Here is a 144179-nt window from a genome sequence, read left to right as displayed (position 1 = left end):
AGATTTAGATTTTTCAGACGGAACTAAAAGACAGAGATATTACTGATATCATAGTCATTATTATCCCAGAACAATAAATAAAGCAGAAACTTTTAATATGATGACCTGATGTCAAAATATGTAACTATTACTTACTACTAGTAAATAAAAAATCAAGATAGCCTTATTTAAAGTTTATTCCTCTTTTTTTTAAAACATTTGTTCAGGTGAAGAACATCGAGCAGTTTTCTCTTGACCTCTGTAATCATTTCCTGACCTCTTTCAACCATGTGCTGAGGGCCAAAGTTTACATGGAGGAGGCTCCATGGAAAAGGCTGGAGAAGGTAAAACTCAAGGTCCAGTAATCAGTCCTGGTCCAAATATACAGTTTTTATGGCTCCAAATAAAATGTACATTAACTTAATGAAATAATATGGATAACAAGCCTCTTTTTCTCTGTATTTTTTCCCTCAGAATGGGAAAGAGCATGTTCATGCATTTATTTACAGCCCAGAAGCTTGTCGCTTCTGTGATGTAGAGCAACACCTGAATGGTAATTATATGCACACAGACACATGCATACAATAAATGTAGCTGGAAATTTTCATTTGTATACATGTTTTCTTTTATTTTGGGTAAAACAAAACTGTTTAGTTCAGTTCAATATTCCATGATCTGGGTTAATACCTGTCTGGCTATCCAGGGCATAGCCTTGTGGCAGCCCCAAGCTTTCTCTAGCTCAGAAGCTAGCAAGCATGTAGAAACGATGTGAGGAAATTAGATACCATAGTTTTATTTGTGCTCAGTTCTGATTCCTGTGGCTTATTGATTAAATCCCCTGCAGTTCAGCTGTGGTGCAAATACTGTCTACAAAGGGATCTATGGATGCACAGCTAAGCCCTTGACTTTGCTCGCTGTCCCTGAGTGTCATGATTGGTCCATTTTAACACAAAACATTTAAAATGTTTTCTGCTCATTCCAAAATAAACCAGTTTTGTGCCCTACACAGGAGCCCCAGTGGTTCACAGCGGGGTGAAGGACATGAAGGTGCTGAAAACTACCCAGTCTGGTTTTGAGGGTTTTCTAAGAGACCGCTTCACTACACTGCAAGAGACAAAGGACAGATGTTTCTGCACCTCTGTCTATTCCAGGTGGCGCTACAACAGGATTCAGGGTGTTGACTTTGATGCTGCATGGTAATTATCTGTTAAAGACCTGTGGGTGAGATCACAGCATTTGCTGCTATGGATTGTGTGACTGCGAAACATCCTAAAAGTGAATTCACTAACCCCATAGGAAGTCTGTGAAGGAGACAATCATTGAGAGGTTCGCTGGCCCCTATGATCGGGGAGTGTACTCACCTTCTGTGCAGAAGACCATTTATGAAACTCAGGTTCTGGTCCTGGAGAGAATTCCTGAGGTATTCCATGAAAACAGTACATTTAGTTTTCCCACAATCTTTTGTGAATACATAACCTGTTTGAGATCTAATAGAAACTTTGTGATCAGCACTGGTTCTGACACATTTCTACACAGCAATGAAATTACGTAATTATTGTGTGCAGTGTTGTCATTCATCTTTCCCGATTTGGCTTTACTAAAATAATTTTAATTTGAAGCCACATAAAACTTATAACAGGCTCATTCAGGAGGTCTGGCTGTAAAGAATATGCTGTCCTTTAGGTGGACGAAATCGAGATCATCATGCCCAACCAGCATTACTTCATCATAGACATGACAAAAATGGGTATTGTAAACAAAAATGAAGTAAGTTCTATTATTATATTTAAATATTACAGTTGTTTTATGAATTTATTTGGTGACTGATGTAAATGCTTTCCTCATTAGGTGCTTCTTCCGCTTGATAACCCATCTGGGAACATCACAGGAACAGTGCGTAGGAAACAACAAGCTCGACTTTGAAAGTGTTGTCACATCCTGAGAAGAAGGCTGCTGTGATCCAACTATTAACCTGAACAAGTCATCTTACTAAATAGTTAATCTACCCTTTAAAATCTGAATCACATCTTGAGATTAGCCAAACATGATGCTTTGTGTCATGAGAATAAGCAACATATGAAATGGAAAAAACAACTGCTGCTAATAAAGTGTGAAACTGTTGTTGTTCTTTGGTGAGAAAAGAGCACCATTTATTGCAAATCTCACATTCAGATATTCAAACTCCAGTGTTATGTTGCACATATACATTGCTCATACACACTTCAGTACAGTTGTCTGGGTGACAAAGCTGAAAGCACCACAGGTAGGAAAACATAAGAATATATACACAAATATTTTCATATCAAGACCCAGAGCCTAAATAATGACGTTTTGCACAAACAAATAAGCTTTAGGTGATCCTTGTGTCTGGGAAAAGAAAATGCATTGCAGTGACATGCTCAGGATAGTCATTGGCTCAAAATTCACAGGTCAGATCATAAAAACTAAATTTAGGGCAAAACTATATGTATCAGAATCAAAATAGTCAGGTATGACAGAACATACAGTTTTCAATTATATATCATCTTCTGTACAAATACTTTTTAAAACCATGATAGGTTAATTCACTTTGCACACACACACATACACCACACCAACATACATAAATGATACCTGCAGAGTAGTTACTCCACATTGCTTCTTTTTAAATAAAACACACACACACACACACACACACACACACACACACACACACACAGAAAAAAAAACATATTTCAAGCAGCAGAAATTAGAATGGCTGAAAGGGTAAACAGCTGAGTGGATGCCATGTGCAGACCATTTTTTGGGATCCACGCTTATAAAAACATACAGAATTCAAATCCTGTTAATGTGCCACTGTTGGCAGAGGAATCTTTGTGAAGCGGCAGCTAACCTGGGTTCTCCTGACACAATGATTGTCACTGAGTTGAGAGGTGGGACGGCATACGGAGCTATGAGGCGTTGCTCTTCAGGTGCTGAGTTTGTAGTGGCTTCACATGGTACTCGTAGATCTTGAGTGCAGGGCCAAGCTTTATCGACAGTCCTGTCAGGACGTCATTTCGAGTCATTAGGAGCAGCGACTTACCATCAATTTCCTGTCAGTCGGAGACAGACATATTTGATCAGAGATTTTAAGTCTTTAAAATGACGTGACAGGAATTTTGAGTTGGGAAAAATAAAAACATTCCAACCTGATCCTGGAAAGCTGTGGCTTGCTCCTCAAACCCTGTTGCTTTAAAATAATTGACAACGTCAGTAACTCCCCAGTTGGAAGGGTCTGGCAGCTGGCCGTTCTCCACTGGGCTGGAGAGGAAAAGTTAACATACTTATCTTGCAAACTAAACTGACAGGGTATTACATATAAGTCCAAATCATTTATTAAAACAGGCTAATATGTTACTGTGAGACATAAATATACATTTCTAAATAAAATTGATGAGACTTGCAAATCATAGCAAATGTACATATTATTCAGCACACAAGCCTTTTTGGTTAAGTCCAAAAATTACAATAGATTTATCTGATGAGAATACCTTTTGGTGTCCAATGAGCCATTTGCCTTGTCTTCCATGCTGGCTGTGGGGAAAAAAGAAAAAAATATATATACAATATACAATTTAAATACAAATGATATATATATATATGTGTGTGTGTGCGTGTATTAATAATAATAGGGATGCTAAAAAGCACTATTAAAACAGCTTCATCATAAAATTCCAAAAAGTTGAACCAGTCAACCAAAACAGTCATAATAAAAATTAGTTATCAATACCTCTGACAACTGACCAATTCATTTAGCATTTTAAGTAAAAAATTTAATAAAGTTTTCTTTTTATTATACTTTTTTAAAGTTAGGACTGCTAATCTCTGCTTTTTTTGTCTTTTGTATCTGACGAAAATAAAGCAACACGACATCAAATATACCAGTGAGGCAAATGATGAACATTATGCCTCATTAAATCAGATTTTATTTCGTAATGTTAAAATGCTTTAAACAATATATCTTACACCACACTTAATTGATACATTATTATCTTGCCCAACTGTAAAACCTAAATGATGTTGTAAATATTCATAATGTTATTCCAGAAATATTGATTTTCTGAAAATGATTACAAAATGATGTAGTTGTTGTGTCTTGGGTATAATAATAATAATGATGATAATAACAACAACAACAACAACAACAACAATAATAATAATAATAATAATAAATAAATAATAAAATGTGCAAAATGATCAGAGGTAGGTGAAGGTAAAACAGATTAAAGTTTTTTATAAAAGGAAGGAGTTAAGATTATTGATTGTTAAAGATTATTGTCATGTTTTTAATTTAGAATGAATGTGTCCATTTGTAAAATGCTGCATCTAATATCAGCATCTGTAAGAATGATATTTCTAGAAGGGATATATTTATTCCACCCCACAAGGCAATTCATGTCTTCTCTTTTTAGGTGTAAAAATCTGCATATACTTGTACTAGTAATGAGCCAAAGGCAGTAGAGAGAAAAAAAAACAAACAAACAAAAAAACAATAAATAGAGTGGAAATGAAAAAAAAACGTGCTGTAGTTTGCAGCTTGTGAGTGTGGACTCACAAGCTGCCTCATCCCCTATCTTTTCTAAGTTTAAACATCGAGAAACAACTAAAAACAATAATAATACTCTTACATTCTGTAACGTTGAAGTAATTTTTCATCAGATGTCTTCTCCAGTTGAACTCAGTATGTTGGCAGTTCAAACACCATCATTGTACATCTTTCCGTCTGTCAGTCTCTGGATCTCGCCACTGGAATAATAGCATAGCATGACTGATAATACGGTAAATATACTTGGCGAATAAAAATATGACAGAAAACACTCAGCTGAGAGAGCTGTTGTTAACTATTTTTAAAACAGAATAGCAATACAATCACAACATGTATTTGTCATAACAATAAATTTAAAATAGTGTATAAATAAATATAATATAAATATTAAAAAATAGCGTTTTTCGTTTAATGAAGGCAGATATTTAATCACCGACTCTTCGTATTTTGTATTAACATGAACGTTAAGCTAGCACAGATAGTTAGCTTCGTTTGCTAATACCAAAATTAACAGTTACCTCATTTTATGAGATTCTAGCTTGACATCGATTGTTTTTCCAAGGTGTACACGTACATCAACAGACAAAACGTTTCCGAACCAATGCAATATTTTACTAATTAATAAACAACGCTATTTATTTTATAAAATCAAATTATAATCAACTGAAGCCAACTAGCCCCTTCGCTTTTGCTTCCTTCGCCCACGACTCCAAGGGATCATGGGAACTGTAGTGAATCATTGTTTTAATGCTGGCGTTTGTAGTTATAGGTTTACATTGCAGACTTTATTTCACTGTCTCGAACACATCCCTATAAGTAAAAAAAAAAACAAATAATAATAATAATAATAATAAAACAAAAACAGAACATAGATTTTCATAAAAAGAATTTATTATTGTGACATATCCTTTGTTACATAAAATCTGCTACAGCAAAGTATATTTCCCTTGCAAACACAAGTAAATATGGGTGGGAAAAAACGTGTCAGCCTTCTAAATGATGTGCAGTAATTCCACAAACTAAATACAGACACATTTCAGATTATTGATCCCATACTGGCAAGTGTGACTAGCTACAAAAACTCATAAACTGATTTCCTTCAGTCGGAAGTGTGAAGTGGCTCAGGGAAAGGTGCCATCATTTACATTAAACATTACACATATGGAAGAGGGCGAACAGATGAATAGCTGTGGATCTCCAAGACATTTTCTGGGAAGATTTACACACAGGCAGTTTGTACAGAGACATGCTTTATTTCCCAGGTGTAGTTTTAAAAACTGGTCCAAAAAAGAAAAGAAAAAAAAAAAAAAAAAAAAAAAAAGATTGTGACTGAGAATAACCATCTGTTCACCCTTTAAATTGAGAAAAATAATTCTAAATCTCCTTCAATAAAACTTTTTTTTACAGAAAAAAAAACTTTACAAAAAACACATAAAACAAGAAATAATTTTAAACAGGCATAAGAGGTCTCAGTGTGCATTAACTATAAATGTTTTATTCCTATAAGGGCGAAAGAAAAACCATACAAAAAATAAATAGTCCAATATATTCAGTGTTTCTAACACTTTTGAAAATAGTTTAATTCCCATTTATACTGAGCTACACAAGTTAAAACATACAAATGTTATCATTTTAGACATTTCTAAATATAAATAAAAACAGCATAAGAAAGATTTGTGCCTTTGAAATAAAATTTGAACTAAATAAAATGTAACATAATGTGCTCAGACTGAGAAAATGTACCAATTCAGGCAAATCATAGATTCCCCAAACCTTTCACATTTGGTTGTCGAAGATTGTTGAACTTGATTAAATTGCTTTTCCTTTCATATCCAAAGACTCAATCATCATGTCAATTAAAGATTAAAACTTCTGACAAGAGTGCATTTTTCTTTCAGATTCAGTGTGTAATGAAAAACTGTTATTTCTCCACAGCCCTGAGAGACCAACCAGCAGAAATGACCTCAAACTCTGACTTCTCTGGGGACAGCAGGCAGAAACAAACCTCCATCTATAGGAGTAAAAGCATAGTTTACAAAGGCAGATGAGTTCTGCCATCTGGAAGAAAGAAAAACCACCAAGAGGACTCCGTGGCCTTGTAGGTACTCAACCTCTGATATACATTTTTTAAGATACAACATTTTGACCTGTGAAGCTGCAGAGGATTTTGAGGCAGACATGACATTTAGCAGCAAGGGCAGGCAAAACGTGAGAACTAATGGGCCTTAAATGTTGTCTAACGTGGATAGATCCCTCATAAACCTGCATGTCTCCAATGGGAGAAAATGTGCATCAAATATACAAAGACAACACCTTATGAAGAGTGGCTTATATTAAAAAGTCAGATATTGACCTTAATCCCTTTAAAAAAAATCATAATTTCTGTCCATTAGCAATCTCCAGCTGACCTACTCAGCTTTGCAAAGCAGAATGAGTAAATGTTGTTCCGTCACAGTGTGCAACTGGGTAAGAAAATGATGCAGCGAGCATGTGTTACAAGTACAGCAAGCAGTACTAACAAAGTAGAAGGAATACTTTGAGGTTATATTTGAGTTTTCTGCTGTTAGTACAAAGAAATGACTTGGCCCTGATTTTAATAGAATTATGTCACCAGAAAGAAATCACTTATCTACTACTTCAATGTTCCAGGCTGTGATACAGATTCAGCAGAACAAAGAAAGAAACAAAAAAGATGGGGAAATCATCAGCTTGTGGTCACACTGCTGTACAAACAAACATGCAAAAGTAAAAAACAAAACAAAAAAAAAAATATGGCAGATGCTCAACATATGCCGAGTGCTCTGCTCAAACAGCAGTAAAAAAACAAAAACAAAAAACAAAGACTAACACTGCTTCACATCCATGCTAAGCCTTCATGATAATCTAACCAACTGACCTATCAGCTCTTGAATAATGCCATGTCAATGCACGTGTATAAATGTACCAAAAACATATGATTTGTTGTGTGCGGACACACACAAACATCCTCAGATTCCTTCAACGTGAAACAGAGTTGTACCTGAAAAATATATCATTTCATCCCACTAACTAGACGACACACCAACACTGAGGTAAAAAGGAAATGCCCTGTGACCAGATATGACTAATGAATGCTACAACTGATTCATTTTCACAGCACTCACACCTTTCTGCTTCTTTTGTCACTGAATCCATCTCTTTGATAAACTCATGCTGGAGTGCTATAACTGAGAAATTCTGTCATCAGTATTTCTGTTCCTTTACTGAACAAAATCTTTATTTTACTTTTGGTCATGCTTAAAAAAAAGTCTTGAAAACAGTATGTCTTATGTATTTCTATTTCTAAAGGAACAAATACATGATTTCAGGTCTTAAAAACACCAGAATGATGAATAATGGTTGCAGTCTTGATTAATGAATACTAAACCAAACCCTAAAAACACTCAAGCATGTAACATATAACAGAAAACAAACAAACAAAAAAAAAACCTTAAAAAAATCTTTTAATTTTCCCTACGCTTAAATCACAATATGTGCAATGCCAGCTAATACGATGACTCTTTGTGCTGCTTGAAAATGCGAGTAATGTTAGCTTTTCGTTGCTTTTAAAACAAGGACTTACTAAAGGAGGAGGAATATTCAATAGTGGTAAACAAAGAAAAAAATGACAAACTATGAAGACGTGGTCGAGTACTTTGTGTTGCAGCACAAGGAGCGTCTGCATAATGTGCCTGTGAGTAGATCAGTGCTAACTGCACACAGGATCATGGCAAAAAGGACCTCATTCAGCTGTGTGGAATGAAGGAACTAGGCATTTGTTTTGAGCACGCAATGGCCTCAGTTCCACCTTAACCCTCAACAGAGTGCAAATTTCCCAAAACACCAGAGCCCTGATGGGACTCTTGTCCGTTCACTAGAAGTCAGCGAACTCTTTTGCACACTTTTCTGTTTGTGAGACACGAATGTCCTCCTCTTCGTAGTCATCAAAGTTGCTCGTGTCCCCTGGTCCTCTGCACTTTGGCAGGAAGGGGGCTTCAACCTGAGAATGAGAAAGAAGGTCTCTGGCTTAACAAGAATGTTATGATCCAAGCAAATACTGTGCCCACTTGTTTTCTAGCAATCAAGACCTACTTTTCGCTCATAGATGGCGATCCAGTCTGTTGTGGAAAACCACTTGTGGTTTTTTATGTCATTCACACCATTCTTCAGGTTCCCAAATCTCTTTGTCAGGTCTACCTGGAGCAGGTTCCTCAGCAGGTCCTTCAGGTCAGAGCTAAAGTGAGAGGGAAATCGTACCTAAAAAGGAAGACAGAAAAAGTCTGCTTCATCATAAACACTTTGAAAACACTTTGAACACCCCCCGCTGTTCATAGTGTGGTGAGTTACGTAAGAGAAGAAAACAACGCACAAATATTATCAAATTGGTCATTATGACTTCACAACTTTCAAATAGTTAAATATTTAAACATAAACTTTCTATCCTTGTGTACCTTGCCAGATACAATCTTTTCATAGATCTGGATGGGCTGATCAGCGAAAAAAGGAGGATAACCAGCAGCCATCTCATAGATAAGAACTCCAAGTGCCCACCAGTCCACAGCTTTGTTGTAGCCCTGGAAGAAAAAAAAATCACCACATTAAAGGTTTTACTCTGAGTGAAAAACTACCGCAGATAACAACAGCAGAAACAGTAGAAAAATAAAAACAACACATTGCTCTATTCATCAGCATAAAAAGGATCTTTTGTTGGCTTTATTATCTGCCTCATAACCATCTTTTTGGTTTGGAGACAATGAAGTCTTTTAACTGTAATGCAAATTAGTCTGTCAGCAGTTTTTCTGCAGCTAATGACAGGCTGATGTCTATGACTCAAAGACATCAGCAGACACTGTATCTTCCCTAGTGATGATGCACCAGGTCTTCACAGCAGTCAGCTTCAGTTCTTGTTTATGTCAAAGGATTCTGACTTCCAGTCTCGTGTTTGTGTCAAGAAAAACACACACTCAGCGAGGCTGAGGTCAGTCGACCACTCAAAGACACTCAACTGTTGGACAACAAAAGCCATTTGTCCATCCTCTGTTTATTTATTTATTTATTTTTGCCCAGTAAAGCAAACAAACTCAAGGATATTTGCCTCGAATTGAACTAGTCTCAAATGATACCCCAAAGTACCAGACAAACCCTAATCCAGATAACGTAAACTAATAAAAATTATTCTGACAAGTCCTAAAATAACTACAGGGTACTACACTATGAAGCAGAATTAGTGGCTTAACAATAGTAAGTTGTAAAGAAGTTACCCTCTTTGTCCATGGGACTTCTTTCGCAGGTGTGTGACTCGATTTAGATTTTTTACAGCATCTAAGCATGTTCCTGCTTGGACAGCAAATCCAGAATACTATCAAGATTTGATAATAAAAATATTCTATAAAACCTAGACCACCGTGACCTGCAAATCACGACTGTAACAGCTTTATAACACAGATAAAGAAACTTAATCTCAACATCACTGTCACAGTTTACACTCTCATTCTTAACATTTTACACTTACTGTCCTGACACCTTACAACCCTACTGTAGTAACATGGGTGGGTATGAAGGGCTCACCTTGCTGAGGATGATCTCTGGAGCCAGATATTCAGGAGTCCCACACAATGTCCAGGTCCTGCCTTTTACTCGTTTGGCAAATCCAAAGTCTGTGACCTGAGAGAAGAAACCCAGCAAGAAAATAAAGTGTCAAAGTAATGAGTTACAGTACAATTACAAACAAGAGCTATGCAGAAAAAGCTACACGTGGGTATGTTTTTAAAATGTGACTTTCAGTCAATCTGCTTTCTTATGCTGTTTTTCCAGTACTGTCCCTCTGATCACACATTCATGCTGAGCCCAGTGTTCTTGATTACCTTCTCAGTTACCTTCTCAGTCAGTTGGTTTATGTTTCTCTGATAAATTTCACATCAGATGTGTACCTGAATATATCCATGTTGGTCTATGAGAAGGTTTTCAGGCTTCAGGTCTCTGTAGATGAGGTCTAAGGAGTGAAGGTACTCGAAGGTGAGCACTATCTGAGCTGCATAAAATCTTGCATGGTGTTCACTAAAACAGGGAAACAAAGAAACTCAGACACTGGTGTAAAATATGAAAACAAGTCTCCCCTAAGAGAAAGGGACAAAGACTGTAAATAAATAACAAAATAAGCTAAAAAGACCATGAGCGCCGTACCTGAACCTTCCAGTGCGTCTGAGGTGTGAGAACATTTCTCCACCAGGCACATATTCCATCACCATGTAGAGGTTTGAGTTGTCCTGCCAGAGAAGAACACATTTAACTACAGTCACACTTAACTATCACTTCCAACTAATAAGCACCATTCAGAAATACAAATGTAATCTGTTTCATGTATATTTACTTTGTTGATGAACCATGACTGACAAAAACGCTGAATTAATTTTTGAGTAGTGAGAAAAAAAGTCTAAATTGCAAAAGCAGGACTGATGGTTCCTCTGATGTCCCTCAAATGTTGATACTAGCACTTCTTGGTGGTAAATTAGCTTGTTGTTGTTTTCACCTTCACATGTGAGCTTTGCCAGACAACTACCAGCTTGAGAAGTGGCAGCTGCAGTAGATTAAGACAGTAAAGTAACGCCAAAGACCAGTACAGTCACAAAAGTCATTTGAAGAGTAAAGTACAATCTCTTTCAGTTCTAAGGTTTTACAAATTAGGACATAAGAAAAAAATCAGCTGGGTCTTCTTAAGTCAACTGCTTCCTTAAGGCTAGGTAGCAGCCAGGTGCTACAAATCAAATGTGCTTGACAAACTGGTAATCATCAATGCGAATACCTCTATAAAAGCAGAGTTTTGTCAGTTTGCTGCTCTGCACCATTCAGGTGTGTTAACACAATGGCAATAAGGAAAGAGCTCAGCAAAGATTTTAGACTGTGACTGCTGCTGCCCATCAATCTGGGAAATGTTACTAACTCATTTCCTAACAATTTGGAGTCAACCATTCATCAATGAGAAAGATTATTTTCGAGTGGAAAACATTTGAGACAGCTGCAAATCTTCTCAGAAGCAAACGTCTCAGTTAGTTCACTTTAAGGTCAGACTGAGCAATACGTAGATAACTGAAGAAAACAAAATAAATCTAGAGCGAGCAGCCCTCCGCCAAGCCATTGTAATTTTTTTCCCCGATGATTGTGGCCATTATCAAGTTAGAAACTTATTCCTATCTCCCCATAGTAAAGAATTCTTTAAAAAATTCCTGGATCCAAGCGGTGATCTGGATCACCCCCCAAATCTAATCACTTGTTCCTGATTCCATTTTGGAGATTTCATTAAAATCCATCCATTACTTTTTGAGATATGTTCCTAACAGACAGACAGACAGAAAAACCAACGCTGCCAAATACAGGACCTAAAAGACTCTATAGCCCTCAGTTAATATGTTGAATGTTCATGACTGTACATTTGGAAAAAGTGGTACAACTAAGGCCTTTTTGGGAGGGTTGTCAGAAGAAAGCCTTTGCTCTCTAAAAAGAACATAGCAGGTTTCCAAAGTTGGACATAAAAGACTAAATCCTTGTTTTGTGACAAAAACACAAACACCTCATACCAGCTGTCAAGCATGTTGGTGGATGAGTTATAATTTGGGTTTGTTTAGCAGCAACATCTTGCTTTTACTGAATCAATCACGAGAGCCTCTGTATAGGAAATTATTCTAGAACCAAATGTGAGGCCACTTACTTGACAGCTGCATCTGTCATGCAAAAGGACAATGACCCCTAAATACACCAGCAAATTTATTACAAAATAGCTGAAAAAGAAAATGAGGGTGTTTCAATGGTCCAGTCAAAGTCCAGACGTCAACCTGATTTAAATGTTGTCGTGGGACTTTAAGAGAGTTGTGCCAAAAAATCTCAATGAACTAAAACAACGTTGTTTAGAAGAGTCGGTTGAAGTAAGAAAACAATTAAACTGCTCAAACAATTCATACAAGGAAACGTGGAGGGGGCCGTAGGAGTACAACAACCCTGCAGGAGGACCGCTATCAGCTCCTTAGGAACAGGAGGAGCACCTCCAGAGCCCTACCCAATTACCTCCAGCAGCCACTAATGTGCATGTTTCTGATCAAACTGTCAGAAAAAGACTCCATGAGGGTGATATGCGGGCCCGATGTCCACAAGTGGGGCCTGTGCTCACAACTCAATAATGTGCAGCCTGATTGGCATTTGCTAGAGAACACCAGGATTGACAGATTCAGCATTGTGCTCTTCACGGATGAGAGAAGTTCACATAGAGCACATCTGACAGATGTCAGAGAGTCTGGAGACGCTGAGTAGAACATTCTGCTGCCTGCAGCATCCTTGCAGGGCTGCACAGAGCTCTGTGTTCTAGCCAGAAGTACCCTGGCTACCATTAGGTACCAGGATGAGATCCTCAGGCTCATTGTCAGTTCATATGCTGCTGCTGTGGGACCTCGGTTCCTTCTGATGCATGACAGTGCTCGGACTTGTGGCTGGAATGTTTCAGCAGTTCCTAGATGATGCAGGCATTGATGCTATGGACTAGCCTGTTCGTTCACCAGACCTGAATCAAATCGAGCACTCCTGGGACATCACGTCTTCTACCATCGCATCACAGAATGTCCAGGGGTTGACTGATGCCCTGATCCAGGTCTGGGAGAAGATCCGTCTGAAGAAGAACGTCTGTTGTCTCATAAGGAGCATGCCCAGATGTTTTACGTAGTGCATACAGGCCCGCAGAGGCCACACACAAAATGAATCTCATTTTGAATTGATTTTGAGGAATTTCCACAGATGTTGGGTCAACCTATGAGCCGAACTTTCTACTTTTAAGTATGACTCGAAATCCAGACCTCCATGGGTTGATGATTTTTATTTCCATTAATCATTCTTATGTTATTTTGTCATCAACACCTTCCACTATGTAATGAATAGAGATTTTTAACTGAAATGCTTCATTCATCAACATCTAAGGTGTGTTTTTTTAAATGTTCCCTTTATTATTTTGAGCAGTGTTGTCCAAGTAATTGCAGCTGAAGACAAGTTATACAAGATGCTGAATTATGGGATCATGGGAAACAAAAGCATGCACTGAAATATGAAGTATGTATGTTGTTAGTTGCCTAATTTCCATGTATCGTAACACCTGGCACCTGCTGAAGAAAATTACAGGAGTGCGGGCTCTTCAAGACAAAGTAAGCTGAGTTTGTCAGAATGTTGACAACAATGAATCCCAAGCATGAAGCAAATATTTTCACAAAGGCAGAAGTGCTCCTGTTGTTCAATGAAACAAATAAGATAACATTGCAGTGCAACAGTAAAAGGTATTGTGGTGTTGGTGCTCTTTCATTGCTCAAAGTAAATCGATTTCAATAAGAAAAACTGTTTTTAAATACTGTTTGAGTACTTGTGAAGATTTTTTTTTCCATTTAAATGATCAACAACACCAAAAACATGAAAAAAGTCTAAATTATTTCATTGCCCTTGTCACCCAGCTCCATTTTTGTAGACGTGAAGTACTACAGTAGACAAGAATATCTGCCTGTTAGCTCTGTGAGTACCTTGAAAGCGTATACCAATCTGACGAGGAAGGGGAAGGAGACAGCCTGTAGTATTCTCTTTTCATTTAGTGTGTGTTCTATCTGCTTCAACTTCACCACCTGAAAACACACACAGTGCAAAAAACAAGCAAATTAGAATGACATTTTTTCACATCTTGGAGATTCTACAGACTTATACTGGTTTGAATATTTTCCAGTAAAGTGTTTATATGAAAATATTTCCTTTAAGACAGATAATCCTTCTCTAAACATTATCATCTGTTCTATTACTTGCACAGCACATCATCATGTTGATTTATTCGAGCTTTGACACAGGAAATGTGCTGCAAGAGTGGCTGACCACTGATGCTATGGCTACATGTCAGACTGATGTAAATCCTAGTTGAGCTGCTGTTTTTAAATTGAGCTCTCAAATGTGCTGCTTTATAACCACACAATGATACAACACCTGACCGTGATATCCGTTTGATGTCAAACTTTTATGTTTCTTTAAATTAATTTGCATCTTGCACTTAACTACTTTTTTACACTACTTTAAAGGAAATTGTAAAACAATTCCAAAGCTAAAAATGATTAAACACGTCTTTAAAAGCAGATGATAACATTAGTAAACTGTAGAAGAAGAGGAAAGTATTATTTGTAACACAGATGTTTAAACCTATTAAAAATACAATACTTTTAGTTTTACTTGGCATAATCAGTCTTAAGACTCATAAGACAGAATCTGAATCCATTTTAATCTCATGAAATGTTTGTAGCTGTTCTGTTTAACTGAAAGTGAAAGTCAAACAGGTTCACCTCATAAATCAACGGCTAAATTCAAGGGAACAGAGCAGCACTTTACCAATGACATACAAGCCTGCCTTAACTTTCATATCAGTATTTAAAGACTGAAACTCTCATGTTAAGCGTCTTTGAGGTTTTTAGTGATAACTTGCTGGCAGTGCATGAGAGGAAACATCATTTCCTTTAGAAAGAGATACAGGGCCTCTGCTATTATGCAAACCACTTTACAGCTTTTATCTTTACAAATTGGGCTCTAATTACAACTCTTGTGGATTTTATTTGAAGCCTTTAAAACTTACTTTTTGTTTGTCCAAGATCTTCATGGCGTAGAACTGGTTTGTAGCTTTATGTTTCACAAGCATTACTCGTCCGAATGATCCAGTGCCCAGAGTTTTGAACCTGTCAAAGTCGTCCAGGCCTGTTGTGCACTGAGAAAACACATCAGTGAAAATGAGGCAGCAAGCTGATGTCGCTTCTAAATTATCCACACTTTCAGCTTTTATAAATACTTTTTTTTGCCCCATCATTTTCATTTTTCTATCATGTAACTTGAAGTGAAAACATTTAAGCTGGATAGAGATATTTTTAGTGCAGATGCCTCTCATTTACAAGGTGCAATTACGCAATCAGTTACCATTCACATCAACAGGATCTGAGTTGATCTCAAACGGAGGAAATGGCTATCAGACAAAAGTCTTATCAGTTTCTTTCTAAAAAAAAAGAAAAAAAAAAAAAAAAGGAAAAAAAGGGGGACAAACTTGTAAAAAACCTGAAATTAAAAAACACAGTGCTTACAGAAAACAACTTACCTGTGGAGGACACTCCCATTTTCTTAAAAAATCTTCTTTGGCTTTAGCTAAGAACTCTTTCACTACAAAAAGACAGATTTGTGATAAAACAATCACTAAATTGGGACTCACAGTATATCAGTTTACATGTTCAGGGAAATTCACCAGGCAATGCATTCAGAAAAAACAAAACAAACAAACAAAAAATCAGTTCACATGTTCAGGGAGATAAATGCTTTTTAAGGTCAGGCAAATACCAAGTACTGGGGTGGCAGCACTCTACTTAAAACAACATCAAAGATATTTCCATTTTTAAAAGGTTCAAATATGCACCTAAGCAGGAAAAATTGACTGATAAAGTGATGCAAAGAGCTCTGAGGACTTTACAAAATTGGCCAATTGCAAGACCAGCTATTCTGCATCCCTTTCAGAAGTAGGTGGGGGTTAACGGGAAACACAGCAACAGTAGACAGAGAGCAAAGCAAAACGCACAACATAACTAAGACTACACAGCAGGCAACAGAAAGACAGTGCATTGTGACAGACACAGCAGACATGAGATGCCCAAAGTCAAAGAGCCATTAAATGTGTGTAAAGTCTCACTGTGGGCAGCACTGATAAACCGAGTGGTTACTTAACCAGATAATAACTGAATATATAGTAGTTTAATCTGAGAATGAGGGTTAAATACTAAAACAAAAAACCCTTTCTTATCAAAAAGGACACTAACAATAATAAACAGTAATATAATAAACTATAGAAAATTAAACTTGACATGCAAAATATCAAAGTTTAGTTTCTCTAGTTTGATATTCTGTATGTTAAAGTTTCATTTCTAGAGTGTTGTCCCATGAAAAGATATTCTAAAATATTCGCAAAAATGTGAGGGGTGTACTCACTTCTGTGAGGTACTGTATATATAAATACTGCAATGATTTGCAAATCATTTAAACCTTATATTAACAAAAAAGTCATGATAAGGCAAATCATTATGTTGAGAATATTTTTTTTTAAAAATACATTCATACATGATTTAAAGAATTTGCCACAGGGGCAACCAAAGTACGGGAGAGTTTTGTGATGCCAAAAAAATCACCTGAGGGAAACAGGTTGGTAACATGAGCCTGAAAAAGTCTTTCTGAAGTAAAAATGAAGAGGAGTTTATCACTCTGTGGTAGACTATGAGGACAAATAGAGATTAAGAGAATACAAAGAAATCTCTGTATGTGAGGAACGAGGCTGAAAGTCACAACAGAACTGCACTTATTATTATTGTTTTAATTTTATTTTGCACTGCGTACTAATTTTGTGGAAATTGGGTTTAGTGAGCCTTGTTAGTCTAAAATTTAAAATCGATATTTGCTCTTTGACTTGGGACGTTGCATTGAAAAATGAGCATACCAAAAGTCTCTACAGTTCACCCAGGATTTGCAGGAACATTCACCCACATGGATGGAAATGATGGAGAAGAGAAAGAGAGGAAGACACATTTATGAAGAGCTAAAAACAAGAACATTTTAGAGTCACAGCAATATAACACTGGAGACAATGTAAGACATCCCTACCACCTGTCACATGTCAAACTCAATTATTCATCACTGAAATAAGATTAATTCTGTTAGATGACTTTGTTCGTCTTTTCTTTCTAAGAGCTGCCATTTACAAAAATACTTAATGTTTATATCCTGTTGTGCAGCATTAAATACATATTTTTTGTTATTTACAATTAATATTGATCTCTTTCGTACTCTTTCCTTCCACTAATAGAAGCTTGCATTATTCCAAAAAGACAAAAAGACAACATTGAGTGCAAAGACACTGTAAAAAGCCTACATGAAAACACATTCCATACTTACAGAGCAGTACATAACAATGACAGGGCACAGATATTCAGATGATGTAAGTGACTGAAGCGGCACAAATGCTCAGTACTGCAAGTGCTATGTCTACGCTGATTTTACAGAAGTAAAACATCAATAAGGAAGCTGCTGAGGAATGCCATGAAAAAGCAAAGGTTATGAAGTTAGGTGGCTTCTTGTGGTAAAAACTAAACAAATCAAGAAATTAAATTTGAAAGCTTGTTAAAGCCAAATCAGGAGCTGTATAGTTGAAGCAGATACGTTGCTTGATGCAATAGGTCATAAGTAAATCACCCTTCTAAGGCAAACTGCCTGCCTGCTCAGAGCTACAGATATCAGTGGCCTCACTAAGGAGTAAAAGAAATGTGCTGCACTTACTCAACTTATCCCACATGATGGTGAAATCAGATATGTGAGGCCCCTCGTTCTCTTGTCCTTTTTGCTCCTGTCCACTTTTAAGATATTTGTGGATTAAACGACTGGCAAAAGACTGATCTTTTCCTTGGGCCATTTTAAAGCAAATAACTTGGTGTGTGAGTGAGAAAGCACACAGTCAAAGTAACCGTTTTTAGCCTAGACACCCGTGATACTACTTCCTACAAATGCTCTGCAATAGTTGGTTAACCACATAAAGTTAACTTCCTGTTCAAGCACACTGCTCAAATAGCAGCAGCCAAATGCATGTCCAGCTTTTTGGGGTGGTGTCATTTGAAAGTGCTTAAGACTGCCTATTAGGCAAGTACTGATATGCTATGATAAAGGTATACAAGATAAGCATAGCACCTAATGTCAAGGAAAAACGACAATACAGCTATGTTGAATTCAAAGTACTGATAAGAGAACTGTAACGCCCACAGACTAACTGACAGAGAAGTTGTCTCTATGCTAGTGTGCTCTCTGGTGGTTATACTGTACCATGCAGATCTTCATTCACTCTTATATCCTGACCTTTTACTACACACTTTTAAAAATATTAAAGCAGAAAAAGGATTTTGATTTATTAGTGTGTTGGTACCACTCAAATTTATAGCGCTAAATGTTTGAAATCTACATAACAACAATGTTTTATTGCATTTCTCAAGCTTGTGATTTTCATTAAAGTATTACTGGATAAAACCCTCAACCTCCCCTTGTAGAAACTACAGGTGGCTTGAGGCACTAGTCTGTGAGAATATGCAAACTACTACCAATCAGAAAGCAGGTCAAGATCAGTGTTCTCCAGACAGGCAACTAGGAATGGCACAGTTTAGTGGATTAGTTAGGTCACTAGAGAGTGTCTCTGTTTACTTCGTACATGTACTTATTAAAGCTATTAAGATTCTAGCAATGCAATTCAACAGGTGCATTGTAACTAAAAGAATTGACACATTTTTGATATTATAGCACTGACTCACCTAATTAATGTCATTGTAATAAAGCAGATCACAGACTTTAGATAAACACTTAACATGTTGACAGCAGTTCTACATATCACTGTATATGGAGTATATCTACAATATATGGAGTACTAGAATGTTATGCAACTATTTCTTCCCAAATATTAATAAAAATAATAATAAGATAGATAGATAGATAGATATGTGTGTAAAAACATTCAATTTGATTTAACTACTTTTCTATTAGAAAGCTACTAGCTACCTGTTGTAAGCAGTGACCAGGCCATATACAGCTGCTTCAGTGGAAACCAGTGCTTGCTGATGTTATCTGGCGTTAGGCACGTCATATTGCCTCTTTGAAAATTAAACAGGGTGTCCTGATGACTTTAGTTACACATATAGTATATAACAACACGGTTTTAAATTAGTTATGCCAAAGATCTTTGACATTAACTTCTGTGGGAAAAACTTTCTTACGATGGTGAGAACCGCTCTGTTATATCCTCAAATGTCACTTTGAATAATGAGCTGGTTATATCGTTCGTGACACAGTTTCCAACTGAAATCAGCAAACAGACATTGCTAAGAGAAAGCAAAAACACCCTGTAAACTGTCCGACCAAAGATGGTTCGCCTATGCAGCCCCTGTTACGGTACTGTCTGCTAATAATGCACAACTGCTAAAGGATGCTCTGCGCTGAATTTGAGGAGCAGGCGCACTGTCTGATAGTTCATATTAAATGGCTAAAGGCTAATAGGAATAGCTTGCAGATACGCACCGCTTTCTTGTTCATTGCCTTTCTTGGCAGTTGCTGTGTTTCCCATCGTAGGAAGACAGGGCGATCCACAGCTGGCTAGGGTCGATGATGGTGGTTGTTAGCTAACAGGGTCCTCCGTTAGCTAGCTAAGAAAAATCAGCTTGTTCTGGCTGGTTGGCTAAAAACGACATCAAAGTCTTGTCTTTGTGTACAGAACCGTAATTTGCTCTGCCGACCGCCTTGCTAATTTTTATTTATAGGACCCTTTGTCGTTCATATGTACCTCCGCTGGAATGACAACATGATCCAGACTTTTCACCTCTGCCTGCTGTCGTTCTGTGATGCATTCACTTCAGATGGGAATACCCAAGGATAGATTTGGTGGATGAAGCGCTACCTTCATGGACCGGTCGGAAATATACATTACACACGGAACATCATATTTTTGTGGAGATAGTTTTTCTCCAAAGTACGTGAAGGAATATCCTAAATTTTGTACATAGCTTTATTCAATGTTCAGATTTACTGTGCTGTTTACTGTCATATTTCTAGCACAAAATGACCTAATTAACATAGGTGATAATTCAGTGACTGACAATGAGTTTACCATTGATGATCTTAGTGTCAGCTAGTGTTATTGCTGTTGACATTACAAGATTTCTTATTGTAATAACTATAATAACTGACATATTCATCATTTTTAAAATTATTATTACTATTATTAGTAAACTGACAGTACTGCTGCATTATTACTATTACTGGCACTAATATTTCTGTGCACAACCTCTGTGTTAAAGATAGTAATATCTTGAGTTGATTGACTAAACAGTTGTTACAACAGATAACAGATTTATGTTTAGCTGTTTTTTGTTGGATTTTCAAAAATATTTTCGGCTTTTAGCCTCTGTCAACCTGTTAGTACTGTTGCTTGCACCAATAAAACTGATCAAAAACAACCAAAACAAAAAACATATGCAAGACTTTTTAATTTGTCTTTTAATTCGGATATATATATATATATATATATATATATATATATATATATATATATATATATATATATAGTGACCTCCAAGCGGGACGCGCCCATCTGAGGGTTGTTTTTAGCACCATGGTCAGCGACACAGTTGCTAGGTAGCTGCCTTGTGTTTGTATCAGCAAGTTGTGGAGGAAGAGCGGCACAGAAACCTGTTTAAGGCATACTTTAAGGTGTATGAAACATGACTTGCAGTACCAATAAGATGTTTTTTTCCTCTCTTACAACTATTAAACAGACGATTACAGCATCTACTGACAACACATAAGGACCTAAATGCGCGAAATGTAACATTGATGCCAGATTGCGAATGCCAACTTCAGCACTTCATTCAGGTTCCCCCTCTCTCACAGCAAATGGTTTTGTCCATGGACTCGCTCCAGCACTCACAGCACACAAGAGGACTACAATATACAGATTTTTTTCCGTCTTTCCTCCAACATCAGTTTTCAGTAGTTACGGCGTTACACACCACAATAACTGATTAGTCCAGGTAATAATTGTAACACTAGATAGTCCTCCCCACCCCCCAAAAAGCTTGTAACTCCATACGGCAGCTGTGTCCGAATGAGACCCCAAGCACTGCCAGCGCCTGGAATAAAAAAGGTAATGTTAACGGGTTTACTTCCTCTCAAGAGTCTTTGCTAGGTAATGCGTTTAAGCTAACAATGGAATAGCCCAGGGTCTTTTTAAATAACCGTGCGACTGGGGAATTTATTACTTAGTAGTTGCAGCAACGTTAAATGAAAATGCCTCGTTTGGTGTCAGGCGCTAACGCTAGCTGTATTGTACACTGGAACTTAACTGGATGCCCACATTGCTTCCTTGTTTGTTTCTTCCACCTGACCTACACAGTGGCTAGCATCCTAACATTAGCAAGTGCTTGTTAGCAACTTATGACAACATCACACCTGCTTCGGCTCTCTAACATTTGATTTGTGAACGCAAGCAATTTCCGTGAAAAAAACCATAATTAAGATTAGTTATATGCTAAATCAAAGCTGTCCAGTTTGTGCTCATCTTGAAATGCAGACAGGATATCCACGGAGGATGGCCTACAATCTTTCTAGTGATCTGGAAGATACCATATTGACTACTTTGCTGTGACAGGCAGACAGTAGGTTCCCTCGCTGGTATTTGCAGCCCAGTGTGTTAGCTCAGGTTAGCTTTGCAAAACCCCATTATAAAGGCGTCCGTTTTTTACATGTATACATTTTGAGTATTGAGCACCCAGAGCTTGGCTAATTTAACGAAATATGGTATTTGAAGATTTATTCTGGCCTGCTAGTAGCCCAGTGGGCCACTCACAGACCACATGCTGACAGAGCACCCAGGAGATGACCGTTGCCGACATAGCAGATGGATTACATAATAAGTGATTAACACATGAGTTCGGGCTGGCATCCTGACCCCTGGCCATAACCCAAATATAAGATGGATATATGTCTAATCCAAGAATCACACCTCTTTATATTCTTATGATATCCTGTGTGAATTGGTTTCTTGGAGTTATTGCAAAGCATTGTTATTTATTTAATTAACCAACTTTTGGACTCTGACATGTCCACAACAGAAGATAGTTTGTAATATTTGGTATATTTTTACTCTAGTAAAGAGTTGTACTGGTTCATCATTTAAGTTCACACATAGCCACCCTGATATTATTCTAGAAACGAGACCCTAATCGCAATACTGCAACTGTATCCTACCTTTGAGATTATGTTTTCTTCTTTACGCAGCACACTTTAACCACAATACTTACTTATTGCTGCATGGTCTTGGGAAAATAACAAAACAAAACAATGTAGCTAGGTCATAAAATGATTTCTTGTTAACAATAAGACATTTTTATTAATTTGTTTGTTCATTCTTTTATGTATTTTCAATGTAGCATTTTCTTTTTTTGGAGTTTTGCATGGCATGACACCATCTCTCCCTGCATGCATCATTTGTATATGGACTCTTTAAAAAAAGAGATGCTGAACAGCTCCATTAAAAATTTGATTGGTGACAAAGCATTGCTATTGATATACATATAACTGTTGACTGATTAGTATCAAAACATTGATGTCCTTTTGTAGACCATTTTCATTTTATTCAAGGACTTATTGTAACGTAAGTGCACAAGTGCATGTTTCAGACAGTAGTTAAAATTTAAATATGACCATTTTCCAAAGTAATCGAATTCTCAAACACTCAGCTTTGTTGCAGTGTATATTTAGTACTTTGTGGGCTGATAGCTCCCACACTTGTTCCTTAGATGTGGAAGAAGGCGCATAGTCAGAGTTGGGTCACTAGTTAAACCTACCTTGAGATTCAATAGCAGAGAGTTGTCAACAAATTCTGCTGCCCTTTTACCAGCGCAGACAATGTGGTGGCAGTGGTCAAAAAGATGTTTACATATAAAGGGTTGTTTCTTTTTTTGTCTTTTACAGAAGTAATATTACATCACTCTTTGTTTCTCCAAATATCCAGTGAAAATGGTGTATACTATTTATGTTAAAAAAGGGAATTTGCTGCTGCAGCACTCTTTGTTTACATTCAGTTCTCAGTGATAAAAAGTTGTTGTAATAGTACCACATGTTCCCTTTCTTTGCCAGTGTCTCATTATGCTCACTGAGTCTTAAGCTCCCTATAATGATGTAAGCAGGGTATACTGTATTCACAGAACAAAACTTGTATCCACTAAACCTGCCCCTTCTACTTAACACAAGGCAATGTGGTGTTTCCCAAAGCCTTTCTGTTGATTGTGTATTTGATGAATGCTTTCAAGAGAACCAGAGTTAGAACAAGAACATAAAACAAGCTTCTCAGGATGTACTGCTGTTTTTAAAGAGACTTGCATAATAGGTGTAACACAATCTCTCATCTGCAAACAGAGTCTGCTCAAACTCAGCTTTTCCTTTGACACATATCTTGCTGAGCTATTTGTGTTTTCTTTGTGAATTTTTTTCTCTGGTGCGCTTAAAGTGCTATTAGCTATTTCTTTTAAATAGTGGTATAATGTATATGTAGTGTGATTTTGGTTGAGCTCTGGTTTTACTCCCTGATGTAGGGTCAGTAAATGTTGTAGACTTGAGCCTGCAGAAAATACAATTATACATATTCTTGAGATATAACAACGATGTTTGGTAACAACCTGTGCCGGATAATTAAGGGAAAACTGTACTGCATGGCTCCTGCAAACAGACATGCATTTGTTATGCATTTAGGATCAGTGAAACAGAGAGTGATGCAGATGGGCACCACGAAGAGCTGACTATTCACAATGAATGAAACCTTTCTGTGCTCTATGGTTGGGGAAAGTGTTCATATCATGACTGCAGTTCTGCAGTCAGCTTTGCCACCTTTGATGGTGTTTTGGCTCCATCTACTGGTGAAAAGATGTAATAACATTTGATTTAAAAGATGGATTTAGTTATGTTTCTGTTTTTTTAATTTCAAGGTTTTCAAATGCCACATATTGTATATATAATGGCGAGTACTGATTAGTCCATGATATGACATTGCTGTTTTTCATGTCTAATATCAAATAAATTTGTAGTAATTACAGTAATGGGAAAAAAAGAAAAAAAAGGGGTGGAAAGTAGCTCAAACATGCTTTAGCAATGTAAATCAAAGTAGAAGTATGATATGCCTGAAGCATTTTTACCTGATTGAAAGAATAATGTGAATATGGTTAGAAATTAACTAACTTAAGACTCTTGAGATCCAACAAAGGCTGTTCGTTGAGAATAAATGACATTGAAATCCTACCTCTTTCAAGTGAGCACAAGTAAAACCACGCCACCTTGTGGCCTAACACCACCACTACAAGAAGAGAGAAATGAGCAATACAACAGAAGCCCTGATTTTGCTGGATCATACATCATTGTGCTACCAAAGCGTGACCTTACATGGTTTCCAGGCAATCAAGGAAGTAAAGAAATCTGTGTTAATGACAATATCTGTGAAGATACTTGAAAAGTATATAGATTAATCCAGACAAACACCAGAAGTAGATCCTATGCCATTGCCATGACCTTAAAAATGCTCAATAACCCTGAACTCTTTTAGTTTCTAACAAAAATGTTGTATCTGCACAACAGTCTCGTTCGGTTTTGCTGCCACCATTTTTTAAGTCTTCCCTAAAACTCATTACATCACATAACCCCCAGGTGGTGGGATGTGCAGAGACAACAACATACGCCATGGTTATTTTTTCCTGTTGAGCCAATCATAAAAAAGGTGTAAACCGCCCCTCTCGATCGGATTGGAAATTCTTTATGATCATTGCTGATCGGATCAACTGGCATGTTTACATGATGTATTTTTGTTCTGATTGGACATTTGACCGGATTAAAAGTGCTCCATGTAAACGTAGCAATTGTCAAAGAAATCTGGAAGGGCTTGCACTGTTCACGGCTGTTCGAACAGCAGTGGAAAACTTTAATTATGGAAGAAAGTGAATTCGAGGACATGACATTCTGTCATGGCAGAGGAAATGCTGGATTTTATTCTCAACAACAAAAACACTAAATTATGGTGAACAGTCGACAATCTAAATGCTACGTTTCCATGTTGCCGTCCAGCTTAACGTGGAGCAACGGGTAATATTTGTTATGTTAGTTAATGCTAACAGACTAAGACAAGGGGCTGTAGTGTTGCTGAGAGTTAATAGGAAATATTGTGAAATGTAACATGATTTGCTCTTTTCTGGGAAACGCTGTGAGCAGAAACACAAACGTGCACAGAACTATGTCAAAGTTTTGGCAAAATAGAAAATGAACAGCCTTCACAAAAGCTCGAAACTACGCCTTTATCAACTTTTGATCATTGCTTGTGTCAGTTATTAAAAGCAGTTTCTGTCAGATGAATCATAGTTTACAATGATGCACTGATGCCAAACTAATCAAATCAAACTGAATTTTATTTAAAGAGTGCTTTTCATGCACAAAGAAACACAAAGTGCTTTATAATAATAACAAACAATGCACGTTAAAACTAAAATTTAAAAGCCTTCACACACAAGAGTATATAACAGGAAAGTAAAACACACCTAAGAGTGGTCTCTTTTCACACACAATCATCACACACATGCAAACAAAGTGCATGTACACTCCCTTCACCCACCCATACCCCATTCTGTACAAACGTGAACTCCTGCCCCTAGTTACTGTCTATAAACTGAATGTAAATATAAAATATCAATATAATAAAAACATTTAGCTTAACGCTGCTGTGAGGAAACAGTATCTTGGGGATCCAGTCACTCTAGAAGCCAGCCCATCCATGACCACAGAGGGTGCCACCACAGGAACCATCTGAATCAGGGCAGGTTGGGGTCCACACTACAGCCACAGGGTTCACGTGCAGGATCCCCAGCCACCCACACAAGAGGAGTCACCATGGCAACAACCTTGCAGACAAAGCAGGTAGAGCTGCCGGTGTTGAGGATCACCAGGATGGAAAACACTGGAGTTAAAAGTGAAAAACAAGATTAAATAAACTTATAAACAATAAGAACTGATTAGAGAGACAAAATACAGATAAAGGAGTTCAGGAAAATTATAAAATAAAATAAAATAAAGGAGTTCATAAAAACTGTGTACTTGGGTAAAACAAAACAATAAAACGGAGAGCCACATAAATAGGTGGTATTAGACAAGTACAAAATCTAAATAAAATTAAATAAAATTCAGCTATAATCTAAACTAAAAAGAAAGGTCTTGAGCCTGTTTTTAAACATCAACAGTCTCTGCAGTCCTGAGGTTCTCTGGCAGGCTGTTTCACGGTCAAACCCATAGTGGTGGAACGAGGCCTCACCATAAGTTTTGGTTCTGACTTTGGGAACAACTAAGAAGCTGGTACCAGAGGATCTCAGGGTCCACAAGGATTCATAATTTGAAAGCACCTCTGATAAAAAAGAAGGCCCAAGATCATTAATACATTTATAAACAACTCAAAGAACCTTAAAATCGATCCTGAAATCCACAGAGACCCAATGCAGTGATTTTAAAAGTGGTGTAATGTGTTCCTGCCCTCTGGTCCTTATCAGAACGTGTGTTGCTAATATGAAAAACAGAATAACTTGGAGGTCTCCAGAGACCTCTGTCTAATGTTGTCAACCCAGATATTCGTGCTGTCCATGTCAGTAGATATGAGGTAATTAGGACCGGCCACCTCAGAAATGGCGGTGCTACAAGATGGAGAAACACAAAAAATGGCGGATTAGTCTATACTTGAAAAATTTAAATGTACAGATATGCTTTCCTTGTTTTAATCTATTGAAAGCTGAAGATCTGAAAAAAAAACAAGGTTTTTAACTTTAGCTATACCAAATATTAAACTCAATAACAATTTAAAAACATTATATTAAATTTGAGATGTATACTTTTGCCAGAAACAATTATTAAAGATCTAAGGAACAAGTATGGAAGCTATCTTGAATTCATGTCCTCCTTGCACTATAGTGCTGTATAACTGTGTTTAAAACAGTGTCACAGTTGTTGTGACTGGGGATTGTTTGAAATATCCGCACCAGAGCATTCATGTGTTGTCAGAAATTGCTGTTTTTTTTGTTTTTTTTTTAGCTTTTATTCACAACATAAGTGCCTCTCAGATTTGCCCTTGTTCCTGAAGGTTTACATGACACTCAGGGCCAGTACTCCCTGGCTCCTGCACAGAGCCAGTACAAGACACCACTGGGAGAAGCGTGTAGATTGTCAACAGCACAGCTTGGCTCACTTTATCACTACAACTCTTTGTTGTTGCTCTCCCCCTCTCTGCTGAACTCATTCTAGTCAGGATTAATGTCCTGTGCTTACCGCAGGCAGACCAAGAGGCTGACAGCAAAGACTACTGAGTGATCAAGTAATGCAATCAGATTGTTTTCTCATTCTTATTTGTCCATAGGCTGTTGATAAACTTGATAAGGTTACTCTGCAGGGTGGTTTGTGTGTGTATTTTGTTTAGCTTGCATGTGGTCAGTAATCCTACAGTAAAATGGGTGTGTGAACAGTGAAGACTGGTAGGAGGAAAATGAATTTTCCAGTGTAATCTCACCACTAGAGGCTACTGTTGATCTCTTTATGAAATTCAAAGGGGCACTATATCACAGTGTACTGTGGATGATTTCTCACACGTTTATGTTACCTGTGATTTATTTGGTATTTAATTAGTGCATATTGATGGACCAGTGCCCCTTTTCAACTTAACAGATTGCTTGTACTATTTCCTTTTATATGTACAATGTCAAATAGAAGCTATTCCAGCCTCAAATATGTAACACTTAGAATTTACACATGGACAATGCTGAGTACTATAATCCTGAATTGAAAGTTTTTAAATGTGTGTTTTAATAATATAAGTGAACAAGGACAGATGAATAAATGCACACCCGGAGAACAGAGGCATTTGTACATATGAAAACCCACCTACTCTGATAGAACAGTACTAGTTAGTCTCTAACTACTATGCGGCCCAAGCCAGTAATAGAATAAATGTAGATGGGACAAGTGGCTGATCACTTAAAAAAAAACAAACAAAAAAAAAAAACATTTTGAGGGCAAAATCAACCACAGTCAAATAATAACAGAACTCGGCTGGTAACTGGTGTTAATTTCCCTACTACTTACAGTTGGGGTAACTTTTTAACAAACCACTGTAAAGGTGCTATCTGTTTGAATAAAGCGACCTCATAGGCATACAATTAAACCCAGTTGGCACAAGACACATTGTGATACTGGAAACACTTGACACACACATATCTCACAATGGTTCTATTAAATGCCAATAATTCCTGCAGACATTACACAGCTGTAGATTTGATTCACTAGAACTATTGTGTGTGCACCTTCAGAGCTCCATGGAGCACTTCCTGAACTCATACATCCAATGCCACATGTGTAAGGTCTGTGTTCTGCTGGTGATGCCCCAGTTCACTCCTGTGCAATGAGAAATTACATACTGATCCACACTGTGCACTGCAGTGACTCTTTGATCGGTGTAACCACTACTGCTGTTCTGCAGCTTTAAAGTATGTTTTCTCTTCTCCTCCACAGGCTTTCCTACCCCCTCTGTCCACCCCCTCCCTCTCTTTCTCCTCTTGGGGTTGTAAATAAGCTTGGATTGTGTACATCCCTGAGGAGTCCTCCCTCATCTGCACTTCCTCACTGCTGCAACCCTTGCTGACTCCCCTGCCCACCCAAACTCCACTGCTTATGCTGCTTAAGAGGGCCAAGGAGATGCTCAGATGATCCATTGGTTTATTCTGAGCCCACATCGTCTGCACTTCCCTAGACAGGGAAGAGTAACTAGTGCAAGTGTGAGAAAACCCTTGGAGGGAGCTGTGAGCACCCTGTGAGGCCCGCCCGCCAAGCCTGGCAGAAAGCTTGGCTTGTCCCTTTCCTCCTGTAGCCCCTGAGATGCCCTCCCCTCTAAATGATGGAGGTGAGTAAAAGAAGTTCACGTCTCTCAGGACTGATGGGGTGACTGTTGTAGCTGGTTTGTCTGCATGTCCTTGTACATACAGTGGGGCACAAGTACAGATTCATACATACATACAGTAGACATCGTAATTTAAAGATCATGATGCATGGAGCTGCACCACACTTGATGCATAATCCACTCACATTCTAGCAACATAAACAAACCCTACTAAATTCCCTACAGACAAAAGGAAAGTACATTAGAAGACTTCTGTTCCTTCGCATTCTGGAGCGCAAGCTGTGACTGTATCTAGTTTTGTGTGCTTTCTCCTCCAGAGGATCAAGGAGCGTCCCCCGTGAACAGGCCATCTGTGGGCCCTTATCAGAGCAGCGGGAAGAGGAAGGTGCACACCAAAAAGAAGAAAGGCACCATCACTGCCAACGTTGTTGGCACCAAATACGAGATTGGTATTGTTACTTGAATCCCAATAACATTTACAACAGTATGTGAAATAGTTGTACAAAACTGTGTACAAACAATAATCAGCAGTGGCTAAAATACTCATATGCACCATTGAACTATGATAAGAGTCTGGCTGAGTTTCTTTCTACGACACATGAAAAGCTTGCTTTTCATTGATGATGGCCGATAATATCCTCTCATCGACTAGAAAGAATCCTGAAATGGTTCAGCAGCAGTAAGTGGAGTTGGAGTATTATTAAAACATTAATTATAATTTTTTCAGTATACCTCTCAGACAGATGTAAAGCAAGGTTAACATTATTGGACAATGAATACATGTTTGTTTTGTTTGCTAGGCTAATTTTCTATTAGATTAAGCTACATTGTGTTAAAAGTGTCTGAATTTTAGTTTTGCTATTTTGTTTGGATTTTCCAACATGTTGGGTGGTCCTGCTGTAAGATTTATGTGCTGACACAATGAACTGATTATTAATTGTAGAAACAGCTCTCAGTATTGCTTAGTGAGTCCCTAACTCCACAAAGCCAATCCCAATGTTGTCTCAACAATTGAATCTAATTTGATGAGGTGGATTGTTTGAAGGAGTTTGTTCTTATTCGATGCATTAAATTAAACCTCAAAAAGCTGCAGTCCAGCTTAATGGCTCACAAAGTCAGCTCAGCCTTATATACATACATAAATCTTTGTTGAGGTAATTTAACTTGGCTGTAAGGTTTTTTGAGATTTGCTAAAACAGCATTGTAAGCACTCCTCACGTGTTCAGTATATTGTGTGGTAGCAACGCTCTCAAGGGTGAACTACAATGAATGAAACTAAGGAGTCAGCAGCAGCTAGGAAAGTTGGAGACTGCTGGGATCCTGTAGGTAGATGGAAGTCTAGCTGTGAGTCAATCAGCTAGCTGTGACGAGACCCTCACAGTGGCCATTTTCAGAGTACTTCATGTCTGTTCTGAGAGAAAATTAACACCGCGGTCCAGATGGATGGCTTATTTTTGCTGTTTTTCTTTTACACTTGTCTTTCTTTGTTTTAGAGCTAAAAGTTAAAGGTGTGGCTAAATTGTTTTGAAAATCTGCTCAACACCCACTGAGGAGGAAATATAAACTGTACCGCTTAAGACTTCTGTTTTGTAAGATGTGTCAGAAAGGATCGATTATGACTTTGTTGTACTCAAAGACCTTTCTGGTAACTATGAGCATATGCCCGCTGTGATGTAAACCATCCATGTTCCAGTTAGCAAAACACTGTTAGTCTCTACTGACGCTAACAGATGGATGAAGTCATATCGGAAACATCTTTTTCCCATTCAGTGCCATCACGCAACATTAGGCAAGCCTTCTCCAGGTTTGTGGGAGCTCTCAAGAAATTAATTAATACCTTGTTTCGTTAGGGCACATGAATTTTTCATTACTCCTTGAATAATGAATACTTGTTGGATTAATGTCCAAATGGGCTGCCACCTATCTCTCATACTATGGGGTTTCCAGTGGGATTTGAATGCATTACAGTCTATTAATTTATCTTCTTCAAGAGAGGCATTACGATTAGCTGCTCTGCAGCCATTCCATGAAACATAAATATTGCTGTGAGCTTTTTGATTTATAAGCCCCCAGATATATATCTCTTAATGAATGCAGAGCAACACTTAAGCCTTGCAAAATGTTTGAGGCAAAATTTGATCTATAAAGCATAAATCTTTGTTTTGTGGGTCCTCATGATTTGATATTCATATTTTGCATCCATAACTTTACATCACAAGACTAGTCAGTCTTTAAGGGGGTATTTTTTTGGGAAAAATGATCCTTGTGTGAGACTGCTTACGTATTCTATAAATGCAATACAAGCTAAAGTTTTTTTTTTCCCAGTTCGAATTGCCATCAATGAAATGGACTTCATCAAGACACGTGATGATGATGAGACTGCCAACCTCATCTGGAATGACTCAGCTGTGCAACATGAGAAAATCGCTGAGCTCAGGAACTATCAGGTATCCCACACTGGCTACTGTGTAAAGCTAACACATCTCAGCTGGGCTCACAGTGGCCTCAAGGTTAGATAAGAGAGCTTAAATGCTCTTGATAGGGATTTTAAGTCCTAAGGCTATTCGGATCAATAAAATGTGGGTTTAAACCTTTAGTTTGCCTAAGTAAAGCCAAAGGCTAAAGAACTATAACTATCAAGCACACATAGGTGACCTCAAAAATGAATCAAGCTTTGGGATTAAAAAGTTTTGTGGTACCTTTGTTTTGGGTGAGGATGGATAATATCTCAAACCAGGTTTAATTGTAAAACTATTTGACTAACTAAATACATAAATAAATACTTCACTCACCCATAAATAAAGTTTAAACCATATTACAAGTTGCTGTTCATTAAGATGATGTATTCAGAATTGAGAAACACAGATTAACACTAGTTAGTGTAATATGTGTTCACTAGTGTATAAATATATGTAAATTGTCTACTCATATTTATCTTTTGCAGAGGTATAGAAGGAAAGGAAAGGGTAGTAAAAGCAGATTGCAAAGCAGGGGGTTTATGAATAATGCAGCTGGAGAAAGAATTTCAAATTAAAGATTAAGTCAAATAGCAAAAGTAAATAAATAAATAAATAAAGTTGTAATTTTTTTTTTTTTATTTAAGTGGGACGAAGCTCTGGATCTGAACATCTGTTTTTCCAAAGAAAAGGGCAGTAAATGGGAAATATTGGTGCACTGTACACAGTAAGAAGCAGCACAGAGATTGAGATTGACAGGTAGACTGACAAGCTGTGAGCAGCAGGAGCCGGTAGGAAACATATCAAATGTCACAAGTGATGCTGATAAGACGAACCTAAACAACAAGGGTTGCTCTGAGTTCCTTGTACTGGTCTGAGAGTGATTTTACCTCTGTTTGACCCCTCTGTCCTGCTGAATGAACTCGGCTGCTCTCTCTCTCAGCTCTAAGCATTAGTGATCCATCTTCCAGAGTGCTTATTTGATTAGACGGGGCACTAATGATCGATTAAATCACTGGCCAGTCAAAAAGAGTATGGCTTCTTAGGATAGGGGCAACAGGAGTTCAACTAAGTAGACGGAATATTACAAATAGTGTAACAGCTTAACTTGCTGTAATATTGCTGATGTTTTACTGAGAGCTGATGCTTTGCTGGTATTTTTATTTATTTTATTTCCTTGGTCCCTCTAGCTGCTGTTTTGTTTCATGAGATAATTTCTCAGAAGAAAAGTAGATGTCCATCAACAATTGGTTTTGATTTCCACTCGCATGCCATGTAGTTTCTTTTGGCATTGGCATAATTGTACAATCTCCTCCAAATCCCTGATTATTTCTGTCTCGTTTGTATAATAATCATCCATTTCTTATACGCTCTATTCTTGTTTTTTTCTTCCCCCCTTTCTTTCCCCTTTTCTTTTTAATTCTTTTCCTTTTTTCGCTTTAGTGATGTACTGTGAGTTTGCTGTCAAACTTCAGTTTGTACGAGCCTAATTAACGCCTGTGTTCAGGCTCATTTGGTCAAAGAATACAGAAAACCCAGAGTTTTTCCTTTACATCCGCCCCCTTTTCGGCATATTCAAAGCAATTCATTCAACTGTCACCGCAGGAGCCTGTGATGCAGAACCAATTACCTTGGCCCCTCTGAGTTAAGATTGATCTTTTTTTTTGTTTCTTCCCTCCCCAACCTTTAAAGTATATTTAAAAAAAGAAAGAAAGAAAGAAAAAAAACATTGTAAGCTAAATAAGGGTTGAGAAAGGTCTCAGCATCACCTTTTTGTTTTGAGTCTGTAATTGGGCATAAATGTCAGAACATTGTAAGCTCACTTCAGGTTGCTGCCTTTAATGTGCTCATTTTTATGAAGGGGTGGGGGTGGAATTGAGTGGCGTAATGGCCCTAACAACATTATTATGTCTGCCTGTCCCTCTGCAGAGAATTAACCATTTCCCTGGCATGGGCGAAATCTGCCGGAAAGACTGCCTTGCAAGAAACATGTCCAAGTAAGTCCTTCTGTCTTTCTTAACACATAAATGTGACTCATTTGGATCAGTAACAGATGCAGAAAAAGCACAAGTACTCTAAAAAGACACAGCTGGGAACTTATAGCACCCCACAATTCAAGAGAAATAAGCTGGCAATGCTCTGAAGCAAAACATTCATCTTTAATCTAATAAAAAAAATGCAAGGCTCAAGATTTTTCAAAAGGCATGAAATTGTGCCTCTCAGAAGAAATTGCCCTTATACACTCTCCCTTTTGCTCTTTCCTTTATTTTTTACAGAATGATCAAGTGCCAGCCTCAAGAGTACAGCTTCATACCCAAAACCTGGATCTTCCCTGCTGAGTACACTCAGTTCCAGAACTATGTGAAAGAGCTACGCAGGAAACGCAAGCAGAAGACCTTCATTGTTAAGCCTGCCAATGGCGCTATGGGTCATGGGTATGTCAGAAGCTAGCAAGCGTCTCAGAATAATCTATAGACATTGACTATAAGAGCGGGGCCAAAAGTTAAAGGGCAGGAGAGGGAGGAAAGGAGGAATTTAGAGTAAACAAATGCAGAACAAGCACAGCAAAAATAAGACTAAGAGGTTTGTTTCTCTAGGATGACTATATGTGCAAGTGCCATGATGGCTGGTACCAGACTGAGCACTAAAGCTGAGAGGGTGTGGTGAATCTCATTGTGGGCTTCATTGTCCTGGTCACTCTTTCCATAAATCAGACATTATCGCTGCCAGTGGGGACACGCACACAAATCCACTCCGTCCCTGGCAGTTCCTATACTTCCTTCCCTGAAGGTCTCTGCATGTGATTATTGGATTCTTCTATGAGGCACCATCAGCAGAGACCAGTCAGACTAGAAAATGGACAAAGATGGCTGCTGCAGGGGACTCGATCTTTCAATAGCATCTCTTTAGCAAAAGATGAGGCGGCTGTGGTATATAAATGCATATTTCATACCTGCAGTCCCATGGGCTGAGAGCAACCCCAGGTTGTGATGTTGCAGATTCATTATATTATATTGTATGTTGACTTCCTAGGAGTTGAAATCCTGAAGTATTTATCCCGTTTTTTTTCCCAAACTGAATGGGAACAGGGTCTTTTGTTTATGTAAAGTCTGCAAATGCGTTCATGCGATCAGAGGCAAATTCTAATAATTAGGCCCTCTAACGAAGCTTAATGTTATTCATTTTGGTTGACATTTCCACATGAGTACACTATCCACATATCCACTATCCTTTTAAGGCAGAAGTTAGTCTTGGTTTTATATTCGGAGGTTATATCATTATTCTACCATTTCAATGTGTGTAAATAGTTGTGGAAAAATTAATGACAAACGGTATCTATCCCACATAACATTAAAGCTAACTGTGGTCTGAGTTAATTTCCCCACTAGCTTTGTCAAGAAAGCAGAACATTAAATGGTTGGTTGAGTGTGGGAGCTTTGCTTTAAGTGATGGAGACTTTGATATTGATCACAAGGTCCTTACTTTAAAAAGAGCCAGATGAGCAGGATAATGTTTGGCCATCTAATCTAGTAAGAAAGCCCCCTAGCTTTTGCAGTTGACTGAGAGTAAAGGAGCAGAACCAGAACACCTTGGAGAAATTAAGAAGATCCTGTGGAAAGGAACTCTAGTGTCTTGCCCTTATAAATCTGACCCTTTCAAGTGACTCACAGTGGATGAATACTATACAAATTTATCATTTAAAAAGTGGTCAGAAAAACAAACTTCTTGTAGTGTGTTTTGAAATAAACTACTTAAGAGATTCTACTGGTCTTTATATGAGCAACACAAAATTATTTTGCTCCTAAAAATAGGAGGAATTCAAAACTATATCGGCAAAAGAAAAAAAAGTTAATATCTGAAGTAGTTTGAGGTTTTGTATATAATCCTGTTTCATGCTACAAAAATGTAAACTAAAAAGTATAAATATTATTTTTTACTCAAAATATAAACCCCTTAGGAAGAAGATTCAATGTTTATTTTAACATTTTCTTCATTGAAAATCTCTGAAGTCTATGCATGAAGAAATATTTTCAATTTCCTTCATCACCAGCACCAATAGGTGGGGATATTGAAGTACAAATAGCTCAGTATGCCCCACCTCTCCCTCTAATTCTCTTTGAATTTGTCCTTTCTGGTATAATGTGAGCATTACTTATAACCCCATGCTGCACTAAGCCCTTATTTATTAAAGAATAAAGGCTGAATTATTGCAATACATTAAGAATATGAAAGATGATGAGTTTAGCTCGACCACTCAATGGCAGGCAGCTCACAAGATTAGATTTTTCTCTCCTTTTTTTTTATGGTGTTACGCGGCAGGAAATTAAGTTATATCTATCCCCTGTAATTTATTTTTCCGACGGCCAACTAAATGAAGTTATTGTTTATGTCTGAGGCCTAGCTTGTTATAAGGGAAACAAAATAAAACCGCGTGCAGAGCTTAAAAAGGCGAGCTCCCCTCCAGTTCCAAATTAAATAGGCAGGGGAGAGTGGGCTGTGATTATCTGACACCCCGGCTCATCAATCATGTCGTCTTCTCCTCAGCTTCTACTCGACTAACTAACACTGTTAACCCCGTCCTCATCATTCAGCTTGCTGTCTGCCTCATATCGTCGGTCAGGCCTCAAACAACTTCTCGCTACTCTTTTTTACTTGAGTACTGCGATAAGCAGGCCAATGAAGTCCTCATCTGTAGTAGAGAAGCTACTCACTTGTCAGGAGCAAAAGCAGATTGTATGCTAAAGTAGGTCTACAAGTTTCCTCTGACCTATAAGAAGAGGAATGTTGATCCTAATCTTAATTTATGCTCTTCCTCTTGGATTTTTCACAAATAAAGTCTCCTTTGAGGCTTGTCAGCAACATATTTTTGCTTCATTACAGTGAACTGATTAGGTAAATTATTTGGTTGAATTACTAGGTAGACAGCTCCGGTCCAAGGTTATTATAAGCTCCGGCTGTGAATTATGCTGTACCCTCTGATGTCTTGGTGCGGATTATTTCAACATCTTAAACCATATTTTTTTAACTATCAAGTGTGTACATCTTGGCCAAATTATATGTTTGTGTGTGTGGTGTGCCTCATTGGCTTTTTGGGCACAATCCAGCCCTCCAGGCTGTGCATGTAACCAATTTAGCCTGCGTCTCACTTAACTATGAGTGATGGTGATATAGGTCAGTTGTGTTTTTGTGCATGGTGGAAGATTGTTTAAAATGACCCTGCACCCGTCTTGGACACATACAAACTCCACTTAAACACAGACAAACACACATTTTGAGACGCACAACTTTAAAGCTATTACCCCCCACATGCTTGCACAACCACATGGATGTCCACAGACTAACACAACTCCGTCTTCAGGCCAGCTAGCAATGGTCTGCGTACTATAAGACCTGAGTGCCAGTGACATGAGACCAAAGCAAATGAATTAGAGTGGAGGTTGAAACGGAGCAGAGTGTCTGTTCTTGTTAACCTGTGCAAACTTTAAAGGCCCTAACAGACCTTTTGATGCAGTGTGCCATTCAGACTGAGTGGGTTTTAGCTGAAAAAAAAAAAAACACAATGTTCTCCATATGTTTGCCGAGTATGAGTAAGACAGAACATAATTTATATTGTACCTGTTCAATTGTATATTTGTTTTTCAACTGTTCTATTTGAATGCAAGCTAAACACAGTAACATTTTTGGATTTTTTATTTATTTATTTATTTTTTTTAATGACAGAGCCAAACAGTTTGTACTTTCCTCTTCATTTCTATATAGTTTCACAAAAGCCCCATTTCTGCTGAGTAGTTCTGGGTGGTGCGGTTCGGAAGTTTTAGAACGGTCCAACCAAATCAGACCAACCACTAGCCTGGCGTCATACTAGTGCAATAACAACAAACGTAATGCTACAAACAACAATGGAGGCCAATCAGCAGCTCGTTTTTGTTATGCTTGGCTTTTGGTTCTTTGTACGAAGGATACATGCCACATTGTACGACCAGACCTTACTGTTGTTTGCAAGCATCTTTTTTCCTAATATCTTTTTAAATGTCCAACTGAACCATGGACTGAACGGCAACACTGTGTTTGTTTTGTGCTTGCTTTTTTTATGGCCAGTGACCTTTTTCTGTCTGCTAATCAATGGATTTTATCATTAGATGCCAGTAGCTCTGCTGTACTAACCGTACTGTAGCATTTTCCTATGGACCTGAAACTGAAGGGGGTCCATAAATGAGTCAGTTGTATGGGCTCCTTTTTTAAATGGACACACACAAAATAGCGTACCGGACTGCACCAGTCTGAACAGAACCAGTCCGTGGAAATGGGGCTTAAGGGTTTTGATGGTGTAGTGGGTCACATGACTCTGACCCTTTCACTCCCTATGATTACCTGTTTTTAATGTGTGTGAGAAAATTATTTTGCACATACTAAGGACTTATTTCAATATTCTCTGCAATGATGGTGTCTACAGCTTGTGTAATTTATGGTTATTATCCCCCAAAAAGCAGTAGGCCAAAGTTAATGTTGGGATATGAAGACGGAAAGTATCACCAGAACTGGCAGATGTATCATACCTGAAATATGTCCTCAGCTTTTACAGATGACTTTGAAATTGAATATTATAATGAAACACATAAAATCAGTATCTTGTTTGCCTCAAATTTTAGCTTCATCATGAATATAAGACAGTGCCAATGTCATTATTCTTATTCATGGTCTGCTATGCTCCCATTTATCATTTTTTTAATTATCTTTTTGTCTTTAGCATGCCATATTTTATTATGCCACTATAATTTCCCCCCCGAGGATTAATAAAGTTTTTGTCGATGTAGGATCTCGCTTATCCGTAACTGTGAGAAGCTGCCAGCCCAGGAGCACTTAATCGTTCAGGAGTACTTGGAGAAGCCCTTTCTCATGGAGGGCTATAAGTTTGACCTACGCATCTACATCCTGGTCACTTCCTGTGATCCACTTCGTATTTTCCTTTACAATGACGGCCTGGTACGCATGGGCACAGAGAAGTACCATGCGCCCAGCGAGGCTAACCTGGTGAGTGACAGATAATAACAGCTTTATTAGTAATCGATGCTGCAGCCTTTATTTGTGCAGCAATTTTAGTTGTCCTTTTAGAAAGAATGTGCTTTGATTTGGAAAAATGAGCACAGTTATAGATTAACACCTTTAAATAGTGAAATTTTCTTTCTGTGTGTGTGTGTGTGTGTGTTTGTGCCAACACTGGTATCATATACAACTGTATGTTTTGCTCCTTGGGAAATTGCAGTGTACACACAACAACAACAAAGTAATCTACAAATGATTACAAAAATTGCACATATTTTTATGCACATTTAACTGTGCAAAAATCCAGGCAACCTGTCCTTGCGTCTCTTCTAATATCAGACCGTTCATGTCTGCCTAGAGTTTCTGCAACTGCAGAAGCTAAGGCTGTTGTAAATGAGGGGGTTTAAAACACAGACACATACTAGCAGAACTTCCTACCAAGCACAATGCCTATTTAAAATATGAATGCATGCACACACATACACACACAGGGCATCCAGGATCCCTCCTAAGACATAAGTTGTATTGTCTTAATTGCTGTGTGACCCATAATGGAGTGAGTCAGGACATTCATTCAAGTGAGCTGGACACAAGTGACTTCCAGATAGCCATGAGGGGCACAGCGTTAGGGACAAGAATGTATTGTCTTCAAGCATGAGGGCTAATGTTTAAAGATAAGGATACAAAAAGGGTTATACAGTACAATGAATAGTTATGATCACATCCTTTTAAGTACAGTTTACAATAAATTGACAAACACATTTAGTTTCAGATTGAAAAAAATAATTTGACAGCTGTTTTGAAAATTATGGTCAAATAAATATTTTTAGCTTTTGACGATTGTTGAAGGTTTTGAGTCTTATTCTTTTCTAAGTTCTTAAACTTTGCATGTGACTATTGGAATCCATATAAAGGATAATTGATAATTAATCTATAATTAAAGTGTTCATTTCTTGCAGGCCTAATTTAATTGTTTTTGCTGTTAAACTGCCCTTTTTGTATTGCTTCAGTAAAGTTATTTGTAAATTCTTAATGTTTAAATATTTATTTATGGTTTTATGTAATTACTGTACTGAGGATGAATGCGCTGCAAATGAGCGCAGAAATAATGACACAGAGAGAATCATTTCTGCATTGGCAGAATAAATTAAGGAAATAAAGGAGTAGGATGTTTTTGCTTCAACAAACTAATAACCTCTGCTACAAATATGATTTGCATTACTCATATTTTTTTAAGTTTTCACAGCTTATTAAAAGATGGTTTATTTTTTTACATAAAACGACCAGGGGTCCCATTTAATTAAACTGTAATAAGTTTTTTGTATTTTCCCCATCATACATGAAAATGACAAGGCTTGTTTTGAACTGTTTGGGACCCGTTCAGTACATTTAACATGTTTGTCACAGATTTCCGTTCTTATTTTAAGAGTTATGACCAGCTGCATTAACTACTTTTGGTACCTTTTTTGTCTCCACAGAGCCAGCTCTACATGCATCTGACAAACTATTCAGTCAACAAACACAACGAGAACTTTGAGCGAGACGAGACAGTGGACAAAGGCAGTAAGAGGTCTATCAGTTGGTTCACCGAGTTCCTCCGCGTCAACGACTATGACGTGGCCAAGTTGTGGGGCGATATCTCAGTATGTTTGTAGTTTACTCAAACTGATGCAAACACAGCTACAATTACATTCTGACATATAGTCTTGGGTATGTGCTTCCACAAAAGGAAAGGATGGTCAATAAAAACAGTCCACAAATGCAAACATCTGCAAATGTAATCCTGCAGTGTACTCTCATATATACACAGGCTGTTTCAGCTAACCAACACACAATGCTTTCAGTACACAAGTGGACAAGCTAAGGTTTGATATGATTTGTTATGACAGTGTTTCAGGGAGTTTGTTTAATTCCAGGAAGAGCTTTGTGGAAACATCATTCCTTGAGGGTGATCTTTTCCTGTCTGGCATTACTCTCAGCTCATCCACATACCTTGACCTTGTTCATTTTCTTTCATCATTGTCTGTTTGAAATCTTGTTTTTTTTTCCAACTTCATTCCTGTCGTGCCCTTTTGTCTTTCCTTTTGTCTCTTAGTAACTTGTTTCTTTTTGACCCATCTTTTCAAGGGTCCATTCATGTTTGCCTTATTCATCTTTACCTTGATTTTTTTATACACATTTATTTGGGCTGTTTGGTCCCTCAGTCCTTGTGCTCTGCTTTACTGTCTGCTTTCATTCTGAATTTGTGTAAAAAATTAACAAATAATTGGTTGTTACCTTCTTCTGAAGGTGAATTTTATTTAATTTCTTCATCATCTTTATATTTTCCTCATCATCATGTCTTAAATGCTTTACCAGGGCCAAGTTCTTATAATGGTAGAAGTTCTTTCTTGTTCTCCTCTCTTCAACCTTATGTTTGCAATAATAAGAAAAATGTTTATTTTTATTTTTTTATTTCCCTTTGGACAATAACAATAAGAATGAATGCTTTTTTTTAAACAAATGGTTTACATAAGAGATAATAATATAGCATATAATATTGTAATAGTACAGATAGCTCCAGCAGGTTTATTTCCACAAATATTTAAGAAGATGCATTATAGTTACTGAACAATTTTTCTACCAAAAGCAGGTAAAGCAGGTAATCTGTCCTTGTGCTCCAAACATTTCCTTTTTTTAAATATCCATTCATTATATTCATTTTGCCCCTTAGTGACACACCATGGCGTCACCTTTAGACTCAGCCATTGCATGCAGTGTCTTTCTCCATCAGTCACCATTTTATTACCACACTTTCCTAAGTTACACCACTTACAGTAGTTGTTGCTGCCTGTCAATTCACATCCACACACATTTCTGCACAGTCCTCTCTCCTCTTTTCATCTTTTCTTACATTTTGTTCCTGTTCCGACCTTGAAGACTGACCATACTCTTACTGCCAATGGTCATGGCCAGAGAGTCAGAGTTTGTTTGCTAAAAGATTGTCCATGAGGGTTAAGAACATTGTGCTTAATTACTTTTTTCATGTGGAACACCGACCTCTCTTTCATGTTGAGGTGTATTGATGTGGGTCAAGGTTTGAGCAGCAAAGCTGCAGCTTTTTAATGTTGGTGTGAATTTGTCAGCAGGGTCTGACTACTAATGCGTAAGGTAAAATTTTTTAATTTGCTAATACACAAAAACACACACACACACACCAGTACGCCAAATACTCCCACAATTGGGAGTATTCAGAAATAACAAAGGTTTTATGGCACCTTAAAAATAAAATTTCCCAGATTGTTGTGAACTCTTACGAATATACTGCTATTGAAAGGATAATAAATCACAAATTCTCTGGAGATTTCGGTATTCTCAATGTTCTTTTTTTTAGACTTTTTAATTCATTATTCTTTATTATTTGAATTTAAAGTTCAAATATTTTTTCAACATTTCTTTTTAGTTGTTTGAACAAATGAATCCATGTGATGAGGAGGGCTTTTAAGACGATCAAAACTAAAGACTAAACATTTAAAAAAATTCTTTTTTAATTATTTAAAGGCACAAAATTGGGTAACAAATTTTAGATGTTACACAAATTAGACAAAAACATTTTAGGAAAAACAGCATCGTGGTAAGTTTTTGGGAAAAGCAGGGATGCAGGGTCTAAACAAATAACGATCTGAGAGTGCATAAATGACGTTATAAAAAAAAAAATCCTAGAGGGTTAAATAATAAGTATATTACAGAAACACAGGCTAACATGCGCAAACATGAGGTGCTCAAAAGTAGCCACTGCTGGGGGCTCAGGATAAGGAGAGAGGTGATGTGGGCAAGGACAAAGAACACACACACACACACACACACACACACACACACACACACACGCACACACACACACACACACACAAAGCAGCCAGTACTAGGGACTTTGGGCAAAGATGTGGGAGGGGGACCAAGTGTTTGTGCTGAGCAGCCTGTGGGTCAGACTGGTAGATGGATTGACATATAGATGGAGGTGTTTGAGTAACACACAGACTGGAAAAGGAGGGGAGGGGTGTTCAGCCTTATCAGGCGAAGGCCAGACCACCAAACCCCCTCTCCTGCACCCAGCAGTCAGACTGGACTGGGCAAAACTGAAGGCCAGCAGCACAGCGTGGGGCTTGCCTGGTGAGGGAAAGCTTTGTGCAGAGTGTGCTTGTGTGTCAGAGTGAGCATGTTTACCACAGCTGCACAGTGGGGTAGACCGGTAGGTAGCAGCCAGCAAACATAGATGCAGACGAAAATGCACACAGGTTGGAGACCACTAGCAACACAGATACGCCATTACAAGCACTAGCTAAAGCCCATGTGTGTGCTTAATTTGAAATACTCTGTGTTGGTAATAGTTGGAGATTCACTTCTGTTTTTAACATGACAGAGAAAAACACCAGAACTCTAAATTAACCAATGTTTACTTATTGATTTTGGCCAACTCTGTGGAGAATGTATGTTGCAGGGATGAGTATCTGGTGTGATCGCTGCATTATCCATTTAAGTTTGAAACTACTATCATTTGTCTATAGCTGCAGCCTGCAGTGAAGAAAATAGAGTTTTTATCATAATCTATGAAAAAAAAGCCAAAACTTTAGTTCCTTTAATGCAAGCAAAACTTAATAAATATAAGTACGATCAATGTTTACTTTGCCAGTTGAGTTGGGTGGTTATTTCTTTGTATTTGTTTGTGCGTTCATCTTTGCCAGGAGCTGGTGGTGAAAACACTGATAGTGGCCGAGCCCCACGTGCTGCACGCCTACCGCATGTGCCGCCCTGGCCAGCCACCAGGGAGCGACAGTGTCTGCTTTGAGGTGCTGGGCTTTGATATCATCCTGGACCGCAAACTGAAACCCTGGCTACTGGAGGTACAAGTCTGAATCTTTTTGTCTGTTTATGTCTTTTCCTTGCTACTTGTTATTTCTACTGCTTTAGTTAAGATTTGATTACTACTTTTAAGACTTTTCTTGATAATTTGGAATGTTTGAATTCTAAGTAATTCCTTTTTTTAAGTTTTATTTTGCTTTTTTTTTTTTTTTATTTCAGTGAAGAGACATTTTATTATATTTTTTTATTATTTCGACTTTTTTGTTTAACTTGCCATTAAAGTGACAGACATATCCTTGTCCATGCACAAAAACACCCACGCGCCTCCTATTACAGATACCCATGTAAGATGAAATTTAAGCAGGCACATGCAATTTCTTACAAATGAAAAAATAGAGAGATGCATGCATATAGCAGTATGTAATAAAGTACATGTAAACAATGGAAATATAGGCCAAAATGGCAGGATGACTAACAAGAAAGCACCAGCTCATTGCCAGTTTCTCAAGTGTCAGTCATTCCCAAAATGGACTGAAGTCCACTCCAGGATTTCTGTCCCACCGTTTTGATGTCAGCCAGTCAGTTAAAGTGTGACCTAAATCCTTTAACTCAAAGTGGCTGCACCCCCCGCCCCCTTCCCACAAACTGATTCAAAGATGGGAAATGCCGCAGGAATTATAGTTTGTTTTCCTCATCATGCCAACTCAAAATAACATTTTTCAAGTCTCAGATTTGGAAAAAAGTAGTACACTTGAAAGTGTTTTTTTTTTTTTTAACATTCTTTATCATTGTAGAGATGGAGTGTTATAATTACTTTATCTATCTCTTTCTGAGTTGCAGAGCTGTTACAGTTTTAAACACAATTATGTACAAAAGAGAGCAAAAGGATGGAGTTCGTTTTGACTGTTGGTGCACTGTGACCGTATGCGTGTGTGAGTGTGTGTTTAAATGTGTATGACACATAGCAAACAGCCGTGAATGCAGTTGTTCCACTCCAGCAGTAATGATCCCCCCTGTGCTGCTAGCAGCTCTCTATAACTCTCATCAATTAACATCCATTGTGCACGTGCATACACACACACACACACACACACACACACACACACACACACACACACACACACACACACACACACACACACACACACACACACAACCCTCCTTCTCTTTCAAATAACACTAACAGCAACAATCATTTATTTCCAAAATTCAACCGATTAGTCAGGGTATAGCAAACAAAGAGACCTGCTCTAAAATCTTGGCTGCTCACGCTGTCAAGCCTGAAAATAACTTTATTACCTCTGTTTAGCCCGTTAGCGTTGATTTCTATCCTGCAGGAATACAACACACAAGCAGGCCCAGAGGCTGAGTGCCACAAATGAAACCCTATGGCAAGCCCTTAGGTCTAAATTAAATTTCTTTACACACATTATTTTGCAACATTTTGTTGTAACCTGAATCTATTTCTCACCATTTCACCATTTTTTTTTCCCTCTGAGTCCCTACAAAACAGTAAAAACTGTGTCAGGAATTGTAACACAATCTAGGCCTCACGGGTTTGTTTTGAATTTGTGGACTCCACCGCTCCGGTTTCCTTATTGATGTCAAAGTGAATTACTTGTGCCACGCCTCGTTGGGGGCTTTACCCAGACTGCTGTTCCGACAATGTCCTCTCTTACTCTTTAAGACGTCAAAGTTGGTTGTTGGACAAGCAAACTTGCAGTCAGGAAATGAAAGTTCAACCTGTGTAGACTCAAAGCCAGTCAGATACCTGAAAGCTAGATGGTATCATATATAAGAAACTGTCAAATGACATTAGTTGTGTCCTTTGCTTTTGTGTTTTTGTCAGCTGTCTTCTGAGTGTATTTAGGAGGATGGGCTGGAATAAGAAACATCATTGCCTTTCACATCCGCTAGTTACACTCTTTTTTTTTTAGACTATATATTCAAAATAATACAACTCCAAACTACTGTTATTAGAGAATAAATTCTCTTTCAGCCTGTCACTGTACGAAAACCATCTGTGACAGATATGATCCAGCAGCTCTTTGTTGTAAGCAGACAAGCACAAAAAGAAACCGCTGCAAATATACTGATAACAAACACACATACTCGGGAGCAAGCAACCCACAGACCACCACACACCTGCTAAATAGCTTGTCACAGGGGTGAAAACAGAGAAGACAAGAGGGATGGCTCTCAATCCAAGGCCGGGCATCAAACAGGCGTATTGTGCTCAAAGCAAGTATCGAAAGGGGAGACGAGAAGGGAAAAAGAGAGAGACAGGCTTTTGTGTGATCCTTATCTTAATTCCGCAGAGTTTTCAACACAAGTTTTACCTCCGATTGACATTCAAAACATCAGCACTACATGGGCAGACGCACATACACACACACACTTGCTCAAATGGCGTAATCCGAGACGTTCACTTTCATTAAACAGGCCCAGACAGCATCTGTGTCTCGTATAGGAAAGGCGTTTCATTGAGCCGTGATCTTCACACACACACATTTAAACACACACACTCTGGTGCACACACATGCATACAATCTGCTTAGACTGTAGTTTCTTTTGTCAGAGCCAAGGTTTTTTGCTTAGAGAGATTCATTGAGTATTTTCTTTGTCTTTTGAAAGCAAAATTAAAAAAAGCTAAGAAAACATAATCAATGCACATTTATTCAGCTCAGCTGGGGAGCTGCCTCATGACAGGGTTTGCTTATAAATTCTGCATGCACGTAGCGGTGCCTTAAAATTGGGATGCATGGGTCAAAGAGAATGGCACACTTTTCCAAATCCAGTATGAGCTATAAGGAGAACATCTACTCAATAGCAAAATATAGCAATGGGACAGTATTATCACTCCTGCATCCCCCAACTCTCCCCCTTATCCAGGGCCCATGTGCTGTAAGCCGGCATGACAAATGGTGTCAACTTTGGTGAGGAAAATGAAAAAAATATTAGAAGTTCAGAGGGGGATGGTAAAGGAGCGCTGAACACACACACATACACACACACACACACACGCTCCTGCTTATATCTGAAGAGAATCCAACAATCCAACAATCCAAGAGCCCAATTTGTTGTCCTCATGAGGTCCTTACAGGTATCCATCAACCCCAGCACAAGGGCCGGTGGATTGAGGGTTAGTCTCATTACAAGCGCTGCATCATGCCATCTTTTTTTTTTTTTTCCGTGTTGTTTCCCTACATGAGACGTAAAAAAGCTCCAGCTGGTCAACTCTAAATAACAGGCAAGTGTTTGTAGTGAGCACGAATAATTAGAAACCTGCCTGGTCCTTGCAAAGCCGTCTCTCTAGTGGCGAGACTCCCGGCAGTGTAAAGGCTGGTTAGCCAGCTTGTTAGGGCTACATGTGTGAGGGTGAGCATGCATGTGTATAAATGAATATGAGCTAGCGTTTGTGATTCTAAAACTGATTTGTGTTGCGTCTGGCATCTGGTAGTGCACATGTGTTTCCCTGCACGGTAAACATGCAACATGAGAGACTCGTCGTAGGTTGTTTCTGTGTTTCTGTGTAAACGTGTCAACTCCCTGTCTCTTTGTGTGTGTATCTGGATGTCTGGTCTTAGTCCCTCCGGGATAAGCCCTCTGTAATGTGTGTGTGGTTGGCCGTCCTCCAGCCCACAGCCCATCTCTTTATCCACTCACAGAGGCAGAGAGAAATTCTACTTTAACCAAACAAACAGACAAATTCAGGAAGCAACAAAATAAAAAGAGAAAGAAAGAAACAAAACATGTTTGACAACTTTGATAGTGTTTTACATGCCATTGTTCAGGATTCAGCAACCGCCATATACCATTGCTGAGGCAGCTTGATTATTATTTAGTAGGACTAAACCACCCTCCTCCATCTCTTGTGCTCTTTCTCCCCTTTGCCATGTAGAGTGATTGGCAGCTAATGAGGCGGGCATAGTTAGTTCAACTGTGGCACTGGTTTTTTTGTGTCTCCAAGTGTGTGTGTGTGTGTGTGTGGTAACAGGCATCACGACAACGGACTGCATTTGGACATGCTTCCCCAAGGGCAGTGATTCTTCACCCCTTCCTGCAACTTTTCCTTCTCTTTGTGCTCTACCTCCAATTGTTTCAAGATGGGTTTAGTTTGGCTGTCCATCCTTCAGAGCCAACATAATCCAGACTTCCTTTCCTTTTGAGTGTGTGTTTGTGGTGGGGGAACTATTTGTGGTCAGTAATCTGCATTGGCAACTGTAAACAGATGCCATGACACACACTCAGAAACAAAACAGGGATAGTTTCACTCTTCCCTGTCTTCCAACACACACAAACACAGTGCAAAGGAGTTTCAGTTGTTGAAAATGCTGTCAGAGTCTTCTGTGGAATAAATAATACATTGCTTTTAAATAAATAGCTTTTAAATAAAATCCACTTACATCTCCAGGGGCTGAGATAAAAGTTTTGTGTTCCTTTATATTTTCACGATAGTGTAAAACGTAGACATTTAAAGTATAAATATTTGCTACCAAGTTTTATAAGAGAAATTTAGAGGCTACTTTGCTTTTCACGCATTTCTTCTGGAACTTTGAGAAGAGTTTAACCCTTTAAACAGCCAAGTAAAACATTTTTGGGTATTCAGAGATTTAAAGGAGGAATTTATGTACTAGTTATCCTTAAATAATTTTCATCTCCCATCATGGTTGAATTTTTTGAGGTGAAAAATGAGAGAAGAGAAATAATACAGTTTAACATACTAAATAATCTTTTGGAGTCTCTCCTGCCTCTCTCCACCTTGCATTTTTCTCTTGCCTTTGATTAATCTTAAGCACTTTGTGGGATTCATTCTTGTTTGAATGTACATTGAAATCTTTCTAACTTCTGAGGGGGTGTCTTTCTGCTTGTGAACCCTAGGTGGCAGTAGTGACCTATGAGCCACTCCAGCTTATATGAGGTTTATTAAAGAATAATTAGAATGATGTATGGGACTGTCTGTCTCTATTCACATCCATTTTCCCCCAACATGACTATTTCATGGAATAAGTATCAAATTAGGAGAGCACAGGCTTTGTATGTGGGGCAGCTGAAAACATACCCCAACATTTAGTAATTTATCATCAGACATGTATGGCAGTCAGTGACCGTGTGTGTGTCTTTTGTGTCTCTGTGTATATGATTAAGAGGGAAGGTATAGATTGCACATTTATTAAGTGACACACAGACATGTATTATATCTGTTTATGGGTGGAAGAGATTTAAAACTTATCGAGTATTTTGCATATTTACAAGTGACAGTTTTGACTACAGATGTTTTATTGTTTTATTCTTCTTTGAAGAATGGTGTCTATTTGGTCTTTTTTTGTGTGTTACTACTTTATCATTTTTGCTCGTAACCTTTCTGAGCACCTTCGAAGCACCTTTTTTGTCTGTCCGATTTAATCTCTGTGCGCCTTCAAAAACCAACTCTTCCTGTTCCCTGCCTTCCAGCCCAGCTGGTCAAGCAAAGCATCAGCCTGCTCACTCCCAAGACCTTTACCAGCAGCTCAACGCGCTCATCTAGAGTTTCCCTGAGTCTGAGTGGACCACATAAAACGCCACAAAAAGAACAGAATGGTGATTGATAAGACGGCTGAAACAAGAGAGCGACTTAACAGGGCGTCCAGCTGTCTGTCTTTCTGTCGCTCTGCTACTCATGCTTGCTGTCTCTCTCCCTCTCTGCCTCCCTTTCTCATTCCACCATTGTGCGGCAACAAACACTCCATTCTGACAGCGGCTGAACTGTGCCGATACCCTCGAGTGTGCGGGGCAAAATGGGAGGCTTGTCAAAGCAGTGGTTGTTTACCCTCTGCCTGGAATAATAAGAGAGGGTCGTTTTTTTCTGTACCAATTAATCATGAGCAGCCCTTGTGCTTGTTTTAAGGAGTATTCCAGACACAGAATAAATGTCAATGTGGGGAAGCAATTTGTTGTGGAAACAAAGCAGCTGATTGTTTGTGCTCCAGTGTTGTTGCTGTATTATTAAGGTTTATATGGTACAAGGGAAGCCACAGGTACAAACTTCTTAATACCCATTACACACTGATGGCCATCATAATTCTTTTATTTTTAAAAATAGATTTAGGTTTTTTTTTAGATGATAACAATAACCGCTTGAGTTATTTACATACAATAGTTAATGCTTGATATTACTTTGTGTGGATGTGAAGAATGGCTTATGTTAGTCTGACTGTGATAGTTTGAGTTTGTTGTTTGGCCATTATTTACTTATTACCTGTCCTCAGGCAATATACTTAGTTCTCAGATGTGCCAGCGGGCCAAACCTTATTAGACCAACCCTGCACTGAAAACCAGAGGCGTTTTCTTTTGGAAATTAATAGACTATATCAAATTGAATAAGCCATTTAAATTTGTTGTTTGTGTCTCCCCTCATCTGTTTGTACTTTGCCTGCAGTAAAGATCAGTAGATGTTCTTTTCTTTCACATCTGCCTTCATAAACAATTGGTGGTTACTTTTGCGTCTCTATCGCTTATCTCCAGGAGCAGGAAATAAAACCTATACATGTCCTGTTTAAATGTTTTAATGTTCTGGAGCTCACACTTTGATCTTTGTGCATTTAGTTGGGTGATTGGGTGAAGATAAATGTGTCCTTTGAAAAATAAAAGACTCATATAAGCATTCTGCTTTTTGAGCAAGTGATATTTTTGGCTACACTGATGCTATGCTGAACAAAATCAAAGAATGCATAAAAAGAAGGTTTTAATCTTGTCATCTGACATTTTTATTGAATGTGTCTTGGTGCAACCAAGGGTTCTTTTAAACCCCTGCCAGAGTCACTTAAGGAAATCAGAGTGGGGTTTTTTGGAGCCTGCAGGGGTTCATTAGGAACAGACTGGTCCAACTTCCTCTGCCAGAGAGGAAAAGGAGAACACAGAAACTCGAAGGGAGAAGTGAAGAGAGGTAACGACCAGTGAATCAGGGATGGCAAAAGGAAAGGTGGGTGAAGGAGGGGGTGGATGGGGGTGGGGGGGTCAGTGGTGACCAGTCAGAAAACATTGTGAAAGATAGTTAGAAATGGTGTGGGGATATAAATGATACAGGAGAAGAGGAGGCTGGTATGCAGGGAATAGAAATAAAAAAATAAAAAAAAAACTGAGGGAGAGCGGAGGGATAGTGAGTGCCGCGGTGCCAGTCTATCCTGTGACAGCTTGACAACACAAATCAAACTAAGAAATGAAGACAAGTAACGAGACAGCCGCCACCAGGATCACTGCCAGTCTGCCTGTTACCTATGGGCTGCGGCACTCTAAAGTCCTACTCTTTTCATTGTGGCTGTCACACTGGGGAGTGCTCTAAATGAAAACAGACTTTTTCCCTTTTTTCCCCCTTTTGTAGTGTTTTGAGGTAAGATACTGTAGGAAGAAGCAGAGCTCTGTCCTCCTCAACGTACAGCGGGATGTATTGTATACTTCTTTCCATTGAATGAAAGAGCTGGATAGGGTCTCTATTTTCCATTTTGTGCTGGAATACATTCATCACCCACCTTCTGATAAATGGTTGCTGTATACAAAAACACACACTTGAGTGCACAAAGGCACGTCCATACAAACCCACTTTGTACTGGTGAAGATTTAGTAGCTCACCTGTGGCTGTGACAGCCCAACAAGCCCTGGAAAGGTTATTTAGATACTTCACAGACAACTCCAGTTCAGAATAAGGTTTCTTAAGCTTGTATACTCTCATTCAGTCATGCCCTGTACACACAGCTACACACATTTAAACATGAAAGCTTCCTTGTAGCACCATATTCACATGCTTTTTAGGTGCTTGAGGTTCAGATTTGTAGCTGAGGGTTAATTTGTGTGAAGGCTTGGATGGTGAAGGCAGCTGTACTGTGATTTTTCAGTCTGCCTAAAATTTTTCCTTCTTCCTTCTTCTTTTTTTTTTTTTTTTTACAGTTGACTTATGATCCTAATGGACACTCTTTTCAGTAGTTACCTCTCTTTTTGGGCTTCATGCCCCATGGCTGGCAACACAGTCAACATTCTGGCTTGCTCAGTTCCTGGGAGTCTGGCTGTGATGTAAATATTATCTTACATCGCTGTTCCCAAATGTGCCACACTGCAGTGAGCACATTTGTGTCTGGATTAGCGTTGGCTAGTTCAGAGGAAAGAGTGAGAGGGTGAGGAAGGGATGGGGTTACTAAGAGCTACCCCTGCAGGCCTGCACATATCTGTAAAAGAAAGAGGAAAAAAAGGAATATTTGTGCTCTTTTTCTTTGCAGGAAAACATATTTTTTCATTTTAAATGGCTTGATGTCACATAAGAGTTTTTAACTTGTCTGCCTCTTTCAACAGTTCACACTTACACTATTGGTTGGTTGATAGAATAAATCGTTTACACACACAGACAACTCTGATCATTTGTGATTTAACTATTGAGTGTTTTTCATTAAAAAAAAGACATACTGTAAGGGCAAGTCAAGTATTTCTGACACAAATACTCGTTCCGACTGCAGGTTAGGGCTGCTGGGGAGATTGGATTTCTTGCTAGACTTCCACAACTATTTGACTTGATTTAAATCTGTAAAACAGATGTGTTTAGTGTATGGCTTTTGTTGGTGTTCATAAATCTATTATTTTAGGATTATGTGTAAAATCAAATAAAATGCTTATAAATCTGGAGATCTGTACAAATACATGGTTGTGTTAGGATGAGTTACATAATAATCTTACACACTAAAAGGTTTGTCTAGAAGAAGTAAGCTAGTTATTGGCAATAATCTTACTACATACATCTTTTTTTGTCATGAGTAATATCAACAGGGTGAAAAAAATCCTCTTTGCATTATGCTTCCACACACAGGTACCTCAGTGGATTATGTTTTTTTTTTTTTTGCATATTGTGTTAGGCTTTAGCTTTTTTATTTTTATTTTTTGCTATGGGGAGAGGTTCTGTCTTGTGATTCGTATACACCCTTAAGCGAGTTATCCCTTTATGCCCCTAAGCATTTGTAATTCTGACACATACTCACTAAAACTCATTCAACAAATACACCATTATTAAGCTATTGAAGTTCAAATCATATAAAACCACCCACCCATGCTATTGTTCTCGCATACAAAAAGAAAATGGGTGGTTTAAACATTTTTGGATGATGCCAGGAGGAGACCTGACTTATCTGAACAATCAAGGTTTATCAGCCCAAGCCAGCCTTTTGGTGGGCATCTGTTGCATTGTCTTTTGAAGTCACCTCATAGGAAGACACCATTCCAATCACTGTTGCAAGTTCTTTCTTTGTTTGTCCTTTTGTTGTCTGACATAAGCTATTTCTCACCATGGGATTGAGATATAAAGGAACCTAACAAAGAAAAAGAGAATTGATTTGTTGTGTCAGGTATAATAACTGATATTTGAATACTTTGTCCTGGTGCTTGGATTTCTTCTATTGAAAAAGGTAAGCTGCTCTTGAATTATTCCCTAGATGATACCAGCTTTTGTACCTCAAATCACAGGTGACTTATTTCTTTTTTTGCTCGGCTGAATCTCCCTGAGCGTGTTTGATTGTATATGATGGAACTGAGCTGAGCGATGGTAATTCTCTGATGCTCACAAACATGTCATTGGAGGCAGTGTTGTAATCTTTATACTGTAGTGCCAAATGGGGTTTATGCCCTTTATTTAAGGGCAGTTAAAGTGTCCCTCAAAAAAAAAAAAAAAAAAAGAGAGGGAGAAACAAATCAAAACAAAGAAACCTTCCACTTTCATCACCCATATTTTATCAACTTTGTCTTTTTTGTGGCAACATTTCTTTTTCCAAACACAACCTAAAAACTGTCCTGTAATTGCTTAGTATTTCACATTGCCGAATTTAGAAGGAAAAAAAAAGTTTATTCTTTGAATGCCTTTCTTCTCTTTCTTCTACAGATCAATCGAGCTCCGAGCTTTGGGACCGACCAGAAGATTGATTACGATGTGAAGAAAGGGGTGCTGCTCAATGCTCTCAAACTCCTGAACATTCGGTACTGTTGTCCACTACACATTTAAATGCATGCAGACAGATGCACACAAATTGTATCGAGGGCCCCATTAGGTTGGTGTTTTGAAGCATGTGAAGCTCAAGTCATACCTTTTATTTCTACAGTGTTCTAAATGTTTAAAGATTTCAATCAATTCTCTGTTTTCCCTGGAAACTTCAAAATTACTTTGATGCACGGTGCAGTTCAGCCCTGATCTTGTTTTGGTTTCAAACTAATGAGACAGTAGTAATAATGTGAACATAACAGAGGGTTTGAGCTTTGAACACATAAATTACTGTCCTTGTAAATTTGTGTGTTGGTGTTTCTGTGGTGGGTACAAAGACATATAATGACCAAGGTACAAAGCTATGCCTCTGCTGCATGCTTTGTGCTCCCTTCAATCACATATGCTGTGAATGTGTGAGTTTACGAGTATGTAATTTTTACCTGTGCTCTACATGTTTTAAGTTTCTCTGTTTTTCACTCCTTCCTTGCTCAGTGGGTGTATTTGTTTGCCTGTTTTGCTTACGCTTACTGTTCTTGTTGTGTAATATATTTCTGTATATAGAATTTTTCTTTTTGTGTGTGTGTGTGTGTGTGTGTGGACTTGCTGGTATGCTTTTCTGTCCCCAGGCTACAGTGGCTCTGTTCACTGATTGATCATTGTACACCAGACCTCTGGATCTCTGCTCTCTTTTTTGCTTCCTTTCAGCTTGTCCTCCTCTTAGTGCCCTAAATATAGTGTTAAGTCTGCTTGCTACACACAAACACAAACGCACATTCACAATGGATCAATTACATGCAGCACTGTAGATCTACTTTGACCAAATGTGGCACAGGGTGCAGGCAGCCCACATAAAAACTGACTCCATCCTCCCACCTGCCTTCCACTGGCACAAACAAATCTGTTATCAAAATGATTTGTTGCATGGCTGATGTTTACATTGTTCCCACAGATTAAAAGGGGAGATTTTGGTTATTTCATTCATGACAAATAAATCGTAGGGGGTCTTGAAATGCAGCAGGAAGGCCTTTCCACAGGAAAAACTGCTTATGTTCTTGGAGTAAATGAGGGTTGTACTTTACTTACTTTTTCCTTATATAGTAATGACTTTACTTCCTCAAAGGAAGGAGTTAGTGGTGCGTAGAGGTAGGGTTGGCTCTGGAGTCTGCTCACAACCAACTGTATCAAATGGGATCAATTTAGACCCAGCCGGGCATGGACATTGATAAACCTCAGCCCCCCTACAGCACTCAATATCCAATTTAAAGGGCCAGCGATTGACTAAAATGAATTGCCCTTTCTCCAGACGATAGAAGCCAGTTTGTTCAGATAAGCTGTCTGGTTATGTTCATCCCAGTGTTGTTTGTGTTTGGACTTCATTTTGTCCTTGTATTGTTGAATGTTTTGCAAAGGATTTCTTTTTTAATACCTCAGTTATATGATGATCAAATTCACATGAGTGCATTGGCGAAAGATAAGCTCTAAAGCTGCCTAATGCTCTTAAAGTTCACAACCTTTAGAGAAAAACTATTTTCTTTTGAGGATATTTGTGTTTTCTGAGTAGTATTTGTATGTAATATTTCAATGTTTTCAAACAACTGTTTAATGAATTAAACTCAGCAATAGAAACACAAAGTATTCTTTTTTAAAAGTGGTTAGTTCTGCAGTAAAAGAGAACAGAAAATCAGCTATCACGACCTTGTTTTCAGTTTGCATGTTTTTATGCACTTTAATTGAACTTTTTCTTCATATTTTATGTTGATCCAGGGCCAGTGATAAGAAACGCAACCTGGCTCAACAAAAGGCAGAGGCTCAGAGACGGTTGTATGGACATGGCTCCATAAAGAAACTTTCAGCAGCTTCCTCAGACTGGGAGAAACAGCGTCACACACTGGAACGAAGGAAAGAAGAGCTGGTAAGGCACAAGAAAATAGAAACGATAAGAAACTTACCTGAATAGAAATGTGCTGGGATTGTGTTCTGATTTCACACAGTTACATGCTGTCGCTCTGGAGACATCTTGAGTAAAACCACAGTTTTCTTAACTGCTGACCACCGTCCAGCTGCAGTGTAGCATCTGTGATGCTAAGCTCCTGCACAATGTGGTGCACCTTTACTGTGGTCAAGGGATACGAGAGCGATACTCATTCATATTCCCACCCAGACATTCAAAACCTGCCTGGGAATTAAAACAATGGCTGTGCAGTCATGATCCATGATAATGAGCCACCAGATACCTTTAAAGCTTTGTAGGCCACACTGAGATGAGTGCAGAAGTTAGTTTTGCTGCAGATTTTCAGCTACGGATTCTGAGCTAAATGTGTTCCCCATATGTTAAATATGACAATAAAAACAACTGGTTTTAAATGATCAAAAACAATGTAAATGCAGGCTTCCAGAGTTTAAAATATATATACATATTTAAATAAAAGCCCTCATGCAGACTTCTAACCGTATATCAGATCACACCCATGGTATAATGTGACATAAGACCATAAACAAGCCAGCCAGAGGATTTTAATCCCAGATAACGAGAGGTTCAGCAGTTGGGTTTTATATAACACTAGAGATATGTATAACATATAAGTGTTTATAATAATACCAGAGATGACACAATGTGAAATTTATTGGCAGGAGTTTTAGGAACAGTTGAGTGACAGAGTTTTAAAATCCAACAAGAATCCAAAATTTTGCACAACTTAATATTAGTTGTGCATTTAGGGAGGTGACAGACTCCATGTCTGAAAGGCTCCTGGTGTGAAATGAAACAGTGTGCGGTTGTGCTACATTCTGGTATTTCAGCGAGAATGTAGCACAGCCACATCTGATGGAAACAAAGGGTCAGACTTTAAGTTGGAAAAAGGCTGTATGGGGAAATTGTTCAACTATTTTAGAAAAGGACTTTTCAAAGTAATATTGCAAAGGATTTTGAGATTTCATCATCCATAGTGCATAATATCATTAAAAGATTCAAAGAATCTGGAGAAATCTCGACACATGGGACAAGAACTGACCAGTACTGATCCTTGGGCTCTCAGGCAAGCACCACATTAAAAACAGATGTGACTCTGAAGCAGAAATCCCTTCGCTGGCTCAGAAACACGTCTCAAAACGGCTGTCAGTGTAAAGAGTCTGTTGCTGCATGTTAACGGTGAGCCATGCAAAGGAAGCCTTCCTGGACCTGAACTCCATGACTAAGATGGATTAAAGTGAAGTGAAAGAGTGACAAATCAAAATTTGAGATTATTTTTTTTTTCAATACCATGGACATTCATCCTCCAGGCAAAATAGGAGTGGTACCATCTGGCTGTTTTCATCAGAGTTCAACCAGCATGGGGGCCTCAAAATGTTGAGCAGCTGAAATCCCACATCAAGGCTGAGTGTGAAAACAGTTTTCTTTGTAAAACTACAACAAATGTTTCTTTAGTTTCTACATGTTTACAGAGTGTTTACACAATACAAGACAAACCTATGTAGCATAGTGTGGAATATGTATTTGCACCAACTTCTTTAAAACTAAGCTAGCATCAAACTGAAAATGCACATATGTAGGTTTTTGTTTGTGTGTTGTCTTTGTTAAATCTTCTATTGAATGTAGCGTTGAAAAAATTGCTGTGCATACCGACTATTATGAAAACTGGGTTTACAAAAAAGACATAGCAAATTTGCTGCTGTAAACAAACGATACACCAGTGTGATGTAGACTTTAAAGATAAGCTGAAGTCTAAAACAGGAAGAAATTCAGAAAGAGTAGAAGAAAGAGTAGTTTCATTTACTTCTTACTCCGTTTCAAAAGAGTCTTAAGTTTTCTGGGGCATGTAAACCATTTAATTATTTTCTCTTTGAAATGAAGAAGCAGTGGGAGCTTTTCTCCCTTATATAGTGAAAAGTGGCAGCCACAAGTGCTTCAATGCCTCCCACCCTCTTTGATTAGCCTTTTGATAGCCACGGCAGCAATCAGTGGGAATAAGGAACGAAGGTGCAGAGGTACTTTTTTTAAGAAGGCCACCACCTCATCGCTGAGTGCTGTTTTGGCTGAAGAGTGAGATCAGGTTCATGTCTATTGAGGGCGCATATTGCTTAGTACTCAGTGATATTGCAGTGTTACAAGCAAAGTGGTCCCCTCCTGATTGCTTTATGGCAAATTGGCCAATTGAGCCCTCGATTACACCTTTGTAATAAACTAATAAGAGAGTAAAACGGAGACATTATGAGTCACTGATGAGTGAGACTTATTCCTGCCTTTTCTCCCCTTTGTCTTTTTCTTTTGCAAAACTTTATTCTCTTTTTCTAGCAAAGTATGTGGTTTAGGTAGTGGGGACTTAATCGAGAGTGGAAAGGACTTTTCTAACTTTTTTTCATTGTGTACTTGTGTTTCTAGAAAGAGCGGCTTGCACAAGTTCGCAAGCAGATTTCCAGGGAGGAGCATGAAAAGCAACATCTGGGAAACTACAGGTAAGAAAGAGGCAAACAGCTGGTGAGAAGGGACTCTCTCTCCAGGAACTGCACCCACTAGACTTTTGCCAGCTCGCTTACAGTACATTTATTGGGTCATCTAAAGAGGGCCAGGCTCACATGAAAAGAAATATTACCACTTGTGACAGAAGCAAGAAAAGAGAACACCCAGTGTTTTGGGGAATGTGAATAAGTGGAATTGGACTGATGTAAGAAATAGTTTTAAATGGCAAAGCTCCAACTTATATTCCTATGTGCACATTTCTGCCTTTGCTACATTATAGAAAGTTAGATGAGCATGTAAACTCACCAGCTGCAAACCATTTCCTCTTTCCGTCACATTGCTTTTCTTTTCTCCACCAACTCCAGCTTAAGGCTCAGAAAGACATCGAGTGTGTCAGTTTTTAAATGTACAGATGGACAAGATTTACCTTAGAAAATTATTTAGCCACAAGTTCAGGTCTGCCCCTTCTAAACTGTTCCTTTTCGCCTTCAGTCTCTTTTTGCCTCTTTATCCAGCATGTAGTCACCTAATGTCTCAATAGTAATCTCTCAATCTCTTGCACACACAGAAAAAAAAAAACAAACACACAGATGTACCCAACTGGTTGACAAACACTTGCACTTCTCTGTGTCTCTCTCTAAGTCTGAGTGACTTCTTGATTTACTACTTGGCTGTGTGGCTAGTGACATTGCTGCTCCAGGCCTGTATAAAGTGCTGTCACCTCCTTTCTTTTCCGCGACAGGCTGCTAGACAGTCAATCAGACAGGCCGAGGTCTGTCTGAAACACCCTTAATAAAGACCTCTTAGCATTCAAATGGTGCTCCGCCGCTGCACTGACGTCTGATTAACACACTGCTTCTCATTACATGAGTGTGGGTAATGAACTCACTTTCATTCAGCTATTAGATGAAATCTGTATCAGGTATAGAGCAGCCAGGACCCTCTGACATCCAAGGGAAACCTTACTTATTGCTCATTTTGTGTGTTTGGGAGCAGGGAACTTTAAAGTTACTGTTTACCTTTGTCTTACGAAGAGATCTTTTTTTTTTGGCTACTTTTAGTGTATATTTAGGAGAAAAATAAATCTGGTTTATGTATCTTAATGATAATGTGAAAGTAAAAGCATAGCAGTTGGAAAATTTCATATTGGATAGTGCCAAGGGGATAAGCTTAAGTGATTGGTTTATCTCAGGTCTTAAAATTCAGTAGCTACTTGATGTGAGTTAGTAACATAGAACTGGGTCAGCTTCTCCACAAAATAGAAATCATGCACCCTGAACAGCTACCCTGCATAAAATTTTTTATGGCAGATGGGGTACAGTTAAAGTTTTAATAGTGAAATGGTTAACCTTTAGTCTGCATTTTACTTGCACTAAAATAATCTCTCACATGTTGAAAGGTGTGAGAATCTGTGGAGTGTTAGCTCATGAATTAATATTTATTAAATAAAGTTAGTTAAAAACTAAACTAAAAAATGCCTGCTGGTCCATGCTTTCTATGAACAGGGGCTTGAGATGTGATTTGACAAATTCCATTGGTTTCCTTAGCTAGGCTACATTTTCAACATTATATCAACAGAATTAAAACAAACTGGATTGATGTAGACTATAATGGATGTAATTTAGTTGGATTACAGTGTAAAGATTACATTTATGTCTATATTTATGTTTTTTTCAAGCAGGTCTGTTGTTATGTCAGCGGCTTTTTTAATATCCCAATGAATCGACGGACCAACACAGGAGGAGTTTTCCTCTCAGTGTGCGTGTGCAGACGCCAGGCTATTACCCCACTTAGCATTCACATTGGTTGACACTTATTTGGATTTAAATGCTGATATTGTTTTGATTTGATGGCCAAAGTGATGAAGCAGTAGAATTTGGAGATGCATTACAATGATAACCAGCCAGAGGTTAATGCATTACTACAATCCCTTCAGGCCTAAGATCAACACTGGGTTGTGTTTGTTTAGTGAGGTGGGCACCAGTGCAGAATGTGTGAATAGCTGCATTATCAAGGACTGGACAGTAAAGAATACAACTTAGTAAAGGTTAGTTTGAGCAGAATGCAGCTACATCTGTGCATTGCACCTTGTGAAAAAGACTGAGAAAATTAAGTTTGTACAGCTTCTTCATTCAAGGTCTTGAGTAATACTTTTTGTCTATTCTCTCTGCTCCCTCTGTCTTCATTCTTTTCCCTTGATCCTGTCTCTCACCTTTCTTTTGTCTATCATCGCGTAACTTTCACTGAAATATTTTCTCTGTGCCTATCTGGTTTGCTCTTTTTTCTGTTCATCCATCACTTTCACCTGCTGTGTCTCACCGTCTCTCCATCAACCTTTGTCTCCTCTTCTAAATTTTCTTTCCTTCTTTGTACTTCTCCACCCTGCTTTTCCATCTCTTTGCTTCCTTCTTCTTTTTTTTCTGTTTTTTATGTCTTGCTGACCCCACCCTCTATATTCTGCTGCTGCACCTCTTTTCACCTTTCATGCCAAATTTCTCTCTTTCTCTTTTGTGACCCTGGACTTTTTTTTTCCTGCTCCTCCACCTTCATGTATTTTCTCCCCATATTTATAACCCCTCTTCTTTGCCTCCCCTCCTTTTTTCCACTCCTTTTTCACTCTCCTCACCTCTCCCTCACTGTCTCTGTGGCCTACAGACGTATTTACCCCCCAGACGACAAGCTGCTGTTGGAAAAGTATGAAAGCCTGCTCTCGGCCGCCTTTCAGACCTTCCTCGCTGGGCGAGCTGCCTCACTTCAAAAGGAAATGAATAATCCTCTAAAACGAATGAAGGCACGTACGTCAGTGACAGACTGTCACGGGCACACACACATATACACGCATGCACCATAGAAACTTGGAGAGAGACACACCTTAACGTATACACACACAGAAAGCAGACACTTGTGGACAAGAAGTAAAAAAATAAATAACACACACACATTTCTATTAAGATTCTGCCCACAGAGATGAATAAGGATGCACAAATAATGCAGGAAGTGTGTTGCAGTCCTTGGTTTTTGTTAAAGCATTTGACAGCATGTCCTTCTTCTCCTCTCTATGTGCTTTGCCTTCCTACTGTCATTCACACTGTCTTTTCACAAATATTTATTGTACTGTAAATGGAAAAGAAAATCAACTCCCACACAACAATGTCAAATACAATGCCATTTATTCATTGTTTGACACACTTGTCCTGATCCATCCTCAGTATCTAGTTTTCTCTTGCTGTTCTTTTCTTTTATCAGTTTTAACATACATTTCACATTTCATTTTATGACAAAGACTAAGACCTTTGAACATGCACACATGACTCTACATACCCATGTTTCTAGAAATTTCATGCATTTCCCAGTAAGTTTCTACAAGGTTAGGAATCAGTGTATGCATGTATTGTAAATGCCAAGGCTCTTGGCATTTACTGCTCTTCAGTAGGAAGAAGAATGAAGCTTTTGAGTGGTTCTGAAGGTGGATGTATGAGGAAAAAATACAAATAAGAGAAGTTGATTAAGAGATATGAGAAGTGTTTAAAAGATAAGCAAAAGAGGATAAAAATAGTTATATATTAAATAGATGATGATATTAGAGATGGCTGCTTTGCTACATTTGCTTTTGTGTAACACTTTTTCTAGGCTTGGAGAGCTGTAAAAAATATAGCTAATTTTCTGCTTTCATGCTGATATTATGGGATATGTAAACATAGTAAGGAATGAAACAGCAATGAAAAGGAAAGCTGAAGATGAAGCAATGAAAAGAAAGAAATATATTAAATCATTGACACAGGCTACTATTATAACTTTTGTATAGTTTCAAACCCTTTTGCAGTTTGTGTTTCTAAAAGTTATTGTGTGTCCTTTTAAAAATAGTATATTTGCAGACAAACTTTGTGGAGATATCAATCAAAGATCAGGCTAAGCTGAAACAGCCAGATTTTTAATTTAGCCAGCACTGAGTTGTGGATTTTGTTCAAAGCAGGGAGAGAGGAAGGGTAGCTAGCTGTCTCCTATCTTTGAACAAGATCATGAGTGACAACTGGACTGTCCTTACACAGTGTGAGATACTAATCTTTACCATTTATGAGATAGAGGGGAGGTTCCTGAAGTTCAGTATGATAATCATCATGAGTGACAACTGGACTACAATACAGTTCATACAAACATTTCATCTCCCATTTTTCAGCATTATACGAAGTCTGCCTTCATTTACTGGTTTCATTTATTTCTATTGTTTGATACTGGTTCTGTGTGTTAGTAGAGTAATAAGTTGGGAATTGTCAAAGGCTTGAGTATAGCTAGTTCTGCTTTTTTCTTTTGCTTGTGTGCAGCTTAAGACAGGCTTAGTCAGAAGCATTATGTTTTTGAGGTTTTTAGTCTATTTTTTTTTTTTATTTAGTATCTCAAAAACACTTTGAGCTAATTCCCCAAATTGAATACAAGTTTCCATAAATGTAAGGATGAATTTGATGGAATTTGGTGGTCAGTGTGACATCCCAAAGAAGGTATTTTTGGCTACAATATAAATTTAACAAAATTCACACTAATGTCTAGTATGATTGAAAAATATTTGTATTCAAAAGATGAGTGTTTGCTTAGCAAAGAATGTTCTTGTGGCCAAGACTCAAATCATAATTCATGAAGGAGACATGGATGTAAGCGGAGTAACGCAACAGCAAGACAATAATGATAAACATTTGAATATATTTATACTTATTTTATATTCTTTTGTCAGCTTGCAATAAATTCTAAATTATTGTATCTTTTTGAAATAACAGATTTTTTCTATGTTACAGATTTTAGCATAGACTGAATTAAAAGTCAGATTAGTCACAGTCATAACCACACCAAAGCCCCAGTCATCTGTAATTTATCCATCATGTGAATTTTTGAACTCATCCAAGTCCATCATCTTAAGCTTAACCTTAAACTCAACAATTACTTATATTACATAACAAGCTCATATGTTCAGTGTGAGCCAGCTCATACCTGTTTTTCATATCTGGGTAGTTCTTTATGTTGTAAACGTCTAGCTTATAATGTTTCATAGACACTAGCTCAGGGGTGTCCAGCTCCGGTCCTCGAGGGCCACAATCCTGCAGGTTTTCAATGTGTCCCTGCTCCAAAACCACCTGACTCAAATTGAAGAGTCTTTGTGCAAAGCTTAATTGGCTGTTGGAGCCATTTCATTTGAGTCATGTGTGTTGAAGCAGGAAACATTGAAAACCTTCAGGACTCTCGAGGACCGATTTTGGACACCCCTGCACTAGCTGAAGTACTTACATTTGCTGCCTTTGTATGGTTGTCGAAGCCATGAATTGAAAAATGTCATAGACTGTCACACTATCAAAAAATGTAAAGCTTGTGTTGTAAACCTAGTGGTAGCATGTTGACTGCAGAGCACCCTCCTGATTTCAGCTGTTGGAATGGGTTGTCTGTGCTGCAGACAACCCATTCGTGGGTTACACTTGTTTCCACAGAGTTTGCATTACCCTTCTCCTCACTTCCATTACAGTAGGGTTGACAGGTATGCATCAAATTGTTAGTTCTGTTGTTAGCTATCTATGTTTCCCACCAGCTCAACTGTTGTCCTGTTGTTCCTTTTTTCTTTCTTTCTTTCTTTTTTTTTTTTTTGGAATTCTTCAAATAAACAAGAAAAATGTCAGTTATGTGCAAGCACATCAAACAGTAACATCAAACATTGTGCAAATACACAGAGTGCACATGTTATTTTGACACACTTAAGTCATTGCTTTCAAAGTGGCAAGAATGACTAATACATGAAATAAGAATTAATATTAAGAACCTGTATAGCTCTTTATTTTTATTTTTTAATCCAAATTTGAAAAAGAAACACACACAAACACAAAAACAAAAAAAACCCAACACATTTCAATTTGAGTACTCTGCTTTAAGCAAACACTTAAGGCTGATCTTGGCCTGGATTTATAACAAAATTCTGTTTCATTCTTCAACAAGGTATGAGACATTTTTATGGTTATTAAAGACAGTAAATTGAAAGAAAACTCCAGTTAACTCATGGCTATACACATAGGTGAGTTTTAAAACAAAAAACGAGAAAAATCAACAACGCAGTATTACAGAGGTGAATAGTCTGCAGATGTATCATTTCCATTCATAAAAACAGGAAAAATTGCATAAAAAGGGGAGCTCTGAGCATTTAAATTGTCTTCTGCATCTCCTGTCTAACCAATATTACCTGCAGGGAAACAACAAAACAACAACCAAAACCTAAGCTTAAAATAAAATACATGTTTTTCCAACCAGTGGTTGCTATGTAAAGCACTTTGGGTATCGTTCCAGCTACAGTAAAGCGCTATATAAATACGGACCATTTGCCATTTACCATTCTATGTTGAAATATATACTTTTTAAATTTGGATAATATTTTGTGCTAAACAGCAGGATTAAGTGAGCAAATCTTCTCCCTACCATTCACCTTCTAGAGGGAACAAACAGGCCCCTAAACCATGTTTATATGTCTAAGGGAATAAACCTTATTTTACCCTCATAAAGTTTTTTGCTGCCTCAGTGGTATACATAAATTCCTACGCAGTGCAAAGTGTCCTCAGACTACATTACAAAAGAAACAAACATAGCAGCATTATCTCTGAAATTGCTGGTGTTTATGGGGGCAGAAAAAAAATCATGCTGTCAAGACTTAAAGAGTGGTTTCCCAATTCAAAAAGGGATTTTTTTTTCCATACTATAGTTTATTATTTACATGTTAAGGAGACAACAAAGAACCATCATGCTGCAATTTGTACAAGTTGGCATGCACACATAAGGTTCATTTGTAAAAACTGCACAGAAATAATAGAAGTTGAGAAATTAATGGAGTTGACAGGTTTTGAGTTGAGAATTTTTTCCAGTGTGGCCTCATATACATGAAAAATGAAGACAAAATAATAGATAATTGACTCCAAATTAATGTGTCTTACTAACTCACTCAATAATGACCTGTTTCCACTCCATTGTAATAGCCCTAAATGGAGAACTACTGAGTTTAAATGTCTGTATCTGACACATGCGTAACTGATCAATTGATGCAACCAGACACCACAAGCCCTTACAGGTTCACTCATTTTCAAATAGAAATGCAGATACACCAAACCACCAAAAAGCTGTGACATGCAGAAAACAGCAAACATTAAATACACAGGAATCAGAGGTGTGACATGGAACATGGCATGTCACACTATCCCCGCTATCCCTGCTCAGTCCCATGAATATTTTTTTAGCACTGACTATTAAGCTTTCCAGACAAGTTATGCCTGGGTAACCACATTATGCTGCTGTACACGTACATACACATAAACACATCAATACAATGAGCCAGCAGCCAGAAAGCAATCACTTTACAGCTGGAGTTTTCAAATTCACCCTCAGTGACCACTGCCAATGAGTAAACCATGATCAGCCAGTACCTCTTTCTTTCATACTATTAATGTTTAACTTACTGTAAACCAGCATCACCACCTTTGGCATTTTCTTATCTATACTGTGTTTTTTTCTGAATGTATTAATGCTTAGGAGGAAGACATACTAGATCTATTGGAGCAATGTGAATTGGACGATGAGAAGCTGATGGGCAAATCCTCCCGGCAACGAGGGCCGAAGGTGGGTGAAAGACACAGAGGTAGTGGTCCTTATGCCTCATGGGACATATGAAAAAGAAGGGTGTCAAAGAGAAAAATGGGGGGTGGAGGGATGCAGGTAGTCAGAGGCCTGGAGCTATTGCCCATAGAAGGCATATCGGACGTGATTCAGAAAAATAAAGAGGGGGGTGGAGGGGGGGTTAGTGGGCTCTGCAAGAAAGAAAGGAATTTGAAAAAGGCCCAAAGAAAAGACCCAACTCCCCAAGGGGACAGCTGTCAGGCTGTCTCCTCCGCTTTCTCCATGCTATCTTTCTTTCTGTCTATCAGCCTCTTTTTCTCCATCTCTCTGTCACATCCACCTACAAGCCCCCTCAATTTCCTTCGACAGCACATTACTCCCTCCATCACCTTGCTTCAGTTTCCTCCTTTCACCTCTCCATCCTTTTCTTCCCTGCACATCTACATCCATCCCTCACTAGAGGGCTAAATTGGCTGGAACACTTGAGGAGTGTGTTAAGGAACTCGAAGGGGGAAGTTCAGTGCTTCACTTGCAAAGCCTTAGTCAGAATAACTACTTGCTCAGACACAATCACTGCTGTCCAAATTAATTTGGAGCCCATCAGCTTCAATGTTGGAGAGTGTGCAGAGAGAGACATCGATAACAGGGGGAAAGAAAGTCCCGTGACGGATAGATTCACTCCTCAGGGTGTGGAGCTCGCAAGCCATCTGGTGAAGCTGAACCAACAAGTGTGTGAAAGCTCTAAGAGAGGAGGAGGGCAAAGATTGGAAAGAGGATTTTTAGAAAAGGAAATGTTTGTTGGTTGTGAGTAAATTCGTAAATCAGGACGGCTGGTGAAAAGGTGGAGAAAAAGGAAGGCAGGGAGTTTCTTGGTTTCTTCAGTGATCAGTGCTCTATTAATTTCAGTATATCACATGTACTTAAAGATATTGGCCTCTTCCCCAAGCCTTCCCCCGAGCTCACCGTGTAGCTTCATTGCCACTTTCACACACTTCTTCCCCTCACACTCATCCAAAATTTCCCCTTTCCTCTCAACTTAACAGCATCTTGTGTTTTGCCTTTGTCTTGTTTATTCACCGTCTGTTCTTGCATTCTTTTTATCCCCCTCTTGTACGTCCACAGTCCTTTTCTCTCAGTGTTCATTTATGCCTCTCTGTCTATTCAGTTGCTCGTCTCTGTTCTTCTCTGCTTGCCATACTGAGATTCACCTTGTCCTTCTTTTCATGTCTCACCTCATCAATCTGATGTTCCCATCTTCCCTTTTTATTCTTCTTTCATGTATTTAATCTCTCTATTTCTATTCTCCTCTATCGCTCACATACACAACTACCCAGCGGTAACTGTGTAAGCCCTGTGATCACTTCCTGGCAATTAATTTGGGTGGTCTGACAGCACCGCCTGAGCTGACTGTTGAATAACAGATGTATAAATGCTTTATTAATGCTATCAGTCTGTCCCCTTTCAGAATGTGAAAAAGAATGAAGTTTTTTAACTTTAAACTAAACAGAAAGCTTCCATTTGTGATTTTATGCATCATCTTTAAGCTTACATGGCAGAAGTACTTTCACCTTGTTGTTTCTAATAGAAGCACACCAGTGTTTTTGACAAAAAAAAAAGCACTTAGAGCTGCACTTAGTGGTGTCCAAGCTGACAGAATTTCTTAAAGGTATGAAGTTTGGTCCTGTTAGTTGTTATAGTGACAGCTTTTAAAGAGATGTATGTGTGCCTGAGAATTACTGCATCATCGGCCTGCAATCAGACAGACACGCTGGTAGGGACCAGGTCTGCCTATGGCAGAAGTTAATGGGCTTTAGGTGGGGGCAGTGTACATTAGTTATTTTGTGTGACTGTTGACTTCTCTTACTGGTCATTCACAATTTTGTTTCTCATTGTGGGTGCGTGTACATTCCTACATTCTGCCCCCATGTTTCCTGTGTCAGTGCTTAATGTCTGAGTTATGTGTGTCTACTTGCCAGCCCTTGACTGCCATGCCAGAATGCAGCCAGACGCCAAGACGTCAACGACCAGACTACCTAGCTGAGTTCACCAGCGGCAGCAGTGCCGATAATTCCTGCTCCTCATCAGATGAAGAGGAGGATGATGGGAGAAAGGCAGGAGGAGGAAGAAGTGGAGAGAAGAGAGGGGAGAAGAAAGTTTCCTATGATCTTAGTGAAAGCAAGGAGAAGAACTTGGCTGAGCGCTCAGGTAGGATGTGTGAAAGTGTTGTCGGAAGTCTTCATTAGGAAGCCAGAGTGTTGGATGTTTGACAGATCTTGTTTCCTGCATTTGTACTTGTTTTTTTTTTTTTTATTATCTTAAACTTACTTACTCCTTCCTCTGCAAAGATTGGTTAACTCATTACCAAATTTGTTTTTCAGAAGTGTAAAGGTGAGATGCCTACAAATTTTCACATTTATAATATTCAGACTTTCATTTGTGTCTGTGGTTGTACTGCAAATGACAAAGAAAGAAAACAAAGTGCAGACATGAGTTATATAGTGAGCTTTAAAGGAGCACGGTGCAAACCCTTTGTTCTGAAGATGGATGGACGTTGTTTGCAACAAGTGATTATTAGGTTAATTTGCATACTTGATGTAGCTTTAATGGAGATCTGTGATACTCTTATTATTATTATTAGGTTATTAATGTATTTATGTCTAATCAGACACAAAAAACACATTGATAAAGAAGTTATGTATAAATCAGCTTTGTTTAGAAAGCTGCAAGAAGTTGGTGCAAATAACCCAAATAAACACTGTTCATATCATTCTACTAAATACTGAATTAGCTTAACTCTTAGAGCTGTCGTAATGTCAATCTAAAATCAATCTTGCTGAAATAATTTTGAATTTTCCTTAAATGTTTCGACCTTTGTTTTTCAGCCTCAGAAGTATGCATTTACACAAACAACAAAACATTTTAGATGATAAACTTTTGACTGATCATTTTGCTTTGTGTTTATCAGTTTCTAATAAATCAAAGTGTAGATACACACATAAATGTTGCATTTGTTCTGAGTGGGTTGAGGGAAGTATAATCACTTACACTGCATAAACTCCTATTTAGTGTCTTTTACACTTGAAAAGAAAATGACTAATGTTACTTTAATTGTTAGTAATAGACTGAGTAGAATATGAACTGATCTGAGCTGTGAAGTTAAAGTGAAAACATTTTTTTCCAATATTTAGAACAAAGTCAAGCATTAGATTTGCTGTGCAGTCAGTGTGAAAAAAAGAAGAAAGGTCTGATAACCATAGTCTCAGAGTTTAATTAACCTTAACTGTTGCTTGTAAAAAAAACAAAGACTTCTGCACTCAGATAACGATCCCCAAAATCCACTAAGATTGCACTTAAAACCCCGAAGGTTTTGCCATTGCTGTCACACTCTACAACCAAAATATTGTCATGAGTCTATGGACAGGCCTCTGTAGAGCAGTCCATGTAGAACTACAGAAGAATCTTAAAGAACTACAAAGATTTTTCAGAATGGATGGCTGATAACCCACAAACAATATCTGAAATATCCTTTTCTAGTACCCCACAAAATGCCCATATCACTCCTTTTTATTTCAAAACTCTTATAGTTTTGAATAAAAAACATTCTTATTGAAAATGGTGAAGAAATGTAACATTTTTATTGACTTTTGGTAATCATTTAATCTTTTGTTAACTTTTTCATTCACAGTCATAGAAATTTTGACTAGGGATGTCCAATCTTTCATATGGCAGTCTCTATTAAATGGTAAGACTTTGTTTAGTTTCTGTAACGTATTCACTTACAATAAATACTTCTCAGGAGACTATGACAGTCTAAGCCAGCAGTTACTATGCCATCAATGTTCATTAGTTCTATTAAGTATTCATGTGCTTAAATTGTATGATAAATGGTACATTTTCCTTGGATTTTAATTAAGTGACAGCATAATAATTACTGTCTTTGAGGTGTGGAATCTGGATCTTTGACACTAAGTTTGTAAGTAAACAAATTCACAAGGCCCAGTTCTGAGCTCATGCATACAGAAAATACTGAAGCAATATAAAGCAGTTTAGGAAAAGAGTTCCCGAACACTGCAGTTCTGTTGAATAAAAGGTGAAGGTAGCCGCATAGATGAAGTGAAGCAGAAATTTGATTGAAAGAGAGGCAAAAAGAGACCCTTTTGTGGTGTACTTTGAAAGTGCCTTGAGTTTAATGTGGAAATTCACTGTTTTATAGCGAGAGTGATAAGTTTTAAACATTCTCTCAAATTCGCCTAAGTCACATAGATCAACTCACTTTAAGCTGTCAAAAGTGAGAAAGGGAGCACTTTTTGAAGCACTTTATCTACCGACCTTGGAAAAGAAGAAATTTTCTGGTTGCATTGTTGGTTGACAGTTTTATTACTCAGCTGCAAGAACATTTTCATTCTATTTGTCATAAAATTAAGAAATAAAATCACAGAGAAGTCCAACTTCAGGACAAAGTATCCATGTATGCATGTATGTGCACAGAGAAGGCAACCATGCCAAAACCTTTTTTATACCAAGCCACCAAAGGGGCTTCTACAACTAAGCTTCATAATGCTCTCATTTGGCAATGGCCAAACCTTGGAAGGTTCAGTAGCCACATGGTAACACACACACACACACACACACACACACACACACACACACACACACACACACACACACACACACACACACACACACACACACTAATACACTGGCTGGTAGATGAGCTGGAGCAGTTTTAGTGGTAATTGAGTGTCAGTATGGGTTTTCTACTTCATTTTCCATGTGCTTGTGTGTGTTTTTCTAATGTGTGGGTGTGTCTGAGACAGTGAGCTGATTTTGAATCTGTCGCTGAACCAGTCAAGACTACTTTTTAGTTCCTGGTTTTGACTTCACATGATGCGGTCACAAAAACACATATTGGATTGCTGGCTATTGTGCAGTGTGAAGGCCTCTCTTCATCTCCAAACCAAGGTGCCAATGTTTGAAAGCAGAGAAGAGACCCTGAGAGCTTGTCAGTGTCAGGGACTCTGGGAAAGCTTCATGAAAGAAAAGATTTTGAAGTGTGGCAGTGATTCTGTGTAACCCCTCCCTTCTCCCATCACAATCATCTCCACTTTCTTTCTTTCTTCTGTTTCTGCACAGGTCGCATCCATTGGAAACCTCCAATCAAGTCACTGAAAATCAGCACTGCCCCGTCTGCGTCACCAACGCTTTCTGGTCCAATCAGACGCTCCATTTCCTGCCCTCGCTCTATTGCATCCCTTTCGTCACCCATTGAGATGCGAGCATTGTCCACCAGGCCCTCTCCTACAGTTCCCATGGCCACACCTCTTGTCAGGCCGAGCTCAGCTACGCTTCGCTCTCATTCACTGAGTCGCAGCGGCTCCGCCCATCGTGTGCCTCACAGCAACAGCCTGGGAACCATCCACTCTAACATAGTAGGATATCAAACACACAAATACATACTCGCATGGAGTAGGGTTTACTTCTTCATTGTTCAGACTGTGGCAAATGTATTGTATGTATTTAGGCTGTCATACTGCCCCATTTGTCAGTACTCTGCTTATGTAATACTTCAAACTTGATTAAAGAAACAACAAATACCTTCCACTTCTATTTGAAGAGGTGTACATTTTCATGATCCATCATCATAGCTTTTATCTGTGCCCCTTGATTTTCTTTCTCTGGCACATACGATATCCTGTCCCACTGAGATTCTTTTTAACTGTTAAGTCAATACTCTATAGACCTACTGTAGCCCACAACAATAACCCTCTATTATGTGGCCATCTGTTGCTTTTTGTCTGCCTCCTCCATTCCTCTTCCTTCTTTACAAGTATTCTGGGAACTGCTGGACACAGTAGAATGAAATAAAATGAAGCAGAATAATTCCTGGCACTGTAATCTGAACAAAGTGGAAGACCTTTATACCAAGAAAGACCACAGAGTCTGCCAGTTATGTATCCTGACGGATGCATAGAAAATAACATTCAGCCTACATTATCTCTGCTTTCTGTGTAAAGATATGAGGTTTATTTGTCCAACATTTATTCATGTTATCCAACTTGACCTGTAGTGAGTAAACCTGGCTTTGTTATTTAGACCTTGTAAACGGAAAAGGTACAAAAGATAAAAATATGAACAGAGGAGGCATATGTACGCTAGAAAAAACAAAGTTCATACATTATTTGATAAAATATGTCATTAAAAAATAACAACGTATAGATCTGATGCATGAAAATGAAATTTGTACTTAGTCCATACTGAGGATTCAGATGTTCTAGAAACAAGACCCTTTTGCCAGATTCATAGAGCCATGGGATTTGCAATCCATCAAAATAGCTAAACAATGAAAGCAAATGTACAACTGAGACACACAGCAAAGGGAGACTGGAATGTGTTTTATTTGTTGGTCTCAGTTCTGGTAGCAGAACAAAAACTGCTGAATGGAAAAACATGTCTAAAAAAAAATAAAGAAAAGCCCTTTCAGTAAACATGAATTTGTGTATGATAAACAGATGAAGCAGCCTGATCATATTTCTTAAAAAAAATGCTACATTTCATTTCAAGCTGCATGAAAGCCTGGTAAACATGTGAAATTACACCAAAGTATTAAATGACACACAGGTATTGTTGTTCTCTAATTTGACTCTTACCTTTACGTTCCTTTAGGGTGATCCGCTGATTAACCTGAGGAGCAAAGAGCAGGAGGCTGAGCTGGTGCGTCAGACCCTGGCAGTGCTCACCGCCATGCGGATCCGGTTTCCAGGCAAAACTGAAGAAGAAGCCGAAGCTGTGCTGGATGAGGTGAGTACAGGATTTTTACAGACTGGTGTTTAGGCATTTATGTTTTTGTGTTTTTTTTTTTATTTATTTTGATCAAATTTTCGTTTTTGTTTGCAATACAGCCATAAAAAGACAAAAATAAACAGAAAATAACACAGGAGTGAACAATGAGTTCAAGCGTGGAACAGAAATCCAGACACGCTGTGTTCATAGAGCCCCTCGTGGCCAGGTCTGGTCACTCTGTACCGTCGGCAAAAATGACCTCTGCACCTTCCCTCACAATAGTCTGCCTGCTTGGGCTCGGTTCCCATTGTATTTCAAATGACCCCAGTGACAGTCTGTCTGTTGGTTGGCAGCACTACACTATTCCCCACCACTCCTTTGTATTAATCAGTGTCTCCTGTGTTTCTGGATAGAAACCAAAATCCTGCATTTAATGTGTGTCCATGTTTATACACAGTTTTGAAAAATCACCATTTAAAGAAAAACAAACTGGTACTTGCAATACAACAAAGTTTTTGGATATTAGCTGAAGATATAATCTTGCTCACAAATGTCTGTTAAGTCAACCAACAGTATTGACAACAGCTGTTTGTAGTGTTAACTGCGTATCATTGCATTATCACAGCAAAAAACCTTGCATTAGACGTTTCATTTCTGCATCTTCTGTTCATTTTAATCAGTTTTTGGAGTTTTTAAAAACTATTACAGAAAAAGTTTGAGTGCATAATTTCATTTGTTAATATAATATTATATAAAAATTGCTCGCCTTGAATTCTTGCCTGAAGTGATGCTTTTACAGCATAAAAACACTGAAAGCATTTATTCCGCACTGATTCTGACCTCTATTACTGCTGCTGTTGTCCTTAGAAGCAGCTGTCTGTTCAGTGCTGAAAGGACAGTATTCAAACAGTCATTTATCATAAGGATAAATGACAAAAATACCTCCATAATGGACAATATTTGTCCTCTGAAGGATATATATGAAATGTACCCAAAGAATTATACCACTATTGGCTAGATTATTCTTCTATGTCACATTAGGACTGAAATGTAAGGTCTTTTCACTCAGCTCTTTGACCGAAGCTCCAAAGGCAGATGTAGAAATTTTCCGATAAAATTGGTGTGGCAGACAGCACAGGCATAAATAAAGGACTATTTGTGTCATTGGTATAGTTACACACATTTATTAAAGGTTATGTGGCATTTACTATGTACTGGCAAAGTCAGATGTGGGTATTATTAGTCATTTTGTAGTTTTAGACTTATCTTGAATTTGTATTAATTTAGGTGAGGTGTGAAGTGTCTTCACCTTGCAAAAGAGGAACATCAGCTACAAATAAAAATAATTATGTTTCTGGTGATAGAAAAATAATTTAACACTGGCATTTCTAATCAGGATCTTAAAACAAAATCTATACAAAATAAATATGTAGTTGTTATGATTAATTTTAAGATTAATGCAAGCTGCTGGCAAATTACAGTGTCCTCACAAAAACACCAAGAACAACATTAATGTGTGTGAGTAACATCTGGGTGTGTTGAAGTTATGAGAGACAATTACCGCAACACCTGTACTGTTAACAAACATTAATGAGAGCACCATGGAAACACAGATGAGTAACTGCACCTGTACTGTTGACTCCTTGCCTCAGGAGAAGAGTGCTCACTTGGCATGAAAAACAATTTTTGGCATTTTTTGCTGTCTGTGATTTAAAGTTGAGGTCTAATTGGGCTAATGATGTGTTCATATCCAGACAATTTATTCCCTTATCTTTCAATCAAAATTTTCCTTCTTTGGTTTCAGTTGGATCCAGTAAAATATGAAATTTATCAAGTGGATTTTTGTTCTGCCTTAATTGACAGTAATTTGTGTACGTAATAAACACAATGTGACAAATGAGCGGATAGTTTTACCAGCATAATAAGACTTGTTATTGATGTACTGCAGTCAGCGTTTCCTCTTTTTTCCCCCCCATGAAGTTCTTACAAAGAGCACTGTGAAACAAACTGTGTACCTTACTGCTGTAGCTTTGGATTACAGTAGGTGGTTGTGTGCATATCCTCATGGGACAAAAATAAATGTAAAAGTTTAAATGGTAACAGGGTTAAACAAGTAGCTATGGAAAGGGTAGACATACAGAAAAAGTGAAGGTAGTGTCATCTCAAATAACTGAACTCCATCTGTGTGTGTGTGTGTGTGTTTTTGTTTGTGTAAGTATACACTGGAGTTTATAAAGTAGCTTCCCAACGGGAGCCCTGTTTACATTGGATCTAGCACAGTAAGTGTTGTATATATGCTCCAGTGGGGAAGTCTAAGGCTAAGTCAACATGACAACAATAACAGTGCCGGTGTAGGTACACAGTAATGCTGGCACTAGGAACAAGTGCAAGTGAATATTCAACACAGATTTTGAGTATAACAGTATATACCCAAAGGATTTTTAGCACATGCCTCACACATACGGAGGGATTGCTGTTCTCTCATATAACCATTATCACTCTGTTGTGCTGCAGTTAAATTCGCCAATTAATAGGGAAAGCAATGTTGGTTTCGGGTTTGAAAATGATCTTAAGCTTTACAGAACACCCAAGCCAGCCGGGAGAAATTATGAGGCGAGGCTTTAAATGCTCTGCTTTGATTGGAGTGTGGAGAGACAGCACTGATGCACTGATGACAAGGTAACAAGACAGCTTGTGAAGTGCTGCAGTAAACAATCTCTTATCTTCTTCCTTGTACCTTTCTGCACCACCTAGTTCGATGTGACAAATATTGTGCAAGCATTTCAGCCGTATGTGTGGTGCTCCTGTCATGTTTGAACATGGAACTTTTCCATAGCAACGACCGACATGAGGAAGACATGAAACGATTAGATTAAAAGACACACTTGCCCTGCAATGCTTTAGATTCCATATCTGAATGTGATAGATCTGTCAGAACGAGGGGGAACTTGGAAATGAGCTACAGAAATAATTTTTCTAACCTTTCTGAGACTTTAAAGGTTTTAAAATTCTTTATCTGAGATTAACACGATGCTTTAAAGTAGCATAATAAGTACAACTGACCTCCACAAAAGAAGTTAAATCAACAAATTGCCCTGTTGTATCTTTGGGATGCCTCTGCTGTGGTTATCAACAGAAAAAGCAGTATGGTTACTGCGGTTCTGTGATTGCTCTTATTGACTGTAACTCTGTCTGAAGGATTAATGTGTAATAATGCAACATTCCAACATGTTTTTTTTTAACAGATCCTCGACAACTGGAAATACCATAAACCAAAGGTGGCTTCCTACTGGCTGGTGAAGTTGGACTCAACCAAACAGCGGAAGGTGAGGTCTTTAGTGTTATCCACAGTGTGAAATGTCATGGTAGCATCTCAGCAAAATGTCTGACTGAAAGGTTTATATTTAATTTACAATGCATTTTTTTATTTAAAAACAAATAGCAAGATATTGCAGATCATGTCCCAAAATTATAATTTCCTTATGAAAAATTATTCAAGAACTAATGACTGCACACCTGGGCACATTAAAGCGCTTGCGCCAGATCTGTTCCCAAACCACAAGAATATCACTCCATAAATATCCAAGTCACCTGCAAAAGATCCACCTGCTGAATGTGCTTTCAACAAAATATTTGTAAATGTTTTTTAGGTTGTGGGTTGTTGCTATATTATGTTGTTTAACTGGTATTTTTATTGAAATCGCTCTGAATAAAGTTGTAATGTGTCATATTGTCCTAATTATCTCTTCAAAGTGTCTCTAAAGACAAGTTAGGATAACAGGACATAATTACTTTGAGTCTAAAAATTTATGATGCCCCTTTTAGTTTACAATAAGCAGCTGTGACATAAGAAAAATTAATTTTGGATCCAGTCTCAGTAAATATTTTTTGTGTAAATGTTTCATTTTTTTGTTAGCTCTGAAAGTGTTTTTTGGTGTCTTTTGACATCTGTATAAATTGCCTATGTCTGCCTTTGCTGTCAGCCTGTACTGAATGGACGTTGTTAAAACCAGTGAATGTGACAAAATGTCACCACTCCTACCTGTTTCTTTGAAAGCTTTTGAACAACTTTTAAAGAACAAAAATAATCTTGAAATCAAACTTCAGAAAAAAAAACTAAAATAAAAAAGCAAAAAAAAAAAAAAAAAAAAACCCCAAAAAAACAAAAAACACGAAGATCATTACTGTGTCAGACTAAAAGAGGCAGAGACACCAAATAAGATGTAAACAAAACAGAAGAGGGGGACAAGACATGAAATAGCATGCAGTAGGCGTGTCAGTAATGATGTGATCTCTCAGCTGCTGCTTCCTGCACCTCTGTGCTCAGCTGTGTTGTGGGCTGTGGTGTTGTGAGCTGATGTTTATTTGGAGTGAGGCAGCCTAATGAGCAGCAGGCAGAGGTCAGGAACGTAGCGCCAACCGCTCCACTATTTGATTACCATACCAAAACATATCTGTGTGTGTGTGTGTTTACTCATCTTTCAGTTTGTCAGAGTGTGTATGCATGTCTTGGTCGCTTCGTATTGCTGTGGGGAGATCTTAGTCTTCACATCGCAGGCACACACGCACGCACAGACGGATGGGCACTTCAGTAATGAGGAGCGAAGAATCAGAGTCAAAAGAACCTTGGTGCTGCTCTGCGCAGGGTGAAAAGAGGAAGAAAAGGGAGGAAGAGATGGTAGAGAGGTGGGGAGGGATGTGAAAAAGAAAAGGGGAAGATGGAAGGCTGGCTCAGGTGTCCGTAGACCGCATATGGGAACTTCTGACACCTTATCTCCAAGACTGACGTTGGTGCAGCAATTAGTCCTGTTCCAGGCTCTCCACTGTCTGCACCAACACTTTTCGTCCTGCTTGTACTACCTCGCACACACACATGCATGTGCGCGCACACACAAATGACACAGTCTTCATGTCTATGTATGCATACTTGTATAAATGAACAGAAAACAAAACATACTTGAATAGTGATTATACACAATCATTTTAAATTCAAGCCTGTTCTTTGTCAGGGAATGAAAGCAACAGGCTGTGTGATTACTTATTTTAAGGTTAGATAAACAAAAGAAGAAAAAAAAGAGGAAGAGAATTGTAACAAAAGCCGAGTTGTGCATATGAATAAAAAATTATGGCACCTTCTAGTTTCCTCATTTTTATTTTAGTTTTAAAAAATTTAAACCATGCATGGTTTAAATCTAATGTACCTTTTCTCCTCCTCTCTTACTCATTTTTTTGTTTGTCAGGTGTTGGATATTGTTCGTACGAATGTGCGCTCGGTGCTGCAGAGGATCTGGAGAGAGCCGGATGTAGAGAATCTCCATCTCTATCGACTTTTTAACCGTGTTTTCAACCGACTGCTCTGGAGCCATGGCCAGGGCTTGTGGAACTGCTTTTCCAACACTGGGTAGGCCCATTTAAGAAAGGCTTTTGCTGGTCTTCTTAAATTATGAAGTGAATTTTAGGGAACCTTTGATGTGATGTTCAACAGAAAATGTGCAAAAATGTTTGCATTAAATTGTTTGGAGCAATCTTGGCTGCATATTTTTGTCAGAAGGTAGCATAGTGGGGCAGATAAGAAACCTAATTGTGGATTTTTTGACTAAAGCATGAAACTTGAAGCATTTCATTTACATACCCCAACATTCTTCTAGTAAAGTCTTTCACTTGCTTAGTCATGGCCTTATGTCCACATGTGTCAGTTTGTAGCATGATGTTACTGTAGTAGAGGAGCAGCAGGCAGTAGGCTGGAAAAATTGCACATCACAGAAGAGTGCCATTTTGATGTAAGGAGAAATGAATATTTGCATGTCCCTATTGATCAAAGACTATTTTTCTAGCTACTAAGACTACTATTGCTAGCTGTTGATGATGAATGAAATGTTGCTGATGATGAATTAAATTAAATAGCTAGCTATCTATTTAATTTAATTCATCATAATTGCACAATGGCTGCTAGCTAGCAGAACTTAGTTGGCAAAACATCCAACTGTTTGACCATTAATTCCTCAAAAGAGGGTGTTAGTGATATTTCTCTCACTATGTACAAAATTAAATTAACATGTGTAAAATAATATTAATATACACATCTACAATATGGTACGTTCATGTGCACTACAGGATTCTACATGTGTTAGCTAACTACTGGCAAAGCAGCCTACTGCATTCTTCAGCACACTGATGTCAAAGCATTGTATTCTGACCATCCAACCTACCCTTCTACATCTAAGGATTCTAAGCTGCATTGCCCCACTAACTGGGAACTCTGTGCTCTCTGCCAAGTACAAAAAAGTGAATCTTTGCAATGCCCTGCCCGCTCAAGCAAGGCCCCCCATAGGCATTGGTTATGTGTCACTGGCCAGGGAGCTCATTGAATTTCAAGAAATTGGACCATTACCTGCTGACCTGGATCTGAATAGGCTGGATAAGGGGAATGGCACAGAAGCACATTGATGACCAACAGGGAACAATCGCACAAGTCCTGTTGAGTAATATATGGTCAAAACAAACTGCAATGATAGCAGAAGTCATTAGAAGAGGTGGAACAGTCTGATATCCTTTGTGTTCACACATGGTCTTCTCACAGCCATGCCATCTCTTAAGACCCTGTGTGCTTCTTCTGCAAGAAGCCAACTGGCTCTGAAGTGCTACACGATGCACCTACAAAACAGTTAGATTCCAGTATGTTAGAAAAGCAGCTTTGGCAACTTAAGACACTGAGTTGCTTGCAGAACTTGCACCTGGGGACATGATAGCCCTCGAGGCAAAATATCAGCAAATCTGCCTTCAAATGCTCTATAACAAAGCAAGACAGGCTGGATCAATGGATGGCCATGAGGAGGACTCAGCTGCATGGTATTGCTTTTGCAGAGTTAGTAGCCTTTATGGAGGAAAGAAGAGGTAATGAGAGTGCACCAGTATTCAGACTGGCAGACCTGGGTAACCTGTACCAAGTCCAACTAGAACAGCTAGGTCTCACAGCAGAGAATCAATTCCACACAACCAAACTGAAGAACAGGCTTCTGTCTGAGTTACGTGATTTAATGGCATATACACAAAGAAGGAACATACTTCTGTCATTTCAGAAAAATATCGGAGATGCTCTTAAGAATGCCTGTAATCTCGACAGTGATGCCATGCATTTAGTGAAAGCAGCACAAGTGGTATGGAGAAAGATGTTTTTCACCAAGTTCACTTTTGATGGCTCATTCCATCGTAACAGTTCAGAAGGAATCTGTACCTACATCTCTTTTGGCCTTGATGAACATGGTCCTGGATGGGGCGAACATCAAACATCAGAATCAGCTTCTGGAAAGAGCAACTACATCCGCTGCTCTTACAATCTCACAGCTATTGTTTTTCAAAAGTGTCAAACATACACAGGCAGAAAGATCATCAGGTACCGTGTGTCACAGCCGTGACCAGGAAACTCCACCTCGAATGTACGTGGCACTGAAAGTGTACGCTGTAACGCGCTAGAGTCAGTCTGGGTATGTGTGTGTCTAATGACTCCCTGCTGCAGGTGTCAACTGACATTGCCAATGGAGTCTGCCAACAATTCAAGCTGGACAGTGTTATGTGCCCTGCAAAAATGCACAGTGGTTCATCCACTACAGCTGTGGTGGACAATACTGACCACAATCCAATCTCTGGAAAAGCTAACAACTCCTTCCATGGTACAGGGATCTCCTTGATACATCACCCTACACATGAATTTATAGGTTCTGACTGTGGTGTGATTGTCATGAATCACTCTACTCCGTCCACTAGTTAAATCATGCCTCTGCCACAAAGATACACCAGTGTGCCACCAGTTTCTTGAATGACAAAGCAGTTCATACCCCTCCAGTAAAAAGTCCCGTGAGACCCCTTAATTTCCTGATGGCAGCAAAAACAAGAGAATGAAGACATGTGGTTGAGAACAGTGAAGGCAGCCCTGGACAATTCAGAAACAAACCAGAAGCTCTGGGTGTCATGGTCTGCCTACCATGTAGATATCCAGTAGACAGTCCCCCCCCCCCCGCAGCCATCAATGCACTGATGCCTTTATTTGTGGACAATGCACACACTGCTGCAATGATAAGAGATTCAGTGGACCTTGTCAGAGCAGCAGTTCATCACCTGAACCCTGACCAGGAGCCTGTGCTTGCTGCAGATCAGCCTCTCTGTGTCTTAGCCAAGGAAATCCTGTGGACCTGACCAGACAGCAATGGAGAGGACCAATTCATGATCATGTTTGGTGGGCTTCACATCAAAATGGCTGTCTTGAAGTTAGGACCCATTATTTCAGTGTTTACTGTTAAGATAAACTGTCATTGTCAGATGTCTTATTAGTATCAAACATGAAAGGAAAAAGTTTGTAAGATTGTAATATGAACTCATCTCCTAGCTCCTAGGGGCCTGGCTTGAAGATAGTGGATGGACAAATGCTCTGCCAAAGGCTGATATTGGAACCCCTGACACTGCAGAATATTTCATGCATGCTAGGCACATTACTAAGACCCGCCATGCCCACCAAGTTACTGCTGCTAGCCTGAACAATCTACTTCACCAGGCCTACAATCAGCAGGACGTACTAGAAACAGTCCCCACATCATTTGACAAATGGTGCCTACAGCAAGTTGGTGAAAGTGTGCATTTCGACTACTGGTTAAAAACCCTATAACTTGAGATCCCCTTACTCGTATACGTCAGATCACTGCGGGAGGGCAACTTTCAGCTGTATGTGGAAAGCCTCACACAGCTACTAACATGGATGTTTGCTCAGGACCACACTCACTTCTCCAGGTGGCTCTCAATACATGTCCGTGAGATGATGGTCCTCTCTGATAAACATAGAAAATTTGTTGCAGATAAAACGGGTCACAAGTTTTCTGCTATTGCAGTTGACCACTGTCACAAACAGAACAACGCACTCATCAAAGATCTGGTGGAGCAGTTGGTCTGATAGAGAATCCTGGGGCACTGCATCGCTGAATTGTGGCATGTCCAGAAATTGCCAGAAGACAACAAATTTTGAGAAATGTTCCCCAGAAAGTGAAAACTTCACCATGGCCAGCAGACAGTTGAGCAAGAACCTTTAATGAGCATGTTAGTTCTATCACAGCAGTGATCAAAGAAATAGTGAACCCATTTCTTGAAGGGAGTCAGGATCTCTTGGTGCTTGACTTCAAAGACATCAGGAGTTCATCAGTTGCAGATACAGTAAGGAAAGTGGGGTCCCTTGGTGCACAACAGTAGAAGACCTTTGTGGAAGAATGATTGGAGCAGTGGACAAAGCCAGCCACAGAACTTATCCAAAAACATATTGCTTCTCTTCAGCTGTCAACCAGTGAAAACAAAGTCAAGACAGAGGATACAACTTGAAGCACTGAAGCATGACCTCAATCCCTTCTTATGGCTTTGTGTGTGCTGCCAAACACGTGATAGAAATTAAGCTCAGTTCTTCAGCCATGAAAACCAGGAAGCCCCACCATCTTTATCTCAAGGAGGGAAGAAGTGGCTTGGTAAAAAGTAAAAAAAAAAAAAAAGAAAAAAAAGAAGTGACTTGGTACAAAAGTAGGTCTCTTGCACTACATAATGGTTGACAACACTGACTCACAAACTGCTCCTGTGGTTGGTGCTGTGTTCCTTGATGTTGCAGGTATGGTCCAGATGCTGAATCCTGGTACTGCAAAGATCTTCCAGGACCTTGCAGATACTCTCTTTGTACCATATGCAAAATCCCAGCTTGACAAAACTAGCTGAGTTAATATCATGAGGGATATTTATATCCCAGACAGTCTGAAATGAACTACCCTGCAGAAGAGAAGGAACGGAATCAGGAGATGGCTGACCATTGCACTGCCAAAGCACTGGAGAGACTTTCTGTGTGTTGATGAGAACAACACGAAGAAAGCAGCAGGTCATTTTCATCCCAATAGATGAAAGCAAAGAGGTTTATACAACTCATGGCAAAATGGTCCTCTGCTCTCCTGCCCAGTGTGACGTGACAAATCTCACCCTATGTTCTCACGAGGAAGCAGACACACGAACTAACGAGTTCCAGAGGTCAGCTCAGAAATGGTTTGACGTCTGAAAACAAACTTTATGGTGTACAAACACACTGTAGAAAATCCCATGCTTTAGTCATACAATGCACAAAAACCTTCCATAAGTGAGCTTATTTGCCCCACTAGTTCTACATATTTGTAAAAAAAAACCAAACAAACAAAAAAAAAGACCCTTAAAAACCCTTAAAGAGGAGAATGCAAATGCTAACTGTCACCTTGGGTATTTATGAGAAAGAAAGAAGTGAGAGGATTATTTTTTACAGTTAGCTTTACTGTGATTTCTATCTAATGTACAGCGCTTTTTTTTTTTTTTTTTGGCCCTGTCTTTTTTCAAAATGCAGTAACTGCTGAACTTAAATGTAAGCATTAAAGTGCACAAATGCTCAGTCATACTTTTGTCACTTTCTGTGTTTTTCCAGTACAACTCATGAATTGCCTTACATTACATTAAATTAATGTTTGCATTAATAAAAATACATGTTCTTTAGACTAAAGATGGAATGGCTGGAATCTGCTATATAATTTATACAAACTGCTGATATTTCTCAATCCAAAATCCAGCAAAACTTTTCCTAGAAATTTGCCAGCAGAGGAATGGATTTTTATAATAATGGATATGTTGTTGAACTTTATAGTACACTGGAATACTTTGAGAAGTTCTACTGTATAAAAGAACAAAAGAAAATATTGACATAGGGGTGCGGCCGTGCTTTTGTTTTCACCTTTTCACCAAACTATGGCCAAAAAAAGGGTTTTTTAATGAATATGAGGAAGATTACATTGTAAAAAAACAGATAAGCATCTAACCACCGCAGTGTCATTTTAATGGATGACATGAACCAAGAGAAAAATGAGAAAAATACATTCTGAGATATTACTTTGAGTATCACAAAGAACTCCCCTGAATGAATGAGAACTAATACCAACACAAACAAGTGATTACACTGCATCACTCTTCCATCTCCTTAACTACAGGCACATGCAACACGCAGTTCACCCACATGCTTAAGCCCTTTGTTCATCAATATACTAGTTTCAGTGCAAGCAGGGACAATTTTCTATTTTCATTCAATCTGACTGCATAAGAAATGCTGGATGAATGATGTAAAATGAGCGACAAACAGAGCAGAGCTCATTGCACTCTCGTTAAAGCACTTGTGTGTGAAGAAAACATGTTAGTCTGTGGAAACGTAATAAGTTTTGGTAACATATAGCAGCTGTTAATCAAGACCTTTTTACATGTGAAAGACAAAAGATTTGGGAGGGATGGGAACATAATGGAGGTGAATGAAAGTTTCCTCAGTTCATGTAGTCATTTGGTATTGTGGGGTTTTACTGTTTAGTTTTTTAACGTTTTTATTTATTTCCTTAAGTGACAGAGTGACTTTAGACAACATGACTCACTGCAGTTATATCTGATTTGATAAGGTCACCACCAGTGGAACACACCTTGGGCCTAATTTACTAATATCGTTTTACAAATCTTCCTAAAGTTGTTTTTAAGTTGCACCTAATAGGTTTTTAACGAAAACCCTCCATCAGATTAGAGAACGTGTTTCTTTTAAGATATAGAGTGTCGATGGAGTGAGTGGTGCATCTGATGAAACGAAACCTCCAGATGAGTCGGTCAACCAGGGCATAATAATAATTTTATAAAAATTAGCTTTACATTGCACTTATACTGCTGATGGCACTCAAAGTGTTTACTTTGGATCCATTATTCATCCACTCCTCATTCATGCTTGGTGATGGTGAGCTATATGTGTAGCCACAGCTGCCTTTGAGCAGCCACATTCACCGGTCGCACAGGGACCGGACAGCTCATACAAGGAATCCGGCACTCCATACTCCTGGATCACCCCCCACAGGAGTCGACGCCGGGTCACGGTCGAACACCTTCTCCAAGTCCACAAAGCACATGTAAACTGGTTGAGCAAACTCCCATGCCCTTTCCAGGACCCTGAAGAGGGTGTAGAGCTGGTCCACTGTTCCACAACCGATATGAAAACCACACTGCTACTCCTTAATCTGAAGTTTGACTACTCGACGTACCCTCCTCTCCAGGACCCCTGAATAGACCTTACCAGGGAGGCTGAGGAGTGTGATCCCCCTGTAGCTGAAACACACCCTCTGGCCCCACTTTGTGAAGAAGGGGACCACAACTCCAGTCTGCCAGTCCAGGGCAACTGACCCCAATGTCCATGTGATGCTGCAGAGGCGTGTCAGCCAAGAAAACCGTATAGCATCCAGAGCTTTAAGAAACTCTGGGCGGATCTCATTCACCCCCAGGGTTGCTGCTACTGAGGAGCTTTTTACCACCCCAGCGACCTCATCCCCAGTGATAGGGGAGCCTACACCAGGGTTCCCCGACTCTGCTTCCTTGTTGGAAGACGTGTTGGTGGGATTGAAGAGGTCTTTGAAGTATTCCCTCCACCGACCCACAACGTCCCAAGTTCAGTTCAGCAGCCCCCCATCCCCACTGTACACAGTGTTGATGGAGCAGTGTTTTCCCCTCCTGAGCCAACGGATGGTGGAGCAGAATCTTCTCGAAGCTGTCCAGAAGTCATTCTTCATGCCCTCTCCAAACTCCTCCCATGCCCGAGTTTTTGCCTTATTGACCACTGAAGTTGCGTTCCGCTTAGTCTGCCAATACTCATCAGCTGCCTCCGGAGTCCCACAGGCCAAAAAGGCCCGATAGGACTCCTTCTTCAGCTTGACGACATCCCTTACTGCTGGAGTTTGGGGATTTCAGCCACGACAGGCCTGAACGATTTTAGGGCCACAGCTTCAGTTGGCCGCATCAACAATAGAGGCACGAAACACAGCTCACCCGGGACATGGTTGAAGCTCTGCTGGCGATAGGAGCTGAAACGTTTTCTGACGGGACTCCACCAGACGTTCCCAGCAGACCCTCACAACACGCTTGGGTCTGCCAAGCCTGACTGGCATCCTCCCCCACCATCTGAACCAACTCACCACCAGGTGGTGATGAGTTGACAGCTCCGTTCCTCTCTTCACCTGAGTGTCCAAGACATGCTGCTGCAGGTCCAGTGATACGACTACAACGTCGATCATCAAACTGTGGCCTAGAGTGTCCTGGTGCCAAGTGCACATGCGGACACTCGTAGGCCTGAACATGGTGTTCGTTATGGACAATCCATAGAAGTCCAATAACAAAACACTCAAATTCAGATCAGATCCCAATCACGCCCCTCCAGGTCTCACTGTCATTGCCCTTGAAGTCCCTCAGCAGAACGAGGGAGACCCCAGAAGGAGTGCACTCCAACAAGGACTCTAAAAAGAATGGGTACTCTGAACTGCTGTGCGGTGCATAAGCACAAACAACAGTCAGGACCCGTCCCCCCACCTGTGGGCGGAGGGAGGCTACCCTCTCGTCCACCCTTCCTGGCCCCTCCTGTAGGTGGTGAGCCCACGGGAGGGGGACTAATCATTAAAAAAAAAACAAAAAAACAATGTAGTAGTAAAATTTGATTATTAAATTCCACATTCAGCAGGTGGATCTAGAAGTCACAGGTAACTTGCACATTTATGGAGTGATATTTTTGTAGTTAAGGGAATGGATCTTGCGAGAGTGCTTTAATTTGCATGTTTTTGTAGTCTATTGGACTGATGGTGTTAGGAAGACCAGCAATAGAATTTAATCACACCTTTACTCTCTTCCTCCGATAATCAGCCACGGTGCTCATTCACAATGGCCAGTTTTTTTACATCTGCCTGCTAGCGTGGGATTCGTGCGCAAAGCAAAACTCAGCTGTAACTTTATGCGGCATTCCGGATGAAAAAGTTGCATAGTGGGGTTACTCAGCCGCGGGACGCTGAGGGGCAGCGACTGCTTTGGAAATTTACATAATAGATGTCACAGTGCCATCAAACGAGTCCAGAATGCAGACTTTTAAGGTAAAAAAGTTACTGAGTGTGTCTTTAAGAACAAATTTGTTTGTCAGAGTGTTTTTTTTTTTACTTTTTTTACACATACAGCAGATTGTATTTTGTATTTTTCTTCAAACACATACATAAGCACTCTCTAACAGACCTTTACAAGCAGGAGAGCATACATTTACAACCAGTACATGCAGACAGCAGCTGCAATGCTTGCTTTTCATCTTCTCTGTGATAAAGGTGTGACCTTCTCACATCTCCTCCTCTTCATATTCTTTATAGTTCAGTTGTTCAGTGACGTGCTCCCCCTGACACAGAGGGCTCAGAGGGGGTAACTTGAGTCGCCATCCACAGTGCTCCATTTTTCTCCTCCCTTACATCTTGGGAGTCCTAATTGAGGGTGTGTGTGAAAGAGAGTGAGCAGGTGACAGAGATGAAGTGGTTGATAAGCAGAGGGAGAGAAAAAGACAGATCTGGTGACCAGGAGAAAGTGGAGAGTGATTGAAAATGAGACTTGTAAAAAAAAGCAGAGATTGTTTGGGGGAGTATGGCCCTACAAGGATTAGCTTAGCCAAGCTACCACCAGCATGCTGCACCCCATGCAGCTTTTGTCTGATCACAGCATGCCTTGGATGGTACAGCTAACTTGCTAGCCTATCGTCTGGCCCCTCCCTGCAACATGCCATGGCCCCAACATGGATGAACCCAACAGGGGGCCCTGTATCACGCGGAGACAGTCAGGCAGCGTAGTTCGAAAAGCACACTCCAAATCCGGGGTGAAGCCTCCCCCCTTTTACCCTGTCTCTTGTTTGATATTGTATCTAAGGGACTTAACAACAATCAAACAGCCCAGGAGCTATTGTCGGCAACAAATTCAACAGGCTTTGAAAACGACTTAGGAGGAGGAGAATGGAAACACACAGTTTTGAACCCTTTTAGAGGAATCACATCCCACCTCCCAAGGAGTGAAAAGGGGAAGACATCAAAAGTACCCCCTAGGGTTATGTGTCTCAGTTGTTGAGCTCTCTCACAGTCAGGGGTATGTCCGAGATTGTTAAGGGGGTTAACTGTACTGTATTAGTTTCATCCTTCTTCTCTGTGTCTGGGTGTCTTCCTCTATGTCTGTGCATGCAAGAGTGTATAAAAATAAACACCACACATGCACAGTGAGGAAGCTCATATTTGTACATGTGTGGTCATCATGTATTCATCAGCTATATATATATATATATATATATATATATTTTTTTTTTTTATCTCTGTTTAAATTTATTTATCTTCTCCAGTTCTTCATGGGAGACCATCTTCAGCAAGAGTAGTGAGGTGGTGTTACCCCAGGAGCTGCAGTGCTGCCGCCGGCTGGTCCAGCTGTGCAGGGACTGCCTGTTGGTTGTCTACAAGTTTGTATCTGAGTCCCGGGGCTCTCTGAGTGGACTCAGCCCAGAATGGGATGACACCAGGTGAGAATAATGGACATTTTGATATCTCCCTACTTTTTTCTGTTTTAATTTTAAAAGATTATTCCAGCTTTTCTGCTTTAAAAGAAAGGTGGAGGAAATTCAAGGACACAACTCAGGAGTGTGGTAGCCCCCCAGTTCAAGCATCATTCAGTCAGTGTCCTTGTGTATTATGCTGAGTTTTTGCTTTGTAAAGACTGGTGATCCACAATAAATGCTTGAAAAGCAATTGTAAAACACTGTTAATGAAAAACTCACTGCTTAAAACATGGAGATAACTTAAGCTAAGCTTGCAGATTAAGCTAGTACGTCTTCAGTATATACAAATAAGCCACAAAATTAAAATCACTGACAGGTGATGTTAAAAACACCGATCAGCTCTTATCAATGCAATATAATGTTTGGAAACCTGTTTGGCATTCATGTGAATCTTGCAATTTAAAAAGGCCCCACCCCGCAACCCACACGTGGTAGCTGATAGGTGTACTAATATTATTATTACTAAAAGTTAAACATATTTTTTAAAAAAAGGTCACATTATACCAAAAACATGGACGCTAAAAGTGTAAATATGTGAGGAGATATCTGCCATGAATATTTAATTTGATACAGTATTTAGGCTTAGGTGGAAAGTTAGTTACAGCAGTCTGAACCCCAAAAGTGCAGAATATTAAACTCCCTTCAGAACGTACTGTCAAATACATTGCTATCATCAGTTATCATCATTAAACCTTTCCCAGGAAACATCTCCTCTCTCCCCTCTATGGAGCCTTGGAGGTATCATCTTCTTCATGAAACCCTGATAAAACAAACAAGCAAAAATCAGCCTCATTCTATTTTTAATTCTGATTGCTGTGGGGGACAGCAGTTTAGGTTGGGAATGAGTGAACTTTTAAATCACACATGCTTTGGGCTGGCAGACAGGGTGGGAGCTGAGTTGGGAAAGGGAGAGGGGGAGAGTGCTGTTAACAGGAAATAATGGCCCACAGATTAGCGCTCAGGTTAGCCCGGGGCCCCTCGAGGCCTTCTTAATTCAATTAGAGCCCAGATGAGCCTGAGCAGCAAATGACCTTACGAGCGAGAGAGAGAGAGAGCTCCTTTTTTCCTGGGGCTTCACTTTACATGATTCATAACTCTTGCGCATATTTTAACAGGCTATCACTTTGCACCTACTGTATAAAAACCTCAGCTGTTAAAAAGTATGTGGTGTTTTTGTAAAATTAAAAAAACAAGCTTGGTTTAGTCTATTCCAACATTTTTGGTATTGATATCCTTTTTACAAGAACATGAAATGTCCATCGACCATGAATGCAAAGATGAATTTGATTTCATTACTCGATCATGCACAGAACCATACAGTATATTGGCAGTATACTTCCTTGAGAATAGCTTTGAGCATGCATTGGTTTGTCTCTCCTTATTTCTTTTGTTTCTATATATGTCTGTGTAAAAAAAAAAGCTTACCATTTGCTGCTGGACCAACTTCAACCCATGGCTCCTCTCCTGCTGCTGTCGCTGCTGCATCCTCTTCCTCCACTTCTTCCGTCTCTTCGCCCCTCGACGCAGGTCTCTGCTTGGTTTAGTTCTGCTAAACCCCCCTATTTTCAAGCACTTCCCCAACTCACTGCTTTCTGCTGCTGCCACCACCTCACAGCTGTGACTAAAGCTTGAGCCCACCTGTCCTATGATGGTTGCTTTGGCTGTACAACAAACAGTCTAGCATGGCCTCCTTCTCTTTCCTAACATTAAAACAAACAATATTGAGATTGATTCATTTAGCATGACTACAGAAATCAAATGACTGGATTACTTGTTGTCCAGAACTACACACTGTATGTACAAAAGAAACTGTCATGGAGAAGGAAATACATTTAGACTGTTTGGAGTTCTTTGGGTCAACACTGTAACCATTCAGCCAGCTTGCAGTACATCACCAGCCAATCACTCCGCTGCCACAAAGTGTTAGATTCAATACTTGAATCAAGGGCATCGTGCCGCACTTTAAGTGCATTTTCAGTACAAGTGGCCTTAGTGGCAACTGAGCACCTCACCTACACAGCATCAGTGCCATGATCAACCTAAGCACCACTCTCTTCTTGTCACAAGAAGACAGAAAAACGGTTCGGCTCAAATCGTTGGTTTGCAGTTCCACAACACGAGTGGCTCACTTCTCTCCATCAGGCATGCAGGTGGGCCGTTACAACCCACCACCACTTCAATAACAGTAGCTGAGAAGCAATTACAATTATTTTCTCATTAATGCATTCGCTTAACATGAAGAGATAAATTGTGTATGTGTGTGTAGAAAGTGTGTAGGTGTGCATGCTCATGCCCTGTGCTGCAACACAACCACCTTCACTCTCTATCTGCAGTGACCCTCTAGTTCACCTCAAGCTATTAGTCTTGAGCTGTGTTCATATCTAAAAGACAAAAAAACTGCCTAACTCTGAGTTTTAAGGTCACATTTTACTTTCAGCTGGACATTTGCCTGCAGTTCTTAACAAGAAATGGATTTTTGATGTAGACCCTGTCAGTAAGGTCACAAGTATTAATTCTTCACAACATGCTTGAAAATGCAACACTATCATTTAAATAGAAACCTATTGAGAAACATGTTTCATAAAAGATGACAAAGGGTGACACGGGTTTGCAGAAAATGACAAGGGACTCAGGTATTTTATTAGCATCTGAATTTCCTTTCAGTTTCAACAATTCTATACATGATCTTATTCAAGTAAGTATTTAAAAAATCAAGTCCATGCATGAGTTCTACAAAAAAACAACTTCAAAAAACAATATTAATATAAAAAATACAGAAGCCCTCATGATAAAAATACAACTTTTTTAAAGGACAACCTGTAAATGTCCCCATATATTACAATTATATAACCTAAAATATCTATATAATTAAAGGCATGGCAGGCATGAAGAATAAATGCATGCCTTCAGCACAAGCCAACAACTGTGCATCTTCTTTACATTATCTTTCAGCTTCATCCATTGTACATGCCATCCTCCTTTAAAAACTCAAGATGGCAACAGCCAAATAACAAAGTCGAGGCTGCAAAACATAAGTCCACAAACCAGTGGGTGAAATCCATATTTTATTTGTATTCTTGGCAAACTGCTATGGTCTGAATAGGTACATATTTTCACACATTAAACAGTACATGTTATACAGGATGTCTTCTATTTATTGGTTTATATTCAACATCTCCACACCATGCTTGTGCACACATACATTGTACATCACAAAGACTCACACAGCTCTGTGCAGCTTTTTGGCAGAGGTTAAAGTTGTTCTGTTAACTGGGGTGCATAGCGTCTCCATTGTTGACCACACCTGCCTGCTCCTGTTCAAGCGCACTTTCTGTGTGGAGAGCTCAGATCAAGTGTGTCAACAGCCTCATGGGTTGGAGGAAAGTCATCCGGCCTGTGTGGGCTGAACAGAAAAAGTAGCCAAATACTGTAGCCTCACTAATGACTTTTCTTGTTAAGCCTGGAATTAATGTCAATACCTAAATACAATTTTCCCATAATGACCAAAGTTTGAGATACTATTAACTTTCATTTATCTGAAAAGTATGGCAGTAATTAGGGTTAATTGGGGTGTTGAGCTGAATGTGGGCTCCAGATACCCTTCAAGCCTCTTGGTTTATGATTGCGTCAGCTATTGTGCTTGTCTCCCTCTCCATCCTTAGTCATTCTATTTTGTTTTGTCGGGCCTCCTCTTAATGCTCCATGGCAGTTGCATCTCAGTAGAGAACTTGAGATTGGCCTGTGAAGAGGATCAGTAGCTGATAGCAGCTTTGCATGTAAAGATCGGACACAGTTTCTCTGTCTCCAGTGATAGAATGAAGTAAAGCACGAGTATATGAACAAGCCTCCCCCTGGCTTTCAAGCATGCACGTAGTTGCCAAGGCCTTCTTCATGATCAAAAGGAGGATGAACCTGGAAGATGCCGAATAAGGGTCCAATTAAATATAGCCTGCAGAGACAGCAGACGCTTGGACGTGAACCCCCACACCCCCTATTCCACCGCTTGCCACTACCACCAGTGATTCTTTTTATGAGCTGAATATTCTCAAAGTGAATAGGAGAAGAGCTCTGAACAACACACACTCTGCCCCACATTAATGTTCAATATTTGATTTGATTTTCTCTCTTTTTGTTTTTTTTTTCTTTTTCTTTTTTGGACTGCCATTTCCAAGGGCTCAGGGTTCTAACCTTGGAAATAGAATTTGGAAATCAGTACACAATAAACCCATAAACATTATCCCTACAGGTGTGAATCTTGTAGAAGGGAGGGATCAAATATAAGGTGCCAAGCATGGAAAGAAGAAACAGAAAATAAGCAAAAACAAGTCCATGGATGACATTATAAAGAAAGTATGAAATCACTGCACTTTGAGTTACATAACTAAGAAAGATATGAAAAGGTGAAAGCAAAGCTTAGAGTGTGAGCGAAGAACTTTGAAAATGAGTGTCAGACTGATCCATTGTTCACCCAGTCTGGTCATAGATGAAGATTATGAGCTGGAGGGATACATAGAGCCCACTTGAAGCTGTTTCAAGGACACTCTTATTGGACTAAATCAATTTAATTTGAATCCCTCCTAACTCTCTTGGGTCTAAGGCTGTGTTGAAACGGATGCCCTCAGCGACATGTCGTTTTTTTTTCTTTCCAGTCGACTTCAGGAGAAGCTGCTCAGCTAATTTGTCCAAGAGCTATTTCACGGGAGAACAAGAGCTGAGAAAAATGTGCAATCGCTACACAAGCTTTAAAAAAGATATTATTCTTTCACTCTGTAATCCTCAGCCCCAGTAGGTCCCTTTTGATTAGACTGTCACATCTTAAACATTACCACATGAACTAAATCTGGTGATTATTGTACTTGTTTTACTAAACGAGCATATTTGCTTTTTTTTTTCATATATTAGCAAAAGATCTTTGGTGAAGATAAAGAATTAGGGTCACCGAATGTGCAATTTCACAAGTGTTCTGCAAAAGCCCATAAATGTAAGTCACTGTTCAAACTGATTAGTAGTGAAGATTTTAAACTCCCCATTTCTTTTATTTTAAATGGAATCCCAACATTTAGTTAAGCTGAGTTTACCCTGCCCTGGAACTAATCATCTCATCTGACATCGCTGTGACAACCATGCCTGACTCATTCCCAGTAACTAAGGAAGATAGGAGCAGGGTTCAGCCACTCCTTGAGTCTATCTCAACCTGACACTGGTCTCATTCTCAGGTACTGGAACGCTGTTAGCAGAAGCTGCCTCACTGCTCTGTCTCGGTGGAAGGTGTCATAGAAAAGTCTTAGAAAGGTACTGACGTCTATGCCTCGGAATGATAGGTGAGGATTTTGTGTTCATGATACCAGAAATGCAAGGGTCAAAGTTGAAAAAGAAAATTGCATTGAAAAACAAGTATGAGGGTCAAAGTTTTATACTGTTACAGCGGATACATCATTTTTGCATTTAGCCTAAATAAACAGGAGTGTAACTAAAAGCACTCTTTATACTTTTATAGGTGCAATGGTTAATCAATGATTTTTTTCAACAGAGAAATAAATAATCATCAATTTTTAAAGACAAAATTATTTATAGTTACTGTTTCCAGCTTCTTCAATTGCTAGAATTTTTTTTTTTTTTGCACATTACAGGAAATCATAATATCTTTGGGTTTTAGGGCATTGGTCAGACACAATAAGACATTTCAACATGTCACATTATTGTAAACACAACAGATACGCTGAATGCTCACTAATTGTGCTACACAAAATGCTTCATATCAAATGGATCCATCAGTTTAACCTCCCAGTTATTCCTTTCCTTTATATTTCTGTTTTAAGGCCAATGGGTGACATAATTTTTGGCCTTTATTAACATAGAGTTGTGCAAATTGAGATGGGTATAAATGGTAGTCAGTAAATAAAAAGTGGGCTATATGGAGTCTCTATGCCTACCAAAGCGCCCTGACCTCTAAATTGTGACCTTTGCAGGACTAATCCTCTCATTATGTTTATCCTTTCCCCTAATCCCTCCATCCCTTGCTTGTGTCCGTCTGTCCAGGTACCTGCTGCCAGTGACCTCCCAGTTCATTATGAAGTGGCCTTCGTCCAGCTTTGGCCACATCTCCTCAGCTGTGCCACGTTCCCGCAGCCTTTTTGCCACCAGGATGGACCACTTCTGAGGTCACCGTGGCAACCCTGTCTCCTGACACCTCGCCTTTTGACCTCAATGCCCTGTCTCACATGATTTTTACCTAGCCAAACCTAGATCTTAGTAATCTCGGCATGGATCTGAATTCTGGATGCCAAATCAGGCCTCAATCTTGCACAGTCGCCTTGTGGAAGATCAACAAAGCAACACTGGAGGATTTGGGATTACTAAAGGGTGTTGCACAGTTTAGTTTAGTTTGGGCCGGACCAGCATACCACCGGTATCCTCCATCTATTCCTTCATTCCTTCAACCACAGCAATATCATTCAATGGGTTCACCTCTTTGTTCTCATTGTAATTGCTGTATCATATTTCATTGTACAGTTACAAGTCATGGTACTGTAAAAGGAAAATAATAACAGATATTAAATAATGCAAGGATTATTTATTTCTATACTTATTTATTTTGTTAGGTTATCCCATGAATGCAGTGAATGCTGGTGCAGAATGCAGTTTTGGAATATCAACTAAGCTTTTTTCCTCATTTGAATAAGTGGATGCTGATTTTTCCCAGCTGTAATCAATTATTTTATTGCTTTATTTAGATTTTAATTTATTTCATAACTTATATCAAAGGCTTTATGTTAATAACAGTCACTTTATGTTGTTTTTGCAGTTCAGGTTAATGGAAAAGAGGTAAATCAACTCAAAACATTTTAACTTTTGAATGCTAATGCTTCTCATTTTAGTTGTGTGATATTAAGTGCAGCACTATTAGGTGGCACAATGTTCAGAATGTCATTGTAGTGAAGCCAAGCCTTTTTGCGTTTTAGAGCACGAGCTGACTTGAATGCCACAGCGTAAAGAGCCAAGCCCTTTCATAGAGCGACCACTTGTTTCTAATATGCACTTTGCAGTTTGTCCCAGAAAGAGAACGCGGCTGCACATTAGTAGAGTCTGCATGTCTAGACTTTAGCCTCTTTAGACCCAGATGTAGTGGTTAGAATGAAGAGCTGCATTTGGAATATACTTGAAGTTTTGTGTCGTCATTAATCACTGTGTCACTGTGAAGAGGACACTTCACTTCAGCATTTTGTCGTCTTGAGTACAGATGTTTTAGAGACAACAGGGATGTGTATCATGGTTCAGAATGTTCAGCACACTGAATGACTTGGTTCATTATCTCTTACGTACTGTATCAGCAGTGATTTGCCGGGGATGAGCAGCTGCAGCCTTTTCTGCCTGCTGCAGGACAGGTACAAGTGCCAGGGGTATCATGGATGTGCCAAAAATAGGCACATCTACTACACATGTTCAGTTGCATTTTATTTTAGGCTACAATGTCACGGCCTTCTGCAGGACCTCACTTTAGATATTAAATGCTGATAGGGAGAAATGCAGTGTTAAATATTAGTAGTTTACTTGCTGTGTATAATTTAAAAGATGGTAGTCTGTACGGAACAGTACAGTATGCATTTTATAACAGTTTTAACTAACAAGTGTAGCAGCAATGCTGTGCTAAAACTGCTCAAATCTCCCTGCATTTTCATTTTTTTTCATGCCAAAAAAATGTTTTTTTTGCTTTTCATTTTATTTGTGTTATTTTAAAGTGGTTCTTTTTCATTGGAAGTATGGGATTTTTAATTTAACATAGCAATAAAATGTTGAAACAGTTTGAACTTTTTGTCATTTGCTGTCTTAGTGATTTAGTTTGGTCCCCCAAACCCTTATTTAAATTATATTATTAACATACACACAATAATAGAAATTATTCTACTATTAAAAAAGTTAATTTTCTTGATTTACTCTCTAGTTTGGTGGCAATTCAGTGGAACCTAGTTGTAATATCTGTGCAGAAGTTTAAGCCGCTACAAAATATTTCAGTATCATGAAAATAGGCTGAGCAGGGATCACACAGTGACAGATGACAGCCTGCATCACAACTCAAGAGCCGCAGACTCTTAATATCTTCATTTCATTTAACACAAGCACAGATTGTCCTGCACCTTAACTCGAGTGAGTGATGACACATGCACAGGAGAAAACTCCACGGCTAATGTAGGTCTGCAGGCTGTAAAGATAATTAGCTGCCCAGCAGCAGCACATTTGATAGCATGTAAATGTACCTGCAAATGTCACTTTGGTTTAGTTGGATGATCCTTGCTCTTCAAAATCAGACTTTGTCACAAATATCTACCTGTGAAATAAAGTCTGCAGCACAGGTTCCTTTTTGCTTGACCCTCATCTGATACAGTGACTGAGACTGAGACTCCAGCACCCAGCCAGCTGCTGCCAATCAAGCACAGACAGTGACACAGCCCTTCTGTCAGCTGAGAGGATAAAAACATCTGACACCCTTCTTTATCCTTTTAAAAAACAAAACTGTCAATAATACATGGCAACTGCACTAAAAAACTGCCATGTTCAAGTCAATTACTCAATAAAGAAGCCTAAAATATCATATAGTCATGGAATTAAAGTTTGGATAATCATCTTGATGAATTCAATTAATTATTTTAATTTTGTGACAATTTCTTATCAGCAGATGTAGGAGTTAGGAAATGAATAAACAAGCCAAATTATGCAGTAATACACTTACACACTGCTGAACTGTAAAAGTTCCACCCAATATCTATTACCTGAGCAGCTCTCAGGCTATCTGGATTAACCTCAGCAGTATCACATTTCACAGCAGAGGCCCCTGTGGACGGGTGACACTCCTGACCTGTCACTCGCCTCAGTAATGAGAGTGTGTACCCAGCCGGTCTTTCTTGTTCCATCGTGACCTGAAAGCTGCATTGCTCTGATGTGTGTGTCTGTACAAAGAAGGCAATGTCAATTTTTATTTAGACCTGTAACAGCAGCATCCCGTACAGTTTCTCCTGTCCTCTCCACCCCCTCCTTCCCCCTGTCTGTCAGCAGAAGAGGTGCAGTATCTGACCTTGAGGGACTCTGGCCTTTGCCTTGGCCCCTGCAACCATAAGAGAGCAGGGGCAGTGGCTGTCTGGCACTGAGACCCTGCCGTACTGTCCAAAAATATCCCCCTCAGCCACAGGACTGAGATGTTCCATCCTGACCTTTCTAGACGTCACTCCTTTCCATCCAACCAATTGCTCCATTCCTTTCTTCCCTACCTGTCTGTGGTCCAGGAAGCTTTACAGCCAATGTCCATTGCTGTTTTTTTTTTTTTTGCCTTTTGCTTTTTCAACACCCAGATGACCCAGTTTCAGGGCCCTAAGCCGACCAACCTCTGGATTGGAGAGCAAAAAGCAACTGGGAGCTGTGTGAGAGGTGGATGGTTCAGATGAGATAAGGAAGCACACTCTCGTGCAAAACACAGATGGTGGGGCTTCAAATCTGCTCTTAATCCACTATTTCAAATGACATGGAGAAAAAAGAGCAGTGCGATTTATTCTGTAATTACGACTGTCTGAGTGAGGTGTCCAGAGGAACGGCTGCCCTCCTTTTCCCTTCCAGTGAAGCTTTAAAGTGGAGCCGCTGGTGGTCAGTGTGCTTTCAAATTACAGAAGTGACCTTTCTTATCAGACAAATGTAGCCTGTGTACAGCTTGTGTTGGACAAGGTATGTTTCTATGTGTGGATTATGTATCTGTCCTACCCACTGTGTGGGCAACATGTACTGCGCAATGAGTTGATGAGCCAAAACATTATGGCCACACCTGCCTCCTTTGCTGTTGGTCCTTCGCATGCTGCCAAAACAGTTCCGACCCACAAAGGCACAGGCTCAACAAGACCTCTGAAGGTGCCCTGTGGTATCTGGCACCAAGGTGTTAGCAGCAAATCCTTTAAGTCCTGTCAGGTGTGATGTGGAGCTGCCATAAACAAGATTTTTTTTCAGCACATCCACCATCGTAGGTTGATTATTTGTCACTCCTCGGACCTATTTCGGTAGGGATTCACTGCTGCTGGCTGTGTGAACCTGACAAACCTTTAGGAGATGCTCTGGCCCAGTCAGCTGGCCTTTAGACCTTCTCACCTCCCCTGCATTTATCATGCAAGGAGAACAGATTGTTCACTTACTGTCTAATATTTCCCAGACCTTGACATGCAGCATTGTTAAGAGATAATCAAAGCTTTATTTGCTTCATCTGTGAGTGATCATAGTGTGTTGGCTCATTATTGCCGTATGTGTGCAAAGCATGCTCACATATGTTCACTGCTGCTTTATTAGTTTTTCAGACCTCACACCTGCCTCATTGTCCAGACATTTGCACGTGCTTGTGTATTTTTTCTGTATTCTCAAAGGAAACTGATGTTAACTGATGCCCACTGCAGTATATCATGTGTGGTGTCTTGTTTACATCTTTGCTAACAGCAGGGGGTCCTGCAAGAAACTGACACATAAACCAACAGATAAACACATGCACACAGAGGAGGATGGTCTTTGCTCAGTTTGTCCCTCTGGCACTTTTGTTTCTCTGCAAACAAAACAAATTGTAATATAATCAATCAACCTGCTGGCCTCAATCAGAGAGATCCTGATGCAGCCAAATAAATAAATATAAAAGCAGTAACTAGATTATGGTCTTAAAATTTATCTCACTTAAATATATATACACTTAAATATATTCAAGACATTTAAAAATGCAAAATTCTTTCTATTGAAGTAGATTTTCAAAACATGTTTTACTTCATGATAAAATTATTTTTCAAAACAAATTTTTAGATTTGCTTTTCAACGCATTTTTAATGACAACAAATCAAGAGATTCCAGAGCTGGAGCTGAAATATTTGTGTGGTTGTTTTTTAATGGACAAACAACCAACCTAAAAACTGTAATCCTCACCGCACAGTCAAATTCTTCACAACAGCCTAGTAACCACAGCCACAGGAGATGACCCAGGCTTTGGATTCCCCAGATATCAATTCGAATGAAGATATGGCAAATAATGCTCAACAAGAACCCGCAAAATGATGATCAGATAGTTTGAATGTTATGAGTGAGGGCTATATTAAACCTCACACCTAATTTTTTTCTCATTCTGATAAAAAAGTATGATAAGTGTGATATTTCCATCGTAGCAGACTGTTTTAATATTACCCAAAGACAAAGCTAAAAATCTTAAAACACAAAAACCATTAAAGCTCGGGAGTTCTGCTTTGTCGCCTTTCTTTTGAACAGTACAGAAACACAAAGTCAGGTAACTGAATAGTAGATGACCATGAAAATATTGAAACAATGGTTTAATTGATTAATTTATTTATCAAACAAGAAAGCCAAATAATTCCTGTTTACAACTACTGATGTAAAAGACATTTCTTTGTTCTGTTATCAATAAGTTCTTTTTGTAATTTATTTTTTTAAGTTAGCTTGTAACCAACTGATAATTAAAAAGGATGAAGTTGCCTATTTAGGCTGTAACAGTTTGTCCAGAAATGATTTAAAATGAAAACAGAAATAAACAAATGTTGAAACTAAATGTTTCAACTTTAAATTTTGCCACAAAATAACTCTTTAAGAAGATTATCAGCATGTTAGATTACAATAAAATGTTAGTTGTAGTCTATCCTGACTGTGTTTATAACCATCGTTGCATCATGTGTGAATGGCTTGCAGGGTATTGAATTATATGATCAAAACCTATGCATTAAACATAAAACACATGAAAGAATTATTCTGTGGTGGAAAATAATCTTCTGTTTTATGGACTATTTGCACACACAGTTTCAGCAGCACCACTCCTGTGTTACTCACTGTACCCTTGGTTTGTCCTGTTTGAATTGTTATGGTGAGCCTTTTGGTTTGGTGGGAGTCCTCCAGTGTTTCCTCCTTTGATCCACCTATCAACATTTTTTTTTTCTATTCATCAGGGAGGGGTTTTGCTGAGCATACATGCTTTCCCAGTTCTGCTTTGTTTCACATTGACTGATTAACACTGTGCACTGACCGCTGGCTGCTGTTGGTTGCAAAGTGGTCACATGACTTCTCACAGTGTCTAAACGATGAGGGCAGTGAGTTACTTGTTAACTCGCCCTGCTTGATATCAACACACACAGACTTCCATGTACAATTAAACAAGTGACTATCTTCTTATAACCCCAGCTTACTAACCTTTATGGACCCGTCAAACCCAAATGGGTGTACTCCTACACAGAACTTCGGAGTCACTCAGCACTACACCACCTCCAAATGATAACCTTGGTTGCAACACTCAAGGAGCATACTGTACTTTGTTCCAGCCACAGGGGGTTATAGATGAGCACAGTTCTGCATATGGCCATCATTCACAGCCCTGGGCTCCCCCAGAGTGTGTGTCTTGAGCGTTTGTAACAAATGGAGCTGAGCGGTAAAGGCATTAATGTGGAAGAACAAGCCCTGTAGTGGAAGTACAGCAGGAAGTCACTTTTTCTCCCATCTGGCCCCTAACAAGATGGAAAGGAGCAGGCAGGTGTGAGCGGTGGTCTGCACCTCCGCTGGCTGGATTAGCACTTCTGATGGGAGAGAAAAGAGAACGAAGATCCTCGACACAGGCTGTCATTCTCTCTCCTTTTCCCATCTCTCCATCCCCTCCCTCATACATCTCCTCACCTCCTGTGTGATCATTGCTCTCTGGCCCTCGCTCTGCAGCACGTGTGAGAGGGGAGACTCAAAATGAGAATAAATGAGGTGTGGGGAAGAAGCTTGGGCAGTGTGCCTGTTTGTGTGTGTCTGTGCATGACTGTACCTGCCGTCAAGGGTGTTCAGATCTCTTCCTCTTCTGCAATGTCTGGCTGTGGAGCGAAAAGACCATCCAGGGACTCTTCATCCACTTTCTGCTGAGCGCCCCAGGGGATGGATGAGTCTTGCAGGCTGGGATATTATCAATACAGCCCCTCCAGGCAGCCTGGGAGACAGGAGATGGAGCTACTGACTCACTCTGTCTATTACGCTACTGCTGTTCATCAGTGTTATGGGAAACAGCTGGTTTTAGTAGAGCCACTGCCAACTAGTCCTTAGTTCTTGCCTCATCCTTACTTGCTCAAAGTATTTCTCAAAGGCCCCTTCAGTCTTACTTCTGTGTTTAAGTCCTTTTACTTCCACCTCCATCATTCATTTATTTCTATCTGCTGGCCTTGTTTTTCTTCGACTCCTCTCTTCATAGCCCTCTCACCTTTATTCCATGTTTATCTTGTTCATTCTGTTGTCTTTGACAGGGCCATGGTGCACCTACACTCATAATGTGCAGCCCACTCAAGTAATTACGCCTCCCTCCTGTGAGAGCTTTGTTTCACTGGGAATGCTTCTTTGCCCAGTGTCATGCTAGCATCACTCCACTTGTATTTTAAATCTCCATCAGTGCTTTGTTTGAGAGTTGTTTTATATTTTATTTGTGTAATGAGGAGGCTGACCTTGTATTAGCACTTCTGAAAAAATGCAAATAGTTGAAACCATCCAAGCATTGAATCAATGCCAAAGAACTCAACTCAAGATTTCAATGGAAAATGCTTTGCTGTGATTTTCTGCCTCTTTTATACACACAACATAAATGCATCACTTCAACTGCTGTAAAAGGCTTTAGTACAATATAACACAGAAAGATAAAATAAATTGATGACAACTCAAGCAGTATTTCCGCAGAAGCCAAATAGGATTGGAGAGTAATAGATGATATCTCACTAAAGATACAATCTAACGTTCAATTTTTGGTAATTTTTTTTATAATAGATCTTGTTGCTGCCAGCAAGTAAATAGGTCAAATTATTCACAATGTTATTTCACCACTGATGATTCACAGGGGCACATCTCTGGCCGATCGGTCTACAGGAAACTGGAGAACCCATTGACAGAAACCACAGCCCAGTCTGTAGAGCCAGCTACTGCTCTAAAACCTTCTCAAATGACTTTAACAGAAGTATGACCTCATCTTCTTCTTCAAAAAAAAAAAGAAAAAAAATTGAGGAATTTGAAAATGCTGGCCATGTAAACCTCTAAAAGCAGGGCTTTTGAGAAGCTTTGTTTCCTTCCAGTGCCTCCAGTCACTTTGTCTGTCTTTTTTTTAACAGGTTCCCACTTCCACTTTTCATTGTTCTGGCTATTATTCTGCAACATTACGCCTAACACATGTCATCAGTGTCTAATGACCAGTCTGGTGAAGTAAAGGGAAGGCAAACATGTCTGTTTTGGTAAATATCACAGTGACACACCTCACGCAGTTCAACACTACCAGAATTTATTTCAGAAACACTTACAGTGTGTTGTAATTCATGTTAAAACTTTTTTCTTTATATTTTAATGTTGGTTTTTGGCCTTGTCACTTATGTTGCTTTTGATGATATTATGGACGACAGATAATGAAATACCTAAATTCCTTGCAAATGTATGTTGAGAAACAAACTGTTGGACTATTTTCTCAGACAGTTGTTCACTAAGTGGTGATCCTCACACCATCCTTGCTTGTGAATGACTGAGCCTTTCAAGGACACTCATTTTATACCCAATCATTACACTGACCTGTTTCTAAATTACCTCTTCATATGAGGAATGTTCCAAACAGGTGTTTTTTTTAAGAATTCCTCAACTTTCCCAGTCTTTTTTCGTACCATATTGCAAGCATCTAATTCAAAATGAGCGAACATTTGTAAAAAAAACTAACAATAAAATGTGTTTGAACATTAAATACGTTGTATTTGGAGTATATTCAAAATAATATAGGTTAAAAAGGATTTACAAATCACCTGTTTTAAGTTACATTTTACATCCCAACTTCATTGGAATTGGGTTGTAGCTGTAAAATGTGTCAGGACTGCTTTTATAAATACACCTCTGTGAGGCTGGACTTCAGTGCAAGATTTGTGAGACAGATGTTTGTATGTACTGTGTATTTACGCAAATCAGTGTTTGTATTTCACTGGGAGTTTGATAAAATCACTTCAGCAAGTACAGCCATTATCTTGGCCTCATTTAGTCTCTGACAACCAGTCTGTGAGGATGACGTCTTAAGTATATGTACCAATGGGATGACGCTTACCACTCAAGGTCCCTCAAACTTCTGTTTTCTTTCAGTGGCAGCAAAAGATGGTTCATCAAAGTGTCTTAAATAAAAATGTCACTTACTCTTAAAACCAAAGCTGATGTTAATTACCCTAGGTACCAAATGGGAGCAAACTGTTCTAGAGTATCTGCAGCTTTTCACTGAGTTCAGTTTTCGATAATTAGCTAAGCCTTTTCAGTCTTTCCGACTGGAGAATAATTGGCTTCTCAAACTGCCGGTGTGTCTACATCTCAGCCTCTACATGTTCATCCTTGATGCCTCATCTGTGCTGCACCACGCTACACCAACACGAAGCAACATCAGCATGGAGCGGCAGGCATGTCAAACGATTAAGACGTAATGTGTAAAACCTTGGAAAATTCCCCATATGCTGAGTAGAGGAGATCAATGCACAAACTTACTCCAGTGAAATCATTACATGCTAGAGTGTTTTCAACTTATCTTACTCCAGCTTGACTATATTTCTGAATAAAATTATTGTACATGATAATAGTGTTTATATTGAATGTAAAAAGAGGGATTTGTCATTGGTTTACTTTTCAGATAAGTGTCAAAACAGTCTCTGCTGGTATGTTAACAGGAGATAAAATTGAATTAATCTAAACTAACAGCAGCTTTAAGTCTGATTCTTTGAAGTGGACTGAATAGAGTGATGCATTGATATAACAAAGATTGGAGCCTTTCAACATCACTACTTCTGCTTTGATGCTACAGTAGTAACTTTATTTTAAAACGATCATATATTTGTATTTTAAACAAAAGTATAATTATGTAAGGACTTTAGGATTTTCCTTTAAACTCTTTTACCATTGAAAACAAAAATCATTAACACCCACTAACATTGGAGTTTGTCATTCGTGGGAAAGGATACAATCTGTGTTCATAATACAACTTTGGAGTCATAATTTTATAGAATTAATTCACTGTTATCTAAAGATTATGTAGTGTTTATAAATGTTTTAAGCCTCTGATGTCTTACAAAAAGCGGTGCATCATTTTTAGATAGTAGATGAAAGAGATGTTAACAGTGACAACACATGGTGAATGTTTCTTCTGAACTTCCTACATGGTTTAATTTCAAGAAATGTTCAAAGGATCAAATATTTCACCAAATATGATCAAAAAGGGATAGAAGAGAACCCCCAAGACTGACATGAAAAAAGAAATTTATTAAACAAAAATAGTTTTTGTTTTTTCATATTTTCTTTTCTACACTTCTACACAACCCATTAGAATTACCTGGCAACTGTTCAGTAAAGCTTGTATTAATTTGCAGGAAAACAAGCAAGTGATGCAGACATAATGTGAAGTCAACACAAACATTTCAAATAGCAAAGCAACGTTTTTATTGTGGTTTTACAGTCTTTCAGTGATGTGATTCATCTGAGTGCTGTTTTATGGTCCACACATTCAGACATTCATAAACATACAAATAAACCTGCTTTTTTAATAATAACCAGGCCTTTAAATCTATTTGCTAAGATATAATTTAAGAAAAAAATAAGTCCTTATGCTTGCTTAGCATTTAAGGTACTCAACACAACCATCAATATAATCTAATCAGTCTAATCTTATAATTCAAACTTCAAAGTTGATCTTTAAAACATCAACAAAAAGCAACAGCAGCAGTGTAACTGATCCAATTTATGCACTTTATGCACATAAGCTATATTTTAGCCTTCAAATGATGACATATATTTTCCTTCCAATTGGACTGATGAGTTAAAATCACCACAAGCTGCTTAATGCTGAATATTATACACCAGTAATCAAGTGAAACTAAAGCTCAGTAAGAGCTTGTGTGCATGCAACCCGTAAACAATTACTAAAGGAAATGTCCATATGCTGTGCTATTTTTAGTATCTACAATTCCTTTATAAAGAACAATACCAACACAGATTTGATTCTACTAATACGCATTTATATGCCATCAAAGCTCAACTGGCTCCTCAGAGCCACAGAGCCATACTGGTATCCAGACTGTTTAACAGATAAGTAAGTCATGCTGTTGCACAGGTTGACACATATTTTTATTACAAGAAATCTGAGAAATGTGGTTTATTTCAGGTCAGACCCACATATAAGACCAACATACCTACTGCTGTAAAAATGCAAGAGTGTCGCAAATTTATTTATTGATCCACAGCTGAAAGTAATCCCCATCAAATGTACTGTTTTTTTCTGTTCACTATTTTTTTCTGCTAAAAAGCCAAACAATGATGTCATGGCTAGCAGTTGTTTAACTTGGCATTGTAGCATCGACTTAGGTTGACAAAATCTACCATGAGCTCCCCCCAACCTTTAGATCACAAACATGATATATCTTGTTTGTTTACTTCACTTATAAAGCGATGTGTAAGATATAGTCTAAACTCAGTTTTAATGGGAGTTTTGTGGTGGTGATGGTTTCTTTGGCTGGGAGCAGTTGCCTGGCAACCAGTGCAGACTCCAGGAAGCTACTGTTGTCAGCCAACAAACATATAACCTCGTGCAAAATAGCAAACTGTTGCTTCAGTCTGACTTTCTGGGTGGAATGAAACTATTTAACTAATGACATTAATGACAGGCATATAAATGCTAGTTTTGCCAACACATGTTAGTGTTTAGGGAAAAATTATTTAGCTTTTTGAAAAAAAAAAAGATTCCTTTTAAACTTCTCTCACATTGCTGGTTGAATAAAAAACAATCACATGCTTAGATACTGGGCTTCTTTGCTATACAAATATTTGGAATCGCATTTAAGATGACTGTGTATAAATATCTAGAGAAGAATTCAGGAACTCAGATGAATGGGATGCCAGACTAATGGGTGATGGTGTCAGAGCAACAGTAGCCTGGGGCTTCTGGAGTGAGAGTCCTTCAGCAGTAGCTGTAGATTTTTTGCATACATCTTTTACTGGAGGATGAATGACCAGATTAATAATCTATTTCTGTTCTCTTTTGTCATTGAGGAATATAAGCAATTGTGCAATGGGTTCTGCAGCTGTTTTGCAGAATGGAATTAGCTGTAACAGCACTATGACAAGCAGGTCCATATATGCTGTAGTTCAGAACTCTACATACTCCAACCAAAACAAAACAAAGACTGCACACAGATTTGAATGCAACAGATAATGTGATGTTTTAAGATGTTCCAAACATTCATGATGATACAAGGCAATATGTTAAAAAGCTGCCTTGAACCATAAAGTGCCCTCTTCAAATGTATTCAGTGATAAGCAATAAATCCCAATTCTTATCTCTCTTTATATCTTTGTGATCAAATGCACTCAGTAGTTCTCTCTGCAAGGAGAAAACAGAAAAGACTTGAAGAAAGACACAGAGACAAATGGTTGGCTTCGTCTGTCAGACAGAGGGAGAGACAGATGGGGAGCAATAGATTTTTTCCAGGAAGTAAACATGCCAATACCCAAGTAATAAGCATGACTAGTACCCCAGTGATGATGCCAGTGCAAGACTGTGATCATAGAAAGCACTTTGATGTGTCAAGTTTAAAAATCAAATCATCAATCAGAAGCCTGCCTGTGCCTCCATCTTTGAGTTCAGAGCCTGAGTCAAATAACTCTGAGCTGGGCATCTGCAAACTTGACAATCTAAAGATGATCCAGTGTTTACTGCTGCCATGGCAATGTCCCACCGTACTGCATCCACTTTCCTTGAGCTGACAGGATGATGATTTTCCACCAGCTGGAGGGTCACCGCCGTGTTTCAAGCTGTGTGATGCTTTACGCATCAATCATGTTGCAGAACTTCCACGGTGTGAGTCCAACTGTAAAATAGAGGAGGGTGGGAGAAGAGATGTTTGACAAGATGCTGAAAAAAAGAAGAGTTTATTAAGAAGGTACAGCATGGTTGTTACTTTCATGCCAACAGTTAGCTTATTTATTTGTTTTTGTTTTGGGAATGAACAGCATGTCAGCTGGGTTTGACGCACAGCACAGGTCTGAGTCAGAGCAGGGGGACGTTGGAGCAGAGAAACCTGTGATAAACTTCCTATTCAGCGGCTAATATTTAGCAATCAACACCACATAGCTCTTCTAGTTACAGCAGAGTACTGTGTCTGCTTCACTCTTCCTGGGTACAGTGAAGGGAGTTAACCCTGAAGCTAGCTGCAGCTTCATCCAGGAGAAATCAGCTCACCTCCACCTCCTAAACCTCAGTTTGGAGATAGAAGCTGGAAAGTTTAACAACTGTTTCTGTTGGAGTTTTAATCAATAGTGGAAATATCAGACTAGAGCTGTTACTAATCTGTCACAGGAATGTTGCACTACAGGAAAAAAACACATCTCACAGAAAGACAAGAAAAAAAAAAAAAAAGGTTTTGTTGTTGTTGAATGCTCCTGTGGGCGTGGTGTTTAGTTCACTTGGCATAGCAGCCGCCACAGAAATGCAGCCAATCCCAGTGTCACCCACTTTCTCTACCTAAAGGACACCAGAGCCTACAGAATGTTAACAATTTTCCTTTGAAGATAAAATATTTTTTCATTTCATAATTTCTGACATAATGACATCATGACAAATTTACAAATCTATTCTGACTAGTTGACTTAAAAATCAACTAACTATATATATATATATATATATAAATATTTGCATGTGTGTGTGTGTATATATAAAATCCAATCCCTTCTACACAGAAATGGCCCTATCTATTTAACAAGTAAAGGTCTCATGTTGTTAATACCCAGCCCATATTGCCAATAATATTATATGTGGGACAAATTCACTGGTAAAATAATGAATGTTGATTTATGCTGGCAAATTCTAAAGGAAAATGTCAGGTCATCTATCAACTGACTACAGCGAGAATGACCCAAAACACACAAGTTGTTTTGCCAAATAACAGCTGAAGAATGGAGATAAGCTTTATAAATAAAGAAGTCAAAGTCTTGACCTCAATCTGACATAAATGTTGTGGTAACACATGAAATTAACACTAAAATAAAAAAAATAAAATGACATTTATGTAAAGAAACATACCAACTACTCAGAGATGAAACTTCTACTTCATTACAGTTACTTAAAATCTTTAGCAGTAGCTAAAGATTTCTACAAGGAAATGCTAATACAAAAAGTGTCATATATATTTTTACCACTTAGATCTACAGTACTTGATGTTTTTTTTCAGTAAACAAACTAGTGCAGGATTTAGACATTTTGCATTTTATTAGACAAGTACCATTAGAGTCATGACAAGAAGTAAGAGATGCAACATGCAACAACAGTCCCCTGTTGGATGTGAAATGAGGACATTATTTAAAGTCAAGGTTGCAGATTTTTCCTCTCACCATCTCAGGAGACAGAAGCTACATCCTTTACGAGTCATCAGACAAAACTTTAAACCACTCCACAAAACCTCCAAGAGCTCCACCAGTGAGAACATTAAACTACTGTCCTGCCTGTGGCTTTGTACTCTGCCTCAATGTGAGACTGTGTGGGTGTGTGAGCTGAATTTGCATGTACTTTACCTGAATGTGTGTGCTGTGTCACTATGAGTGTGTGTTTCTGTGAAAACAACGTGCCCTTTGCGAGCAACTGAAAGTAGATGAGCCCGAGGGGTTGGTAAAAATAGCCCAGAGGCTGATTAGGATTGAGGCGGCAGGGGGATTTTAAAAACCTGCTCATTACCGCACCTGTAAGGCCTCTTTAAGTAGCCCTTCTACAGAACCCAGCTGCTCACATCTGCCAAGAGCTGCTTACATCCTCCAGGGGCGGGACATCACCACGCAAAATGACGACAAAAGTGGGTAAAAACTCTGGCCTCAATACATCCCAGCACAAAAAAGTAACTTTATGTATGCTAAAGTGGTGTATTGCCTGAATATTTAATAGCATCCTCATTTGACTATTACTGTTTTCCACATGGAACCAGAAAAGTTTCCCAACCAACATATAAATCAGAGTTGGATTATGGAAAGGTCTCTTTTTTCTTTTTAACCAGCTGCACTTCCTGCAAACTTAAATAAAAAAACTGACAGTCTAGAAAAAAAAAAAAAAAAAAAAAAAAAAAGACAAGCCACACAAACAGCTCAACCATGGTTGATTAAAGCTGTCCTCTATAAAGGGTGAACGAAGAGTGGTGCTCAACGTCGTTATTGAGCCAGCAATCTGTGGGGTTTGAAGAGGCTACGCCCCTCTGTCAAAGTACCGCTATGAACCCTCAGCCTGCCTTGACCTCGACTGACTTCCATAAACCCTCCTGCTGGGACGGTAAAACAAACTAACCCCCCACAGACAGGCTGTTTGGAAATGCGTTCTGCTGAAGGCTGTCCCTGAATGCCTCTTAGAGGGGGAGAGGAAGAAAAATACAAACACCGGACATCACTGATACAAATCACACAAAAAATCTAATCCAACAGTTCACAAGTTATGTTTTCATGCAGTTGGATGTGTTTCTGTTACTTGGATTAGCCAAATCGGTTGTTGTAACTGGACAGGGATTATGATTTTCATGTTTGGATGTCAACATAAATTAAATAGGTGGACTTCTGGATTTTGGCATGGGTTTTTGCTAACAGCTGGGCTTGGATTCAGTTGTGTCTGACTATTTGACATTGCTGCAGTGTTTTTAGTCCTGCCGTTTTATCTTTGAACAATACCAACCCTGTATTAATACACTTAAGAGAGTAAGGTTGCATTCTGCATGCAGAAATCCCATGGAAAAAAGACATAATTAATAGCAATATTGTGGTTATTTTCAGACAACTATATTTATTTCTGAGTGGTTTTGTTGCTCTGTTATTATCTGCATATTCAAATTTCCATAATGGGCAAATGGTTTTGCAAGTGATGTCGCATGAGGGTTGAAAGATGTTTGCTTTGGAGTGATTCAAGGACAAATACTCTGTGATTCTTTACACATGCTAATCTACACCTGTATATTTTCTACGCATTGTCACATGTTTGTAAATATCTGTATTCATCCAGTCAAGGACGCCTGAGCTTGCTTACCGTTAGCCAGATGTACATGACGTACAAAATTCCCGACTGAAACCTGTCCAATATAATTATAGTCATCTTTTTGTGCCATCCACTAACCTGACGCCCCTCTATTTTTTATACACACTCTTGCAGTTTACACATTCACTCGCACCTCATTGCACACAAGTGTCAAACACAGTGTTTCCATCCCTCAATCTACCACCCATCCTTTAATCTCTTCTATCCTCCCTTTCTCCCACAAATACACAGACACCATCCACAGCTGTATGCTTTCACCTAATCCCGCTGTCCTCTTGTGTTATAACAGCTCTGAACCCGAGCCCTCAGAGGAGAGGGCTCGCCCACACTATGTTTTCACAGGCCACAGCATCTGGACCTGTAGACGTCACTCCTACAGTGTCCTGTTTGGGGTCAAGGACACATTGGAGGATCAAAAAAAAGAGTTGCCATATATCACTTGCTAAAGATAATATACGCTGCAAAAGATAGATGAGTGAGGGATAATGTGATGACATGTTGTGAAGAATGGTTCAAACTCTGTGAGGCATCTGTAAGATTTTCTTAACGAGTTTAAAAAACAATTTCTTTTTCAGTTCAATGTTCTCAGACCAGTCTTCAGAAGTATTTGGGAACTAATTCTTATTTACAATGGTGGCCTGGCAAAACGTTTGTAGCATATGCTTTGCTTCAAGTCGTCTCTCCTCAGTTTGTGTTTATCTTCATGTCCTTGTTTCATCATCTCTTCCAACTCTCTCCATCTCCATTCTGGATCACAGCCCTCCTGACCTGCTTTGTCCAGAACACACAAACATATTTTGCGTGATGTCTGCCAGCTGCCTGGCTTATCTAGGCTCAGCCCAGCTCAGCTAAGGCTCCATTTTTTCTGGTGACCAGTACTGAACCGTCTGGCCTTCCTGAAACAATCAGATGGTCCCCAGCCTTATTCAGGCATTTCCTGGGTCACCTGAGCGCCCTGTATCCACCCCCTCTCTGACATACTCATGCTCCCATTCCCTTGCTGTCTCTTCTTGCCTGGTTTGGAAGGTCCTGAGAGGGGTCAGAATGGCCTGGTGTGAAAGAGGGAGCCATAGCGAGAATATTTATTATTTCATTTAAGTCCTCCCTTTTGCTCTGGAGAGTAGAAAGACCACTGGCGTCTTACATGGGTTGAAAAATAGTTCACAAGGTGACTGTATGAACTGTTGAACTGTGAACCAGGGCTGGATGTGTGACTGTGAGGGCACTCTGAATTAATGCTCCCTAAAAAGTGTGACAACTCTGAGTTTATTGGACATGATAAATGCAGATGAGAGCACTACTCCTTCCTGGCAGAGGGAGGAGTAGCACGTTTTAGGTAAGAAACAACATGTACAAAAATACCTTTAAACACATGACATGCAACTAAACCTAGAAAACCATTTCACAACCGTTTTGATAACTGAACACTTTTTCTGTCTGTAGAGAGAAATTTAGCTGAACTACATCTGGGCAAAAAGAAAAAATCAGTTCAAAGGTCCAAAATTCCAAGAAACAGGCACAGTAAAGAAGGATTTATCTTTTTTTTTTGTTGCTTGTGAATAACATAAAAGGTGCCTTTTGTAAGTTGACAAAAACTATTTGGTTAATGGAGCTATACCAGTCCTTGTAACACAGTTCATAATGTCTGATCAGTCTGATATGAAATTTGAAGGTTAGTGAGCAGCCATTAGCTTCACATGCAAGTTAAATCTTTCTCGACTCTTCAAACTCTTGTCTGCTGCAGCTAAGGGCTGGAATGTACTTGCTAGCGTACACGTCTACGTACTTGTTGCAATCAATGGAAGCACAACGCAGCCAAAATGCTCAATACTGGAGGTCACCGCTAGGGGCAGTAAACAGCACTTGGACTAATATATGAAATGAAATAGTGAAAAGGTCAATCTATCAGTCACATTGTATTTCTGAGTTTTGTCACTTTGCAATGGGGAGAAAAAATCATGCTGGGTCCAAGAAACAGTCTTCAAAAGTATCCACCATTGTGTTTACCTCAGACCTGTTGTGTTCATGCGCTTGTTCGCACGAGATGCTCTCTTCCTCTGATAATGTTGTCTTTTTTTTCTTTGATTAATTAGTCGTGGTGGGTACTCAAAATGACCAGGTGTTGATTTCCAGCTGCCAGAGTGTGAGGCAGTGCTTAAAGTGATGCACTGGGATGGTAAAATAAAAGCTGTGAAGTGCAATTTCTAAGCCTTGGGATTCTGCTAGAAAGTACATATTAAATGTGACTCTGCCATCAAAACCAACTTAAAAAACATATTTTTAAGGTCAAATAGTTACATAGTGCTTATTAAAAAAGAAGAAGAAAAATGTTTTCTCAGTTTTCATAATTTCACAAATTTTAGTAATAAAATAAGACAAAGTTTACATTAAATTACTGTTTTACTATAGTACTATTAAATTATACTATTAAATACTTTTAATTACTATTAAAGTACTATTTTGTCAGCTATCATCTGGTAATAAGGTCACAAAAATCTTAAAGATACCAAGAATCTCAGCAAGATTTTCAGAAAATTTACATTTCATATAATAACAGTTGTAAATAGTCAGTAAACAGATCAATATGTAAACAGTGGTTAATTTTAGGATGGTCTGGTTAAATAAACAAACAAACAAAAAACAGGTTTATAATTTTTTCTCAGTCAATTGTGTGAATGCTTGTGCATGTGCACATGAATAATTTTATCATGTGTCTGCAATGTAAACTGAGATTTTACCTGTTGGGAGAACTTTGAGTACAGTCTGGCCAATATCTGCTCCATCCTCAAAGCCAAATGGAAGCTGGCTGGGGAGTTCAAACACGACAAACCAAAGCAGCCTGGAGTCCTAACATCATTATATAGCTGAGAGAGGCAATAACGCCGAGTCTTTGGAGATTACTTCTGCTGCAGCCCGTGTACAAGCCCATTGCTTTCTGTCTTGCACATGTGATCTTTTTTGTCAAGTCTTGTATGACAACATGATAGATGATTTAGTCTCGAGGCAGCACATGAACTCATCCTGGTTTTCATCACTTGGAGAACTGATTGATACAGTTATGTGTCACTGCATAGGAGTAACACATAAGAGAAGGTTTTACAAGAATGACTGCAGCCTTTAATTTCTGATTGTAACATGTCAGCACAGATGTGAGCTGTTTTGGTACGAGACATAACAGATGAAGGTATTGCTTTGCGGAACAAGACAGAAACGGATCCCATCTGCAACCAGTTGCTCCTGGGGGAAAATGAGATTAATGATTTTATGAACATGATGAATGGCTGAGATCAGCGATGACAGGCGTTGAGTGACACGTTACAGGTGTAAACTCCCCCAATTCCCAAAACTCTTAAACACTATTTTTTTACTCCCCTCCTTTCTCCTTTTGCGGAAACAAGTACAACAGCCGCTCGTCTGCATCAAACCGACTTTCCTCTCTGGCGAGCCATGACAAAATGCTCTGCCTGAGGTTATTAGGCGATGTGTGACCTCTGACCCCATGTAATAAACACGATTATCCACTTCTATGAAGTCTGGCTGTCGGTAGTCACCAGCTGAAACCCTGGGACTTTGCTGCTTGTTTGCGGCTCTCTGTCTCTGCCAAGCAGAGAAACAGTTAAGCTGTCACACATCAGAGAGGACAAGTAGCAGCCTTTTGTGCAACACAGGACCAGTTGGTCCAATTGTGGAGAAGAAAAAGTGAAATCAAAGGGCTGCAAAAGACAGCTGCCGATGAGGCTAGGATTACAAAATAAAGATGACGAGGACCAGACCAGAGTGTGGTCATATGTGGGAGACTGAAAGTCCAAGTTTTAAAGCCATTACAGAGTTGCTGGTATTCAAGTTTTGACAAGACGTCATCTTTCACTAACCTTTGCCATCAAAGCTGCTTCTAATCTGGATTGGCACCAAAGTATAGGTGATGAATGTGAACACACTGAAATTGGAATTAATGGCCCCTGTCATTTCATTGCCTTCTCCTAATGAAGATATTCTTACATTTTTTTTTTTCTTTTGTCACTGAGTGTAACATTTCTCTGGCCAGCCTTAATGTCCTTTCTTGTATATCCTTTCATGCAGGCTTTTTAACTAATACGGTATCAAATGATCAAAGAATTTTTCAAATAAATTGTGAAACTATCAGTAAACATGTAACAACTAAGAGTAGGAACTTTTGGTCACAAAAACTGTTAACCGGTGATTATCTGTCTAAGTTCTAGTATCATTTAATGAGGAATGGAGGATAAAAAAGGTACATCACGCTGTGTTGCATGCTGGGATGGCAGCACCATCTTGTAAGGATTTTTTTTGTTGTTGCTGCCTAGTTAGGGGTTGTTTTGTCTGACTAAAAACAGCCAAATTTAGTGGAGGAGGGAAGAGTTGAAAAGAGGAAAAGAGGAGAGAAGATGGACCATAACAAGACAAATTAAATCATGCTGCTGAATGCAAGGACTGCTAATTAACAAGCCGCTATTTTGCCTAAATTAGATTCCCAAAGCAATCTGACCCCTTTTCCTTTTGTTGCAAAAGTATTAAAGTAAACAATTTACATTACTTACAAATATGATAAAACTTTATTCTTTAATGTCATATTTAGTGGGTTTTAAGGACTATATGTGTTTTAATCCTGCACTCTTTTAATCTTACACACATGCACAAAAAGACATTTAACAAACATGACCTTGAAACTAATCATAATGTCAACTTCAGATTTCGACATGATGAACTCAAATGTGCTTTATAGTGTATTTCATGTATACGTAAAACATAGTTTTAGTCTCAGACGTGTACTCTCTTCATTTCTGTTAATCTGACAGCCTCTGAAAGAGTCTGAATCATGTTTGAATCAGTAACCTAGTCATTCTTCCAATAATCACTCTTACTGTGTTGAACCAAGGAACATTTTGACATCACTTTAAAATCAGTACAGAACTGAATGGATTTTTAAATGATGACTGAGCCTTTTCCATCTGTCTGACACACACTAAGTTTACAGTGAAAAGACAGCTGTGGAGACTGTGAACCTAGCTGAAGTGACGGATAACATGTAAGAGGTCAGTGCAGCACTTATCATACATGAGATATGTAACATTGTTGGCTGCATCAATTTTTCAAAGCAGCGAGCAGCGTTCAGTCATTCCTGCATTAGTCACTTTTCCATGTTTCTTCCTCACTCTTCATTCAGACATACCTGTGAAAGTGATGGGAAGAGCATGTGCAATTTGTCACTCAAGATTTATGCTACTTACAATAAGGTATAAAATGATGGCCTTCACTGAGTCACAGTTTTCTCATGTGTCATACTCTTAACTATTTCTATTAGCATGTAAAATGGAGTCCAGTGATTGCATTTAAAGAGCTTAGGTGTGCTTTCTTAGCTGTCACTGCCTTGTTGGATATTATCAAAGCAACACTACATATTGTGGTAAGAAAACACTGACCTCACATGTTACCTGTCCAAGGTTGTTCTGTTCTGCTTCATGTCAATGACAGCTAATGTGGTGTACATACAGTAGCTCTCCTAGTCACTATCATTGATGTACATGAATTACTTGTAAGTAACTAAATAGCCCAATGTAGTCAATGATATGCATCCCGTGCATTAAGAGATTAATTTATTTTACTTTTAATTTTTAAGTTATGGAGAAATTATACAGTAAATCACAGTGGAAACATGGGGAGACCATGATAAAAATTTAAGCTGAGAGAGGGAGGGAAGAAAGGAGCAGAGAGACTGGTCTTGACTGGACAGAAGAAGAAATGAGGTGAAAGCATAAAAGCTGTTATTTTCTCATGAGTTCAGTTCAAATAGACCTCTACTACTACTGCACGTTTTCCTGGGAGCCACAATGAAAGGTAACAGCAAGAAGCACAGGGGACCTGAATCAAGCCGCTCTGTAAACGGACCTGACAACTTCTGATATTGCATTCTACTTTTTCCTCATCTGTGAAAGGTCCAGACTTCCCCCCAGCATGCTCACCCTCCTCGTACTGTTCTCTCTGAGGCCCTGCAGCACACAGAGTCTGCGTGTTAGAAACTACGTTCTGATATACATGCAGTTTATGCAAGAAACATTGAAGATATGCCAACACTCAAAAGAGTACATGGAATTCAAGGCAACAAAACAAACAAACAAAAAACAAAACAAAACAAAACAAAACAAAGAACAACAACAACAACATTGTTAAAGGCATCTACATGCTAAAAGATAAATAATTCTCCATGAATTCTCCTTCATCTCAGCTCATCTTTCATCTGTCACTCTGTATTTTCTAATGTACAGTTGGTAGTGATTAACATGCTAGAGAATAGTACATTTATCTATTTAAATGAATAAACTACAGAAATTAGAGATCAGACATACCCCCATCCTCTCAAATAAAATTAAAAATGAAGGAAAAAAAGGCAGCGGTCACCTTGGCTATAATGAATCTCACCCTCCAATTCTGTTTTGCAACCACACAAGCATGTATGAACACAGACACACCTGTAAACAGAAACACACTTAAGCTTATAGATTTGCTATTTGATAAATTTCTCTTCCTTCTCCTACACACACACACACACAAACCTAACACCACTGGGAGGGTTTACTGAATGCCCGCTTCAATGTCCAACCTCGATGCTGCACAGAGCTCATGAAATCTGGCTGTCATGCCTACACTTGACAAGTATCCTTGACAAAGCAAATCCCAATCTATATGCAGCTAGGGAGGCAGGGACCTTGTCAAATGCTAATGCCAGGGACACTTTAGAGGTTGTTGCCCTCTGTGGTTATTTTTACAAACATTGCCTCTCCTCAGTCTTCATGTAGGTAGAGCAGTACTGGAGTGAGCCAGCTGGTGGCGGTGTCTGCACTTGCTTCTTTAATCACTCCCCTCTGCTTTCTCTCCCTCTGCCCTCTCTTCTTGTTATTCATTAAAGCGCCTCGGAATAATAAGTCCCCAAGAAACTGGGAACATGTGATGAAGTCGTAGTTAATAATGTATACGCCTCCCCACCCACCCCTGTATCTTTCCCCCCTCTCCTCTCCCTCTGTCTCTCTTCCATAACTCTCTCCCCATTCACCCCTTATCCACCACATAACTGCAAGCTCCACCACCATGCCCTCGTGGTGAATGGGGGTAAACATGCATTAACATATTTATACGTTAGCCCCCACCCATTCGTAAAAAATAAAGAAAAGAAAAAAAAAAAAAGATTGTGACAGCATGGAGAATGTAAATTGGCTCTTTTAAAAGCCTCGAGAACACAACTCCTTTCACACTTTGATGCTGGTCTTAAATTATGTTGCCCTAATGTGTTGGTGAGCAATGATGTGCCACATGTATCCTCCAGGAACGGTCACTAGGAGGTTTTGCCTCATGTTCTGGCTGCTGCTAAGTCTCTTGTGATGTTTGTAGAGAAAAATCTACATAAGTGCTGGGGTTTGCCTCAGAGGCCCCTCTCTTTATGAGAGTTGCAACGAGGACTGCATTTGTTCGTACTATTCCAGATTGAACACTTCATGCTTTGAGTTTAATGCAGATCACATCCGAGCTCCAACTTCAAATGGAGCAAACACCGGCAGAAAATCTGCTTAAGCCATCAAGGTGGCTTTTCTTCTTTTCCTTCAGTCTTGTAAAGAATCTGCGTGCTGAATATATCCAGGTTTTAATCAGTATTCAGGCCCTGTAGGTAGCTGAGAAGGAAGCCGGGACTATCCTATCTGAGTAGGAACCATATTTTGCTGATCTCATGGTAAACTCTTTTAATCTTACACTACACGGGTTACATCCGGGCTTCTTTTTTTCTAAAGGGCCTTGCGAAAGAGAGGGAAAGATGCCCTCTCAGTGGAACCAAATGGGAATGATGGGGACCTTATTGTTCTTCGTTGGCGACTTAATTATTGAAGCACAAGAATCAATATCGTAGCTCCTAAGTATTTTCATAAGAAGCTGAGTAATGCATGGTGCTCGTGACACTATCAAAAGAAATGCAGGATAATACTGTGTACACTGTGGAAAAAGCAGGCTCAGGAGAATTCAAATCGATTTAATTCAATTTGGGTCAGCCTGTCTTATTTCAAGGTGCTTCTTTTTTTCATTTATGGGCGAGAAAAAAGAAAAAAAGAATACGGACAAAGTCGCTCCTACTCTCAAGCCCCCCATTTCCCACCCTCCTTTTCCCCTTTTCTTGCTTTATTTGTCCTGGAAAGAAATAACTTGGGTTAGATTATTTCAAAAATTGACTGTATCCTTCATGCTTCTCTTTCATTCTCTCTCCATCTTTCTCACTCTCATAAGCTCCAGATGCAAATGTGACTGTGTGTCTTTCCTATAAATAGCAGTTGCCAGAGGGTTTCTTCCAGGAGTCAGCCACACTTTCTCCAACATACCAAAATAACCAGGGGAGGGGGAGAGTCTAAGAGCAACACTGAGGCAATTCAGCCATTCTCACATTCAGTCAGAATACTCTATCAGCATAGAGATAAGTAAAGAAAGGCAAGAGAAAAAAAGTTTTGAGTGATTCGTCAGCACCATCTGGAGCAGGCACCTGATTGGCTGCCTGCTTGATGGTGCTCTGTCATGATTGGATATTGCAGCATGCCCCAGTTTGGTGTGTATCTTTCCCCTGTGCATGGAGACTTGACTTTAATGAATCTCCAAACTGTCCGGAGTGTTAATAATAAGAAGTTCCCAATTAGCCTTTAAATAATGGCGATGCATTCAAGAGTTGCATCTATGAAGCTCAGGGAAGTTATTGCCAATGCAATGATGAGCTGCAATTTTTATAGTGAAGATGCACATTTTAAAAATTGCTGGCATTGTTGTGGAAACTATATACGTTTACTTAAATAGTATGTGCTGTACAAGTAAATTTTCCACTGGAAACGGAGTCCATTACAGCCTCAGCGTTTAATGTTGATACAATTTCTGTGTCATGCATCCACTGCAATATACTGAGTGTGTTTCAGTGGCTTTTCAGGCAAACGGTTGAGTTATTATTTTTGCTGTAGCAACGATTACATGGCTGAATACATGATTTTCAAGTGTCATAATCACAACATCAATCAACAACTATAACCTTCTTGGTGTGATCAAGAGGGAGCTATAAATGATTTATTTACTCTGGCTGCACATTTTAGGAAAATAAACAGAAAATAAAACCACAAAATGTATTTTGAAAAATCAAGTAAAGTTTAAACCTAAAACTTTAAATTGTAACTTAGAAGTCTAGTAGCAACTGATAAAACTGCTAGTAAAAATAAAAATAAAAAAAACAAAATACAGTGAAATCACACATGTGCTAAAATAAAATAACTAAAACTTATGAATATAATAAAAAACAATAAAAACTATGTTAAATGATAGAAAAATAAATTACAATGAATATTAAAATAGTTTAGTAAATTGTACTGATTGAAAAAGATTAGAAAATGCTGCAAATACATTAGTATCTAAATAGAAGAAGTAATAGCTTGACATTTTTTATCACAGAAAAAAGAGTAATACAAATAAAAAACACTATTTATTTATCCACACAAATGTAGCCTTTTATTTAAAAAAAAAAATTGTACTTTCTTTTTACATCTCAGCTCAGTTTTGAATTTCCCTCAATCTTAAAGTTTGCACCTTCGGTGTGAATATCCTCAACCCCAATTAGGTTCCACTTTCCCTACAAATATTCACAATATTCTAATCATCTCTGATTAGACTTGAAAAATTAATTCAGTTGCATTGGTGTGGTGTTAAAAAAGGATTCTGTAATTTGCTTAAAAGTTGTTTAAGAACGATGCAGAGTTTAAGATTTAGAAAAAAGTTAAATATCAAAGCGACAGTGGCACAAACCCTCATTCTTGCTCTGTCTGTTCGTTCTCACATTCATTTCGGTAGCTAAACAGAACTGAATCAGTCACACATAAACACCATGCAGGTACACGGCTGCACACACTATCCTCTCCCCTCTGTCCTCATTAGGAAGGCTGCATTGTTTCACAGCTGATTGTGAGGAAGGCAGAAAATGATCCTGATGAAGTCTTTATTCTCCATCCCAGCTCACTAATCAATTTCATATTCTCTGTCCCCCCACATACCCACCATCCCCAGCCCAACCATTTTTTTTAGTCTCTCCTCCTAAAAGCCTGACACTGAGCCAGGAGTGAGACAAACACCCATGGAAATCATTTCAATAAAGACTGCCATCATATATCCATGGTGTTAACACTATGATAGCAGGATTCATTGCAATTTAATTAGTAAAAAGAAATAGGATGGTGGAAACATCCCTGCATGACAGTATTTGCTTTGCTTGCCAAGCTTTGCAAAACCAAAGAGAAATGTTTAAGGAAACCCCTCCTTTCAAGCAAAACACAAGTTATTTATGAAAATATTCATGCATGCATCTAGTTTTGTGAATCTTACAGGCATGTGATTACATGGGTTTATTCATACATTCAAATCTGGGGTACAGTAGAGTGCTAGAGGAAACGAGGTACGGTAACTTAAATGGAATACAATTGAATGAATGAGGATGAAAAAGTATTAAAAAAAAAAGAAAAGAAATGCACACAAAGCCACTTTACACGTGTAACCAGGATGCAGCCATGCACAACTTAAACATTGGCTCTACGGCGCAATCTAAACAAACGGCTGCCCCTTGTTACTTTAATGTATTCGCTCAAACCAACCTGAATTGCATTCCCTGTGAATGATATCACTGTTGATGAAAATGCATGAATACTCGTTCACATGCCCAACCTCTCAGAGCCTGCGGAGGCTCTCCCTCTGAAGAGACTGTACTCTTGAATTGTTTAAATTTCTCGCTCTCTCCCTGTCGACTGTTCCCCCAACACAACGCAGGCATGAGACCCATGTCGCTGAGGAGTCAAGCCGCTTGAGTCCTGAGACAACGGCCTCTAATCCACTGGTGTTTTCAAAGCAAGATGAAGGGGCAATTGAGCGCACACAAGTGCAGATTTTAGTGGAGCAGCTAAGCTATGGTAAAATATTTGGCCGCAGCAAAGCAGGGATTTTGCTTCTGAAACTGCATGCTCCATGCCACTTCACGCCATTTTTTTAGGGTGTGTGAATATATGGATGACATAAAAATTTTTCAGATTGGGGTTGAGCTCATTTGTATTGTCTTTTTTTTTTGTGTGTGGTGGTGGTGGGGGAGACGACTACACAATGAGATACAATCTAAATGCTAAAGGAGCTAAAACAAGTGGGTAACCTCATTAATGAAATAAAAGCCTCATATTTAACATATATGAATACATTAAAAGAACAATGTCGTCACACTGTGAATTCAACACTGCAGCAAATTAGTGCTTCTTCTTTTTAATGTATACTAAGATATTCTTGATTACCATAATAACCGTTTAGAAAAGCAGCAGCAATAATAAATTATAATTATTACATAGGCATGTATAATAATTTTGTTTCTGTAATATCTTGCTTGGTTTCTTTTCATTCCATGGGCAAACTAAACTAGATTGATATCTAAATGTATTTTGCCCACAGAGGCTGCAGCGTTCGTGCTGCCTGCCATTTGCAGCCCTCTGAAGCTCCATTAGTTGGCTTGGTGAGCTCCAGCTACGATACCTCACGGGACAGCAAATAACAGCTCCGCTGAAGGCTCTTTGAGAGTGACCGATTGTACATTTGTGGGAAAAAGCCTGCAGCTGAGAAAGAATGCCACTGCGATTGTCCACATTCATTGAAACTGAGGCTTATTCTTTCCTTTTGAATTCTGCGCCATATTTGCAAGTGATGAAAATGTGATTGTGAACTCCAAAGGATATTTCTGTTGAGAGGTAGGTGATATGTATCACTGTGGGTCTGTTTACTTTTTTTCACCGGCAGGAATATTAACAGGAATCCAACATTTAGTGCTTCAGTAACCCCAGTGATTAAGACCTGCTGACAGTTGAAGGTAAAGTTTATTGTTACTCAGGAACCCGGGGTGAGCTGCCATATTAAAAACGGGCTCCGCATGCAGAGCTGGCCGTGAAGGCAGACACAAGGAACCAGGGAAGATCAAAGTGCTGCCCAGTGAGTATCTCACCACTACAGAGATAGTATTCAGCTGGGGAATGTGTGTGTTTATGCGAGTTTGTGCTGTCGGAAAATACATTTTCTTTAAAATACAAAACTATAGAGTGTGAGCACATTTAAATAAGCAGTGACATTTTAAGCTATAAATACATACATAAATATATATGTATATAAAGCTTTCAGAATTTCTGACAATTTTTTTCTTTAAATATACATTTTATGTTGCACCTTTAAGCATTCTGATAATAAAAATTCTGAATTGATTTTTACTCTATGTGTACTGACCATGACTTTTAAAACCAGAAAAAAAAGAAAAGAAAAAAGGTTTAAAGGTACAAAAACTCAACTCATGCTTTAACACAGCACCATTACAAATACACTCATATAAAAACATGAGATATAATAATAATAATAATAATAAAAACAGCTGTATACTCTTTGTTTTCCTTGTTTTCCCCACTTTTTTCCAGTTTTCAACTGGATGCGCAGGTCTACAGATAAATATGCCACTCTACTTGTTGTCACAGGTATTTCATTAAGATTAAAATTTGATGCCACACACGTGCTTGCAACTATCAAGTGCAGTAAACTGAGAAGTCAGTTAGTCTGCAAATTTCAACAAGTCCTTGACTCAAGTGCTGGACGGACGGACAGAGACGAGACGGAGAGGACCTGTAGGATTAGGCCTTTAGGTGTCACTGTACTTTCAAGAATCTGTCTAACCCCTAGACACACACACACACACACGCTTGCACTCTCTACTAAAATGGTGTCACATTGGGGCATCTATTGTTCAAGAACACTGGGTCTGGCTTTCAGTTGGTTGTAGCGCTCCACAGAAGGCTGTGTGCAACACTGGAATTTCCATCTCCAGGGATGGATGATTAATGGGTAAAACAGCAACTTTAGAGTTGTTCACAAAGTCATATTTTGCACTGAGATGTCAATCTGAACCCCTAACTTTGACTGCCATCAAATGTTTCTGCCATATAGCAAGTACAAACATGCAGAGTGACTTCAGCCCCTTTAAAAAAAAAAAGGAAAACAGTAAATTCCCACAAGAAAAAAATCTGCAAGCATAGTAAAGGCTTCCAAAGTTAAATTGAGACAAATTATACTAATGTTTAACTGGTTATCCCTTGTAAATCCTCTCTTGCAGAGTAAAATCCTTATGAAAAACTGGGCAAAATCGGAAAAAACATAGATGAAAAGAAGCTTTTTAAAGTCTCAACCTTACACATTCAACATTGCAAGAACAAAGTTCTGCCATAAATACATCCATATGCTCTCTGTTTGTGGCTAGGCATATTTCTATTCAAGGAAAACATGCGGTTATATGCTGACAGACTTACTATTCAGAAAATAACCTTTGTAGATGAGAAGATTTGAAACTGTTTTTCTGCCACACCCCCCTCTTCTCCCTCTCTTTCTCCCAGCGTGATTTTGAAGCTGTATCACCCCAGATAGAGATCTGCCGTCTACATTGTGTTCAAGCCTAATCAGCCCTCGCCTTGTTATGATGTTAATATTCAGACAACCTTTTTCCCCCAAAAAATAAATATACAAAGAAACGATAGGCATAATCAGAGGGCCTGAGCAACAGCAGCGGAAAACGGAGCCCCAATGACTACAAATACCAACTGTAAACACATGCAAATAAACACAACACAGGTTGTTTCGAGTCACTGATGTAGGGGAAAAGATGAGGGGGTGTGACAGGCCTAGCTGAGCAACATCCCTTAAATACAAATTTGTGTGTTTATTAGTAAGGGCTGCTCATGTTGAGGAAACATTGCCTCCGGAGGCAGCTCTTGTCATGGTGTCCTTGTGTCCTTATTGTTGGCGGCTTTTGTATTTGACTTTTGCAATAAACACCAAAATGTTAAAAATACTGAAAGGTTGCCAGTTTGGAGCCAAAATGGACATGGACTTCTGCCATGCTTGATAAAGAAGCAAAACTCACACTTACTCTGTTGCATACATCTGGGCATTCTCAAAATGCAAATTACATTAGAAAATAAATGTAAAGTAAAAAGTCAAGCAGTTGCCTGCTTGACTTTTTACCCTCCCAACCTGCTTTTTGCATCAGCAATGTAATGTTTTCTTTATCACTGAATGTTGGTGTGGGACAAACAGCTCTGCCTGCTGAGCTGAGACGAACACTTCTGACAAGATTTGGGTAAGGTGAGGACACTACGCCCTTCATGCTTTGCATAGGATTTTACTACAATTTCTCAAAATAGCATTTAGCCAAGATGGAAAGGCAGCAAGCAGAAACAGCTGTTTTCTCTCTTTTGCTTCCTCTTTTCTTTCACTTCCCACATTTTTTCTCCTTCTACTTTATGCTTCTGTTGGAAATTAGCTTGAAGACAAAGAGGCTATGTGTTTTGACATGGCATGCTTACTGTACCCGTGTGGTTGAGATTTCCGGTGCACAACCTTCAAGGCATGGCTGCACAGGTAATTAAAACTCTTTTGGATTCCTTCTACGTCTCTGCTGGCAGGGTTGTTGGGGGCAAGACTTCAGGAGACAAAGGTTGCTTGGCACATTTTTAGGATGTGACTCCGAATCAACATCTGTGGGAGGAGAAAGAGGAAAAGAAGCAAAAGTAGAATACAAATGTTCAGGAAGGTGATTGTGTGTGTCTCTGTGTGTGTGAATTGGGCAGTTAGAAGAATTTAGGGGGTGGTGTGTTTGAGCAGAGATAGGCAGCAGCATGTATAGGAGGTATTGTGACCTACATTGAGGTGGGAAGAAGTGATAAACATAGAAAAGTAGTGGGGTGAGAGAGAGGAGGAGGGTTAGAGACCAATAATATAGAGAAAGGAGTAAGTGATAAAGAGGTAAGAGATAGAGGTGAATGACAGAGCAAAAGAGGGAGAATTCCTAGACAAAGGAAAAGGAGGCCGGGGCAAAAGTGTTGGGTTTCAAATCCAGTACTCCCGACAGTGGCACGCCAGATGACCTTGGGCATGTTATGCCGCCATCTGTCCCCCCTGTCTGGCCTGTCAACATACTTCTAACTCCAGTTAAAACATGACATTCCAGCTTCCTTACACACTGACGGGCAGTCGTCATCACCCTGAGAGAGCAGGATAGAGAGACACAGAGAGAGAAGGAGAATCCAGAGAGGAATCATGAGATAGCGGAAACAGAGGGAGCGATACAGCATGAACAAGAAAGAGAGTGACCTTTTCTCTAACAGCCCATCTTTATGAGCTGATATTGTTATCAATGTATTACTCCCTCGATGGCCACTAGAGCTACAATAACGCCATTGAACTGACAGTCCATCATCGTAGGACAAAGAGGGGTGCTAACACTGACATCCTATGGGGCACTGGGTTGCAACTGATTGCCCTCATAAATGAGCATGGCTCTCATAAAATCATGTGGTAACTGCTTAGCAGTGCAAAGGGTGAATGCTTTTGCTACAGCATCAATGGCCTGAGTGCAGGCTGCCTGTTTGTTGTGGTGTCCAGTGGCTGGCTCATGTTTTCTGATGTGAAGTTAATCATGCATACATTGAAATGTGTTTGTGGAATTGGAACAATGGGAGGAAGAAAGAAACAAGCAAATTAAAATATCCTTTCTATTTGCATTTTATCTTTGTTTATTTAAATGAAAACCTTTTAAGTGAAAAAAAGCAGACAAACACAGGTTTTTTAAATGCCTTGACTTAATTTTACAAGATTCGCTTTCTTTCTTTTTTTTTCCCCAAGAGTGTGCTACTGTTTATAGTGCACTTCTTTTTTTAATGTGGCATCTGGAAAGACACAGTTTTGATGTATTTCCATCTTAGCAAGTCAGCAGGCTCCTAAGACAGTGGACCACATAACAATCCATGGACATATGTTTATGATTTGATTTTATGTGCTAATAAATACGTATTAATTGTTAATGACTTGGGCTATGTGCATGCCCGGTAAAAGGTTGATACCAGAACATGAAATGCTGTGCAGCGAATTTCCTTTATTATTAAATAAATCAAGACAGACTTCAGGACACTGATGTTCTCCCTATGGTAAGTTATTTATGTTGTGTTGTCCATTTTGATGAAAATTTGATACCTGCTGGCTTGCCATGGCTCTACGTACACTTTGGGGATATTGAGTGACAGTTAAAATTAGGAGGAGATGAAGTGATTTAGACCTTTATAATAATTAATCACCAAGCAGAAAGCGCCTTCACAACAATTTTTTTAATTTATGAAAAAACTGGGAGGAAATCCAGAATTAAAGTTTTTAAAATGCTGACAGTAGCTATTAGTTTTCAGGCTGACAAATAAGGTTGTTTAACACAGCCTTGTTCTGGATGTGCAGACTTAACTTGACATAGGTGGCATAGTTGGGAGGGGGTTTATTTAAATGGCCAGACTGAAATAAATATGAAGTATAGTTGGTTTATTAACTTTCTTTCATAAGTCTGAAACAAAAGAAATACCAGAGAAACTGCTATTTGCTGAAAGATAATGGCAAAAAAAGAAATAAACAAAACAAAACAATAAAAAAAGAAAAAGAAAAAGACTCAAATTGAATAAATAACCTCTTCTACCGCAAGCTACTTAAATCATTACCAGGCTCTATTCAGGAGTAACATTTTACTTCCACCCGTAATATTTTCACTTGCCGTTCCCGAGCAAAATATCTAAGTTCACTTATTACTGCCAAGTGAGGTGAGGTGGTGTGCTGATGTTAAAGAACAACTTAACAAAAAACATATGGGACTGTGCCAATAACCAAAAAGATAATGACACCTGTGTTTAAATTCTCTACCAATTATAGATGGAATAATTACATTTTAAGTTGCAGACCGAAAAGTACAGTCTCTGGTTCAAATTTCCCTCGCATAACCTCATGCTCTGCAAAACAACAGCATACTTTCTATGCAGTCCTTACACTCTGGGGATTAGGGGAGGTAATTCTACAAAGACCAGGGCTTGCACTCTCCTCCCCATCCTGCAATGACTGATATGTAAGGGAAGTGGGACCCTGACCCTCTCCTGACTTGGGGAAATTGTTGTGACCTCTCTATGATTTTAGGAGGAAGCCAGAGCTGGCACTTAGGTGCATTGGCTCTGTGGCAGCGTCTTTTGACCTCAAGGACCTTTAGTTGGCCAACCCCCTTTGGTCATTTATTCACACACACACACACACACACACACACACACACACACACACACACACACACACACACACACACACACACACACACACACACACACACACACACACACGTAGTTCCTGCTTGATGGCTGCCTCTGTTTTGCATCCTCTCCCCATTTTCATCCCGGGAGCAGAGGAACGCCCCACTCATTAACACCAGCAGCCGGCCTGTACCGGCAGCTAAAAGGCCTGCATTCATGAGGGACATCCTGGAAACCAGATGTGCTTGTGAGAATGTGTGTGCGTTTTTGTGTGGATGTGTATATGCAGTTGCCGGAATGAAATTCAAAGTGTTCAGCAGCAGCGGATCAAGTCATGTGTATGCCTGAGCCCCCAGGGCCTGAGTGGTGCTCAGGTCACCAAGTGGAGGTGGGTGGGGTGGATCTCATGCACTACACACACTTAGGGAAAATAAATCCATGTATATTAATTTTCAAGTGACAACTTGCAGATAGTTTGGGTTTCACATGCATAGATTTTGAGATGTAACCTGTCTGGGAACCTACTTGAAAATAGTTTCTAATAAATAGTTTGTAGATTTTCTGAAGGAACCAGGAGAAAAATATGAAAACTGACTGAAAGGCCTGATAATGCTTCATTTCGAATAAATACCCATGCAATTTTTTACATAAATTCTGTATATTTACATATAAGGTGTGAATTAAAGCCCTAACACTGGCAGTCTACATGTTTGATCTTTTCTACTGCCCTCCCCAGGGTATATGATGTTCACAATTTTCAACCAATATGTTTTCCTTGAATTTAGTCTGTGGGAGTCACCGAGGTAATATTTGCAAGCTCAATAACATACCTACGAAATAAATCTCAATGTAAGTTATTAAACACAACAGGATGCTGCGAAACATTGTCAACACTGCCAATTAGGGAGTTTTAATTCTTGCCATTAACTCTTTTTTCCCCACACAAATCAGAGACTTAAGATATCAAACAGTGCCAACAAATCTTTGCCTCCCACAGAAAAACAACACTGTTGCCAGAACTAAAACAAAATCAAAATACACTGAATATGTTTTAGTCAAAAATCCATTTTGGCTAACTGATGTCATGCAGCCTGTCACGTTAGGCTGGGTGAAGCAGCGGGCCTATAGCTCATCTCAGTGGTTACTCGTTCATGGTGGGGACAAACGACATTTCTTTCTGATTTGGAAGGAAATTACGGGGCCAGAAACTGTGCTGGCAGCCACACAGAAACTGTGGATGAGAGCTACTCAGAACCAAGGACACCAGCCAGTCGTTGTTTTCCACTTTTTCGAACACTTAAAAAGCCACACAGACATGGTTAGTTCAGAATTGCTTTCTGTTGTCTGAAGCTGGCCATGTGCTTGCCACAACCTGGTTGTCATTTCCACTGGCCACCACAAAAACTGCAACAGTGACCTTGATTGGGGAATAGAGAGCCCCTTAGCCTATTTTAGTTGGTATGGTCACATATCTATTCTGACTATTCCAATTTTCATGACCTGCACAAGGAAATCCGTATGCCGGAGACAGCTTCATTATTAGTGTGCTTTGCACAGAGCTCAGTGGCAGGATATTGCATAGAGGAGGATATAACAGCTGAGCAATCAGAGCTGGGCAGCTGGGCATGCAGGTATTGTAATTTTAATTCCCTTCTCAATTCCCACATCTCTGTACAGTGAGCTGTTGTTCTTTTCAAACCAGACTGAGGTAAAATGTCATTGAAAACGCTCTGTGTGCTGAAATTTTGAGAGAACCAGAAAAACAGCTTGTATGATTTCACCTAATATTTTGTTCAAAGTAGAAACCACTTGCTGATTCCTACTCTGCACATCTTTTATACATTCCTTCTGTGACACTGTCAAGCCTATCAAACAATGGCTGTGACAAAGAGAGAAATATCAAAACAAATACCTGCAGAGTATTTTTCACTGTGGCAAAGAAGGTTTAAGGAATAATTATCTGGCAACCAAGCCTCCGCTGCATGCAAGAATGTACACATAGTACACTGTTCCCGAAGAAGTTTGAAGCAAGCATTAGCATAAACTGTCAGCTCTTTTTTCTTTATCTTGACTACATTTCAAATACAAGATAGCTTCTGCTTCCATCACCACATTTATGGAGTAAAATGCCTCCCTGTTATCCACCATCTAAATGGCCATTAGCTAGACTAACCCAATTAGCGGAACAAGATCTAACACAGCCTTCCATTGTCCTTCCATCACAGGAAACAGTAGAGGTTTGCTGCATTCTGATCAAATGTATGGTGATTAATGACTCTCCTCTCACTGTGTTGACAGGCTTTAACAGCTCCAAAAAATCAGCCTCACATTTAGACTACACATATTTGTCTGTAAAACTGACACTTGAATGAATAAATTGGAAAATAGCTCCATCACCAGCCAACCTACCTATACACATTTTTTTTTTACCCTTCAAATGAAGAATAGGAGTGAGATGCTGTCAGGTCTATGTTTCCTCCTTGACAATCCACATCTGTGCATTGGGAATAATGACCAGTCTGAAAATATTAGAAACTCAGAAGCAAAATACTCAAAGGTCGTTTTAATTATACGGATGGGCTGTCGAACCGTCATGCTTGAGTAGAAATAGAAACAAATGATGTAACGGCTGAATGAGGAGCTTGCCAATAGCTTGGTTGGCACAGCTAAAAGACGCTCCAAAAAATGGAATTTTTTTTTTTAATCACACAGAAAACATTAAAGGCCACATGTTCTGACAGAGATAAAATCTGAGGCAAGCTGGTGAAGCAGAAAATTTTGAGTGCATCCTTACATGGGGTTAAACATACCCTGAGCACTTATTCTGTGTTCATTTACAACATTTTATCCAAATATATGTCAGAACTCCTGAAAATTACTTAAAGAACTTAAATTTAAAAGCACAGGACATTTGGCGTGCTCCTTTTTTGTTCTGAATTGTGTTAAAATATGCAGTTATAATAACCACAACACGCTAACACTAGAAAAAAGGAATTTAGAGAAGACCGGAGCATTAAACACAGCGGGGCTGAGACAAACATGATCTGAAGAAAAGAACAGCAGAAAAAAATATAAGAGGAAAAGACAAGTTCTTTCTGCTCCTGATATTATATTATATATTATATTATATATATATATATATATATATATATAAATCAGGCAATTATAAAGCTATAAATCTCTAGCCAAGGAATTTAAAAAAAAAGTCAAAAAGAAATAACAAACACTAAACGTCATGCTGCTTTAAATGTCTGCCGTCTCTCTCCCACACCGCAGGAGTTCAAAAGAATAATAACTTTGCCCTCACTCATCACCACCTAGAGAAGCGTTAGGGCAGCTCGTAATATTGTTTTTTCTTTTTTAATTAGTAACTCTAATCTGATCATTAAGGGCAGGAAAAATCAGCAAAGCTATGGTACGGCTGTGAGCCAGCGTAATAACTGAAGTGACGGCAGCACTGGAGTAAGAAGACTCACATCTGTCTGATGACACTTTCTGCCGTCTCTACCAGGCTACGTGCTGTGACCATAAGGAAAAAGGGATATTAACAGGCAAATATTGTACTGGAGGGAAAATGAAATGGTGACATAGACTGAGTGCATGTATACACTCTGGATCAATATATTGTGTTGTACATATGCATTACAGTGAAGCAGCTGGAGCAAACTGCAAATCATAGCTAACAAAGATGACATGCAGACAACAGCAAGTCAATGAGCTTTGCTTTCAAAGACTTTTCTAATCTAATGCTGCCACTTAATGCTTGTAATCTTTCAGAAATACCATTTTTAGCCAATTTGGCAACATCTCAGCAACATTGGTTAACTAAAAATAATCTGAAGTGTGTGGTTAGCTTGTTTCCAGCGTGTGTTGTCTGCATCTGAAGTGTGTGGTTAGCTTGTTTCCAGTGTGTGTTGTCTGCATCTGTCAGGTCTATAACTGGGAGCAAGGACATAAGTGTCCCAGTGATTTTAAGCTTATTGCCCCCGTTGCTACGCTGACAAGCATATGGGACACAACATATTGATCTTGGATGATGTAAGAATGCACGGATCATGCATTCAAGGTTACATCAATACCTAGCAGGGGAAATAAATAAATAAATAAATAAAATCTTAAAAACCTAAAAGGATGAAGCGTCCGGCCACAAAAGGTTAAGAGACAGTGAGAGCAATAGCCAGAAGGGAAGAGGATGGAGGTAAACCAATGAAGTGGTAATGTAAGGCCACTGATTGAGAGCAGATGGAAGGAGCAGGAGGTTGTGATTAGTGCTATACGGGAACTCGGACTCAGCAGTGTCTAGTGGTGGTTGGCCCTGAGGCAGCGACGTCCTCAGCACTCACTTCATCCCTTCCCATGATACAACCATCACTGGCCAGAGAATCCCAGCATGCCTTCCTGCTCTTCCATCCACCGAGCGCTGTGCAACACCGAGACCATTTCTCAACATTCTGGCATAAACAAGACGTCCTGTTGGCATGAAAGCGCCCCTGAAGGAATTACACGGTTGGTCTCATCGTTTACATCTCCATGCTGGATGAGTCTGAAATTTACTGTGTGTATTACTGAATGTTGCTGCACATTTGTCACATTATTACCACAGACACTGACTGTTTGGCAATTCTATCTATTTATTTTAATGTTATTCTGCCCCATCTCTCTCTCTCACTCCCTCTCTTTACTCGATCTAGCGCTGACCCCCTGGCAACTTTAATTCAACCATCACTCAGCACAGCACAATTTCGGCCAGAGCCTCAGTCGGCCGAATTAGGGTAACTCGAGCTCCTTCAGATTGTAATCAAAGCAAAAATAATGAGTGCAGGACAAAGACCAGCGCTATTACTCTAGCTGGCTTAACATTTCTCTCTCTGAGTTTTGTGTTCTTTTCTCAGCTCTCTTTTCTCTCTCTTTTACCTGCCTTGGAAAGGAAACAAACAGCAGAGCAGAAGTGGGGAAGAGAAAAAAAGACGAATAAAGAAGGGAGGTAGCAGAAGAATAAGACAGAAAGAGGTTAAGGGCTGCACAGAAGGCATAGTGTAGGGCAGCGGGCCTGTACGATCCTCCGCTGCCGGCGGCTTGCAAATGAACTGATCACCTGAGGGGATTATTCTCAGCTTACTTAAACAACTAGTAAGTTAAACACACATGCTGTACAGCCATCATATTGTGTGTGTGTGTGTGTCCTCATGGGTATGTGAGCAATCGTGACCTGCTGCCCAACTGACTGAGGCAAGCAGCAGGCAGTCAAAATAAGAGGGCATCTGTTCCAGAAAATCCTGGCAGGGGTAGAGACAGTTAGTGAGATGAACTGGGAAAGAAGCCGGAGCCAGAGATGACACCAGCGTACAGTGGCTCCCATTCGAGGTTTTCTGATTGTTTTTTTTTTTTTTTCTTGTAATAATGAAGGGAAACTAAATGATAACTGCAATTTGCAAAGAAAACATTGGGTCTGGTGCAAATTAGGTATGCTGCTCAACTTCCACCTAACTTCCATGTAATATAAGTGGTTTTGGGTTGTGACAAGGACACACAAAGGGAAAACAGTGTAAAAATGAATAAAAGAAAAAAACTGTGAAGCACTCCAATGAGTTTGCCTATTTTTCCTGTCTTCATACGCTCATCTTTGATGCTTGCTACTCCAGATTCTGAAGCTATCACTGATTTTAATGGCGTTATGGATTGTCTCTTTTCTTTTGTGCTACTAGCTACACCAAGAGTGCTGCAAGACTAATTGAAAGACTGAGAAGAATAAAAACAATTTAACCATCCATAACTGTTGCTGTTGAAGCCTTATCATTCACACAAAAATCAATCACCTCCCAATTCTCTCATCTGTCTGCATTGTGGTTTTCTGAACAAAAGCTGGAAAAGCATCACATCTGAATTCTTCCATTCCCTCCCTCTTTCAATCTTTCTAGCCTTCTCTTGGAGCTACTGTCTGACAATGCTACGGTGGAGGCAAAAAGGCAGCTGCACCAGCAACATAAGAAATTCTGTAAATTTCACACTCTGCTGCCTGCCAAAAAACCCTGGACCCAGATTCGGTGATTTGGCCTCTCCAGCGTCATTCCAACCCCCCTACCCCACTGCACACACCCTCCTGCCTGCCACCAGCAGAGGACCCTGCTGCGCTCCAGCTTCTCCAACCCCTAGAAAACATCTTGAAGTCGCCAGCGATGGGGTCATTTAAAAAATGTTGGAACAAGCTCAGGTCTGCAGCACTGTGCAATCTGTGTTATGCTCAAAGAGGCCACAAGGAAACCAATTACAGCACATGACTAAAGAGAGACAGCAGTAAAAAAAAAAAGCAATTAAGCCTATGTTTACATCTAGAGCCAACATCATGAAATATTCTCCTTTTGGATAAAACAAATTTTTAGAATAAATGTGGAAAATATTGCATGATCTGTTATTGAGGAACACATTTCACCACAGCCTCATCTACAGTATCAACTACTGGCCTATAAACCTGCATTTCCTTCCTTTTATTTCTGCCACAACCATCCACCAAAAAGTAAAAAATAAATAAAAAATAAAAAGAAAGAAAAACATTAAATAAATTTTTGTCAAGGAAACATTGGACCTGCCTTTCAATTCTACATGGCAAAGCATTTACTTTAAAGATGAGCTGTAGGTTGCAGACGCTATCAGAGGGCTGTTATGCATTTTGATGCTCCAGAGCCTAGAAGGGGCAGTGAAAATGTATTGATGGGAAAAAGAGGTCCTGCGCCAAGCAATTTACAGGACCATCTTTTTTCCATATAGAGGAAAAAAAAAAAAGAAAAAAAAAAGTTAAGTGAATCATTCTGCACTGTGGTGTGCAGAGTTACCAGCTGGGGCCCTTTTGCATGCTTTTGTGAGGGGTGTTTATGCTTCAGTGGGATACACAGACAAAAAGAGAAAATATCAAGTGGATTAAATTGAATGAAAAATACATAAAGCTGGATTTTTTAAAGTTTTTTATGTGTGTAAGTCAAACAAGCCAGAAAAAAAACAAAACAATTAAGGTAATTAATGTGTAATAAAAATGGAAATTCTAAAAATGGCTAAAATTGATTTGTTGCTCTTATAAGCATGTGTTTGTGTGGGTGTTTCACTAAAGTGAAAAAAATGACAAAATTTTTCAACTCCAACATGATTTGTTTCTTTTTTCCTAACAACATAAGCATTTTTTCAAGTGTGCAATTTTCCGTCACCAAGAAACCACTAAATATGGTCTTTAGCAATTGAATTACTTCCAAATTTTATAGGCACTAGGAGGTTAATAGTTAGTTTTATGTTTACGTTACATGTTATGTGGCATATTTATTGTGCCACTGGTTGCATGGCTGCAAAAGAAATACATGAGTGCTTTAAACGTGGACTCTCACCAAGCCACAAGTCCAACACCATCAATAAAAGGTGAGTTAAAATACCACGTTATGCTTGAAAAGAATGGGAAAAAAAAACATTTTCCAAGCCACTTCATTTTATGGAACATGAAAATACAGAAGGATATTTTTTTAATCTATTTTTATCTACTACAAACTGTGGTGCCAAGCTGCCGTATAAACATTGTTGTATTTGTCAACTCTGGTTTCATTTGGATGACAACAGCATCTTGTACAGGCAGTCATTTGGTTTTAATCAGGAGCTGGATTTGTTATGCAGCATCCCAGTAATTAACTGATTGATAATTTCTGGGTTGGTTCCCCTTAATTACAGGGCTGATTGTAAATGAAAATGGTGATGCAGTCAATTGAACATAACCTGCACAGAGTAGGACACGTCTGGTTCACGCCCATACTCCTACCATACCAAAATGCTTTAAAAATCTTCTGTTCAGCCCTATTTACCACACTTTTATCCCTTTACAGATACAAAGAAAGCTGGAACTTTGTGTATAATAACATGTAGTTAGCAAAATTTTCTGTATAATTGTATGCATTTTAAATTTTCTATTTAAATTTATTAAAAGGCTAATTGATTGCTTGATTAAGAATGAGTACAAATGTCCCCAAAATAAATTTGTAGCAACTATTTTGCTGACATGATCTCGCAAAGGAGCACAAAGTGAAAAACACAGTCAAAAAATAAAAAAAAAAATCAATATCTCAAAGCAGTAAATAGCAGTATAGGCACAGCTTGTGGTGAAGAGACACTGTTTCCAAAGAGGGAGCCACCCTGCTACCATGGAGCGGAGCTTTAACAGCGGAGCTGTCTCACATTTAAACATACAATCAAGTTTTTCCAGAGATCAATATTTAGCAGGTTGGCTACACACACAACTCAAAAATGTACATTTTCTCCTTTGTACTGAACTGAAGCCACTTGCAAAAAAAAAAAAAAAATAAAATAAAATAAATAAATAAATAAATGAAATAAAATAAAAAAGTAAAAAAAAAAAGTAAGCAAGATTTAAAAATCATTTGCATCATTAAGCAAGTTCATCACCATCATTATTAGGTAAATAACTTAAGGGCCTTAATTTATGAACAATTTTGAATCTGACTTAAAAGTAAGATTATTGAAGCAGACAGACTTTTTTTCATATATATATATGTATATGTGTGTGTGTGTGTGTGTGTGTGTGTGTGTGTGTGTGTAAATTTGCTTTTATGTAGTTCACAAAATGTGCACATTAGTAAGAAGGATAGGCATTATAAGCTGATATTTTCAGCCTATTCCCTTTTAGTTTAAATTTATATGTTGAGTTGTTCTGTGGTTTTGTTGTAGCTTACTGTTTGTGAAACCAAAATAAATGAAATGAAATTAACTTCCTAAATTACTTTTTTTGCAACTAAACACTTCTAAACAAACAATATGAAATCACTCCTTTAAGAACGTTGCAGAAGTCAACAACAAGCCAAACCGAACACCTGCAAATGTTGCAGCCCCTCAAACCTGGCAATTAGCTTCTTCATGTCTTCTTCACATAACGCCTCTTCATCACAGTGTCCTGCTCTGAAAATTACTTTCTATTTAGCCAGAGTGAATGCATCAGTTTTATAAGTTTATATTGCTGCCACAACAGAGGTCTCAATAAATTCAATAAATTAGATGTCTTGTTTTTCACAGCTGAAATAATTGCGGCACTTTCAGCAGTTAAAGACTCCTACCCTCAAACTCAATTCTTTGTTTAGTATTTTGGCAAATGGCAGATATGCCCTAACCTGCGATGTGAACACATCTTCATAAGAAGCCAATGAAAACAAAAAACTAAGTGCATTCTCACTATTTGATATAGCAAAGCATTATTGTATTAGTACCTATAATATTGTTTTGAAAATCATAATTCCTAACACTCATTTTAAGGAAACATCCTGTCACTGTTCCACACTGTTTATGTGACAGTTTAGAAAAATACAACTATTTCTGTGGGAACTTTCTCTTAATTTTTCAGTATTTCCCATGATTGACATTCTGGCCTGACTTGGTAACGGGACAGCCTGACTACAGCTGACGAATGTGGCAGCTGCAGATGAGGAGATGGCAGTTTGTACATGAACCAGTAGATGATTGAGTCACTCTGCCATGTGGACGAGCATTCTGAAGCGGCTGCAATCAAGGCCTTTATGGCTGCCATTACTCCCAGCTGATGGGGAAAGCTGAGTTTCCTCATTATAGCTTTCTGACAGGGATCAAGGCCAGTAAAACCTCTGACTTACCCATGACCCAGTTGCTTACATTCCAGTTACAACACGACGGTAAAAGATGAAATAAGGGAGAAAAACATAAACAAATATGGTATTCCCAACACATCTTGTTCTGTTTCCTTCTTAATCCTCATAAATACAAAGCAGTTGTAAGGCAGCTATGTTTGTAGCGGCTGGTAAAAGAAATATCAGTTTCACAACTTGTGGAACTTCTGAGGTTATGGGCCTTTTTTTGCCTGAAGATTGCAAAGCATCACTGAGCTAAGCTTTGCAGGATTTTCTCTTCTCCTTATTTCAGAATATCCTGAAAAGGTATGCGGATAAGCCTCTGATAAACAGAGCTCAGGAAGGGACAGGAAAAAATTTTTAAAATTCAGACCAGACTATTGTGCAGTGAAACATGTGTCTGTAATTCAGTTTTAAGTCCGGATGAAGTCACAGTGAAGTTTTGTTTACTGTATCATCAAAATCGGAGCATGCTTTGGCAATGTTTGCACAATTGCAGAACAATAACATAATTTGTGAACATGTGAAAGTGTTTTTCTGCTTCTCAGCAGGGAGAAATTTTCCTCAATGATTCCCTGTTTATTTTCTGCTATGATAAAACAAGAGCTAAGAAAGATTTCAGATGATCTACACTCTATCTTTGAAGATTCAAAGGTAGGGGTGAAAAAGTGAACATATTGCACAAAAAGTTTGCACAAGAGTAGCCTTGAATACAAAAGGGTTTGAGAAATTCTGGCGATTAAAGAGCTTTTTTTTTTAAAGAGCACACACACACACACACACAAAATAGCAGTTAGTGTAAATCTGTATCTCCTTCAGTTGCTACCTTAATTTCAAAAAGAGAGAGAAAACACACACACACACACACACACACACACACACACACACACACACACACACACACACACACACACACACACACACACACACACGTAAACTCTGGCCTCTCTATTCTATGAGGGAACAAGGACCCATCCATCAATATTTACCACAATGCTTTACTGCCCTAACTACTATCTCAACATAGAAACGGTGCTATGAGGCTGGACAGTGAGTTTTTGGCCTCTGAAATCACACAGTAAACATTGAGATTATTAAACATCCATTACTGCATTGCTCTCCAAAAAAGCAGAATTGACAGTGCGTCTGCTTACAAACTAAGTCATTGCATGGCAGTTCAGAGAAAACAAGAAATAATATATTTATGAAAAACAACAACAACAAAAAAAACAGACAAAAAAAAAATCATTGGATTTGCTTTAAATGATAAAAGACTGAAAATAACACAAAACCAACAGCTTCCCAAAAATCTCTTAATTTTGTATGCATAACATCAAACTCGACCTTAGGTTAAGTCTCGGTCAACATGCTCTCCTTTCAGCGTTAACAGAATCAACAGTAAATTATACATGAGAAGCAAGCTTCTACCCAAGCCATTAAAAAAAAATACCCTCCCTAACCTGCAGGTCAGGCTGCAGACAGCAATAACAGAATCTACCACCGCACCTTCCCTCGCCATGTCAACTGAGATAATAAGGGCCTTGGTTAGGGGCATGACATGAACACATTCTGATACTGCAGTGGAACAAAAGTGGGGCCACTGAGCGTCTCTGTCAAGTGCCAAAGAATAGAAATACAGTCCTTGAATAGCCATGCAGCCAAATCCAGTACCATAGTGCCCTCAGACAATAGGTGCGGTGCTAATCCCCCTTCATGGGGTCTGCATCCCCTGTCATGCACAGTGGTGAACCATGCTGAGATGCTGCGTTTGCGAGTGACATCTTGACAAAGGCGGCGTCCCAGGATGCTGTTGGACCTGCGTGCTCTGCACTGCTGTGCATGGAATCTGCATTGGGAGGAATAAAAGAGATGAGCAATGTGTTAAACAATAAGCTGCCTGGGTGCTGAGACCCCCGTCAAGGCTCAGTGTGGCCACCCATCAAAACCCTTGAGCCCAGCATTCAAGGCTGGAAGACAGTCCAACGCACACCCACCCCCCTCTGCCATCCACCCCTATCAGCCTGGTGTCTGGGTTGGGCTCAGGCTAGACCTGTTATTCTGTCCTCTGCTCTGCTCTGGTGATCTGACAGCTGTTACCGGGAAAGGTTATTCACTCAGCGCATCTCTCTATACACACACACAATGACCCTAAAGCTCCCGTCTGTCTAGCCAACCAGCTCTTGTGCTGTGCGACCAACAGACAAGGTGGAGAAAACAAGCTGACAGTGTCACTCGTCCGCCACTTACATTTCACGCTACATATGCACCTGACGACAGTTCTTTTTCACCCCAAATAACTGAACTGACTCAAATACAGTGACACTATTTGTACTTTTTTTTCTTCTTTTACACACACCAGGAAAGTGGGCTGAAAATAGGTCAAACATTACACAGATGTTCAACTGAAAATGGCTGCCATAGAGGGCGTGTTTATTGGAATGAGAGCTGCAATGGCACTACTGAGCGGCACTCCTTACAACACAGCCCACCATAAAAATGTATTAATTAAACAGTCTCCATCGTGTTTGTGCACGCAACTACGTTCCCGAATGAACAGAAATACAGTTTTTATTTAAACTTAATTACTTAAAACACATAAATATCTTAAGACATGAGAAGCTTTACTGTAAACACAAGAAAGCCTTCCCGTAAAAACATTGTGTCGACCATTTTTCTTCCACTTTGAAAAATATCCAAGCTTCTCAGCTCATCACCGGTCTGTTTAAGTCTTCATGTGAGCTCATAACTTATAGTTTCTTGTAATTTTTCGAGGGGTGTTGACTGATGTCTTCTAACGTAGATCTCATTTGTTTAAACACTATTCAAAAACAACAACAAAAAAACCAAAACAAAAAACAAACAAACAAACAGAAAAAAAACAAAAAAAAACAAACAAAAAAAACTATTGCTGTACAAAGATAAAACACACCAGGTAAGGAGGCCTTCCCTCTGCACAATGTGTGTGTTTTTCCACCAAGCTGCAGAGCAAATGCTTCTAATTCACATATGCTGTTTTTTTCTTGCTTGGTTCTTGGTATGGGCTACCATAGCACTTCATTAGCTTTAATGCATTTTATCCAGCCTCTGTGGAATTGTTTCTCATGCAATGCACTCACCATGATCTATCTTTTGTGGAGTCTTTTACTGCCTGGTATTGAATTTCTTCTTATTTACAGATAGGAGAGGAGGTGCATTTGTGGCAATGTATAGCAGCTGATATTCATGCGCTCATGTGGTATATGAATTGCTAATTGGAAAATAATGAGGGTAATAATGGCAGCCGTTCATTAAAATTCATCTGTTGCATTATTTTTTTTTAACTAAGCATTGAGCATAAATGAAATGACATGGAGACAGAAGATATTAGAATTTTATCTCATTATATTGACACACTTAATTATATAAAATATGCCACTGCTGGTGTACAACCTGAATATATCTATATACTTAATGAGCAAGTTATGATTCTCTAGGGTGAGCCACATTGTGGCTACACAATGTCAGTTATATATAACACTGGTTCAGGACCAGATCAGTAATACACAGTACTGGAACACACTGCTTCTATTATATTTATTATTATATTAAAATTTTTTGTTTTTGTCTCTGTTACAAAGAGCTGGTATGCATGATCTGATGATCTTTATCATTTATAAGCATTAAATCATGCTTTTGACACAACAACTTTATGACTTATCATTAAAAAATAAAAGTAAAAATCTGTTTACTGTGTTTCAAACACACATGCTGTGCCCATTATAACACATACATTACCTACAGAATGTAATATGAGAAATGATTTTTCTCTATTTTCATGTTTTTCTCCATCATAGAACCCAGTGAGTACAAGCATTGCACCATACATGCAGTATTAACGCCAGCATGAATATATTTCCACACAGAACATTACTTATCCTGAACCCATTCATGTATATTGGGAGCAGTGAACGTAAATGCATGGCAAGACAACACTGACTAATTCACAGCCATCACTGCTCTGGTTATTATCATCAGTACCATCTTCAATATCATTTTCACCATTTTACCCTTCAAACTGATTCATCCTGGAGAAGCGTCATTACCACATTCACTTTCTTTGACTCTGGCAGCTGAGTGGGCAGAAACTATAGTAACAAAAAAGCCAGCTAATAATGCCTGTGCACACATGTGCTTGGCAACATAAGAACACACATACTCTCTCAAGTGGCAGGACAGTCGTGCATTGTTCCCTCTGCTTCCATCCCTGATGGCAAAGCTGTACTGTCAGTTTACCTTGCCCCAGGACATCCATGGGACAGCCTATCAGCCTTCTCCCCACTGCCAAAGACATGTAGCCCTGTTTATCTTCTAATTGACTCTCAGAGGAAGGCTGAGATTGACAGTGTTGCTCCCGCATCACTTAAGTCCTTTTTAGCCAAGCAAACCCTGCATGCCATCACCTCCTAATAATACACTGCAGGAGACTTGCTTTATTGGTAAGCACCACTTCACCTCATGCTTTAGTCAAATACTGCCAAGAGAAGACTTGTTAAAAGCTAATCACGTCTTCTTATTTGAGAAGATGACTTTTTGTGTCTCTTTTCCCTCTGCCTCACTTCAACCTTCAGAAGACAACTGAGCTTCGGACAGGCTAGAGAGAGAATTGTGTCCTGACAAACCCAAACAAGTCTGAGGTTTCATTTGTATTGTATTCTCCCTTGTTGTATCAAAAATAGCAGCATGCATTTTGTCCAGTGTGGCAGCACAATTACAAAAGGCCTTTGCTGCCAACATCTGACAGAAATGTTGAGATAACATATTGTGCAGTGTATTTATTATGCACTGACGGATGGGAAGACAGACTGCAGTTGCCATAACAACTTTAAATAGAAAAGATGGGGTTGATTGAGACTAATTGACAGCATGAGAGAGTGGGGGGAGGAGGACATCGGGGTGATGTGTTTAATTTTTCCTCGCCTGCCACTTACTTGTCATCACCTGACAGGAAGCAGCTTTCCCTTTGGAAGTACACGCTGTGCATTTGACACCTTTTTGAAAGCCCAGCCTGCCTTGTGTGATGGCAGAGAACGGGGTAAAAGGGCACCGGGTGGGCATGCACATGAAGATGGCCCTCATCCATGTCTGTAGCAGATTATTTTGCAGGTTGCAACTGGCATGCTGGCATTTTGTCAAGTACCACTTACAAAGGCCACCCTTCCAGGACTTTGACCAGCTGGGTGCCATCACTGAGCCTCATCACGTCTTAACTAAGCAGTCTGTGACTTTTAAAACCCTGCAGGGGGAAAGATTTTCATACAGCTGCATCGTTACATGATCAACAAGCATATTGAAAATAGTTGTGTTAGAGGATCTGAAACAGGTAAACAAATTACTCTGGGCTTGTAGATAATATTCCTAGTTGTCAAGATAAGTGGCAGGAAAAAAAGAGGAGAGTTGGTGCTCAATCAAAGTGTTAATGAATAAATTAGTTCTACAGATAAGAGTGAATCATCGTCGTTTTATCACTCGTATGATATCCCTGTATTCTTTGTCTTGGCTCCCTGGGGTCTTGGGTTGTCTTCTAAGTTTGCTACAAGCCTACTTCTGTTCGTTTACTAACACAACAAGCGCATCAAAGCCTATTTCTCTTCTCTATGATACTTATTTTTTTCAGTAGCTCTCTTTCACACAGGGCTGAGATTCTTTGTAGGCTCTGTCCTTACATGCCTAGAGCCAGGTGAATATATAACTCAGATCACCAGCGTGATTCCTCCTAACAGGAACCATGAGCTGCATAAGAGAACTTTTAAGACCTGAGAACACGACTTCCAGGGTGCCAAAAGCCTTTGTTAATGCCTTTTTGTTTGAACCATGTTTTACTTCAAACATGCACAGAGACAGTGGACTCACCTGAGGAGAAAAAAGGTTGCCTGCAGCCAAGAGAATGTGATTTCCCCTCACTTGTATCCATCTCCTTAAGCCATCACTTATTGAGAATATCCTCCTTACTGCCCAAAGTGCTTCAGCTCATTATACGCTAACGATCTGCTCGCTCTTTCAAAGTGTCCTTTTTGATTACACGAGTATGGACACAAACTTCTCGGCACAGAAAGTTGAAGTACATAAAAATTACTTTGACTCGTAGCTAAGAGCTAGTTTCTCAGTGGGCAGGAAAGGAAGAATAAAGCAAAGAAAAAAAAAAAAAAACTAACAAGATCTTAAAGGAGTGAAAAGATTTCCTCTCTTCCCATAATGATGGTAAAATCAAATACACAAAGGTAATCCTCTACTTCATTCCCTTCAACACACACACAACCACACATTAAAACCTACAGGCGTCAGCCTCACCGTGTGCATTTCCTCTGCTGTTCGCTCCAGTATAGTTGTTACTGATGGCACACTAAAAAATTTCCTTGTGGCACTTGAATGTGCAGGTTTCTGTGTGTGTAAGTGTACTGCAAGTGTGGAGGTGTCAGTGTTTGTTGGATGGGAGGGGTAATCTCATTCTTCTTTTCAATCTGGTAATTAACTTGACAGCATGACAAATGGACACGATCAGCTGTCTGCCCCCATAAGACACAAATATGCCGTATTACACGCTTCTATGTGGGATTCCACTTGCAAAAAAGACATTAGAGAGAAGCTACCCAGATGGAATCAAGTTGAGTTTTTCTTTTGGATAGTTGAAGTTTCAAGTCTGTTGGTGAGAGCATCACAGAACAAATGGTTTTGAGTCTTGTGAGCGGACACATGTAGAAGCTTACAGCAGGCAAACATAGAGGGAGATGCTGCTGTTTATTTGATAGCAATTCCCTCTTTTACTTCTATACTATGACCCTCCCAGTCTGCCTCTTGTTAGGCCTAATGGCACAGAGGAGTCGACTTGTCTAAGTAGATCCTACTGTATATCTCTGCCCTGTCTCTCCCCATATCTGTCCCTCCCTCCCCTCAACTCTCCCTCCATCCCCACTGCCATTAATCATCTCTCGATCTTGAATACCTGATTTGGCTGAGAGCTTTTCACTTCACTACACACCAGCCTGTTCCTAAGACCTGGTGCACTGTGAACCTCCTGGGCTCACGTAAAAACACATGCACATTACTGAGAACTTATCTAATTAGCAACACATACACACAACAAGAAGCTCTAAAAGCACAGACTGACCTGTGGTGTCTTGCTGTCTGACAGTGTGATGCCTCTCACTGATATCCCATTTTGGAACATGCAGCAGGGTCCTCTTTTTTCCATGTCACCTGCATGAGGTGTCACAAAAAAGCAGATACCAAATGCCAAAAAGGTAGTTTAATTTAGGTGCAGGCCCACAATATAACAACACTGCATCAGAGGATCCACAGATGGCATCTCCTGATAATAGAAAGCACGAGATATAGTCTTGAAAGGACATTTTTGAGAGCATTAGAACAAAATAAATACATAAAATAATCCCTTCCTGGCAAAACAACCAGGCACGCTCCAGTTACTGATATTTACACAGTACAAAATAATAACAATGCTA

At 39.1% G+C, this 144179-nt stretch overlaps 4 protein-coding genes across 10 annotated transcripts in view; 2 read left to right on the top strand and 2 right to left on the bottom strand.

The window, feature by feature from the left end:
• The window catches only part of uox (urate oxidase), a 3401-nt gene extending 1301 nt beyond the window's left edge, over positions 1–2100 (top strand). Inside the window, exons 3-8 of the mRNA XM_042006409.1 lie at positions 207–323; positions 454–532; positions 989–1175; positions 1276–1399; positions 1663–1746; positions 1828–2100. Of these exons, the coding sequence (XP_041862343.1) occupies positions 207–323; positions 454–532; positions 989–1175; positions 1276–1399; positions 1663–1746; positions 1828–1902 (666 nt within the window). The 3' untranslated portion in view covers positions 1903–2100. The remainder of the gene's footprint in view (positions 1–206; positions 324–453; positions 533–988; positions 1176–1275; positions 1400–1662; positions 1747–1827) is intronic.
• samd13 (sterile alpha motif domain containing 13) lies at positions 1911–5271 on the bottom strand. Its single transcript, XM_042006411.1, has 5 exons — positions 5065–5271; positions 4629–4746; positions 3492–3534; positions 3150–3261; positions 1911–3053 (listed from the first exon to the last, which is right to left on the bottom strand). Exons 2-5 carry the CDS (start codon positions 4654–4656, stop codon positions 2910–2912), a joined length of 327 nt encoding a protein of 108 aa, XP_041862345.1. The 5' UTR covers positions 4657–4746; positions 5065–5271; the 3' UTR covers positions 1911–2909.
• A 148-nt stretch (positions 5272–5419) lies between these two features.
• Positions 5420–20029, bottom strand: prkacba (protein kinase, cAMP-dependent, catalytic, beta a). Of its 3 annotated transcripts, XM_042006401.1 has the most exons (11): positions 19697–20029; positions 17085–17093; positions 15705–15766; positions 15195–15323; positions 14110–14208; positions 10748–10830; positions 10495–10621; positions 10133–10228; positions 9016–9138; positions 8657–8821; positions 5420–8564 (listed from the first exon to the last, which is right to left on the bottom strand). In XM_042006401.1, exons 1-11 carry the CDS (start codon positions 19740–19742, stop codon positions 8439–8441), a joined length of 1065 nt encoding a protein of 354 aa, XP_041862335.1. In that variant the 5' UTR covers positions 19743–20029; the 3' UTR covers positions 5420–8438. The 3 variants fall into 3 exon arrangements, with proteins under 3 accessions (XP_041862335.1, XP_041862336.1, XP_041862334.1); XM_042006402.1 differs by lacking the exon at positions 17085–17093 and having other exon boundaries at positions 19697–20028; XM_042006400.1 differs by lacking the exons at positions 17085–17093; positions 19697–20029 and adding an exon at positions 17921–18430.
• Positions 20030–28757: 8728 nt separating this feature from the next.
• ttll7 (tubulin tyrosine ligase-like family, member 7) lies at positions 28758–95577 on the top strand. 5 transcript variants are annotated; one of them, XM_042007068.1, is made up of 22 exons: positions 28758–29141; positions 29456–29587; positions 31464–31585; positions 33524–33591; positions 33871–34029; positions 38410–38626; positions 40117–40281; positions 43360–43518; positions 53370–53464; positions 55233–55380; positions 57847–57920; positions 60580–60715; positions 65470–65556; positions 67530–67758; positions 70687–70982; positions 72217–72351; positions 75579–75659; positions 77574–77734; positions 87566–87739; positions 89196–89302; positions 92992–93067; positions 93815–95577. In XM_042007068.1, exons 1-22 carry the CDS (start codon positions 29117–29119, stop codon positions 93933–93935), a joined length of 2967 nt encoding a protein of 988 aa, XP_041863002.1. In that variant the 5' UTR covers positions 28758–29116; the 3' UTR covers positions 93936–95577. The 5 variants fall into 5 exon arrangements, with proteins under 5 accessions (XP_041863002.1, XP_041863003.1, XP_041863006.1 ...); XM_042007069.1 differs by having other exon boundaries at positions 92992–93096; positions 93815–93901; XM_042007072.1 differs by lacking the exon at positions 89196–89302 and having other exon boundaries at positions 93815–93901.
• Positions 95578–144179: the final 48602 nt, after the last annotated feature.

Source organism: Melanotaenia boesemani, chromosome 14 (assembly GCF_017639745.1).
Source record: "Melanotaenia boesemani isolate fMelBoe1 chromosome 14, fMelBoe1.pri, whole genome shotgun sequence".
NCBI lineage: Eukaryota > Metazoa > Chordata > Actinopteri > Atheriniformes > Melanotaeniidae > Melanotaenia > Melanotaenia boesemani.
Note: the sequence above shows the minus strand (reverse complement) of the source record. Positions and strands in the feature narration are given on the sequence as shown.

What these genes read in the sequence shown, in the direction of transcription:
- prkacba (XM_042006400.1), bottom strand. Translation starts at nt 18,053, where the DNA reads ATGGCCCAAGGAAAAGATCAGTCTTTTGCCAGTCGTTTAATCCACAAA. An exon ending in AATGGGAGTGTCCTCCACAG is followed by an intron (nt 15,324 to 15,704) that starts GTAAGTTGTTTT and finishes GTGTTTTCTCAG; the next exon opens with TGCACAACAGGCCTGGACGA. An exon ending in AGACGCACTGGAAGGTTCAG is followed by an intron (nt 10,622 to 10,747) that starts GTACGGCGCTCA and finishes TCCCTGTTTTAG; the next exon opens with TGAACACCATGCAAGATTTT.
- samd13 (XM_042006411.1), bottom strand. Translation starts at nt 4,656, where the DNA reads ATGAAAAATTACTTCAACGTTACAGAAT. An exon ending in TTACTTCAACGTTACAGAAT is followed by an intron (nt 3,535 to 4,628) that starts GTAAGAGTATTA and finishes TTTTCCCCACAG; the next exon opens with CCAGCATGGAAGACAAGGCA. An exon ending in GGCTCATTGGACACCAAAAG is followed by an intron (nt 3,262 to 3,491) that starts GTATTCTCATCA and finishes TTTCCTCTCCAG; the next exon opens with CCCAGTGGAGAACGGCCAGC.
- ttll7 (XM_042007068.1), top strand. Translation starts at nt 29,117, where the DNA reads ATGCCCTCCCCTCTAAATGATGGAG. An exon ending in AATGGCGCTATGGGTCATGG is followed by an intron (nt 34,030 to 38,409) that starts GTATGTCAGAAG and finishes TTGTCGATGTAG; the next exon opens with GATCTCGCTTATCCGTAACT. An exon ending in CCGAAGCTGTGCTGGATGAG is followed by an intron (nt 72,352 to 75,578) that starts GTGAGTACAGGA and finishes TTTTTTTAACAG; the next exon opens with ATCCTCGACAACTGGAAATA.